General features: G+C 45.5%; 3 protein-coding genes across 9 annotated transcripts in view; 2 read left to right on the top strand and 1 right to left on the bottom strand.

Moving 5' to 3' along the window:
• LOC112240081 (plakophilin-3) overlaps window positions 1-6,124 on the top strand; it is a 58,828-nt gene extending 52,704 nt beyond the window's left edge. For all 3 annotated transcript variants that reach the window (XM_042301932.1, XM_042301931.1, XM_042301930.1), the window contains one exon: window positions 3,894-6,124. In XM_042301932.1, coding sequence (XP_042157866.1) covers window positions 3,894-3,935 — 42 coding nt within the window. In that variant the 3' untranslated portion in view covers window positions 3,936-6,124. The remainder of the gene's footprint in view (window positions 1-3,893) is intronic.
• A 5,048-nt stretch (window positions 6,125-11,172) lies between these two features.
• On the bottom strand, window positions 11,173-38,623 carry sigirr (single immunoglobulin and toll-interleukin 1 receptor (TIR) domain). 3 transcript variants are annotated; one of them, XR_002953182.2, is made up of 10 exons: window positions 38,314-38,621; window positions 28,581-28,797; window positions 28,264-28,391; window positions 27,580-27,720; window positions 26,573-26,716; window positions 25,920-26,022; window positions 25,440-25,596; window positions 21,446-21,623; window positions 20,815-20,876; window positions 11,594-11,730 (listed from the first exon to the last, which is right to left on the bottom strand). XR_002953182.2 is itself a non-coding variant. In XM_024416912.2 (9 exons), exons 1-9 carry the CDS (start codon window positions 38,381-38,383, stop codon window positions 11,646-11,648), a joined length of 1,233 nt encoding a protein of 410 aa, XP_024272680.2. In that variant the 5' UTR covers window positions 38,384-38,623; the 3' UTR covers window positions 11,173-11,645. The 3 variants fall into 3 exon arrangements, 2 of the variants coding, with proteins under 2 accessions (XP_024272680.2, XP_024272679.2); XM_024416912.2 differs by lacking the exon at window positions 20,815-20,876 and having other exon boundaries at window positions 11,173-11,730; window positions 21,436-21,623; window positions 38,314-38,623; XM_024416911.2 differs by lacking the exon at window positions 20,815-20,876 and having other exon boundaries at window positions 11,174-11,730; window positions 38,314-38,620.
• A 22,598-nt stretch (window positions 38,624-61,221) lies between these two features.
• LOC112235172 (anoctamin-5) lies at window positions 61,222-136,023 on the top strand. Of its 3 annotated transcripts, none has more exons than XM_042301933.1 (22): window positions 61,222-61,470; window positions 73,326-73,405; window positions 101,707-101,814; window positions 107,228-107,296; window positions 107,771-107,893; window positions 108,145-108,306; window positions 108,548-108,661; window positions 110,458-110,573; window positions 111,832-111,966; window positions 113,688-113,793; window positions 113,936-113,996; window positions 115,306-115,457; window positions 118,906-118,986; window positions 122,158-122,386; window positions 127,579-127,754; window positions 130,291-130,388; window positions 130,689-130,819; window positions 132,005-132,210; window positions 132,833-133,029; window positions 133,505-133,610; window positions 134,239-134,358; window positions 134,592-136,023. In XM_042301933.1, the coding sequence occupies exons 1-22, from the start codon at window positions 61,392-61,394 to the stop codon at window positions 134,697-134,699; spliced, it is 2,757 nt and encodes a 918-aa protein (XP_042157867.1). In that variant the 5' UTR covers window positions 61,222-61,391; the 3' UTR covers window positions 134,700-136,023. The 3 variants fall into 3 exon arrangements, with proteins under 3 accessions (XP_042157867.1, XP_042157868.1, XP_042157869.1); XM_042301934.1 differs by lacking the exon at window positions 118,906-118,986 and adding an exon at window positions 119,492-119,566 and having other exon boundaries at window positions 61,223-61,470; window positions 134,592-136,021; XM_042301935.1 differs by lacking the exons at window positions 61,222-61,470; window positions 73,326-73,405 and adding an exon at window positions 91,455-91,776.
• Window positions 136,024-136,556: the final 533 nt, after the last annotated feature.

The raw sequence follows: 136,556 nt of genomic DNA, 5'->3' as shown, positions 1-136,556 counted from the left end.
CTGTGTGTCTCTCTGTCTCTGTCTCTTGCTCTCTCTCTCTCTCTGTGTCTGTCTCTCTGTCTCTGTCTCTCTCGATGCTCCATCGCTCGCTCACTCTCTCTCAATTCAATTCAATGGGCTTTATTGGCATGGGAAACATGTTTTAACATTGCCAAAGCAAGTGAGGTAGATAATATACAAATGTGAAATAAACAATAAAAATTAACAGTAAACATTACACATACAGAAGTTTCAAAACAATAAAGACATTACAAATGTCATATTACATATACAGTGGGGCAAAAAAGTATTTAGTCAGCCACCAATTGTGCAAGTTCTCCCACTGAAAAAGATGAGAGAGGCCTGTAATTTTCATCATTGGTACACTTCAACTATGACAGACAAAATGAGAGAAAACAATCCAGAAAATCACATTGTAGGATTTTTTATGAATTTATTTGCAAATGATGGTGGAAAATAAGTATTTGGTCAATAACAAAAGTTTATCTCATTACTTTGTTATATACCCTTTGTTGGCAATGACAGAGGTCAAACGTTTTCTGTAAGTCTTCACAAGGTTTTCACACACTGTTGCTGGTATTTTGGCCCATTCCTCCATGCAGATCTCCTCTAGAGCAGTGATGTTTTGGGGCTGTTACTGGTTAACACGGACTTTCAACTCCCTCCAAAGATTTTCTATGGGGTTGAGATCTGGAGACAGGCTCGGACACTCCATGACCTTGAAATGCTTCTTACGAAGCCACTCCTTCATTGGCGGTGTGTTTGGGATCATTGTCATGCTGAAAGACCCAGCCACGTTTCATTTTCAATGCCCTTGCTGATGGAAAAAGGTTTTCACTCAATCTCACGATACATGGCCCCATTCATTCTTTCCTTTACACGGATCAGTCGTCCTGGTCCCTTTCAGAAAAACAGCCCCAAAGCATGATGTTTTCACCCCCATGCTTCACAGTAGGTATGGTGTTCTTAGGATGCAACTCAGCATTCTTTGTCCTCCATACACGACGAGTTGAGTTTTTACCAAAAAGTTATATTTTGGTTTCATCTGACCATATGACATTCTCCCAATCTTCTTCTGGATCATCCAAATGCTCTCTAGCAAACTTCAGACAGGCCTGGACATGTCCTGGCTTAAGCATCTTGCTTGTTTGGGGACACGTCTGGCACTGCAGGATTTTTTTTGAGTCCCTGGCAGGCGTAGTGTGTTACTGATGGTAGGCTTTGTTAAAACTGTATTTTTTTTGGTTCCAGCTCTCTGCAGGTCATTCACTGAAAAAGGTCACCCCGATTACAGCTGTAGTCGCTTGGGGTATGTCTCTATCAGTTTTGCACATCGAGAGACTGTGGTTCTGGGATTTTTGCTCACCGTTCTTGTGATCATTTTTGACCCATTGTAGATTTTGGTGAGATCTTGTCGTGGAAGCCCCAGATCGAGGGAGATTATCAGTGGTCTTGCTCCATCCATGTCTTCCATTTCCTAATAATTGCTCCCACAGTTGATTTCTTCAAACCAAGCTGCTTACCTATTGCAGATTCAGTCTTCCCAGCCTGGTGCAGGTCTACAATTTTGTTTCTGGTGTCCTTTGACAGCTCTTTGGTCTTGGCCATAGTGGAGTTTGGTGTGACTGTTTGAGGTTGTGGACAGGTGTCTTTTATACTGATAACAAGTTCAAACAGGTGCCATTAATACAGGTAATGAGTGGAGGACAGAGGAGCTTCTTAAAAAAGAAGTTACTGGTCTGTGAGAGCCAGAAATCTTGCTTGTTTGTAGGTGACCAAATACTTATTTTCCACCATAATTGGCAAATAAATTCATTAAAAATCCTACAATGTGATTTTTTTCCCTCATTTTGTCTGTCATAGTTGAAGTGTACCTATGATCAAAATTACAGGCCTCTCTCATCTTTTTAAGTGGGAGAACTTTCACAATTGGTGGCTGACTAAATACTTTTTTGCCCCACTGTATATACAGTGTTGCAACGATGTACAAATGGTTAAGTGTACACAAGGGAAAATAAATAAGCATAAATATGGGTTGTATTTACAATGGTCTCTCCCTCTCTCTCAGAGCATTTCCTGATGAACAAGTCCGAACACTCCTACTATATTTACCTCCCTCTACAGTACCTGCAGAACTATTTCAACAGTTTCATCTTAAATAATATATTCAAAACATTGATTGGTAGCAGCTATAGAATATTTACTGTCCTCCAGTGTATTACCGTGTCTTTACTTTCATTAAATTAAGACTTTTAGTTTTTATCAAAGATTCTCTGTAATTAGCATTTCGTGATTAACTAATCAGGCAAATGTAATTAACTAGGAAGTCGGGGCACCAAGGAAAATATTCAGATTATAATTTATAATTTTCCTAATACAACTTTTCAGATATTTTCATATCTGAACAATTAGCCTTCTTAATTAATGAATTATTTATTTACCTCACGTTAGTCTCATTCCAAACGTCGTAAATTGTTGGTTATCTGCACGAACCCAGTCTTCACTGTGAGTCATGCATACATCAATTATCTTAAATCATTTATTTACTAACTAAGTATGTAAACAAACAGTAGATAGTTAAAGAAATATGTGTGGAATAAAATCGCGGCTTGGTGTACAAAAGGGAAGTGGGGGTTGACTGAGATAAGACAACACACAGTTGATAATTATAACAATTGAAATGCTAATCCTTTGCACATGAACGCTCACTCATTTGGGAACAATTGCAATAAATATATATATTTACGCTCAGTGTGTCGTTGTGATCTCTGTTGAAAAGTTTGTTTCTGTTGGAGATTTTGTCCGTCTCTCTCTGTCTGGTTTGAATGGATACTTCAGAGTAACATTCAGCGATGTTGTTGTAGAATGGGTGTTTCGGCGGTTGTCTATTCTTTGCATCTCAATGATAACAAATTCCTAGCTGCAGACTAGTAATTAATATCAAAGACTTGTTCTTATTCTGTCGGCATCGATAGTCTAAGAGTTTAACCACGTGGGATGGTTAAAAGATTCAGCAATCGTCTCAAAACCTGGCCCTCTCGTTATCGAGAGTAAGTAAGTAAGCTGGTCTGCAACCTTTGTCCTCTCGTAATTGAGAGAAACATGGTCTCCTGAGAAATTCTCAAAGTGGGGGTTTTATTCGGGAGTTGCAGAAAAAGGCTGTCTCATGGCGCCAGGTCCGAAACTGTGCTCATGGGCGGTCCTCTGATTTAGTTCAACTAAAAAAGGGAATTGGAGTTTCCTTCATTAAACAGTCCAAAATCACATTACACCATTTTACAAACAGTATCCTCTTCACTCATCCATCTTATACAACAATTAGATTTAAACCTCATATCTGATCCTATTATATAAACAGCGTTATGGTGATGTGGCTGTATTGTCTCCCATGAGTGTCACAAACTGTTACCAAACGGACCAGTTCGTAGCAGGATTCTTCACCGATCATTTTTTATACCTTCTCCAGAACATAAATGTTGTTCGGACCTCCAGTTCTGTGAGGTGGAAGAAATTAATTTGTTTCTCTATGAAAATTCACTCTGTCTCTCTACTGTGGCCATGAGGAGATCATCTCCTCCGGGATTTTTCGACCTCTCTCTGACCACAGCAGCCTGTGTGTAGGAGGCAGGGAGAGGGGGGTGGGGCTTGCTGTACCCAAAAAGGGCAACGTCATGACAGTATTGATTGGTAGCAGCTATATAATATTAACTGTCCCTGGTGTTTAAATATTACAGTTACGTATTAGTTACTGGGAACTAAGTTTTGTCTTGTATCTTGAAAGAACAGTCAAACTGAAAGCCTACAACACAATGCCAAGTGGACAGCGTAACATTTTGAGATCATCCTTTTGATATATGTCCTGACAAAATGTCTCTCATGTTTGTGTTTTACAGAAAGGATTCACACGACCTGACTTTGCAGACGTGACCATCTAAAAAGGAACTCTCTTTCTGTCAAGTGGCTGGAAACACGTGAACACTTCAGTGATCAAGGACCGTCTGTCAAACTGAGAACATGGAGTTAGATGGACTACACTATAGAGTTATAGATGGACTACACTACAGAGTAAGATGGACTACACTATAGAGTTATAGATGGACTACACTACAGAGTTAGATGGACTACACTACAGAGTTAGATGGACTACACTATAGAGTTATAGATGGACTACACTACAGAGTAAGATGGACTACACTATAGAGTTATAGATGGACTACACTACAGAGTAAGATGGACTACACTATAGAGTTATAGATGGACTACACTACAGAGTTAGATGGACTACACTACAGAGTTAGATGGACTACACTATAGAGTTATAGATGGACTACACTACAGAGTTAGATGGACTACACTATAGAGTTAGATGGACTACACTACAGAGTTAGATGGACTACACTATAGAGTTAGAAGGACTACACTATAGAGTTAGAAGGACTACACTATAGAGTTAGATGGACTACACTATAGAGTTAGATGGACTACACTATAGAGTTAGAAGGACTACACTATAGAGTTAGAAGGACTACACTATAGAGTTAGATGGACTACACTATAGAGTTAGAAGGACTACACTATAGAGTTATAGATGGACTACACTATAGAGTTATAGATGGACTACACTACAGAGGTAGATGGACTACACTACAGAGTTATAGATGGACTACACTACAGATTTAGATGGACTACACTATAGAGTTATAGATGGACTACACTATAGAGTTAGAAGGACTACACTATAGAGTTAGATGGACTCTAAAGAAAGTGACAATAAAGATGGAACCTGTATAGGGACGACCTTGATGTTGTTCTATGATGCCAACGGATCCTCACCTTCCCTTGTTTTAATGCCGTATGTATTCAATGCTGTATGTTTGAATGTTTTATGTTGAACGCTGTATGGAGTTTATGGTGGATTCAGGGACGTTTTTTTCTCTTCATGCAACAAATCATACTGCTGTAACTAATCATGACTTACAGTTTCTCCTGCCCCACCCATAGATGGTTTGGCATCAATCCCAAAGACCTCTGTGCTCCGTTATGTTAACCTTAGTCCCAGATCTGTTTGTGCTGTACAGACAACTCCTATGGCCATTGTCACAAGACGGCACAACTGATCTGGGACCAGGCTACTATTTTGTAGCTTAACACTGACCTGGTACCAAAGCAGCTGTTACAGCCCCCACCCATGGCTGACTACAGATAGCAGCTACTGTAAGGGACGGCTTGCTCTGTGGAATGTTCTCTTTTATATCATCAATGGTGCTTGTACTAAGTGGTTGAATTATTGATGTTGTTCATTGTGTTTTTGTATTCGTTTTTTTGTGTTGTCTAGGGGGTTTATTTCTCAGACAAAACCAGAGTTCATCACTGATAATTATAATGAGTTATAAACCAGAATATCACAGCGTTATAATGAGTTATAAACCAGAATATCACAGCGTTATAATGAGTTATAAACCAGAATATCACAGCGTTATAATGAGTTATAAACCAGAGTAATCACTGAGAGTTACAATGAGACATAAATTAGGACTTGAATGAATGTTTTTATGAATGTGTGGGGGAAAAAAAGGAACTACTGACACCTGCGTGAATGTCCTGGAATTATGATTCAGCTTTACAGGAACATTATGAAGTAGCCTACATGTTGAATATAGATTTATAAATGGATCCTTTCTTGTTTTCAACAACGTTCGTTTTACAAGTTAAAACGTTAGTTTTACAAGTTAAGCGGATTTGTCATATCAAACTCATGTCAATGCAATGTTTTAAGTTGATAACTTGTCATGACATACTGTTTGTTTTAATGTCTGGGGTGTTGTCATGTATTTGTATTTCTGGATTAAGTCAACAAACATAGTCCAATATTTATGTTTTTAAGACTTTGAGGGGGGAAGCATGCGTTCGTTGTTATTCTCTTTAAGAGAATGCTGCAATATCGGATTTGAGGGGGGAGCATGCGTTCGTTGTTATTCTCTTTAAGAGAATGCTGCAATATCTGATTTGTATTTTAAGCATAATGTAAATATAACACGGTTTGTAAACAGAGCATACAAGTGCAATGGGGTCCCAAATGATTGACATCCTTGATAAAGATGAGTAAAACTAACTGTATAAAAGACATAATTCGTATACGGAGCTATTATTTTATTATTTTATACTATACTGATACAACACCACTGGTGGGCGTGGCCAAAGTGCTCTGTTTTCATGTCATCTGACCACAGCACTGGTTCCAATCCAAGTGCCAATGCTGTTTATCCAACTCCAGGAGTTTACATTTGTTGGATAACATGGAAATAGAGCTCTTTGGCCACACATACATTAGTGGTATGTATGTATGTATGTATGTATATATATGCTTTGGCATCTAAATTAAAATGTGTAAGAAGAAAAGATCCCCATACTTACTGTAAAATATGCTGGTGGATCTTTGATGTTATGGGTATATTTTCCTTTCACTGGTTCTTGTTAATAATCACAATTTTTTCAATGGCCGTCTCTGTTTCCGGACTTGAAACACATTGAAAACCTTTTCATTTTTAAAATTTTAATTACACCTTTATTTAACCAGGTAGACGAGTTGAGAACAAGTTCTCATTTACAACTGAGACCTGGCCAAGATAAAGCAAAGCAGTTCGACACATACAACAACACAGAGTTACATATGGAGTAAAACAAACATAGTCAATAATACAGTCGAAAAATAAGTCTATATATGATGTGAGCAAATGGCGTGAGGAGGTAAGGCAAAAAATAGGCCATAGTAGCAAAGTAATTACAATTTACACTGGAGTGATAGATGTGCAGATGATGATGTGCAAGTTTGAATTGAAGAGGGCCAGTCCATAAATGCAGATGAAGGATATCAAGGATCTGGAAAGATTCTGTATGGAGGAACAGTCTAAGATCCCTCCCACTGTGTTCTCCAACTCATAAAACATTTTACAGAAAAGCTCAGTGCTGTTTTCCTCGCGAGGTATTGAAAGGTAATTGAAAACAGGTGTCAATAATTGTTTTATTACTTGTTAACAAGATCTGTTTGTCTGAGCAATTGTAGTAGTATACATTAGTATAATTTCCCAAATTTTTTGGATCATACAATATAGCATTTTACATTTTACAATGATTTTATAGAGTCATTTTTGCTCATCTTTATCAAGGGTGTCATTAATTGTGGACCGCACTGTATTTAAATAAGACGTTCCTCCTGAAAGGTATTTTGTTCAACTCTATTTTTGGTATTGATATATATATATATATATATTCAATGGGTAAATATAAAGCAAATTTATATATTTTAACTCTATTCTTTTAGTAAAGTATAATCTAATGAATATTGGTATTAGAATAACATGAATGTTTTGATAAAATATATTTCATGCATTGACATCTGATCTGCTGTGTCTATAACTGGACCATGAGACTACTCTTAACTCTATCTACCATATGGAAAACATATTTTTTTATTTTTACGTCGTGCTTTTTTAACTGTTCACTGTGGATGTGTGTCAAATAAACATCATATTTTATAACTAATAAAGACAAAGTAATTGTTAGTTTGGAGTGTGACTGTTTGAGGTTGTGGACAGGTGTCTTTTATATTGATAACAAGTTCAAACAGGTGCCATTACTACAGGTAACGAGTGGAGGACAGAGGAGCCTCTTAAAGAAGAAGTTACAGGTCTGTGAGAGCCAGAAATCTTGCTTGTTTGTAGGTGACCAAATACTTATTTTCCACCATAATTTGCAAATAAATTCATTAAAAATCCTACAATGTGATTTTCTGTATTTTTTTCTCATGTTGTCTGTCATAGTTGAAGTGTATCTATGATGAAAATTACAGGCCTCTCTCATCTTTTTAAGTGGGAGAACTTGCACAATTGGTGGCTGACTAATTACTTTTTTGCCCCACTGTATATACAAATAAATACGTGCTTTGAACTCGTTGAGAAATAAAATGTTAGAATTTGCCAACAAGCTGCGTCAACCATAAACTAAAAGTACAGCTGTCAGAAAGTAAATTACAGTATTAAAAAAATATATATATATTAATAAATAGCTTTTATAAATAATGTTTTGATTCATAGGGGTTGGGTTAAATACGAGACATATTTAAGTTGAATGCATTCAGTTTTGCAACTGACTAGGTATTCCCTTCCCTTCTTTGGTGCATTTAACTGCCCGAAAATGCCTTTATTGAAGTAATTTCCTTAGTAGGTGACGTCAGAGGTCAGCATGTGGGAGTAGTTGGAGCCTGGGGATGATAGACAAGTTTCCCGCTAGTAATTACCAGTTGTAGGGCCATTCAAGTGGATTGTTTCCAGTGATAGGGAGTGGGAGGGAGGGAGTGGAAGAAGGGTGTGGTTGCCCTTAATTACACATACAAAACTAACATCAAAAACATGCATGTCTGGTTGAGGGTTGATGAGAGATGAACTGCTTCTCCTAGTTTTCATGAGAAATATTACTGTGATGAAAATTCCAGATTGTCTGCATAATCAAATAACATTCAAATCAAATTTATTTATATAGCCCTTCGTACATCAGTTGATATCTCAAAGTGCTGTACAGAAACCCAGCCTAAAACCCCAAACAGCAAGCAATGCAGGTGTAGAAGCACGGTGGCTAGGAAAAACTCCCTAGAAAGGCCAAAACCTAGGAAGAAACCTAGAGAGGAACCAGGCTATGTGGGGTGGCCAGTCCTCTTCTGGCTGTGCCGGGTGGAGATTATAACAGAACATGGCCAAGGTGTTCAAATGTTCATAAATGACCAGCATGGTCAAATAATAATAATCACAGGCAGAACAGTTGAAACTGGAGCAGCAGCACGGCCAGGTGGACTGGGGACAACAAGGAGTCATCATGTCAGGTAGTCCTGAGGCATGGTCCTAGGGCTCAGGTCCTCTGAGAGAGAGAAAGACAGAGAGAAAGAGCGAATTAGAGAGAGCATACTTAAATTCACACAGGACACTGGATAAGGGAGAAATACTCCAGACATAACAAACTGACCCTAGCCTCCCGACACATAAACTACTGCAGCATAAATACTGGAGGCTGAGACAGGAGGGGTCAGGAGACACTGTGGCCCCATCCGATGACACCCCCGGACAGGGCCAAACAGGAAGGATATAACCCCACCCACTTTGGCAAAGCACAGCCCCCACACCACTAGAGGGATATCTTCAACCACCAACTTACCATCCTGAGACAAGGCCGAGTATAGCCCACAAAGATCTCCGCCACGGCACAACCCAAGGGGGGGCGCCAACCCAGACAGGAAGATCACATCAGTGACTCAACCCACTCAAGTGACGCACCCCTCCTAGGCACGGTATGAAAGAGCCCTAGTAAGCCAGTGACTCAGCCCCTGTAATAACATTCAGCTCAGACACCCGTACATACCCCACAAGACATTTCACCAGGGGTCTCTTCAGACACCCGTACATACCCCACAAGACATGCCACCAGGGGTCTCTTCAGACACCCGTACATACCCCACAAGACATGACACCAGGGGTCTCTTCAGACACCCATACATACCCCACAAGACATGCCACCAGGGGTCTCTTCAGACACCCGTACATACCCCACAAGACATGCCACCAGGGGTCTCTTCACAGTCCCAAAACAAATTCACGGCAACACACAGTATTATACAGAGGCCATGATTGTATGGAACTACCCTACCATCTCCAATTACTGAAGTAAACAGTAAAATGACCTTTTTTTAAGAAAATGGATCAGACAACAACTTATGTAACGGCGGGGACTGTGAGGGGGACACACATGAACACACACAGACACACTTTAACGCACATTATCATTGTATTTTACATTTGTGTGACTGTCCTTGTCTATCAGTGTATCAGTGCTTTGTTACTTGTGATATTTTGTGTTTTTTTGTGGACCCCAAGAAGAGTTCATGGGGATCCCAATAAACAAATAACCCCTAGGGAATGGGGCACTGAGATTATTGTTATGAGGTCCCCCCCCCCCAAGTCGACTCGACTATGCCCTCTGCTGGTGAGGGAAAGTAATATCTGAAGAAAACACTAAATAGTTAAATATAAAGAGAACAAATCAGTGGCCATGTGGTTCGGGTGTCTGCCCTGAGATTGGAACACTGGGAGTTTATTCTTCCGGCCGAGTCATACCAAAGATCACGTGCGACTCTGCTTGGCATTCAGCATTTATGAGACAGATTCGGGGTAACACTGGGCAATAGAATTAGCGTCCAGTCCAGGAGGTATACTTTTACACCAAGAAGAAAATGCAAACTTGTAGTGTGTTCAAGGTTTTAAAAATGCTTCTAAAGTTTGGAATTTCCACTTTAAAATGTCTGACTTTATTTCCTCTAAGGAAAATTGTATCAACCCCTACAAAAAAGAAACATGAGATTGGTTCGTACAAGCCAAGGCTCGTCCAAGATGAGTTACCTATGAAGAAGGGCTGGACTAGTAAACTGCCCTAAACTACAGAAAGGGTAGCTTTGATCGATAAATATTTCTATTGAACATAATTCTAAACAAACATTACGAAATTAGAATGAATGCATTTCCACTTTAACGTAAAAACAAAATCCCAGACTACTGCAGTAGACCACTCAACCACTTCTTCTATTTTTCCACATACAGTTCACATAACAGGTATCTTGTACAAATTGCATATAATAACATGTAGTGTAACTACCAAGGTCATTCAAAACATTTCAGTGAAATGATCATTGGAATCAAATTTTATACACTGAGTGTACAAAACATCTCCTTGATATTGAGTTGCACCCCTTCCCCACTCCCCCCCACCCCCTTAGAACAGTCTCATTTCGTAGGGGCATGGATTCTACAAGGTGTCGAAAGCGTTCCACAGGGATGCTGGCCCATGTCGATCCCAATGCTTGCCACAGTTGTGTCAAATTGTCTGGATGTCTTTTCGATGGCCATTCTTGATACACTGGAAACTGTTGAGTGTGAAAAACCCAGCAGCGTTGCAGTTCTTGACACAAACCGGTACACCTGGCATCTACTACCAAACTCCTGTTCAAAGGCACATCAATATTTTATCTTGCCCATTCACCCTCTGAATGGCACACACACAATCCATGTATCAATTGTCTCAAGGCTTAAAAATCCTTATTTAACCTGTCTCCCCTTTATCTACACTGCTGGAAGTGGATTGAACAAGTGACATCAATAAGGGATCATAGCTTTCACCTGGATTCACCTGGTCAGTCTGTGTCGTGGATAGAGAGAGCAGGTGTTCCTAATGTTTTGTACACTCAGTGTATATGTGAAAGGTTTAAAATATGGACAAATCTTAATAAACAGATCAAATCAAACTTGTTCCAAGAACAAAATTATTCACTTAAAAAAAAAAAAAAAAAAATATTCAATGTAACACTTGCTTGAATGTGGAAACATACACCAGGAAGTTGTAGATAGTGTTGGTGAGAGAACCTGTTTTACATTCAGACTGAAGTGAAGAGTGAAGAGTAGAAGTTGGAGATCTTGTTCTCCTTTTTTCTTCAGAAGCTATACAGTCTTTCTTAGATGTTGTCCTCTTTAACCAGACAGTAGAAGTCATTGCGAGCTCCGTAGTTGCGCGATCCCAGGTCCGATACATCTATATCCGAGAGTTTGCGCTCAGTCAGGGATGCAGGGACCGAGGGGAACATAGGCAGCACAGGGGCTCTGGATGCCGGTGCCTTGTAGACTGGGAGACGAAGGCCTGGAGAGAAGGAGGGAAGAAACCAGAAGGTGAATGAGGAGATTCACTCATTTGGTTGAAGAAATGCTGTCGGTCAACAATCTTAGTTCTACGGGGCTTTAGAGTGATTATTATTCTTGAATGACATTATTTTCAACCTTGGAGAAAGCATCGGGGTGGCAGGTTGCCTAGTGGTTAAAGTGGAGGGGCGGCAGGTTGCCTAGTGGTTAAAGTGGAGGGGTGGCAGGTTGCCTAGTGGTTAAAGTGGAGGGGCGGCAGGTTGCCTAGTGGTTAAAGTGGAGGGGCGGCAGGTTGCCTAGTGGTTAAAGTGGAGGGGCGGCAGGTTGCCTAGTGGTTAAAGTGGAGGGGGCGGCAGGTTGCCTAGTGGTTAGAGTGGAGGGCGGCAGGTTGCCTAGTGGTTAGAGTGGAGGGGCGGCAGGTTGCCTAGTGGTTAGAGTGGAGGGGCGGCAGGTTGCCTAGTGGTTAGAGTGGTGGGGCGGCAGGTTGCCTAGTGGTTAGAGTGGAGGGGCGGCAGGTTGCCTAGTGGTTAGAGTGGAGGGCGGCAGGTTGCCTAGTGGTTAGAGTGGAGGGCGGCAGGTTGCCTAGTGGTTAGAGTGGAGGGGCGGCAGGTTGCCTAGTGGTTAGAGTGGAGGGGCGGCATGTTGCCTAGTGGTTAGAGTGTAGGGCGGCAGGTAGCCTAGTGGTTAGAGTGGAGGGGCGACAGGTAGACTAGTGGTTAGAGTGGAGGGACGGCAGGTAGCCTAGTGGTTAGAGTGGAGGGGCGGCAGGGTAGCCTAGTGGTTAGAGTGGAGGGGCGACAGGTAGACTAGTGGTTAGAGTGGAGGGGCGACAGGTAGACTAGTGGTTAGAGTGGAGGGGCGACAGGTAGACTAGTGGTTAGAGTGTAGAGGAAGCAGGTAGACTAGTGGTTAGAGTGGAGGGGCGACAGGTAGACTAGTGGTTAGAGTGTAGAGGAGGCAGGTAGACTAGTGGTTAGAGTGGAGGGGCGACAGGTTGCCTAGTGGTTAGAGTGGAGGGGCCAGGTAGCCTAGTGGTTAGAGTGTAGAGGAGGCAGGTAGCCTAGTGGTTAGAGTGTAGAGGAGGCAGGTAGTCTAGTGGTTAGAGTGTAGAGGAGGCAGGTAGCCTAGTGGTTAGAGTATAGAGGAGGCAGGTAGCCTAGTGGTTAGAGTGGAGGGGCGACAGGTAGACTAGTGGTTAGAGTGGAGGGGCGACAGGTAGACTAGTGGTTAGAGTGGAGGGGAGACAGGTAGACTAGTGGTTAGAGTGGAGGGGCGACAGGTAGACTAGTGGTTAGAGTGTAGAGGAGGCAGGTAGACTAGTGGTTAGAGTGGAGGGGCGACAGGTAGCCTAGTGGTTAGAGTGTAGAGGAGGCAGGTAGCCTAGTGGTTAGAGTGTAGAGGAGGCAGGTAGCCTAGTGGTTAGAGTGTAGAGGAGGCAGGTAGTCTAGTGGTTAGAGTGGAGGGGTGGCAGGTAGCCTAGTGGTTAGAGTGTAGAGGAGGCAGGTAGCCTAGTGGTTAGAGTGTAGAGGAGGCAGGTAGCCTAGTGGTTAGAGTGTAGAGGAGGCAGATAGTCTAGTGGTTAGAGTGGAGGGGTGGCAGGTAGCCTAGTGGTTAGAGTGGAGAGGAGGCAGGTAGCCTAGTGGTTAGAGTGGAGGGGCGGCAGGTAGCCTAGTGGTTAGAGTGGAGGGACGGCAGGTAGCCTAGGGGTTAGAGTTGAGGGGCAGCAGGTAGCCTAGGGGTTAGAGTGTAGAGGCAGCAGGTAGACTAGTGGTTAGAGTGGAGGGACGGCAGGTAGCCGAGTGGTTAGAGTGGAGGGGCGGCAGGTAGTCTAGTGGTTAGAGTGTAGGGGCGGCAGGTAGCCTAGGGGTTAGAGTGTAGAGGCAGCAGGTAGACTAGTGGTTAGAGTGGAGGGACGGCAGGTAGCCTAGTGGTTAGAGTGTAGGGGCGGCAGGTAGCCTAGGGGTTAGAGTGTAGAGGCAGCAGGTAGACTAGTGGTTAGAGTGGAGGGACGGCAGGTAGCCTAGTGGTTAGAGTGGAGGGACGGCAGGTAGCCTAGTGGTTAGAGTGGAGGGAGTGGAGGGGCGGCAGGTAGCCTAGGGGTTAGAGTGTAGAGGCAGCAGGTAGACTAGTGTTTAGTGTGGAGGGACGGCAGGTAGCCTAGTGGTTAGAGTGGAGGGCGGCAGGTAGTCTAGTGGTTAGAGTGTAGGGGCGGCAGGTAGCCTAGGGGTTAGAGTGTAGAGGCAGCAGGTAGACTAGTGGTTAGAGTGGAGGGACGGCAGGTAGCCTAGGGGTTAGAGTGTAGAGGCAGCAGGTAGACTAGTGGTTAGTGTGGAGGGACGGCAGGTAGCCTAGTGGTTAGAGTGTAGAGGCGACAGGTAGCCTAGTGGTTAGAGTGTAGGGGCGGCAGGTAGACTAGTGGTTAGTGTGGAGGGACGGCAGGTAGCCTAGTGGTTAGAGTGTAGAGGCGACAGGTAGCCTAGTGATTAGAGTGGAGGGACGGCAGGTAGCCTAGTGGTTAGAGTGTAGGGGCGGCAGGTAGCCTAGTGGTTAGAGTGGAGGGGCGGCAGGTAGCCTAGTGGTTAGAGTGTAGGGGCGGCAGGTAGACTAGTGGTTAGAGTGGAGGGACGGCAGGTAGCCTAGTGGTTAGAGTGTAGGGGCGGCAGGTAGCCTAGTGGTTAGAGGCAGGTAGCCTGGTGGTTAGAGTGTAGAGGAGGCAGGTAGCCTAGTGGTTAGAGTGGAGGGAGGCAGGTAGCCTAGTGGTTAGAGTGGAGGGGCGGCAGGTAGCCTAGTGGTTAGAGTGGAGGGGGCAGGTAGCCTGGTGGTTAGAGTGTAGAGTGGAGGCAGGTAGCCTAGTGGTTAGAGTGGAGGGGCGGCAGGTAGCCTAGTGGTTAGAGTGTAGGGGCAGGTAGCAGTGGTTAGTAGCCTAGTGGTTAGAGTGGAGGGGCGGCAGGTAGCCTAGTGGTTAGAGTGGAGGGGCGGCAGGTAGCCTAGTGGTTAGAGTGGAGGGGCGGCAGGTAGCCTAGTGGTTAGAGTGGAGGGGCGGCAGGTAGCCTAGTGGTTAGAGTGGAGGGGCGGCAGGTAGACTAGTGGTTAGAGTGGAGGGCGGCAGGTTGCCTAGTGGTTAGAGTGGAGGGCGGCAGGTTGCCTAGTGGTTAGAGTGTTAGAGTGGAGGGGCGGCATGTTGCCTAGTGGTTAGAGTGTAGGGGCGGCAGGTAGCCTAGTGGTTAGAGTGGAGGGGCGACAGGTAGACTAGTGGTTAGAGTGGAGGGACGGCCAGAGTGTAGCCTAGTGGTTGGAGTGGAGGGGCGGCAGGGTAGCCTAGTGGTTAGAGTGGAGGGGCGACAGGTAGACTAGTGGTTAGAGTGGAGGGGCGCAGGTAGACTAGTGGTTAGAGTGGAGGGGCGACAGGTAGACTAGTGGTTAGAGTGTAGAGGAAGCAGGTAGACTAGTGGTTAGAGTGGAGGGGCGACAGGTAGACTAGTGGTTAGAGTGTAGAGGAGGCAGGTAGACTAGTGGTTAGAGTGGAGGGGCGACAGGTAGCCTAGTGGTTAGAGTGTAGAGGAGGCAGGTAGCCTAGTGGTTAGAGTGTAGAGGAGGCAGGTAGCCTAGTGGTTAGAGTGTAGAGGAGGCAGGTAGCCTAGTGGTTAGAGTATAGAGGAGGCAGGTAGCCTAGTGGTTAGAGTGGAGGGGCGACAGGTAGACTAGTGGTTAGAGTGGAGGGGCGACAGGTAGACTAGTGGTTAGAGTGGAGGGGCGACAGGTAGACTAGTGGTTAGAGTGGAGGGGCGACAGGTAGACTAGTGGTTAGAGTGTAGAGGAGGCAGGTAGCCTAGTGGTTAGAGTGGAGGGACGGCAGGTAGCCTAGTGGTTAGAGTGTAGAGGAGGCAGGTAGTCTAGTGGTTAGAGTGGAGGGGTGGCAGGTAGCCTAGGGGGGTTAGAGTGGTTAGAGGCAGCAGGTAGACTAGTGGTTAGAGTGGGGGGACGGCAGGTAGCCTAGTGGTTAGAGTGTAGAGGCGACAGGTAGCCTAGTGATTAGAGTGGAGGGCGACAGGTAGACTAGTGGTTAGAGTGTAGAGGAGGCAGGTAGACTAGTGGTTAGAGTGGAGGGCGACAGGTAGCCTAGTGGTTAGAGTGTAGAGGAGGCAGGTAGTCTAGTGGTTAGAGTGGAGGGGTGGCAGGTAGCCTAGTGGTTAGAGTGGAGGGGCGGCAGGTAGCCTAGTGGTTAGAGTGGAGGGGCGGCAGGTAGCCTAGGGGTTAGAGTGGAGGGGCGGCAGGTAGCCTAGTGATTAGAGTGGAGGGACGGCAGGTAGCCTAGTGGTTAGAGTGGAGGGACGGCAGGTAGCCTAGTGGTTAGAGTGGAGGGACAGCAGGTAGCCTAGTGGTTAGAGTGGAGGGGCGACAGGTAGACTAGTGGTTAGAGTGGAGGGGCGACAGGTAGACTAGTGGTTAGAGTGTAGAGGAGGCAGGTAGACTAGTGGTTAGAGTGGAGGGGCGACAGGTAGCCTAGTGGTTAGAGTGTAGAGGAGGCAGGTAGCCTAGTGGTTAGAGTGTAGAGGAGGCAGGTAGCCTAGTGGTTAGAGTGTAGAGGAGGCAGGTAGTCTAGTGGTTAGAGTGGAGGGTGGCAGGTAGCCTAGTGGTTAGAGTGGAGAGGAGGCAGGTAGCCTAGTGGTTAGAGTGTAGAGGAGGCAGGTAGCCTAGTGGTTAGAGTGTAGAGGAGGCAGGTAGTCTAGTGGTTAGAGTGGAGGGGTGGCAGGTAGCCTAGTGGTTAGAGTGGAGGGGCGGCAGGTAGCCTAGTGGTTAGAGTGGAGGGGCGGCAGGTAGCCTAGGGGTTAGAGTGGAGGGGCGGCAGGTAGCCTAGTGGTTAGAGTGGAGGGACGGCAGGTAGCCTAGGGGTTAGAGTAGTGAGGGCGGCAGGTAGCCTAGGGGTTAGAGTGTAGAGGCAGCAGGTAGACTAGTGGTGGTTAGAGTGGAGGGACGGCAGGTAGCCTAGTGGTTAGAGTGGAGGGCGGCAGGTAGCCTAGGGGTTAGAGTGGAGGGACGGCAGGTAGCCTAGTGGTTAGAGTGGAGGGCGGCAGGTAGTCTAGTGGTTAGAGTGTAGGGGCGGTGGTTAGAGTGGAGGGGCGGCTAGGTAGCCTAGGGGTTAGAGTGTAGAGGCAGCAGGTAGACTAGTGGTTAGAGTGGAGGGACGGCAGGTAGCCTAGGGGTTAGAGTGTAGAGGCAGCAGGTAGACTAGTGGTTAGTGTGGAGGGACGGCAGGTAGCCTAGTGGTTAGAGTGTAGAGGCGACAGCTAGCCTAGTGATTAGAGTGGAGGGACGGCAGGTAGCCTAGTGGTTAGAGTGGAGGGACGGCAGGTAGCCTAGTGGTTAGAGTGTAGAGGCGACAGGTAGCCTAGTGATTAGAGTGGAGGGACGGCAGGTAGACTAGTGGTTAGAGTGGAGGGCGGCAGGTAGCCTAGTGGTTAGAGTGTAGGGCGGCAGGTAGCCTAGTGGTTAGAGTGGAGGGGCGGCAGGTAGCCTAGTGGTTAGAGTGTAGGGGCGGCAGGTAGCCTAGTGGTTAGAGTGGAGGGGCGGCAGGTAGCCTAGTGGTTAGAGTGTAGGGGCGGCAGGTAGCCTAGTGGTTAGAGTGGAGGGGCGGCAGGTAGCCTAGTGGTTAGAGTGGAGGGGCGGCAGGTAGCCTAGTGGTTAGAGTGGAGGGACGGCAGGTAGCCTAGTGGTTAGAGTGGAGGGGCGGCAGGTAGCCTAGTGGTTAGAGTGGAGGGGCGGCAGGTAGACTAGTGGTTAGAGTGGAGGGCGGCAGGTAGCCTAGTGGTTAGAGTGTAGGGGCGGCAGGTAGCCTAGTGGTTAGAGTGGAGGGGCGGCAGGTAGCCTAGTGGTTAGAGTGGAGGGGCGGCAGGTAGCCTAGTGGTTAGAGTGGAGGGGCGGCAGGTAGCCTAGTGGTTAGAGTGGAGGGGTGGCAGGTAGCCTAGTGGTTAGAGTGGAGGGGTGGCAGGTAGCCTAGTGGTTAGAGTGGAGGGCGGCAGGTAGCCTAGTGGTTAGAGTGGAGGGGCGGCAGGTAGCCTAGTGGTTAGAGTATAGAGGAGGCAGGTAGCCTAGTGGTTAGTTTGTAGAGGAGGCAGGTAGCCTAGTGGTTAGAGTGCAGGAGGTGGCAGGTAGCCTAGTGGTTAGAGTAGAGAGGAGGCAGGTAGCCTAGTGGTTAGAGTATAGAGGAGGCAGGTAGCCTAGTGGTTAGAGTGGAGGGGGACGGCAGGTAGCCTAGTGGTTAGAGTGTAGAGGAGGCAGGTAGCCTAGTGGTTAGAGTATAGAGGAGGCAGGTAGCCTAGTGGTTAGAGTGGAGGGACGGCAGGTAGCCTAGTGGTTAGAGTGGAGGGACGGCAGGTAGCCTAGTGGTTAGAGTGGAGGGCGGCAGGTAGCCTAGTGGTTAGAGTGTAGTGGGGCGGCAGGTAGACTAGTGGTTAGAGTGGAGGGCGGCAGGTAGCCTAGTGGTTAGAGTGGAGGGGTGGCAGGTAGCCTAGTGGTTAGAGTGGAGGGGTGGCAGGTAGCCTAGTGGTTAGAGTGGAGGGCGGCAGGTAGCCTAGTGGTTAGAGTGGAGGGCGGCAGGTAGCCTAGTGGTTAGAGTATAGTGGAGGAGGCAGGTAGCCTAGTGGTTAGTTTGTAGAGGAGGCAGGTAGCCTAGTGGTTAGAGTGTAGAGGTGGCAGGTAGCCTAGTGGTTAGAGTATAGAGGAGGCAGGTAGCCTAGTGGTTAGAGTGTAGAGGAGGCAGGTAGCCTAGTGGTTAGAGTATAGAGGAGGCAGGTAGCCTAGTGGTTAGAGTGTAGAGGTGACAGGTAGCCTAGTGGTTAGAGTGGAGGGACGGCAGGTAGCCTAGTGGTTAGAGTGGAGGGGTGACAGGTAGCCTAGTGGTTAGAGTGGAGGGGCGGCAGGTAGCCTAGTGGTTAGAGTGTAGGGGCGGCAGGTAGCCTAGTGGTTAGAGTGGAGGGGCAGCAGGTAGCCTAGTGGTTAGAGGAGGCAGGTAGCCTAGTGGTTAGAGTGTAGAGGAGGCAGGTAGCCTAGTGGTTAGAGTATAGAGGAGGCAGGTAGCCTAGTGGTTAGAGTGTAGAGGTGACAGGTAGCCTAGTGGTTAGAGTGGAGGGACGGCAGGTAGCCTAGTGGTTAGAGTGGAGGGGTGACAGGTAGCCTAGTGGTTAGAGTGGAGGGGCGGCAGGTAGCCTAGTGGTTAGAGTGGAGGGACGGCAGGTAGCCTAGTGGTTAGAGTGGAGGGGCGGCAGGTAGTCTAGTGGTTAGAGTGTAGGGGCGGCAGGTAGCCTAGGGGTTAGAGTGTAGAGGCAGCAGGTAGACTAGTGGTTAGAGTGGAGGGACGGCAGGTAGCCTAGTGGTTAGATTGGAGGGGCGGCAGGTAGCCTAGTGGTTAGAGTGTAGGGGCGGCAGGTAGCCTAGTGGTTAGAGTGGAGGGGCAGCAGGTAGCCTAGTGGTTAGAGGAGGCAGGTAGCCTAGTGGTTAGAGTGTAGAGGAGGCAGGTAGCCTAGTGGTTAGAGTATAGAGGAGGCAGGTAGCCTAGTGGTTAGAGTGTAGAGGTGACAGGTAGCCTAGTGGTTAGAGTGGAGGGACGGCAGGTAGCCTAGTGGTTAGAGTGGAGGGACGGCAGGTAGCCTAGTGGTTAGAGTGGAGGGACGGCAGGTAGCCTAGTGGTTAGAGTGGAGGGACGGCAGGTAGCCTAGTGGTTAGAGTGGAGGGACGGCAGGTAGCCTAGTGGTTAGAGTGGAGGGGTGACAGGTAGCCTAGTGGTTAGAGTGGAGGGGCGGCAGGTAGCCTAGTGGTTAGAGTGGAGGGGCGGCAGGTAGCCTAGGGGATAGAGTGTAGAGGCAGCAGGTAGACTAGTGGTTAGAGTGGAGGGACGGCAGGTAGCCTAGTGGTTAGAGTGGAGGGGCGGCAGGTAGTCTAGTGGTTAGAGTGTAGGGGCGGCAGGTAGCCTAGGGGTTAGAGTGTAGAGGCAGCAGGTAGACTAGTGGTTAGAGTGGAGGGACGGCAGGTAGCCTAGGGGTTAGAGTGTAGAGGCAGCAGGTAGACTAGTGGTTAGAGTGGAGGGACGGCAGGTAGCCTAGTGGTTAGAGTGTAGAGGAGGCAGGTAGCCTAGTGGTTAGAGTATAGAGGAGGCAGGTAGCCTAGTGGTTAGAGTGGAGGGACGGCAGGTAGCCTAGTGGTTAGAGTGGAGGGACGGCAGGTAGCCTAGTGGTTAGAGTGGAGGGGTGACAGGTAGCCTAGTGGTTAGAGTGGAGGGGCGGCAGGTAGCCTAGTGGTTAGAGTGGAGGGGTGACAGGTAGCCCAGTGGTTAGAGTGGAGGGGCGGCAGGCAGCCTAGTGGTTAGAGTGTAGGGGCGGCAGGTAGACTAGTGGTTAGAGTGGAGGGCGGCAGGTAGCCTAGTGGTTAGAGTGTAGGGGTGGCAGGTAGCCTAGTGGTTAGAGTGGAGGGGCGGCAGGTAGCCTCGTGGTTAGAGTGGAGGGGCGGCAGGTAGCCTAGTGGTTAGAGTGTAGGGCGGCAGGTAGAATAGTGGTTAGAGTGGAGGGGTGACAGGTAGCCTAGTGGTTAGAGGGAGGGCGGCAGGTAGCCTAGTGGTTAGAGTGTAGGGGCGGCAGGTAGCCTAGTGGTTAGAGTGGAGGGAGGCAGGTAGCCTAGTGGTTAGAGTGGAGGGGCGGCAGGTAGCCTAGTGGTTAGAGTGGAGGGGCGGCAGGTAGCCTAGTGGTTAGAGTGGAGGGGCGGCAGGTAGCCTAGTGGTTAGAGTGGAGGGGCGGCAGGTAGCCTAGTAGTTAGAGTGGAGGGGCGGCAGGTAGCCTAGTGGTTAGAGTGGAGGGGCGGCAGGTAGCCTAGTGGTTAGAGTGGAGGGGCGGCAGGTAGCCTAGGGGTTAGAGTGGAGGGGCGGCAGGTGTCCTAGTGGTTAGAGTGTAGGGGCGGCAGGTAGCCTAGTGGTTAGAGTGGAGGGGCGGCAGGTAGCCTAGTGGTTAGAGTGGAGGGGCGGCAGGTAGCCTAGGGGTTAGAAAAAGTCAAAGGATCTCGAAAGAGAACATATATTCGATCTTTGTTATTTACTTACTTACTAGCTAGCTATGTGGTAGCTAGCATCCTAGGAGGATCTAGGGACATCCTAGGGGGATCCTGGGTATCAGGTAGACTAGTGGTTAGAGTGTTAGGCCAGTAACCGAAAGTTTCCTACATTGAATCCCCCAGCTGACAAGGTAAAAATCTGTAGTTCTGCCCCCTGAACAAGGCAGTTAACCCACCGTTCCCCTGAACAAGGCAGTTAACCCACTGTTCCCTGGTAGGCTGTCATTGTAAATAAGAATTTGTTCTTAACTGACTTGCCTCATCAAAAAAAAAGATATATAATAATAACTGTAACAGCAATAATTAAGATAATGCATTGGCCATGGCACAGGTGACACCTTAATTGGGGAGGACGAGCTCATGGCTGGAGCAGAACTAGTGGTATACATGGATTCCATTTGTTTGATGTCATTCCATTTGCTCCGTTCCAGACATTATTATGAGCCGTGCGTGGATATGATTACATTACATAACCCAAAACAGTATTGGTCCTGGGGATTACAAGGCCAATTCTATTTTAATTGACTGAATTGAAATTGACCCAATCTGAAATGTAATTTGCATTGTAATCCAGCATCAATTGTACCCAACCCTGTTGCCAGCCATTCACTTGGTTTTACCCAGGTCTCCAACAGGGTCAGGGTCAGGGCGACAGTCCAGGTAGTCTGGGTTGAGGGTGAGCATGGGGTCCTTATCGTCTTGGAAGAGGGTCTGGGGGTCCCCTGCCGTGTGGCTGTGGAACACAACCCTATGAGGCATGGCCAGGGCCAACTCCTTCCAGAACACTGACGAAGGCAGCTGGGGAGACATGGCACAGTATACACAGTCTAGTTAACCAAAATTATTTTCCAATCTGTTCGTTCTGAACAGAACCATTATTTCGTTCCGTTCCACTGTTCTGACCAGCAAAATAAAGTTCTGAACCGGTTCAAACCCCCCCCAAAAAGTAACGGTTTATATCACTCCTTTCTGTTCATTTTTAAACCTCTGATGTCGAGGTTCAGCTCGACATTAAATGACTTCACCAATGAATAAAACAGCTTGCTATGGAACAGGAAAGATATGTACATGCATTGGACAGACAAGTGTAGTGTAGGGTGCAACATGCGACTGAAATGTTGCTGTTAAGGAGAGCTGGGCATCTCGTTGTTATGACATGCATTATCTGAATTAGACCCACAGAATCATACCTAGGGAGCAGAGCTACCTAACGTTGGACCAGAGCTACCTAACGTTGGACCAGAGCTACCTAACGTTGGACCAGAGCTACCTAACGTTGGACCAGAGCTACCTAACGTTGGACCAGAGCTACCTAACGTTGGACCAGAGCTACCTAACGTTGGACCAGAGCTACCTAACGTTGGATCAGGGCTACCTAACGTTGGACCAGAGCTACCTAACGTTGGACCAGGGCTACCTAACGTTGGACCAGAGCTACCTAACGTTGGACCAGAGCTACCTAACGTTGGACCAGAGCTACCTAACGTTGGACCAGAGCTACCTAACGTTGGACCAGAGCTACCTAACGTTGGACTAGGGCTACCTAACGTTGGACCAGAGCTACCTAACGTTGGACCAGAGCTACCTAACGTTGGACCAGGGCTACCTAACGTTGGACCAGAGCTACCTAACGTTGGACCAGAGCTACCTAACGTTGGACCAGAGCTACCTAACGTTGGACCAGAGCTACCTAACGTTGGACCAGAGCTACCTAACGTTGGACTAGGGCTACCTAACGTTGGACCAGAGCTACCTAACGTTGGACCAGAGCTACCTAACGTTGGACCAGGGCTACCTAACGTTGGACCAGAGCTACCTAACGTTGGACCAGAGCTACCTAACGTTGGACCAGAGCTACCTAACGTTGGACCAGAGCTACCTAATGTTGGACCAGAGCTACCTAACGTTGAACCAGAGCTACCTAACGTTGGACCAGAGCTACCTAACGTTGGACCAGAGCTACCTAACGTTGGACCAGGGCTACCTAACGTTGGACCAGAGCTACCTAACGTTGGACCAGAGCTACCTAACGTTGGACCAGAGCTACCTAACGTTGGACCAGAGCTACCTAACGTTGGACCAGAGCTACCTAACGTTGGACTAGGGCTACCTAACGTTGGACCAGAGCTACCTAACGTTGGACCAGAGCTACCTAACGTTGGACCAGAGCTACCTAACGTTGGACCAGAGCTACCTAACGTTGGACCAGAGCTACCTAACGTTGGACCAGAGCTACCTAACGTTGGACCAGAGCTACCTAACGTTGGACCAGAGCTACCTAACGTTGGACCAGAGCTACCTAATGTTGGACCAGAGCTACCTAACGTTGGACCAGAGCTACCTAATGTTGGATCAGGGCTACCTAACGTTGGACCAGAGCTACCTAACGTTGGACCAGAGCTACCTAACGTTGGACTAGAGCTACCTAACGTTGGACCAGAGCTACCTAACGTTGGACTAGGGCTACCTAACGTTGGACCAGAGCTACCTAACGTTGGACTAGAGCTACCTAACGTTGGACCAGAGCTACCTAACGTTGGACCAGAGCTACCTAACGTTGTACCAGAGCTACCTAACGTTGGCCTAGAGCTACCTAACGTTGGACCAGAGCTACCTAATGTTGGACCAGAGCTACCTAACGTTGGACTTGAGCTACCTAACGTTGGACTAGAGCTACCTAACGTTGGACCAGAGCTACCTAATGTTGGACTAGGGCTACCTAACGTTGGACCAGAGCTACCTAACGTTGGACTAGAGCTACCTAACGTTGGACTAGAGCTACCTAACGTTGGACTAGAGCTACCTAACGTTGGACCAGAGCTACGTAACGTTGGACTAGAGCTACCTAACATTGGACTAGAGCTACCTGACTAGAGGTAGGGGGAGGAGCTGGTAGCCTGACTGGAGGGAGGTGGAAGAGCTGGTAGCCTGACCGGAGGGAGGGGGAGGTGCTGGTAGCCTGACTGGAGGGAGAGAGTCGTACCTTCTCCACTATGCAATCTGGTTTCCGAGCTGGTCATGGGTGCACCTCAGCTACGCTCAAGGTCCTAAATGATATCATAACTGCCATCGATAAGAGACAATACTGTGCAGCCGTATTCATCGACCTGGCCAAGGCTTTCGACTGTGTCAATCACCACATTCTTATCGGCAGACTCAACAGCCTTGGTTTCTCAAATGACTGCCTCGCCTGGTTCACCAACAACTTCTCTGATAGAGTTCAGTGTGTCAAATCGGAGGGCCTGTTGTCCAGACCTCTGGTAGTCTCTATAGGGGTGCCACAGGGTTCAATTCTCAGGCCGACTCTCTTCTCTGTATACATCAATGATGTCGCTCTTGCGGCTGGTGATTCTCTGATTCACCTCTACGCAGACGACACCATTCTGTATACTTCTGGCACTTCTTTGGACACTGTGTTAACTAACCTCCAGACGAGCTTCAATGCCATACAACTCTCCTTCCATGGCCTCCAACTGCTCTTAAATGCAAATAAAACTAAATGCATGCTCTTCAACCGATCGCTTCACGCACCTGACCGTCCATCCAGCATCATCACCACTCTGGACGGTTCTGACTTAGAATATGTGGACAACTACAAATACCTAGGTGTCTGGTTAGACTGTAACCTCTCCTTCCAGACTCACATTAAGCATCTCCAATCCAAAATAAAATCTAGAATCGGCTTCCTAGTTCGCAACAAAGCATTCTTCACTCATGCTGCCAAACATATCCTTGTAAAACTGACTATCCTACCGATCCTCGACTTCGGCGATGTCATTTACAAAATAGTCTCCAACACTCTACTCAACAAATTGGATGCAGTCTATCACAGTGCCATCCGTTTTGTCACCAAAGCCCCATATACTACCCACCACTGCGACCTGTATGCTCTCGTTGGCTGACCCTCGCTTCATACTCGTCGCCAAACCCACTGGCTCCAGGTCATCTACAAGTCTTTGCTAGGTAAAGCCCTGCCTTATCTCAGTTCACTGGTCACCATAGCAGCACCCACCCGCAGCACATGCTCCAGCAGGTATATTTCACTGGTCACCCCCAAAGCCAATTCCTCCTTTGGCTGCCTTTCCTTCCAGTTCTCTGCTGCCAATGACTGGAACGAACTGCAAAAATCACTGAAGCTGGAGACTCATATCTTCTTCACTAACTTCAAGCACCAGCTGTCAGAGCAGCTCACAGATCACTGCATCTATAAATAGCCCATCCCAACTACCTCATCGCCATACTGTATTTATTTATTTAGCTCCTTTGCACCCCAGTATCTCTACTTGCACATTCAGCTTCTGCACGTCTATCACTCCAGTGTTTAATTGATATATCGTAATTACCTCACCACTATGGCCTATTTTATTGCCTTACCTCCCTTATCTTACCTCATTTGCACACACTGTAACTATATATTTTTTCTACTGTATTGTTGACTGTATGTTTGTTTATTCCATATGCAACTCTGTGTTGTTGTATGTGTCGAACTGCTTTGCTTTATCTTGGCCAGGTCTCAGTTATAAATGAGAACTTGTTCTCAACTAGAAAACCTGGTTAAATAAAGGTGAAATCAAATTAAAATAAAGGGTTAGGTTCAAGGCTAGGTTGAGTCACCATGGAGTGTGATCCGGACCAGGTGAGCAAGGTGAGTTTGTGTTGGTGTTCTCTGAGTTGCTGGACCACATCGGGTCTCATGAGTTTGACCTGACCCTCCAATGTGATGATGATGATGGGCCTCTGGGACAGCTCCAGCAGGTGCAGAAGGCCCTGTCTGAGAGGGTGGACAACATTAGCAGTCAGCTAGATCATGCTATGCTGAGGGTTTTGTACAGACTTGCAGTTGTCCCTGTTTTTTACGGAAATGGGTAAGCACATAGTGTCATTGTAGCATTAGTGGCAATAGTGGCTTAGCCTGCTAAGCTAAGAGAGGACCACAGAGACACAACCAGCATTAGCAGTTAGCATGCTGAGCTAAAAGAGGAACACACAGCGACACAACTAGCATTAGCATTAGCGTTTAGCATGCTAAGGTAAGAGATAGATCAAATATTATTTTTTTACTTAGGCATAATGGTGAGCTATCTGCATACCTACCTAAAGTTGTTACAGCACCAGTCCTGTTCTAGGTAGGCGTGTGACATCACTACAATGAGGCGCCGACAGTGACTAACGTTCATCAGGAACTCAGCAGACGGCTCTGACAGAGGAGAAAAAGAAGAAGAGGAAGAAGAAGAGGAAGAAGAGGAAGAAGAAGAGGAAGAAGAGGAAAAAGAGGAAGAAGAAGAAGAGGAAGAGGAAGAAGAAGAAGAGGAAGAAGAAGAGGAAGAAGAACAAGAGGAAGAGGAAGAAGAAGAGGAGGAGGAAGAAGAAGAGGGGGAGGAAGAAGAGGAAGAAGAAGAGGAAGAAGAAGAAGAGGAAGAAGAAGAGGAGGAGGAAGAAGAAGAGGTGGAGGAAGAAGAAAAAGGAGGAAAATACAGTTAACCTGATAACTTTCAGGGAAGACAGGGCAGCAGGTAACCTATTAGGTTAAGAGCATTAGGCCAGTAGCCTAAAGATCGCTGGTTTGAATCCCCAAGCCGACTATGTGAAAAGGCAGCTTGGGGATTGAACAAGGCAGTTAACCCTAATTGCTCCTGTAAATTGCTCTGGATAAGCGCATCTGCCAAATGGCCAAAATGTTGTTGTTTTTCATGTAAGAATCGAACGGACTGTAGGAGTTACAGAGGGCTATGTTGTGTCATCATTACCACCCCCAGGTAGGATGTTGTTATCACTGAGATGTAGCTTATGTCCAGATTTGTTCACCAGGTGAGGTTTGAGGATGAAGTTGACCAACTTTCTGTCGTATTCGTTGTTGACATAGGAGAAGTAGGCATCATGCAGCTTCCCATCTGGTGACATAAAGAGAGACATTATAACACAGCTTAACTTACCTTGGAGTCATTTGGCAGACACTATCCCAGAGCGATTAAACATTCCTGCATTCAATTCAGGTAGGTTAAAACAACCACAATTCAGTGTCACGATGCTGAGTAAACCCTTCTTACAACCACGTATGACAATCATTGCAAGTATATAACAATATACAGTATCTTTGATATGTTCAATACATTGTAACCCCCAATACTACTTGAACCTGCTTACAGGTACCTACAGACGCCTTATCTTAATTTGATCTTCCTGTTGTTGCCGGAATTTTCCTGCAAATCAGGAAATGCAAACCTGTAGTGTAATTGAGGTTTAAGAAAGCTTCTAAAGTTTTTAATATCAGAATTGATTTGCCCTAATGGAAAATGTCTCTAACCCCTACAAAAAATGTCCATTCATTATAATCCACATAGTAATTCACATTTGCTGTTGCTGCAAGATTATTTTCCTGCTGTAGCAAACTGGCTCAAATTAAGATCCTACATCTGTACAACTAACGATAGCCCACCTACAGCACAAAGTGGGCTCACACTTCCCATCCCAATGCGTTTTAACCACTGCAGTGGGTTAAAACTGGGGCTCCCGAGTGGCGCAGCGGTTTAAGGCACTATGTCTCAGTACTAGAGGCGTCACTACAGAACCTGGTTTGATTCCAGGCTCTATCACAACTGGCCGTGATTGGGAGTCCGATAGGGCGGCGCACAATTGGCCCAGCGTCGTTAGGGTTTGGCCAGGGTAGGCCATCATTGTAAACAAGAATTTGTTCTTAACTGACTTGCTTAGTTAAATAAAGATTTTTTAAAAAAATGAAATCCTCACTCCTCACCATTGATCTCATAGTCTCCATAGGAGTTCCTGTACCAGAGTTTGATATTGAGACGACACCTGGAGTAGACAACAGCAGCTATAGTCAGGATCAGGAAGAGACTGATGGCTGCTATCACTGATGCTGTGTGGCTGGGCTGGGCTGGGATCCCACAAACAGAAACCAACAATCATGAGTCATTAATAATCAGCATATAGTATGTATAAATTGGAAGTGGAAGCCAAAGTGTTGTCCATTAGCTTACTCCAATTAGGGGAGGGGTTTAGGGGAACATAATAAAGGAAAATCTAGTTGTAAAAAAAGATATATAATATAAATATATATTTACAAAAATATATAGAGAGAATTGAAAATGATGCAGATAATTACATTGATGGAAGCTACTATCTGCAGTATAGAAGCTGATCTACACCCTGAAATAAAAAATTAAAATAGCAGCATATCTGAATTCACCCTGAATCCAACCTGAATCCAACCTGAATCCACCCTGAATCCAACCTGAATCCAACCTGAATCCACCCTGAATCCCCCCTGAATCCAACCTGAATTCACCCAGGCTCAGTTATCACACATATTAACATTTGAAATAAGCATTGTATGCACACACTAATGTAAGTTGCCTTTGACAACATGTCTGATACAGTATAAGGTTCAGTCCATAAACCCCACCCCCTGGTTTCTTACCGGTATTCTGCAGGCTGAAGTCAGCAGAGGTGTTCCTCACCTCACAGGAGTAGAGGCCAAAGTCAGCCTGCTCTCTAACCTGGACCTGCAGCACACTGCTCACAATCATTTGGGATTGGCTGGGAGTCCTGCCAGAAAAAAAAGAAAAAGGTGACCTCTGTATTTGTAATTGGTTGGATATTGTGGGGGGGGCTGAACATTATTTATTATTTAACCTTATTTTATACAAATAAATCAAGAGTAGATTCTTATTTGCAATGACAACCCGTAGATCAGTGTACATGTGATTTGGCAAGGTGACCTCCCGTTGAACTGACCAGGTGGATGTGTTCTGTGGGTAAAGGCTGAGGTTGAGAGGGGTCCCATCTTTGCTCCAGAGCAGAGTCCGGGAGGTAGCGTCACACCGTTGGTCCGTCTGGTTCCAGGACAGCACGACTGTACAGTTCAGAGCCACAAAGGAACCCAGGGTCTCCCACACCTCAGACTGCCCCCCACTGGGCAACTGAAACTCTGGGGCTTGGGTGCACAGGGATTCTGTGACCAGTGGAATGAATGAACACATTTAACAAACTGAAAATAATATTACATTCCTTCAGCTAAGTGAAATTCACAATACACATGTCACTGCAATATTTTACATTTCAATCATTAAGCAGACACTCTTATCCAGAGCAACTTACAATCAATGCAATCAACTGACTGACTGACTAACTGACTGACTGACTGACTGACTGACTGACTGATTGACTGATGGACTGACTGACTGACTGATTGACTGACTGACTAACTGACTGATTGACTGATGGACTGACTGACTGACTGACTGATTGACTGACTGACTAACTGATTGACTGATTGACTGACTGACTTACTGAATGACTGACTAACTGACTGACTGAATAGTTGACTGACTGACTGACTGATTGACTGACTGACTGACTGATTGACTAACTGACTGACTGACTGACTGACTGACTGATTGACTGATGGACTGACTGACTGACTGACTGATTGACTGACTTACTGAATGACTGACTGACTGACTGACTGATTGACTAACTGACTGACTGACTGACTGATTGACTGATTGACTGATGGACTGATTGACTGACTGACTGACTGATTGACTGACTTACTGAATGACTGACTGACTGACTGACTGACTGACTGACTGATGGACTGACTGACTGATTGACTGATGGACTGACTGACTGACTGATTGACTGATGGGACTGACTGACTGACTGATTGACTGACTGACTGATTGACTGACTGATGGACTGACTGACTGACTGACTGATGGACTGACTGACTGATTGACTGACTGATTGACTGACTGACTGATTGACTGACTGATGGACTGATTGACTGACTTACTGATTGACTGACTGAATAGTTGACTGAATGAATAGTTGACTGATTGACTGACTGATTGACTGACTGACTGATTGACTGACTGACTGACTGATTGACTGACTGACTGACTGATTGACTGACTGACTGCAGGACCTAAAACCAATAGGGCCCTGTTATCTCCCCAGCCCAATCTTGTAAGGCTGAACCAGCCAACTCGGCAGGCACACTGACTGAAACAAACCTCTTCTCTACAGGTGTAGCAAATACCAATTTAACTCCCCACCCCAAAGCATATGAAACTAACTCTTAGAGGCACAACAATAGTTTACGGAGTTGGCTAGGAACAACAAAAGCTTCTGAGTTGGCTAGGAACGACAATAGTTTACAGAGTTGGCCACCTCGAGGATATTCTATCACAATACGATCACATTTGGTATAACCAAACTATTGTTATTAATAGGTTATTACCATGTTATTACCACCATGTTATATTTATTTGGTTATTACCATGTTATTACCATAATGTTATATTTACTTGGTTATTACCATGTTATTACCATAATGTTATATTTATTTGGTTATTACCATGTTATTACCATAATGTTATATTTATTTGGTTATTACCATGTTATTACCATAATGTTATATTTACTTGGTTATTACCATGTTATTACCATAATGTTATATTTATTTGGTTATTACCATGTTATTACCATGTTATATTTATTTGGTTATTACCATTTGTTTAACCCTTTTTTGGTTACTACATGATTCCATATCTGTTATTTCATAGTTTTTATGTCTTCACTATTATTCTATAATGTCGAAAATAGTTTTAAAAAATAAAGAAAAACCCTTGAATGAGTAGGTGTGTCTAAAACTAGGTAGGTAGGTAGGTAGGTAGGTAGGTAGGTAGGTAGGTAGGTAGGTAGGTAGGTAAGCACAGAGCAAAGTTATGAGCAAATGTTTTGCATATAATGCTCCAAATGGTACCCTATTGTCCAGGCTATGAGCCCTGGTCTAAAGTAGTGCACTATATCTGAGGAATAGGGTTCTATAGGACTCTGGTCTAAAGTAGTGCACTATATATAGGGAATAGGGTTTTATAGGACTCTGGTCTAAAGTAGTGCACTATATAGGGAATAGGGTTCTATAGGGCCCTGGTCTAAAGTAGTGCACTATATAGGGAATAGGGTTCTATAGGGCTCTGGTCTAAAGTAGTGCACTATAAAGGGAATAGGGTTCTATAGGTCTCTGGTCTAAAGTAGTGCACTATATATAGGGAATAGGGTTTTATAGGACTCTGGTCTAAAGTAGTGCACTATATAGGGAATAGGGTTCTATAGGGCCCTGGTCTAAAGTAGTGCACTATATATAGGGAATAGGGTTCTATAGGGCTCTGGTCTAAAGTAGTGCACTATAAAGGGAATAGGGTTCTATAGGTCTCTGGTCTAAAGTAGTGTACTATATAGGGAATAGGGTTCTATAGGGCTCTGGTCTAAAGTAGTGCACTATATAGGGAATAGGGTTCTATAGGGCTCTGGTCTAAAGTAGTGCACTATATAGGGAATAGGGTTCTATAGGGCTCTGGTCTAAAGTAGTGCACTATATAGAGAATAGGGTGCCATTTAGGACTCAGGCAGAGGACTAGCGTCTATAAACAGTAATGCATGACTATAAACAGTACTTTATGACTCAGCAGAGCAGGTGGGCAGTATTGTTGCTGGTTACACAGTGACTGGAACAGGTCAACTTAATGGAACGTGAAGGTGAACTGGTTTGCTTTTTCACCCAGTTGTTTTTACTTGCAGCTCAGCTCCCGCATGGGGCAAACGGGTACTTTGATGAATAGCAAATCGCTGAGGAGCAAATGCATCAGATGTAACATTGGGGAAAGTAGGATAATGAGCTGTTCTGTCAGAGCAGAAGCATATGCCTTTGGAAAACAGGACATACAGCCAGTTCTTTAAGGGGAAAACAGGACATAGAGTCAGTTCTTTAAGGGAAAACAGGACATACAGTCAGTTATTTAAGGGAAAACAGGACATAGAGTCAGTTCTTTAAGGGAAAACAGGACATACAGTCAGTTCTTTACAGGGAAAACAGGACATACAGTCAGTTCTTTAAGGGAAAACAGGACATACAGTCAGTTCTTTAAGGGGAAAACAGGACATAGAGTCAGTTCTTTAAGGGGAAAACAGGACATAGAGTCAGTTCTTTAAGGGGAAAACAGGACATACAGTCAGTTCTTTAAGGGAAAACAGGACATACAGTCAGTTCTTTAAGGGAAAACAGGACATACAGTCAGTTCTTTAAGGGGAAAACAGGACATAGAGTCAGTTCTTTAAGGGGAAAACAGGACATAGAGTCAGTTCTTTAAGGGAAAACAGGACATACAGTCAGTTCTTTACAGGGAAAACAGGACATACAGTCAGTTCTTTACAGGGAAAACAGGACATACAGTCAGTTCTTTAAGGGAAAACAGAACATACAGCCAGTTATTCAAGGTAGACAATGGGCCATATGGTTTTAAAGAGCAGGTGTTCTATAAGGGAGAGAAGGGGCCATATGGTTTTAAAGAGCAGGTGTTCTATAAGGGAGAGAAGGGGCCATATGGGTTTAAAGAGCAGGTGTTCTATAAGGGAGAGAAGGGGCCATATGGGTTTAAAGAGCAGGTGTTCTAGAAGGGAGAGAAGGAGCCATATGGGTTTAAAGAGCAGGTGTTCTATAAGGGAGAGAAGGGGCCATATGGTTTTAAAGAGCAGGTGTTCTATAAGGGAGAGAAGGGGCCATATGGGTTTAAAGAGCAGGTGTTCTAGAAGGGAGAGAAGGAGCCATATGGGTTTAAAGAGCAGGTGTTCTTTAAGGGAGAGAAGGGGCCATATGGGTTTAAAGAGCAGGTGTTCTAGAAGGGAGAGAAGGGGCCATATGAGTTTAAAGAGCAGGTGTTCTAGAAGGGAGAGAAGGGGCCATATGGGTTTAAAGAGCAGGTGTTCTAGAAGGGAGAGAAGGGGCCATATGAGTTTAAAGAGCAGGTGTTCTAGAAGGGAGAGAAGGGGCCATATGGGTTTAAAGAGCAGGTGTTCTAGAAGGGAGAGAAGGGGCCATATGAGTTTAAAGAGCAGGTGTTCTAGAAGGGAGAGAAGGGGCCATATGGGTTTAAAGAGCAGGACATACAGTCATGTTCTTTAGTTCTATAAATTCCTTGTTTTTCAGTCTCCTCTGATTTCATTTGACAACTTCAAATCAACCAGAAATGAATACAGGACAACCACAGTGTAGTTCTATAGCAGCCCTAAAACACCACTGTTAGCAGACAACCATAGATTATTGATTTGGTTTAGATGTTGAGTAGTTCGATAGCAGCCCTAAAACACCACTGTTAGCAGACAACCATAGATTATTGATTTGGTTTAGATGTTGAGTAGTTCTATAGCAGCCCTAAAACACCACTGTTAGCAGACAACCATAGAGTATTGATTTGGTTTAGATGTTGAGTAGTTCTATAGCAGCCCTAAAACACCACTGTTAGCAGACAACCATAGATTATTGATTTGGTTTAGATGTTGAGTAGTTCTATAGCAGCCCTAAAACACCACTGTTAGCAGACAACCATAGAGTATTGATTTGGTTTAGATGTTGAGTAGTTCTATAGCAGCCCTAAAACACCACTGTTAGCAGACAACCATAGAGTATTGATTTGGTTTAGATGTTGAGTAGTTCTATAGCAGCCCTAAAACACCACTGTTAGCAGACAACCATAGATTATTGATTTGGTTTAGATGTTGAGTAGTTCGATAGCAGCCCTAAAACACCACTGTTAGCAGACAACCATAGATTCTTGATTTGGTTTAGATGTTGAGTAGTTCGATAGCAGCCCTAAAACACCACTGTTAGCAGACAACCATAGATTATTGATTTGGTTTAGATGTTGAGTAGTTCTATAGCAGCCCTAAAACACCACTGTTAGCAGACAACCATAGAGTATTGATTTGGTTTAGATGTTGAGTAGTTCTATAGCAGCCCTAAAACACCACTGTTAGCAGACAACCATAGATTATTGATTTGGTTTAGATGTTGAGTAGTTCTATAGCAGCCCTAAAACACCACTGTTAGCAGACAACCATAGAGTATTGATTTGGTTTAGATGTTGAGTAGTTCGATAGCAGCCCTAAAACACCACTGTTAGCAGACAACCATAGAGTATTGATTTGGTTTAGATGTTGAGTAGTTCTATAGCAGCCCTAAAACACCACTGTTAGCAGACAACCATAGAGTATTGATTTGGTTTAGATGTTGAGTAGTTCGATAGCAGCCCTAAAACACCACTGTTAGCAGACAACCATAGAGTATTGATTTGGTTTAGATGTTGAGTAGTTCTATAGCAGCCCTAAAACACCACTGTTAGCAGACAACCATAGAGTATTGATTTGGTTTAGATGTTGAGTAGTTCTATAGCAGCCCTAAAACACCACTGTTAGCAGACAACCATAGATTATTGATTTGGTTTAGATGTTGAGTAGTTCGATAGCAGCCCTAAAACACCACTGTTAGCAGACAACCATAGAGTATTGATTTGGTTTAGATGTTGAGTAGTTCTATAGCAGCCCTAAAACACCACTGTTAGCAGACAACCATAGAGTATTGATTTGGTTTAGATGTTGAGTAGTTCTATAGCAGCCCTAAAACACCACTGTTAGCAGACAACCATAGAGTATTGATTTGGTTTAGATGTTGAGTAGTTCTATAGCAGCCCTAAAACACCACTGTTAGCAGACAACCATAGATTATTGATTTGGTTTAGATGTTGAGTAGTTCTATAGCAGCCCTAAAACACAACTGTTAGCAGACAACCATAGATTATTGATTTGGTTTAGATGTTGAGTAGTTCGATAGCAGCCCTAAAACACCACTGTTAGCAGACAACCATAGATTATTGATTTGGTTTAGATGTTGAGTAGTTCTATAGCAGCCCTAAAACACCACTGTTAGCAGACAACCATAGATTATTGATTTGGTTTAGATGTTGAGTAGTTCTATAGCAGCCCTAAAACACCACTGTTAGCAGACAACCATAGATTATTGATTTGGTTTAGATGTTGAGTAGTTCTATAGCAGCCCTAAAACACCACTGTTAGCAGACAACCATAGATTATTGATTTGGTTTAGATGTTGAGTAGTTCTATAGCAGCCCTAAAACACCACTGTTAGCAGACAACCATAGAGTATTGATTTGGTTTAGATGTTGAGTAGTTCTATAGCAGCCCTAAAACACCACTGTTAGCAGACAACCATAGATTATTGATTTGGTTTAGATGTTGAGTAGTTCTATAGCAGCCCTAAAACACCACTGTTAGCAGACAACCATAGATTCTTGATTTGGTTTAGATGTTGAGTAGTTCGATAGCAGCCCTAAAACACCACTGTTAGCAGACAACCATAGATTATTGATTTGGTTTAGATGTTGAGTAGTTCTATAGCAGCCCTAAAACACCACTGTTAGCAGACAACCATAGAGTATTGATTTGGTTTAGATGTTGAGTAGTTCTATAGCAGCCCTAAAACACCACTGTTAGCAGTGGGGGGAAAAACAGGTCATGAATTTATCTGCAAGCATACACTGCCATAAAGAGCAACAACTTATCCCTTTAGTATAAGCAACCTTTAACCATTTAATCCCCACAGCAGAAAGAACAACAGAAGTACATAGATTTCCTCCCCTCACTGTCTGTCAGTTAGAACTACTACAATGATCAGTTTGTCAACATATTCAGGTATGGTAAAGAGCAGGCTAGCTAAGAGGCCCTGGGGGAACTCCTTAGGATTGGATGCATCTGTTGTACATACAACAGCGTTTCATTTGAACCGCACTGTTTCGTTTCCCGGAACACATTTGCCAGGAACAGGTGCTGTGCCGAAAATCTTCCCAAAATGAAACGCTGCCTAACGTGATCAGATATCTCAACAAGCAAGCATGTCGCAGCAATGAAGAATTGAGTGCGTGCGCGTTCACGCGAACTGTTTGCGATGTATTAAAAAAAAACAAAAAAAACAATCAGATTTAATTCAAGTTTCCTCCTATGTAGTTGTGCTTCCACCTAAAAAACGTAATGTGAAAACGTGCCTGATATTGTAAGAATTGATTCGTGTTGGGCCGCCCCGGGTTTATGGCTTGCGCAGCCGGTACCAACGCGTTGCCACTGGCCATTACCGGGGTGAAAGAGAAACGCGCGCATGTATCGCTCAGAACTAGAATGATATTCACTTTCTATGACCTCTCTTCCTCTCTCTGATCTGAGAAGACATGAGCCTGCAACTCTCATCTCCCCAGCGTTGCACTTAATCATTTATTTCCTTATGGAATCATAGCCGCGGGATGGGCGCTGGAGGTACCGCAGCACCCCTGATAAAATCCAATACGTTTGCCAAAATTATATAATTACTGTCTGTTGATAAAGCAATGAAATAATTCAGAATAGTACATCAAGAGTAGTAGGCATATGATTTAGCCACAGAGGATCAATAGCTCTCTCTCTCTTGTTATAGTCTAGCTGTGTTTTGTGTTTAGCCCAATCACAAGGCATTGCCTACCGTCGGGAACGCACGACAAGTCTGTCTCGGTAAACAAACAGCACCCAGTCAAAACAGGCCTTTAGCAAAAGCTCTAATGACATCACGGGAAAAACACAGGTTGGAAAGCAGATGGATCCTGCAGAAAAAAATAAGACAATCTGTCTGTAGGCTACCAAATATGTTATCAACTTCCAAATATACCTATTGAGCGAACAGTATTGTTTTACAAAGTAGAACAAGAGTGAGATAGGATTTTGGCACGAGTGCATAAACCATCGCCGGTGAGTCAGTGAAACTGGACATCTTTATCGTACAATATGTGTGTCCCACACCTAGGCCTTTCATATATTCAAGACAAGGTCGTTTTCATTGATCTCAGATTCTCAGGATGTCAGTGTCAGAGTAGCCTGTAAATGACAGATCATTTATAAAGGTATTAAAAACTATTATGCTAAACTCTCCCGTCATATAATATGATGTGGAATTACATGAAATGCGTGTGCAGCTTCTGTAAGCGCATCTACATTACTGCTCTGTGCCAAGGGAGGTTCATTATTTATCTATTTTTACATTTATTTCACCTTTATTTAACCAGGTAGGCCAGTTGAGAACAAGTTCTCATTTACAACTGTGACCTGGCCAAGATAAAGCAAAGCAGTGCGACAAAAACAACAACAACAGAGTTACGCATGGAATAAACAAGCATACAGTCAATAACACAATATAAAAAAAATAAAGTATATATACAGTGTGTGCAAATGGCGTGAGGAGGTAAGGCAATAAATAGGCCAATAGTAACGAAGTAATTACAAATTAGCAAATTAACACTGGATTGATAGATGAGCAGATGGCGATTTGTGCAAGTAGAATTACTGGTGTGATAGATGAGCAGATGATAATGTGTAAGTAGAAATACTGGTGTGATAGATGAGCAGATGATAATGTGCAAGTAGAAATACTGGATTGATAGATGAGCAGATGATAATGTGTAAGTAGAAATACTGGATTGATAGATGAGCAGATGATAATGTGTAAGTAGAAATACTGGTGTGAAAGATGAGCAGATGATAATGTGTAAGTAGAAATACTGGATTGATAGATGAGCAGATGATAATGTGTAAGTAGAAATACTGGATTGATAGATGAGCAGATGATAATGTGTAAGTAGAAATACTGGTGTGATAGATGAGCAGATGATAATGTGTAAGTAGAAATACTGGATTGATAGATGAGCAGATGATAATGTGTAAGTAGAAATACTGGTGTGATAGATGAGCAGATGATAATGTGTAGGTAGAAATACTGGATTGATAGATGAGCAGATGATAATGTGCAAGTAGAAATACTGGATTGATAGATGAGCAATAAAGTAAATGCATGCAATGATTTATTATAAAGATGTTGTTGTTTTCCTGCGTTCTGGTCCCTCAGAGCCTCGCAGGTCACCAACCTTTTCTGGAACCTTCCAATTGACAAAGTAACCACTGCACATACACACAAACACACACTCAGTTTTAACATTCTGTATATGATTTATTATTAACATGGTGGTAGCACTGAGCTGTATATCCGGGTACGAAGTCCAGATTGGAGCAATTGTCGTCGTTAGTGTCCGACTGGACTAGAGAACTCATGACTGAATGACACTTGAAAGGTTGCGGTGTTGAGAGCCGACAGATGTGTACTTGTCATTGATTGGTTGTCTCTTCTCCAATTGATTGGCAACTGTCTCTTGTCTTCTAATTCTATTTATTTTAATGAGTAATGTATCTTTAAACAGAGATAGGCTGTTCGTTCGACATTATGACGCAAGGAGTCGTCACTTTCGTTCGTTTCCTATTGGTGATAAACAACCTGTGCAAAGAATTTCAAACTACATATAATGTTTATACCGTATATACTAATGGAATTTGCAAGAAACTCAAATCATATTCTTCAGCAAAAAAACAACCCTCTCGCGCTTTACGCACGATAGCATGCGGTAAAGTTTATAAATTAGAGCCCCCCTCCCCAAAACAGTCCCATTTTCTGATCAATAAAATAACATACAATTGAATCGGTTTTCCGTTTAATCGATTAAACAATATTGTCAATAGATTAAATGACAGAATATAATCTTACCTCCAGCACACACCGATATCCTGTTCCATAAAGTACATGTCAGAATGAAAGCCAACTGGTTCGAAGTCATGTTGTAAGGTAAAATCGTTCTCTTTCCTTCTTATTCCGAGTGTTTAATCGCAAGGCACACGCTATGGTCCTAGGATTATATCGTATCACCCAGCCCCAGTGGATAAAACATTAGGAATTATAGTTAAATAAAAAAGAATAACTCCCAAGGCATGACTAGGTTCAACTGCTTGGATGACTTCTGTGTACGGGTGGTCACGTGACGTCTCACCTGTTCAAGTCAACTTCCAGAAGTAGGCTATCTGCTTAGTCTACTGGTCGCAAAAGTCCTCCCAACATGCTTAAACGGAACAGGGTTTTTAAAATAAAAGAGTCATACAAGCGAGTTTAAAAACTGTAGGCTTCACACACTGCAATACACGACTCTGCCCCCCTCCCCCATCCACACAGGTACCTACAGTAAAAAGTTATGTAGGTAGGTTTTAATGTGGGTCATTGGTAGTAAAAAAATGTAAAAGTATGTTGCGTTTTTTAAACTAAAATAAATGTCTTGTTAATAGTAATTAAATTAATTTGTTGGGCGCTTAACTTGTCCTATTTCACCTGTACAAGCGTGTTTTATACACGTGTGAATTGCAAATGTGCCTTTTCCATATCCCAACTCCCCCTGGTACACCCTCAGAGAGTGGGGTCACGGCCAGGGTCAGTCATTATCCCAACTCCCCCTGAGGCACCCTCAGAGAGTGGGGTCACTCCCAGGGTTAGACATTATCCCAACTCCCCCTGGTACACCCTCAGAGAGTGGGGTCTAAAGGGCTAAACCATCTGATGCAGATGGTTTTTTGAGGGCAAATTTCAGGAGCTCGTTTAGCACCTCGGACTCAGTGACTGCCTGCAGGGAGAAACTTTGAAACGAGGCAGGGGGAAAAGAGGGAGAAGCATTGGGGATAGTCGCATTAAAAGTGGTGGGAAATTAGGAAATGTTGGACGGGCAAGGAGGCATGGCTGAGTTAAATAGGAATCCTGACTTAATGAAGTGGTGATTAAAGAGCTCAGCCATGTGCTTCTTGTCAGTAACAACCACATCGTCAACATTAAGGGACAAGGGCAGCTGTGAGGAGGAGTGTTTATTCTCCAGGTCTTTAACCTTTTTCCAGAACTTCTTGGAGTTAGACCCACAGAGAGAGAACTACTCCTGAAAGTAACTAACTTTGGGCTTCCGGATAGCCTGAGTGCACTTATTTATCATTTGCCTGAACAAGAGCCAGTTAGCCTGAGTATGCTTGTGCTGAGCCTTTCGCCAAATGCAATTCCTGAGGTGGAGTAACTCTGCAAGATCACGGTCAAACCAGGGGCTGAACATGTTTTTAATTCTAATTTTCTTTATGGGGGCGTGTTTGTTAACAATACCACTGAAAATATCAAAAAATAAGGTCCAAGCGTCTTCGACAGAGGGGATCACGCTGATTCTATACCATTTTACAGAGGCCAGTTCATGAAGCACCCTTGCTCATCAGTTTTTTAGCAAGCGTCTATGACAAATCACGACAGGTCGTTTCACTGAGCAGCCATTACGAACATAGGCTGTTAAACAGTGATCACTAAGGCCATTACAGAAAACACCAGACTGATACCTATCAGGATTATTTGTGAGGATAACATTGAGGAGAGTAGCCTTTTGTAAGGGTTGTCGTCGGTGGAAGGAGAGGGCCAAAGCGCAGTGGTTAGTGTTCATCTTATTTAATAAAAATCCAAACTGAAATAACAATAACAACAAAGAAACAAAGACTGAAAACAACCCACAAAACACAACAGGAAAACAGGCTGCCTAAATATGGTTCTCAATCAGGGACAACGATTGACAGCTGCCTCTGATTGAGAACCATACCAGGCCGAACACAGAAATAGAAAATCATAGAAAAACTAACGTAGACTACCCACCCCAACCCACGCCCTGACCATACTAAATAAAGACAAAACGAAGGGACCATTCGGGACCCTCGCCACGGGTCCCGAATGGACGGGAGATTCCAGCAGCACTGGACAGGAGGGAGACTCTGGCAGCACCGGAGTGAAGAACAACTCCGGCAGCACTGGACAGGCGGGAGACTACGGCAGCTCCAGACAGGCGGGAGGCTCCGGCAGCGCCGGACAGGCGGGAGACTCCGGCAGCTCCGGACATGCGGGAGACTCCGGCAGCTCCGGATAGGCGGGAGACTCCGGCAGCTCCGGAGTGACAGGCGGCTCTGGCAGCTCCTGGCTGACTGACGGCTGTGGCAGCTCCTGGCTGACTGACGGCTCTGGCAGGTCCTGGCTGACTGACGGCTCTGGCAGCTCCTGGCTGACTGATGGCTCTGGCAGCTCCTGGCTGACTGACAGCTCTGGCAGCTCCTGGCTGACTGACGGCTCTGGCAGCTCCTGGCTGACTGACGGCTCTGGCAGCTCCTGGCTGACTGACGGCTCAGGACAGACTGGCGGCTCTGGCGGCTCAGGACAGACTGGCGGCTCTGGCGGCTCAGGACAGACTGGCGGCGCTGGCGGCTCAGGACAGACTGGCGGCTCTGGCAGCTCAGGACAGACGGGAGACTCCGACGGCTCAGGACAGACGGGAGCCTCTGGCGGCTCAGGACAGATGGAAGACTCCGGCGTCTCAGGACAGACGGGAGACTCCGGCGGCTCAGGACAGACGGGAGACTCCGGCGGCTCAGGACAGACGGGAGACTCCGGCGGCTCAGGACAGACGGGAGACTCCGGCGACTCAGGACAGACGGGAGATTCCGGCAGCTCCGGGCTGGAGGGAAACTCCGGGCAGCTCCGGGCTGGAGGGAGACTCTGGCAGCGCCGGGCTGGAGCTGGAGGGAGAATCTGGCAGCTCCGGCCTGGAGGGAGACTCTGGAAGCGCTGGACAGGCAGGAGAACCTGGAGGGAGGAGACGGAGAGACAGCCTGGTGCGGGGGGCTGCCATCGGAAGGCTGGTGCGTTTAGGGGGCAGCGGATAGACCGGACCGTGAAGGCTCACTGGAGGTCTGGAGAGCAGGGCTGGCACCATCCGCCCTGGCTGGATCCTCACCCTAGCCCGGCAGATGCGGGGAACTGGGATGTAGCGCACCGGGCTAAGCACACATACTGGGGACACCGTGCACTCCACCGCATAACATGGTGCCTGACCAGTACGATGCCCGTCACGGTAAGCACGGCTTGGAGAGCTGTAGCGCCGAGCTGGCACAGGACATGCAGGGCTAGGGAGGCGCACAGGAGGCCTGGTGCGTGGGGCTGGCACAGTCTTCACCAGAAGCTAGCCCGTACCTCAGAACGAGTATGGAGAGCTGACCCAGGTGACATCAAATCCCCGACACGCTCCGTTGGGCAGATGTCGTGCCTCATGCACCAACACAGCAACTCCCTCATAACTCTCTCCTCCAATCTCCCTTATTAACTCCTTCACTGTCTCTGCTTCGCTCCCTTCGCTCACCTCCAATACCGCCCTGACCGGCTCAAGTTCCATCCTTGGCTCCTTACGGTAAGCAGGGGGAGTTGGCTCAGGTCTGACTCCTGACTCTGCCACACTCCCCGTGTGCCCCCCCCCAATACATTTTTGGGGCTGCCTCTCGGGCTTCTAGCCGCGCTGCCGTGCTGCCTCCTCATACCGGCGCCTCTCTGCTTTCGCTGCCTCCAGCTCTGCTTTGGGGTGGCGATATTCCCCTGCTTGTGCCCAGGGTCCCTTGCCGTCCAGAATCTCCTCCCATGTCCTGGAGTCCTGCGATCGCTGCTGGTGCTGCCCGTTACCACGCTGCTTGGTCCTGGTGGTGGGTGTTTCTGTAACGGATTTCCTCCTCTTCGTCTGAGGAGGTGTAGCAGGGATCGGACCAAGGCGCTGCGTGGTTAGTGTTCATCTTATTTAATAAAAATCAAAACTGAACACTGAAATAACAAAAAACAACCAAGAAACAACACTATATTCTTCAAGAAACAATGGGTATATATATATCATTCTTTTAAAAGTAAAAAAAAAACATTGATGTAGCAATCGTAGACTGACCCTTTAAAGCATTCTCTCAACTGGCTAAACTTGACCCTGACCTGACCTGACCTGACCCTGATCTGACCTGACCCTGACCTGACCTGACCCTGCCCCTAACCCTGACCTGACCCTGACCTGACCCTGACCTGACCCTGCCCCTAACCCTGACCTGACCCTGCCCCTAACCCTGCCCCTAACCCTGACCTGACCCTGACCTGACTGTTTTTTAATCCTGTAACACGGCTCAGGCTAAGACCCAGATGGAGACACAGGAGGTGGATAGTACGAGTCTCAGAGTTTATTATAGAACAAGGGGCAGGCAAAAGGTAAGTCAAGGCAGGCAAAGAGTCTAAATCCAAATTAGAGTCAGGTAGGTTCAGGACAGGCAGGTAGGATCAGGACAGGCAGGTTCAGGACAGGCAGGTAGGATCAGGACAGGCAGGTAGGATCAGGACAGGCAGGTAGGATCAGGACAGGCAGGTTCGGGACAGGCAGGTAGGATCAGGACAGGCAGGATCAGGACAGGCAGGTAGGTTCAGGACAGGCAGTTAGGATCAGGACAGGCAAGTAAGATCAGGACAGGCAGGTAGGATCAGGACAGGCAGGTAGGATCAGGACAGGCAGGTAGGATCAGGACAGGCAGGTTCGGGACAGGCAGGCAGGTGCAGGACAGGCAGAAAGGTCAGAAGTGGGAAGACTAGGAAGAACTAGAGCACAGGGAACACGGGAACACGCTGGTAGGACTTGACGGGACAAGACGAACTGGCAACAGACAAACAGAAGACGCAGGTATAAATACACAGGAGAGAGACCTTCCTTGCACTGTGTTAACTAACCTCCAAACGAACTTCAACTTCATACAATTCTCCTTCCATGGCCTTCAACTGCTTTTAAATGCTAGTAAAACTAAGTGCATGCTCTTCAACCGATTGCTGCCCACACCTGCCTGCCCGCCAGCATCACTACTCTGGACGGTTCTGACCTAGAATATGTGGACAACTACAAATATCTAGGTGTCTGGTTAGACTGTAAACTCTCATTTTTACAAAATAGCCCCCAACACTCTACTCAGCAAACTGGATGTAGTCTATCACAGTGCCATCCGTTTTGTCACTAAAGCCCCATATACTACCCACCACTGCGAGCTGTATGCTCTCGTTGGCTGGCCCTCACTACTCTTCTTCCATATACTACCCACCACTGCGAGCTGTATGCTCTCGTTGGCTGGCCCTCGCCTCACTGCTCTTCTTCCATATACTACCCACCACTGCGAGCTGTATGCTCTCGTTGGCTGGCCCTCGCCTCACTACTCTTCTTCCATATACTACCCACCACTGCGAGCTGTATGCTCTCGTTGGCTGGCCCTCGCCTCACTACTCTTCTTCCATATACTACCCACCACTGTGACCTGTATGCTCTCGTTGGCTGGCCCTCGCCTCACTACTCTTCTTCCATATACTACCCACCACTGTGAGCTGTATGCTCTCGTTGGCTGGCCCTCGCCTCACTACTCTTCTTCCATATACTACCCACCACTGCGAGCTGTATGCTCTCGTTGGCTGGTCCTCACTGCTCTTCTTCCATATACTACCCACCACTGCGAGCTGTATGCTCTCGTTGGCTGGCCCTCGCCTCACTACTCTTCTGCATTTCCACACACTGTACATTGATTTTTCTATTGTGTTATTGACTGTATGTTTGTTTATTCTATGTGTAACTCTGTGTTGTTGTTTTTGTCGCACTGCTTTGCTTTATCTTGGCCAGGTCGCGGGTTGTAAATGAGAACTTGTTCTCAACTGGCCTACCTGGTTAAATAAAGGTGAAATAAAAATAAATAAATCTGTCTGGCGAGCCTTAAATGTAAATGTCTCGGCAGGTGGGCCTACCTGAGTGGATCGTCGTGACTGTCTGGTGTGTCTGGATCGAGCCTTCCTCTGAGCCTCCGCCTCCTCATCACGAACCGGGGTCTGGACCGAGGATCTGGACCGGGGAACACAGAACATTACCCATAACACACCACACCATTTAGACATCTCCCATCTGATCCCAATGTGTGAACATAACTACATGCATCTACATTTATAAATCTATATGACTACATTCATCTACATTTATACATCTATATGACTACATGTTTCTACATTTATAAATCTGTATGTATACCTGGTTAAATAAAGGTGAAATAAAAACTGGTGGCAGGTGGAGAGAAGCACAAGGCAGGTGAAACAGGTCAGGGTGTGACACCTGGTGGCAGGTGGAGAGAAGCACAAGACAGGTGAAACAGGTCAGGGTGTGACACCTGGTGGCAGGTGGAGAGAAGCACAAGGCAGGTGAAACAGGTCAGGGTGAGACACCTGGTGGGGGGTGGAGAGAAGCACAAGACAGGTGAAACAGGTCAGGGTGAGACACCTGGTGGGGGGTGGAGACAAGCACAAGACAGGTGAAACAGATCAGGGTGAGACATCCTTATATTATCAGGAAGTTCGGGGCTTCCTCTATAGGAATATCAATGAAGAATTTGTGAAATGTGAAAGCACCGTTTGACTTCCAATAGTCGTACGGGCTCCCAAAACATGCTTGATATCATCCCCAATGTGAATTATTCCATGATTATCTTCTACAATAAAATAGGTAAATGTGAAAGCCTTGCATCTTGTGAACGTGACATTTGAACTCAGTCAAGTGTTGAGTAGTGTGAAGGATAGTAGGTCTTTAGCTGTTGGAAATCATAAACTGGGAAATAAGCTATGTGTCTGTCTGTCTCTGTCTGTGCCTCTGTGTCTGTGCCTCTCTGTGTCTGTCTCTGTCTGTGCCCCTGTGTCTGTCTCCGTCGGTGCCTCTGTGTCTGTCTCTGTCTGTGCCTCTGTGTCTGTCTTTGTCTGTGCCTCTCTGTGTCTGTGCCTCTGTATCTGTGCCTCTCTGTGTCTGTCTCTGTGTGTGCGCCCCTGTGTCTGTGCCTCTCTGTCTGTGTCTGTGCCTCTCTGTCTGTGCCTCTGTCTGTGCCTCTCTGCCTGTGCCTCTGTCTGTGTCTGTGACTGTGCCTCTCTGTCTGTGCATCTGCCTGTGCCTCTCTGCCTGTGCCTGTGTTTGTCTGTCTGTCTGTCTGTGCCTCTCTGCCTGTGCCTCTCTGTCTGTGTCTGTGCCTCTATGTCTGTGTCCATAAAATTGAGAGAAGGGTAACCATTTTCCCTCATCAATACTGTATCAATGCAACACTGTATATATTTATGGGCCTCTGACCTCCAAGACATGGCTGATGGTTTGTTTCAGAAGCATAATAATGGCCATCTGGATGGGAGGCAGCCACTGTGGTCAGACAATACGGGGACCACACACACTGCCTTCAGAACGTATTCACATCCCTTGACTTTTTCCACATTTTGTTGTGTTACAGACTGAATTTAAAGTTGATTACATTTAGATTTTTTGTTTTTACACTGGAATTATGTTTAAATAAAAATGAATAAAAATTAAAAGTTGAAATGTCTTGAGTCAACAAGTATTCAACTACTTTGTTATGGCAAGCCTAAATTAATTCAGGAGTAAAAATGTGCTGAACAAGTCACATAATAAGTTGCATGGACACACTCTTTGTAAAATAATAGTGTTTAACATGATAGAGCTCCACCTTCTCTCCAGCCCAGGTAGTAGAGCTCCACCTTCTCTCCAGCCCAGGTAGTAGATCTCCACCTTCTCTCCAGCCCAGGTAGTAGATCTCCACCTTCTCTCCAGCCCAGGTAGTAGAGCTCCACCTTCTCTCCATCCCAGGTAGTAGAGCTCCACCTTCTAACCAGCCCAGGTAGTAGAGCTCCACATTCTCTCCAGCCCAGGTAGTAGAGCTCCACCTTCTAACCAGCCCAGGTAGTAGAGCTCCACATTCTCTCCAGCCCAGGTAGTAGAGCTCCACCTTCTAACCAGCCCAGGTAGTAGAGCTCCACCTTCTCTCCAGCCCAGGTAGTAGATCTCCACCTTCTCTCCAGCCCAGGTAGTAGAGCTCCACCTTCTAACCATCCCAGGTAGTAGAGCTCCACCTTCTCTCCAGCCCAGGTAGTAGAGCTCCACCTTCTCTCCAGCCCAGGTAGTAGATCTCCACCTTCTCTCCAGCCCAGGTAGTAGATCTCCACCTTCTAACCAGCCCAGGTAGTAGAGCTCCACCTTCTCTCCAGCCCAGGTAGTAGATCTCCACCTTCTCTCCAGCCCAGGTAGTAGATCTCCACCTTCTAACCAGCCCAGGTAGTAGAGCTCCACCTTCTAACCAGCCCATGTAGTAGAGCTCCACCTTCTAACCATCCCAGGTAGTAGATCTCCACATTCTCTCCAGCCCAGGTAGTAGATCTCCACCTTCTAACCAGCCCATGCAGTAGAGCTCCACCTTCTAACCAGCCCATGTAGTAGAGCTCCACCTTCTAACCATCCCAGGTAGTAGATCTCCACATTCTCTCCAGCCCAGGTAGTAGAGCTCCACCTTCTCTCCAGCCCAGGTAGTAGAGCTCCACCTTCTCTCCAGCCCAGGTAGTAGAGCTCCACCTTCTCTCCAGCCCAGGTAGTAGAGCTCCACCTTCTCTCCAGCCCAGGTAGTAGAGCTCCACCTTCTCTCCAGCCCAGGTAGTAGAGCTCCACCTTCTCTCCAGCCCAGGTAGTAGAGCTCCACCTTCTAACCAGCCCAGGTAGTAGAGCTCCACCTTCTAACCAGCCCAGGTAGTAGAACTCCACATTCTCAGTTCCTCGCTCCCCAAAACAGGTTTCTTGATTGAGCGATTTTCATACTGTAAAATAAGTGTTGTGATTGGATAAAATTGTGAGGCGTCTTTTTGTAGCGAGGTGATGGGACCTTCAGTATTTACACAGAGGCTTGTTAACCACATTGGATAAACTCAGACTGATCTTGTATAGTCTACATCCCAAACGGCACCTATTCTTAATGTCAGGGTTAGGGGCAGTTCAGAAAGCACACCAACTCCAGTCATCTACAGTGCTTTTCAATGAGGCAAATTTATAATTGTAATTTGGAACATAGACATTGACAGGAATTGAAATGGAATTGACCCTAACCCTGCCTTATATAGTCCACACACGTTGCCAAGAGCCACTATATAGAGAATAGGGTGTCATTTAAAAATGACCAGGTAGACTCTCCCTCGCAGGTATGCTTTTAAATGACCAGGTAGACTCTCCCTCACAGGTATGCCTTTAAATGACCAGGTAGACTCTCCCTCACAGATATGCCTTTAAACGACCAGGTAGACTCTCCCTCACAGGTATGCCTTTAAATGACCAGGTAGACTCTCCCTCACAGATATGCCTTTAAACGACCAGGTAGACTCTCCCTCACAGGTATGCCTTTAAACGACCAGGTAGACTCTCCCTCACAGGTATGCCTTTAAACGACCAGGTAGACTCTCCCTCACAGGTATGCCTTTAAACGACCAGGTAGACTCTCCCTCACAGGGATGCCTTTAAATGACCAGGTAGACTCTCCCTCACAGGTATGCCTTTACTTTTCACAATAAGTCGTATGAGGGCACGGGTGACTTTTGTAAATCAGTGGCTCGTTTGATTGAACCCCTGGATCACTGCCAGCCAGGCACTTTAGCTACTCATCTCCAGGCTGTGTAAGGGCTAATTGACCAAGAAGGAGAGTGGTGGAGTGCGGCATCAGATGACCTTGCCTCTACTATCACCCGACCTCAACCCAATTGAGATGGTTTGGGATGAGTTGGACCACAGAGAGAAGGAAAAGCAACTAACAAGTGCTCAGCATATGTGGGAACTCATTCAAGACTGTTGGAAAGGCATTCCTCATGAAGCTGGTTGAGAGAATACCAAGAGTGTGCAAAGCTGTCATCAAGGCAAAGGGTGGCTACTTTGAAGAATCTCAAATCTAAAATGTATTTTGATTTGTTTTAACACTTGTTTGGTTACTACATGATTCCATATGTGTTATTTCATAGTTTTGATGTCTTCACTATCATTCTACAATGTGGAAAGTATTAAAAATAAAGAAAAACCCTGAAATGAGTAGGTGTGCCCTAACTAACAGTGACTAGGGTTCAGGGTAGAGTACCGGGTGGTAGCCGGCTAGTAACAGTGACTAGGGTTCAGGGTAGAGTACCGGGTGGTTGCCGGCTAGTAACAGTGACTAAGATTCAGGGTAGAGTACCGGGTGGTTGCCGGCTAGTAACAGTGACTAAGATTCAGGGTAGAGTACCGGGTGGTTGCCGGCTAGTAACAGTGACTAAGGTTCAGGGTAGAGTACCGGGTGGTTGCCGGCTAGTAACAGTGACTAAGATTCAGGGCAGGGTACTGGGTGGTAGCCGGCTAGTAACAGTGACTAAGTTTCAGGGTAGAGTACCGGGTGGTAGCCAGCTAGTAACAGTGACTAAGGTTCAGGGTAGAGTACCGGGTGGTAGCCTGCTGATAACATTGACTAAGGTTCAGGGTAGAGTACCGGGTGGTAGCCGGCTAGTAACAGTGACTAAGGTTCAGGGTAGAGTACCGGGTGGTAGCCGGCTAGTAACAGTGACTAAGGTTCAGGGTAGAGTACCGGGTGGTAGCCGGCTAGTAACAGTGACTAAGGTTCAGGGCAGGGTACTGGGCAGAAGCTGGCTAGTCTGATGGCCTGGAGATAGAAGCTGTTTAACAGACATATTGCATTACTTTTCACCAGGGTCCTATGGTCCCAGGAAAATGGGACATAAAGCATGTTCTTTTTAGCATTCAAGTAGTTCTACAGTAGACTACTGTCTTTACCTCATGCTTCAAACACTTTCTTCTTCATGAGTTCCCACAGGTTCTCTGTCAGGATGGACGGATGAGGAGGAGGGAGGATGGACGGATAAGGAGGAGGGAGGATGGACGGATAAGGAGGAGGGAGGATGGACGGATGAGGAGGAGGGAGGATGGACAGATGAGGAGGAGGGAGGATGGACAGATGAGGAGGAGGGACGGATGAGGAGGAGGGAGGATAGATAAATGAGGAGGAGGGAGATGGACGGATGAGGAGGAGGGAGGATGGATGGATGAGGAGGAGGAGGGAGGATGGATGAATGAATGAGGAAGAGGAGGAGGGGGATGGATGGATTATACATTCAGCAGTCCATTAATTAGTTTTGTGTAAGTGTGTGTGTGTGTGCTACGGGGTTGAAGCTACGAACCCATAGGCTTGGCTCTCCCGTCTCTTCCAGGCTTCTGGGAGGGAGGGTGGACAATGAGCCTGTCATAGCGGATGTAAGCAATGTCCCCACTTGTTCTGGCAGCTTTCATGGCTGGGATCAGTTCTGTCCTCTTCTGGCGCACAGCTTCAGGATAGTCCTCGTTGAGGAAGATATGCGTTCCTCTCAAGTTCTTGGCTCTTTCTAGAACAGCTACCTTGTCCTTGAACCTCAGGAACTTGACCACTATCGGTCTGAGCCTGTCACCTGGGCTGCTGGTGGGTTTTACAGCCCTGTGGGTGAACTCCACCACCCAAAGGACATCCAGCCAACGTGACACAACAGTGTGAAGCGTTGGAGTCAACATGGGCCAGTTATCCCTGTGGAACTCTTTCGACACCATGTAGAGTCCCATGCCCCGACGAATTGAGGCTGGCCTGAGAGCAACAGCCAAAGCTAATGGACATAAAGTAGTGAAACAGTGTTTCATCAATTGCACCTTTCCACTGGTGGGAGTGGAGGTGATGTCTCAGGACTTTCAGAATGGCACCCGCTTTTCTTCAACACTCCAATCAGCTCCAAGAGTTCGATGCTGGCCTATCAATTGGCTCCAGGAGTTCAATGCTGGCCTACCAATCAGCTCCAGGAAGCAAGGTGGTCCTGCTTGTGAGAAAGACAAAGGAGCCAAAACGTGGACAAAAGCAAAAGGCGGGCCGAATAGGAGTGGAGCGGGTCGAGAGTTTCAAGTTCCTTGGTGTCCACATCACCAACAGGCTATCATGGCCAAAACATACCAAGACAGTCGTGAAGAGGGCACTAAAAAACCTTTTCCCTCTCAGGAGACTGAAAATATTTGGCATGTGTCCTCAGATCCTCAAAGGTTTCTACAGCTGCACCATCGAGAGCATCCTGACTGGCTGCATCACTGCCTGGTATGGCAACTTCTCGGGATCTGACAGTAAGGCACTACAGAGGGTAGTGCGTACAGCCCAGCACATCACTGGGGCCAAGCTTCCTTCCATCCAGGACCTATATAATAGGCGGTGTCAGAGGAAAGCCCATAAAATTGTCAGAGACTCCAGTCACCCAAGTTATAGACTGTTGTCTCTGCTACCGCACAGCAAGCTGTACCGGAGCAACAAGTCTAGGACCAAAAGGCTCCTCAACAGCTTCTACCCCCAAGCCATAAGACTGCTGAACAATTAATAAAATCGCCACCGGACTATCTACATTGACCCCCCCCTTCCCTTTTGTACACTGCTGCTACTGACTGTTTATTATCTATGCATAGTCACTTCACCCCCATCTACATGTACAAATTACCTCAACTAGCCTGTACCCACAGGACACTGACTCGGTACCGATGCCCCCTGTATATAGCCTCCACACTGACTCGGTACCTGCATATAGCCGCGTTATTGTTATTCTTATTGTGTTACTTTTTATTACTATTTTTTACTTTAGTCTATCTGGTAAATTACCAACAACGACGAGACGGCCTACAGGGAGGAGGTGAGGGCCCTCGGAGTGTGGTGTCAGGAAAATAACCTCACACTCAACGTCAACAAAACTAAGGAGATGATTGTGGACTTCAGGAAACAGCAGAGGGAACACCCCCTCATTCACATCAATGGAACAGTAGTGGAGAGGGTAGCAAGTTTTAAGTTCCTCGGCATACACATCACAGACAAACTGAATTGGTCCACTCACACAGACAGCATCGTGAGGAAGGCGCAGCAGCGCCTCTTCAACCTCAGGAGGCTGAAGAAATTCGGCTTGTCACCAAAAGCACTCACAAACTTCTACAGATGCACAATCGAGAGCATCCTGGCGGGCTGTATCACCGCCTGGTATGGCAACTGCACCGCCCTCAACCGTAAGGCTCTCCAGAGGGTAGTGAGGTCTGCACAACGCATCACCGGGGGCAAACTACCTGCCCTCCAGGACACCTACACCACCCGATGCTACAGGAAGGCCATAAAGATCATCAAGGACATCAACCACCCGAGCCACTGCCTGTTCACCCCGCTGTCATCCAGAAGGCGAGGTCAGTACAGGTGCATCAAAGCTGGGACCGAGAGACTGAAAAACAGCTTCTATCTCAAGGCCATCAGACTGTTAAACAGCCACCACTAACATTGAGTGGCTACTGCCAACACACTGTCAATGACACTGACTCTACTCCAGCCACTTTAATCATGGGAATTGATGGGAAATTATGTAAATATATCACTAGCCACTTTAAACAATGCTACCTTATATAATGTTACTTACCCTACATTGTTCATCTCATATGCATACGTTGATACTGTACTCTATATCATCGACTGCATCCTTATGTAATACATGTATCACTAGCCACTTTAACTATGCCACTTGGTTTACATACTTATCTCATATGTATATACTGTACTCGATATCATCTACTGTATCTTGCCTATGCTGCTCTGTACCATCACTCATTCACATATCCTTATGTACATATTCTTTATCCCTTTACACTGTGTATAAGACAGTAGTTTTATTTATTTATTTTTTTGTTTTGTTTTTTTTTTTTGGAATTGTTAGTTAGATTACTTGCTCGTTATTACTGCATTGTCGGAACTAGAAGCACAAGCATTTCGCTACACTCGCATTAACATCTGCTAACCATGTGTATGTGACAAATAAAATTTGATTTGATTTGATTTAAATATTTCTTATTTCTTCTTGAACTGCACTGTGGGTTAAGGGCTTGTAACAGCATTTCACGGTAAGGTCTACACGTAACCGAGATTACTCAAATAATCAATGTGAACGACCACCACAAAGTTATGCCAAATAATGCCAACGAAAAACTCATAACGATATCTTTTTCATGGACAGCTAACTAGTAGGTGAAGGAGATGCATGGCGCTCTCCCAGAAGACTGGCTTGTGAGTAAAACCAGCCAATTCACACAGACAAAGAGATGGAATGGGCTCGCACTTTAAAATATGTACCATAAAGGTTACTCTCATTATTTTATGTTAAAACATTTTTTTTTTACTGCATCAGGGATAGCGTAGCTAACAATTAGGGCCGTCCTTAAAACAAGGAACTCAAACACCGTGTTTGGTTTATCGGCCTATGTTACCTGTTACACAATGATGTCACAAGGCCACATTGACATTAACACAAGACCTATGTTTTTTTTATTGCTCTCTCTTCCTCTGCTGCCGACCTTTGACATCGGGACGGATTGTGGTTGTGAATAACAGCATAAATATAGGCTAGCCTACTATTCAAGTTTACATGTACGTTACGGTTCAGACATCGGCCCAGTTTACAACCTGTACGTTACGGTTCAGACATCGGCCCAGTACGTTACGGTTCAGACATCAGCCCAGTACGTTACGGTTCAGACATCGGCACAGTTTACAACCTGTACGTTACGGTTCAGACATCAGCCCAGTTTACAACCTGTACGTTACGGTTCAGACATCAGCCCAGTTTACAACCTGTACGTTACGGTTCAGACATCAGCCCAGTTTACAACCTGTACGTTACGGTTCAGACATCAGCCCAGTACGTTACGGTTCAGACATCAGCCCAGTTTACAACCTGTACGTTACGGTTCAGACATCAGCCCAGTTTACAACCTGTATGTTACGGTTCAGACATCAGCCCAGTTTACAACCTGTACGTTACGGTTCAGACATCAGCCCAGTTTACAACCTGTACGTTACGGTTCAGACATCAGCCCAGTTTACAACCTGTACGTTACGGTTCAGACATCAGCCCAGTACGTTACGGTTCAGACATCAGCCCAGTACGTTACGGTTCAGACATCAGCCCAGTTTACAACCTGTACGTTACGGTTCAGACATCAGCCCAGTACGTTACGGTTCAGACATCAGCCCAGTACGTTACGGTTCAGACATCGGCCCAGTTTACAACCTGTACGTTACGGTTCAGACATCAGCCCAGTACGTTACGGTTCAGCCATCAGCCCAGTACGTTACGGTTCAGACATCAGCCCAGTTTACAACCTGTACGTTACGGTTCAGACATCAGCCCAGTTTACAACCTGTACGTTACGGTTCAGACATCGGCCCAGTTTACATGTACGTTACGGTTCAGACATCGGCCCAGTACGTTACGGTTCAGACATCAGCCCAGTTTACATGTACATTACGGTTCAGACATCAGCCCAGTTTACAACCTGTACGTTACGGTTCAGACATCAGCCCAGTACGTTACGATTCAGACATCAGCCCAGTACGTTACGGTTCAGACATCAGCCCAGTTTACAACCTGTACGTTACGGTTCAGACATCAGCCCAGTTTACAACCTGTACGTTACGGTTCAGACATCAGCCCAGTTTACAACCTGTACGTTACGGTTCAGACATCAGCCCAGTACGTTACGGTTCAGACATCAGCCCAGTTTACAACCTGTACGTTACGGTTCAGACATCAGCCCAGTACGTTACGGTTCAGACATCAGCCCAGTACGTTACGGTTCAGACATCGGCCCAGTTTACAACCCGTACGTTACGGTTCAGACATCAGCCCAGTACGTTACGGTTCAGACATCAGCCCAGTACGTTACGGTTCAGACATCAGCCCAGTTTACAACCTGTACGTTACGGTTCAGACATCAGCCCAGTTTACAACCTGTACGTTACGGTTCAGACATCAGCCCAGTACGTTACGGTTCAGACATCAGCCCAGTACGTTACGGTTCAGACATCAGCCCAGTTTACAACCTGTACGTTACGGTTCAGACATCAGCCCAGTACGTTACGGTTCAGACATCAGCCCAGTACGTTACGGTTCAGACATCGGCCCAGTTTACAACCTGTACGTTACGGTTCAGACATCAGCCCAGTACGTTACGGTTCAGACATCAGCCCAGTACGTTACGGTTCAGACATCAGCCCAGTTTACAACCTGTACGTTACGGTTCAGACATCAGCCCAGTTTACAACCTGTACGTTACGGTTCAGACATCAGCCCAGTACGTTACGGTTCAGACATCAGCCCAGTACGTTACGGTTCAGACATCGGCCCAGTTTACAACCTGTACGTTACGGTTCAGACATCGGCCCAGTTTACATGTACGTTACGGTTCAGACATCAGCCCAGTTTACAACCTGTATGTTACAGTTCAGACATCAGCCCAGTTTACAACCTGTACGTTACGGTTCAGACATCAGCCCAGTAAGTTACAGTTCAGACATCAGCCCAGTTTACAACCTGTACGTTACGGTTCAGACATCAGCCCAGTTTACATGTACGTTACGGTTCAGACATCAGCCCAGTTTACAACCTGTACGTTACGGTTCAGACATCAGCCCAGTTTACAACCAAGTTACAGTTCAGACATCAGCCCAGTTTACAACCAGTACGTTACGGTTCAGACATCAGCCCAGTTTACATGTACGTTACGGTTCAGACATCGCCCAGTTTACAACCAGACACGGTTCAGACAGCCCAGTTTACAACCTGTACGTTACGGTTCAGACATCGGCCCAGTTTACAACCTGTACGTTACGGTTCAGACATCAGCCCAGTTTACAACAGTACGTTACGGTTCAGACATCAGCCCAGTTTACAACCTGTATGTTACGGTTCAGACATCAGCCCAGTTTACAACCTGTATGTTACGGTTCAGACATCAGCCCAGTACGTTACGGTTCAGACATCAGCCCAGTACGTTACGGTTCAGACATCAGCCCAGTTTACAACCTGTACGTTACGGTTCAGACATCGGCCCAGTTTACAACCTGTACGTTACGGTTCAGACATCAGCCCAGTTTACATGTACGTAACGGTTCAGACATCAGCCCAGTTTACAACCTGTACGTTACGGTTCAGACATCAGCCCAGTTTACAACCTGTATGTTACGGTTCAGACATCAGCCCAGTTTACCTGTATGTTACGGTTCAGACATCAGCCCAGTTTACCTGTACGTAACGGTTCAGACATCAGCCCAGTTTACATGTACGTTACGGTTCAGACATCAGCCCAGTTTACATGTACGTTACGGTTCAGACATCAGCCCAGTTTACAACCTGTACGTTACGGTTCAGACATCAGCCCAGTTTACATGTACGTTACGGTTCAGACATCAGCCCAGTTTACATGTACGTTACGGTTCAGACATCAGCCCAGTTTACATGTACGTAACGGTTCAGACATCAGCCCAGTTTACATGTACGTTACGGTTCAGACATCAGCCCAGTTTACAACCTGTACGTTACGGTATAGACATCGGCCCAGTTTACAACCTGTACGTTACGGTTCAGACATCGGCCCAGTTTATATGTAAGTTACAGTTCAGACATCAGCCCAGTTTACATGTACGTTACGGTATAGACATCGGCCCAGTTTACAACCTGTACGTTACGGTTCAGACATCGGCCCAGTTTACAACCTGTATGTTACGGTTCAGACATCAGCCCAGTTTACATGTACGTTACGGTTCAGACATCAGCCCAGTTTACAACCTGTACGTTACGGTTTAGACATCAGCCCAGTTTACAACCTGTACGTTACGGTTCAGACATCAGCCCAGTTTATATGTACGTTACGGTTCAGACATCAGCCCAGTTTACAACCTGTACGTTACGGTTCAGACATCGGCCCAGTTTACAACCTGTATGTTACGGTTCAGACATCGGCCCAGTTTACAACCTGTATGTTACGGTTCAGACATCAGCCCAGTTTACAACCTGTATGTTACGGTTCAGACATCAGCCCAGTTTACAACCTGTACGTTACGGTTTAGACATCAGCCCAGTTTACAACCTGTACGTTACGGTTCAGACATCAGCCCAGTTTACATGTACGTTACGGTTCAGACATCAGCCCAGTTTACAACCTGTATGTTACGGTTCAGACATCAGCCTAGTTTACAACCTGTACGTTACGGTTCAGACATCAGCCCAGTTTACAACCTGTAAGTTACGGTTCAGACATCAGCCCAGTTTACAACCTGTACGTTACGGTTCAGACATCAGCCCAGTTTACATGTACGTTACGGTTCAGACATCAGCCCAGTTTCCATGACTAGGCCTTCTGAGACGGTGTTTGAAGATATGACTTCTACCTAATCAGAAGGCATACATGTGTATTTATACCATGAAGTGACATCTCATCTTCTCCATGACCCTCTTTAATCAAAAAACTGGGTCAAAGTGGGACCACCCGATGCCCTGTTATTACAGACGACACCATTCATTTGGACTTCCCAAGTCTAAAGAAGTAGTGGTAACAGCAACAGCACACACCCAACCCAAACCTACACCCTCCGCATGAGAAAAAAAATACAGATACTCTAGATATTTAAATATATAATTATACTTCTCTTTCCCTACTAACACTAACTTTGCTGATAACGTTTTTATTTAGGAAAAATGTCCTGACTATTTGTCGCGCCCTGACCTTAGAGAGCCGTTTTATTTCTCTGATTGGTTAGGTCAGGGTGTGATGTGGGGTGGGCATTCTATGTTTTGTTTTCTTTGTTTCTTTATTTCTATGTTTTGGCCAGGGTTGTCAATCAGGGACAGCTGTCTATCGTTGTCTCTGATTGGGGGCCATACTTAGGCAGCCATTTTTCCCTCCTTTCTTTGTGGGTAGTTGACTATGTTAGAGGCATCATAGCCCTGTTAAGCGTCACGGTCGTTTTGTATTGTTTTTGTTGGCGACATTAAAATAAAAAGGAATATGTATGCTCACCACGCTGCACCTTGGTCCGCTTCTTACGACGCCCAAGACACTATGACTGTGATATCGGGTTGTCTCACTTAGCTATCTGAAGATGAATGTACTGACTGCTGTGATATCGGGTTGTCTCACTTAGCTATCTGAAGATGAATGTACTGACTACTGTGATATGTAGTTGGCTCACCTAGCTATCTGAAGATGAATGTACTGACTACTGGGCTATGTGGTTGTCTCACCTAGCTATCTTAAGATGAATGTACTGACTACTGTGATATCGGGTTGTCTCACCTAGCTATCTGAAGATGAATGTACTGACTACTGGGCTATGTGGTTGTCTCACTTAGCTATCTTAAGATGAATGTACTGACTACTGGGCTATGTGGTTGTCTCACCTAGCTATCTTAAGATGAATGTACTGACTACTGGGCTATGTGGTTGTCTCACCTAGCTATCTTAAGATGAATGTACTGACTACTGGGCTATGTGGTTGTCTCACCTAGCTATCTGAAGATGAATGTACTGACTACTGGGCTATGTGGTTGTCTCACCTAGCTATCTTAAGATGAATGTACTGACTACTGTGATATCGGGTTGTCTCACCTAGCTATCTGAAGATGAATGTACTGACTACTGGGCTATGTGGTTGTCTCACCTAGCTATCTTAAGATGAATGTACTGACTACTGGGCTATGTAGTTGTCTCACCTAGCTATCTGAAGATGAATGTACTGACTACTGGGCTATGTGGTTGTCTCACCTAGCTATCTTAAGATGAATGTACTGACTACTGGGCTATGTAGTTGTCTCACCTAGCTATCTTAAGATGAATGTACTGACTACTGGGCTATGTGGTTGTCTCACCTAGCTATCTGAAGATGAATGTACTGACTACTGTGATATGTAGTTGGCTCACCTAGCTATCTTAAGATGAATGTACTGACTACTGGGCTATGTGGTTGTCTCACCTAGCTATCTGAAGATCAATGCACTAACTGTAAATGGCTCTGGATAAGACTAAATGACTAAAATGTCAATATAATGACAACGCTGAGGCAGAGGAGAGGCATGAGGCTGTAAGGAAAAGTGGTCCGAGGAAATAAGCAGATGTATTTTCTGCCTGTTGCCGCGCCCAGCCTGGAAGGATAATTATATGTCCGAGGGACCAGGCAGACCACTTGAAGGGTTCTGGGAGCCAACTGGTACTACATCTGACCAGACGGGACGGGAGCGTCTTGAACAGAGCTGTGGCTGGGAGAGGGCAGGCGGACAGATGTTTCTGGGTTGAGGGGGAGAGAGCAGTGTGTGTGTGTTTTGAGGAGGAACTCTCTCAGTCATGTGCTGATATTTCAGCGCCCTTTAAAGTTGTAACAAACAGTGAATGCATGATGTTTCTGCTTTCCATTCTGGCACTGCTGCCTTGACAATGTCATAATAGTCTGTGGTATTTCCCTTTTGGATGTAAATAACTCACTAGATCAACAGAAGACTTGATGGTGTAGTTCTGAGCTATAATGATGTGCTGAAGGTAATAAAGCAGGCTATAGATACTACTGTAACTTCATATGCAAAAAAAAAAAAAAGCTATTTTAGGATGTTGAGGTGATCTGTATCCGTTGTTACGCCCATGAAAGGCTAAGCAACAGAAGGAAGAAGTACCTAGGCCCTGTCACAGCCAAGGCCTACACATCCAGCTTCCAAACCGGCTCATTCTCCTCCATTTATTTCCCGCCCTCTTGGGACTAAAACATCCCTGCTTGAATGTAACCTGTCTATTTCTCACTTATCTGTTTACACATCCACCCTTAAATAAAAATCATTTGACACTCGAAAACCTTAAAGGCTGTGTTTACACGCTAACAACCCAAATCTGATTTTTTAAATATTTTTTTATATCCAAATCTTTTTTCTTCCTCTGGGTTGTCCACACTGAGTTTTACATGTTGGCCCATGTCCGATTGGCACACTCACGCTGATGTAGGGAGAATCGCAAATTCGCAAACGCCTCACGTTCTTTCTCCTCTATCACCAGGAGTATGCAAATTAGATTATTATTATAATGAGATTATTCCGTAGCCTTTGAAGGAGCACACAGATACAATGCTCATGTCCTATCACTAGCTATTTTTTTTCATGCAAATATTTAAAAAAAAATTGCATAAAGGGAATATGTGCATTTTTGTCACCAGTGGTATGTTTCCACCCAAAGGATTTATACATATCAGTACGTGATGTCATAGTGCACACAAAATGTATATCAGTACGTGATGACATAGTGCACACAAAATGTATATCAGTACGTGATGACATAGTGCACACAAAATGTATATCAGTACGTGATGACGTAGTGCACACAAAATGTATATCAGTACGTGATGACGTAGTGCACACAAAATGTATATCAGTACGTGATGACATAGTGCACACAAAATGTATATCAGTACGTGATGACATAGTGCACACAAAATGTATATCAGTACGTGATGACATAGTGCACACAAAATGTATATCAGTACGTGATGACATAGTGCACACAAAATGTATATCAGTACGTGATGACGTAGTGCACACAAAATGTATATCAGTACGTGATGACATAGTGCACACAAAATGTATATCAGTACGTGATGACATAGTGCACACAAAATGTATATCAGTACGTGATGACATAGTGCACACAAAATGTATATCAGTACGTGATGACATAGTGCACACAAAATGTATATCAGTACGTGATGACATAGTGCACACAAAATGTATATCAGTACGTGATGACATAGTGCACACAAAATGTAAGTTATGTACCGAATAAAAATCGAAAGTTCAATGTGCTTCCCATCGCATTTTCAACTCTACGGATAGATTTGTCACAAAAAAACTGGTGTGTTGAATAGCAAATGTGTCTCCTCTGGTCTGGACACTTGCTTTCTAGCCAACAGCTGCCAGATACAGCGTGTGTAGGCTATTCTACACCATGACATTATTATGGATAAGAGTGAGAATGATTTGTATTTGTCAAAAGGGCCGTCAGACATCGATCATCATGTCACCAGAATAAGACCCTGTATATTTATTGTAAAGGAGCATCAAGATCACCACCGTGCACTTTCACCACCCTGTGAAGTTTATCATACTGCATCTGTAGCCTAATAAACTGTTTCCCAAGTCATAGTGGGAAGACCACACATCATGGCATCGTGTGATTCCAAGTTGACTTCGATATGATGGTTATTATTATTATTATTTATTATTGCGCTTCCACCACCATTTCTCGCATAAATAATTTTACAGACACAAAATAAATCCCATCATGTCGAACAAACAAAAAATTATCTGTCGACATTTCTAAACTTTTACCGAAACTACCTGTTTCCATCACAGCTGTCGTTATATATATTTTTGAATACAATATGACTTTAGTCACATTAAAAACTGTGGATGGAAACTTAGTTACTTTTCATTAAAATTGTGTGGTGGTTGTCACGGTAACGCCAGGTCACGTGCCCCCCCCAAAAATCTGACCTGAGCTTCCAGACAGAGGTCAGATATGGCGAATGGGGTTGGTATCAGGATTCGGATCCACAATTTTGAGGTGGTTTAAATCATTAAGATCAGATTCCAAGTGGTTTTATGCTGTTTACTCATTAGGGGAAAGATCAGATAAGTATCAGATATGCAAATAATTGGCAAAACATCAGAATTGGGCTGCCTGTGTAAACGCAGCCTATGTCACGTCCCTTAGTAGCCTATTGCCGAATACAGTAAAACCGGATTAGAATAGAATAGCCTAGAATATAATATAATAAGTAAATGCCAATTCATTTCCAAGTAGATTAAATCGCAAATGCTGTCTTATAAATGTGCTTTTTTGCCACTTTAAAAAATGACAATTGCAATGATTCTATATAGTAGACCTAATAATATCATACTATCATCATTATCCGCTGTAGTAGCAGTTCGCCGACTGAGTTGTTGGATTCAAACCCCTCCCCTTTAATGACGAGGTTTTTCCTCAGTGGACGTTGTGGGTTTGGTGATGTATCTTGAGCACAGTTTCAACATTCGTCGTGTGAAGGTAGCGCTACGTTTCCCTCTTAAAGTGAGTCCGTAGCCAAGGGCGTGGGCTGAGACGAACAGAGTGCCCTTGTACCCGCTCCAGCCTCCTTGTTTTTACCGGGCCGACCCGCGACCCGCACGGGCTCGGCAACATGAGTGACATGAGTCGACTAACGGGAAAGATTGGAGACGCAACTTTGATAGAGATGAGCCCGGACTCCCTCTGTGATGGTAAATTGTTCGGCTACTTGTGTCAGACCATTTATGATGCGTTGCATTGAACAGCTTTATGTTCGATTGTCTTGCTTGTTTATGCTACAACTTCGTCAGGATAATACAATTATGATAGGCTATAAATTGTCTTTAGATATGAGGTCGGGTGGATGATTATTCATAGGAATTGTTGTATGACTTGTTTACACATATAAACAATTTAGCTCACTCTGTACTATTGACGGAAAAATAATAAGCTCACAGACAATATTCGGTTAGTCAAAATCAATAACAATTTTCTAAAACATTATTTGTCACCACAAATCCATATGATTGGTCCATGACAATTATGGAAGAATAGTTAAAGCTCCGTTGAAGATCTGTAGACCCACTCATAATCTCAGTAATTTCTTCATGATTTAAAAAATACAAGTACAGGATACTTAAAGTCATATACCAATATATCACATCCTAATGGTGTTTATTCAATCCATCAATAACCTTACTGACCCCAGGTGTATGTTTTAGTAAGACAATAGTCATGGATAAATCCGTTTTTGTCCAGAAAGTACAGTGTTGCTTTATTCAACTTCTCCTTTCACCCTAATAGTCTCTGCCTCATGGCCTGACTTGGGACTCCACTTTAGACTGAACATGTTAGTCAGTACCTCCTCTCTCTCTCTCTCTCTCTCTCTCTCTCTCTCTCTGTTAACCTCCCTCTCTCTCTCTCTCTCTCTGTTAACCTCCCTCTCTCTCTCTCTCTCTCTCTGTTAACCTCTCTCTCTCTCTCTCTCTGTTAACCTCCCTCTCTCTCTCTCTCTCTCTCTCTCTCTCTCTCTCTCTCTCTCTCTCTCTCTCTCTCTGTTAACCTCCCTCTCTCTCTCTCTCTCTCTCTCTCTCTCTCTCTCTCTGTTAACCTCCCTCTCCCTCTGTTAACCTCCCCCTCCCTCTCTCTCTCTTTCTCTCTCTCCGTTAACCTCCCTCTCTCTCTCTGTTAACCTCCCTCCCTCTCTCTCTCTCTCTCTTTCTCTCTCTCTCTGTTAACCTCCCTCTTTCTCTCTCTCTCTCTCTCTGTGTTAACCTCCCTCCCTCATACACACAGCCTAGGCCCTTCCGCCCCCAGCCTCCCGTCAGGACAGCTGGCCTCGGCTTATGGAAATGGTAGGAGGGCATCCAGGGGTGCATCCGTTCCGTTCAGACTCAGTTGACAGGGAGGGACCTACCTAATTGTCACTCTCTCTCTGAGCTGGGAGAAATACTCTGCCTGCGTTAGCCTTAGAGTGACTACAATACAAATAGCAGTACAGCTGAGCAAATAACTGTTTTATAGTCTAACATCTATGGTTCTATATCAAAAGAGATTGATTACTTTGACTGTTGCCCCGAATCCCCAGCATTCTTTTTAGATGACCGTCTGTAACTATGTTCCCTACTGCAGTAGTTACTGTAGAAGTTCTAACCCTAGTGCAGTAGTTACTGTAGAAGTTCTAACCCTAGTGCAGTAGTTACTGTAGAAGTTCTAACCCTAGTGTAGTAGTTACTGTAGAAGTTCTAACCCTAGTGCAGTAGTTACTGTAGAAGTTCTAACCCTAGTGTAGTAGTTACTGTAGAAGTTCTAACCCTAGTGCAGTAGTTACTGTAGAAGTTCTAACCCTAGTGCAGTAGTTACTGTAGAAGTTCTAACCCTAGTGTAGTAGTTACTGTAGAAGTTCTAGCCCTAGTGTAGTAGTTACTGTAGAAGTTCTAACCCTAGTGCAGTAGTTACTGTAGAAGTTCTAACCCTAGTGTAGTAGTTACTGTAGAAGTTCTAACCCTAGTGTAGTAGTTACTGTAGAAGTTCTAACCCTAGTGCAGTAGTTACTGTAGAAGTTCTAACCCTAATATATGACTTTTACCTTTTTCATATTACCAGGGTTACAGGTTCTATTCATTCTATTTACCAGTCATATTACCAGGGTTACAGGTTCTATTCATTCTATTTACCAGGGTTAGAGGTTCTATTCATTCTATTTACCAGTCATATTACCAGGGTTACAGGTTCTATTCATTCTATTTACCAGTCATATTACCAGGGTTAGAGGTTCTATTCATTCTATTTACCAGTCATATTACCAGGGTTAGAGGTTCTATTCATTCTATTTACCAGTCATATTACCAGGGTTAGAGGTTCTATTCATTCTATTTACCAGTCATATTACCAGGGTTAGAGGTTCTATTCATTCTATTTACCAGTCATATTACCAGGGTTACAGGTTCTATTCATTCTATTTACCAGTCATATTACCAGGGTTAGAGGTTCTATTCATTCTATTTACCAGTCATATTACCAGGGTTACAGGTTCTATGCATTCATTTACCAGTCATATTACCAGGGTTACAGGTTCTATGCATTCTATTTACCAGTCATATTACCAGGGTTAGAGGTTCTATTCATTCTATTTACCAGTCATATTACCAGGGTTAGAGGTTCTATTCATTCTATTTACCAGTCATATTACCAAGGTTAGAGGTTCTATTCATTCTATTTACCAGTCATATTACCAGGGTTAGAGGTTCTATTCATTCTATTTACCAGTCATATTACCAGGGTTAGAGGTTCTATTCATTCTATTTACCAGTCATATTACCAGGGTTAGAGGTTCTATTCATTCTATTTACCAGGGTTAGAGGTTCTATTCATTCTATTTACCAGTCATATTACCAGGGTTAGAGGTTCTATTCATTCTATTTACCAGTCATATTACCAGGGTTAGAGGTTCTATTCATTCTATTTACCAGTCATATTACCAGGGTTAGAGGTTCTATTCATTCTATTTACCAGTCATATTACCAGGGTTAGAGGTTCTATTCATTCTATTTACCAGGGTTAGAGGTTCTATTCATTCTATTTACCAGGGTTAGAGGTTCTATTCATTCTATTTACCAGTCATATTACCAGGGTTAGAGGTTCTATTCATTCTATTTACCAGTCATATTACCAGGGTTAGAGGTTCTATTCATTCTATTTACCAGGGTTACAGGTTCTATTCATTCTATTTACCAGTCATATTACCAGGGTTAGAGGTTCTATTCATTCTATTTACCAGTCATATTACCAGGGTTAGAGGTTCTATTCATTCTATTTACCAGTCATATTACCAGGGTTAGAGGTTCTATTCATTCTATTTACCAGGGTTAGAGGTTCTATTCATTCTATTTACCAGGGTTAGAGGTTCTATTCATTCTATTTACCAGGGTTAGAGGTTCTATTCATTCTATTTACCAGGGTTAGAGGTTCTATTCATTCTATTTACCAGGGTTACAGGTTCTATTCATTCTATTTACCAGGGTTACAGGTTCTATGCATTCTATTTACCAGTCATATTACCAGAGTTAGAGGTTCTATTCATTCTATTTACCAGTCATATTACCAGGGTTACAGGTTCTATTCATTCTATTTACCAGTCATATTACCAGGGTTAGAGGTTCTATTCATTCTATTTACCAGTCATATTACCAGGGTTAGAGGTTCTATTCATTCTATTTACCAGTCATATTACCAGGGTTAGAGGTTCTATTCATTCTATTTACCAGTCATATTACCAGGGTTAGAGGTTCTATTCATTCTATTTACCAGTCATATTACCAAGGTTAGAGGTTCTATTCATTCTATTTACCAGTCATATTACCAGGGTTACAGGTTCTATTCATTCTATTTACCAGTCATATTACCAAGGTTAGAGGTTCTATTCATTCTATTTACCAGTCATATTACCAAGGTTAGAGGTTCTATTCATTCTATTTACCAGTCATATTACCAAGGTTAGAGGTTCTATTCATTCTATTTACCAGTCATATTACCAGGGTTAGAGGTTCTATTCATTCTATTTACCAGTCATATTACCAGGGTTAGAGGTTCTATTCATTCTATTTACCAGGGTTAGAGGTTCTATTCATTCTATTTACCAGTCATATTACCAGGGTTAGAGGTTCTATTCATTCTATTTACCAGTCATATTACCAGGGTTACAGGTTCTATTCATTCTATTTACCAGTCATATTACCAGGGTTACAGGTTCTATTCATTCTATTTACCAGGGTTACAGGTTCTATTCATTCTATTTACCAGTCATATTACCAGGGTTAGAGGTTCTATTCATTCTATTTACCAGTCATATTACCAGGGTTACAGGTTCTATTCATTCTATTTACCAGGGTTACAGGTTCTATTCATTCTATTTACCAGTCATATTACCAGGGTTACAGGTTCTATTCATTCTATTTACCAGGGTTAGAGGTTCTATTCATTCTATTTACCAGGGTTAGAGGTTCTATTCATTCTAATTACCAGTCATATTACCAGGGTTACAGGTTCTATTCATTCTATTTACCAGTCATATTACCAGGGTTACAGGTTCTATTCATTCTATTTACCAGGGTTACAGGTTCTATTCATTCTATTTACCAGTCATATTACCAGGGTTAGAGGTTCTATTCATTCTATTTACCAGTCATATTACCAGGGTTACAGGTTCTATTCATTCTATTTACCAGGGTTAGAGGTTCTATTCATTCTATTTACCAGGGTTAGAGGTTCTATTCATTCTATTTACCAGGGTTAGAGGTTCTATTCATTCTATTTACCAGTCATATTACCAGGGTTACAGGTTCTATTCATTCTATTTACCAGGGTTAGAGGTTCTATTCATTCTATTTACCAGTCATATTACCAGGGTTAGAGGTTCTATTCATTCTATTTACCAGTCATATTACCAGGGTTACAGGTTCTATTCATTCTATTTACCAGGGTTAGAGGTTCTATTCATTCTATTTACCAGGGTTAGAGGTTCTATTCATTCTAATTACCAGGGTTAGAGGTTCTATTCATTCTATTTACCAGTCATATTACCAGGGTTACAGGTTCTATTCATTCTATTTACCAGGGTTAGAGGTTCTATTCATTCTATTTACCAGGGTTAGAGGTTCTATTCATTCTATTTACCAGGGTTAGAGGTTCTATTCATTCTATTTACCAGGGTTACAGGTTCTATTCATTCTATTTACCAGTCATATTACCAGGGTTAGAGGTTCTATTCATTCTATTTACCAGTCATATTACCAGGGTTACAGGTTCTATTCATTCTATTTACCAGTCATATTACCAGGGTTAGAGGTTCTATTCATTCTATTTACCAGTCATATTACCAGGGTTAGAGGTTCTATTCATTCTATTTACCAGGGTTACAGGTTCTATTCATTCTATTTACCAGTCATATTACCAGGGTTAGAGGTTCTATTCATTCTATTTACCAGTCATATTACCAGGGTTAGAGGTTCTATTCATTCTATTTACCAGTCATATTACCAGGGTTAGAGGTTCTATTCATTCTATTTACAAGTCATATTACCAGGGTTACAGGTTCCAAGCCTGTTCTATTAATGGTATTTCTATGTGTGCTGCTGTTGCATTGTGGGGGGTGTTGCCCAGTTCCTAGGGAACCAAAGACTCCTTTGCTTTTTTCAGCGACAAAGTTTCATCACGTTTTTCAGAGTCGGACTCAACCACACCAACACCAATATATATATATATATATATATATATATATATATATATATACAATGTAAAATATTTGTTTTTTTACAGCTATGACAGTTATTTTCTTTCATGACAGTCTTCATCCGTAACCATCAGTTACATGGTAATTATGCCAGCCCTGCTTGGCCTTTGGTCAAAAGTAGTTCACTATTCACTATACTTGCATGTTATATTTTTGTTCAGTGAATGTTCATCAATATATTGAAAAATGAATATTATAAATTAATGTAAATAAAATGTTATTAAAAGCTAAAATACTACTCATATTACAGAGCAAGATGACAGATTAAACACTATGGAGTCTTAAAGGAGACCTGTAACACCTACAGATTAAACACTATGGAGTCTTAAAGGAGACCTGTAGCACCTACAGATGAAACACTATGGAGTCTTAAAGGAGACCTGTAGCACCTACAGATGAAACACTATGGAGTCTTAAAGGAGACCTGTAGCACCTACAGATGAAACACTATGGAGTCTTAAAGGAGACCTGTAGCACCTACAGATGAAACACTATGGAGTCTTAAAGGAGGCCTGTAGCACCTACAGATGAAACACTATGGAGTCTTAAAGGAGACCTGTAGCACCTACAGATGAAACACTATGGAGTCTTAAAGGAGGCCTGTAGCACCTACAGAAGAAACACTATGGAGTCTTAAAGGAGGCCTGTAGCACCTACAGATGAAACACTATGGAGTCTTAAAGGAGACCTGTAGCACCTACAGATGAAACACTATGGAGTCTTAAAGGAGACCTGTAACACCTACAGATGAAACACTATGGAGTCTTAAAGGAGGCCTGTAGCACCTACAGAAGAAACACTATGGAGTCTTAAAGGAGACCTGTAACACCTACAGATGAAACACTATGGAGTCTTAAAGGAGGCCTGTAGCACCTACAGAAGAAACACTATGGAGTCTTAAAGGAGGCCTGTAGCACCTACAGATGAAACACTATGGAGTCTTAAAGGAGACCTGTAACACCTACAGATGAAACACTATGGAGTCTTAAAGGAGACCTGTAGCACCTACAGATGAAACACTATGGAGTCTTAAAGGAGGCCTGTAGCACCTACAGATGAAACACTATGGAGTCTTAAAGGAGACCTGTAGCACCTACAGATGAAACACTATGGAGTCTTAAAGGAGACCTGTAGCACCTACAGAAGAAACACTATGGAGTCTTAAAGGAGGCCTGTAGCACCTACAGAAGAAACACTATGGAGTCTTAAAGGAGGCCTGGGAAAGGCCCACTTTGATTTAATTACTTCTCAATTATGCTTTAAGATTCACATGAGGAGCCTATTTACCATCGTTAGTCTATAGATAACCCACTACCCACTCCTTTATAGGAGCGTATTTAACATTGTTAGTCTATAGATAACCCACTGCCCACTCCTTTATAGGAGCCTATAAGAGCCTGTTGAGTAGAGCGTCATGCGTAGCGATAGAAAACTCTATGGAGTCAGACATATCCTTGTGTTAAACAGAGAGTCTTGAGAGGCCAGTGTCCTTGTGTTATTTCCCCAGTAATCAGCTGTTCACTGTGGGGAACAAAGACTGTTCTGTGGGAGGCTGTTCCGGAGGTTGTCTGGGGGCTCTGAGCCGCTCTGGGCAAAAGGAGCTAGCTACTCTATCTCAGTACTCTGGTGTTTTGCTGGTGGATAGAAAGTCCATCCTGTTGAGTAGAGAGTCAGTCGTAGAGAATAAGGAGCTATCTGGTGCAGCAGAGCAGAGTTAGTACTGTACTAGTGGTCCAGTACTCTATTCCACTGAGTCTGCCAGCAGCTGTAGAGTAAAAGGGAATTGTAGAAGTAGATGTCCCAGACTCACTGTGACATGAAAACAGGTCAGAGTACACAACACAATTCCCTCTCTTTCCTAAAGTGGTCAAATATGTGTTTTGAGGGCTCAGCCTGGTCAGTAGAACAACAGTTTTAAAGCAAACTTTTGTTGCGTTACCAAGAGTTGCTGAGTAGATTATTTTCCAGTAGAATACTAGCTACTGAAAGCACTGCGGTAGCAGCCTGCCAATCCGAACTGTTTCCACCAGTGGTGAACTTTGACCTTAGGACCTAGGCTTTCAGAGGGAACCAAAAAAATCGAACTAAAAAAAATCATGAAAATAACAGAAAACATAGCATCACTAGATGCACCCGGCATTTATATAGTCTGTAGTCGGGCCACTGTAGTTGTAGTGCAGGAGGAGCAATGCTTTTTGATGACATTATGAATGAATCAAACAGGCCTGGTCACGCTTTGGACCGCCATACACACAGAGACAGAACCGTCATGTGACATGACACACCGCATTCAATAATGCGACCAGCAGAACAAAAACAACAAACAAAAAAACTGTTTAGACTGTAACAATGTTTTTATTTTCTAAGAGATAGATAAAAGCAAACGAGATGCAACAATGTTTCAGTCTTTATTTTCTAAGAGATAGATAACAGCAAACGAGATGCAACAATGTTTCAGTCTTTATTTTCTAAGAGATAGATAACAGCAAACGAGATGCAACAATGTTTCAGTCTTTATTTTCTAAGAGATAGCTAACAGCAAACGAGATGCAACAATGTTTCAGTCTTTATTTTCTAAGAGATAGATAAAAGCAAACGAGATGCAACAATGTTTCAGTCTTTATTTTCTAAGAGATAGATAAAAGCAAACGAGATGCAACAATGTTTCAGTCTTTATTTTCTAAGAGATAGCTAACAGCAAACGAGATGCAACAATGTTTCAGTCTTTATTTTCTAAGAGATAGATAAAAGCAAACGAGATGCAACAATGTTTCAGTCTTTATTTTCTAAGAGATAGCTAACAGCAAACGAGATGCAACAATGTTTCAGTCTTTATTTTCTAAGAGATAGATAAAAGCAAACGAGATGCAACAATGTTTCAGTCTTTATTTTCTAAGAGATAGATAACAGCAAACGAGATGCAACAATGTTTCAGTCTTTATTTTCTAAGAGATAGATAACAGCAAACGAGATGCAACAATGTTTCACAGTCTTTATTTTCAAAGAGATAGCTAACAGAAAACAAGATGCAAAAAAAAAACAAGTGCCACTAGATGATGATCATTTGTAAATGAAGTTTTAAAAGAAGTTTGAAAGTTAATCTTGAAAAGAGTGATGGTAACAAATGAGCAACAAAATGCACCTATCAGCTACTGCAGCCGCCACACTACTACACTACCACACTACTACAACACAAACTAGCTAGAATTACTAACTTAGCATGGGAAAACTACTGCTTGCATCACTGATACCTTTCCTTTGAACGCCCAGTAGTGATTGCAATTCAAAATGTGATTGGTTGAAAACAGTGTCACTCCAGTTGAATGGCAGACACCTTCTCTCTAGCTTCTGAAGTGTGTGTGTGTGTGTGTGTGTGTGTGTGTGTGTGTGTGTGTTTCTGTGTGTGTGTTTGTCTGTGTCTACACTCTACACGACACAATATGCCATGTTACAACAATGCCCCCCAAAAAACATATTTTGAGATAATTACTCCAGTAAATCCCTACTGCTGTTTAGTTAAATGACAGAATACCAACTTTTTATTCTTAATCTCCTAATTCTTAATACCTCAACATTCAACCACAGTTTGTAACGACTACTTTTGGGTGTCAGGGGAAAATGCACGGAGAAAAAAAGTACATTATTTTCTTTAGGAATGTACTGAAGTACAACAATATAAATAGTAAAATACGGATACACAAAAGAAAATACTTAAGTAGTACTTTAAAGTATTTTTTGATTTAAGTACTTTACACCATTGAGTAGCGGGTTGGCTGACGAGATACATTACGCAACTGTTGCCGTAGAAACACTCTCCACTCTCTATTCATTTGAACTACTTGAGAAAACTGAAAGGGTTTAAATTGCTTAGTCTATATCTTTGACATTCTTTAGATTGAGTAGGTATATCTTTGACATTGTTTTGATTGAGTAGGAATATCTGTTACATTCTTTAGATTGAGTAGGTATATCTTTGACATTCTTTAGATTGAGTAGGAATATCTGTTACATTCTTTAGATTGAGTAGGTATATCTTTGACATTCTTTAGATTGAGTAGGAATATCTGTTACATTCTTTAGATTGAGTTTACATGGTTTATTTATAGAGGCATCCAGTGTTTGTGTTATATTAGGAGTGTAAGCACTTTATCTGACCGATAATTATTACGGGACTGACTGGTAATGATTCTGATTGATTACGGGACTGACTGGTAATGATTCTGGTTTATTATGGGACTGACTGGTAATGATGATTGTGGTTTATTATGGGACTGACTGGTAATGATTCTGATTGATTACGGGACTGACTGGTAATGATTCTGGTTTATTATGGGACTGACTGGTAATGATGATTCTGGTTTATTATGGGACTGACTGGTAATGATTCTGGTTTATTATGGGACTGACTGGTAATGAGGATTCTGGTTTATTATGGGACTGACTGGCAATGATTCTGACAGATAACGGGACTGACTGGTAATGATGATTCTGGTTTATTACGGGACTGACTGGTAATGATTCTGATTGATTACGCGACTGACTGGTAATGCTTCTGATTGATTGCGGGACTGACTGGTAATGCTTCTGATTGATTACGGGACTGACTGGTAATGCTTCTGATTGATTACGGGACTGACCGGTAATGATTATGATTGATTATGGGACTGGCTGGTAATGATTATGATTGATTATGGGACTGACTGGTAATGATTATGATTGATTACGGGACTGACTGGTAATGATTCTGGTTTATTATGGGACTGACTGGTAATGATTCTGGTTTATTATGGGACTGACTGGTAATGATTCTGGTTTATTATGGGACTGACTGGTAATGATAATTCTGGTTTATTATGGGACTGACTGGTAATGATTCTGGTTTATTACGGGACTGACTGGTAATGATTCAGGTTTATTATGGGACTGACTGGTAATGATTCTGATTGATTGCGGGACTGACCGGTAATGATTATGATTGATTACGGGACTGACCGGTAATGATTATGATTGATTACAGGACTGACCGGTAATGATTATGATTGATTACGGGACTGACCGGTAATGATTCTGATTGATTACGGGACTGACTGGTAATGATTCCGATTGATTACGGGACTGACCTGTAATGATTCTGATTGATTACGGGACTGACCGGTAATGATTCTGATTGATTACGGGACTGACCGGTAATGATTCTGATTGATTACGGGACTGACCGGTAATGATTCTGATTGATTACGGGACTGACCGGTAATGATTCTGATTGATTACGGGACTGACCGGTAATGATTCTGATTGATTACGGGACTGACCGGTAATGATTCGGTAATGATTGATTATGGGACTGACTGAAGACAGACTGTCTGAAGTTGTATCATTTTCCATGTAAACATTAGTCAATAAGAAGTCCCCTTCAGTCCAATTCCGTTAATTCCCCATGTTTCTCTTTGTTATGCGTGGGAATACTTTGGAACCGATTTCCTGAATTAAAATCACTGCGCTGATTTACTGGTGTTTTTACAGTCTTAAAACAATGAAATACAACATTCTTTGCTCTGAAAATCAAATCAACCGCAGGCCAAATTAGGGCTGTCAGTTGGGGAACCCTGCTTTAGTTTATGGACTATATTAGACTGACTCACTACTGGGATATCCTTCCGTCTGGCACAGAGCATGGTGGTTCACCAGACGTTCGCCTGCTGTTACGACCAGCTCTCTCTCTCTCTTTCCCTCTCTCTCTCCCCTTCTCTTTCTCTCTCTCTTTCTCTTGCTCGCTCTCTCCTCTCTCTCTCCCTCTCTCTTGCGTTCCCTCTCTCTCTCATTCTCTCTCTCTCCCTCTCTCTCTCTCTCTCTCTCTCTCTCTCCCCCTTCTCTATCTCCCTCTCTTTCTCACTCTCTCCCTCTCTCTCTCCCTCTCTCTCCCTCTCTCTCTCTCTCTCTCTCTCCCTCCCTCTCTGAATGCTCAGCTTTGAAAAGCCAACGTACTGACCTGTAGCAACCTCTATAACCACTGTGATTATTATTATTTGACCCTGCTGGTCATCTATGAATGTCTGAACATCTTGAGTTTCCGGTTCTGATGTCACATACAAAAGTACAGTGAAATGCCTTTCTTCCAAGCTTCTACATCTGCATTACTTGCTGTTTGGGGTTTTAGGCAGGGTTTCTGTTATAAGAGAAACCTAGAAAGGATGTAAAAAGGGCTTTCTAAAAAAGTATGTAGATGTATTCCCTCAATTAGGACAATAATTGATTGATTGTCTCTATGCGTTTCAGAGGACAACAACGGCTGCCACCACCATCACCATGACATCGACCTTGACGAGTATCCACACTCCCAGCCTGACCCTTCAGAGGTACACACACACACACACACACACACACACACACACACACACACACACACACACACACACACACACACACACACACACACACACACACACACACACACACACACACACACACACACACACAGACAGACACACCACATTCTCCTGCAAGGGTTCACTTCTCACTTCAATCACACTGTGGATGTGGGGACACTTCACTAATCATTGAAATATCAATTGAAGAATGGGATCTTGAGTGGGAATATGGATTTATTTGATAGATTGTTTGATTATTGATTGATTGATTGAGTGATTGATTGATTGATTGAGTGGGATTTACACAATACATAATATAAAAGACCAAAACGGTACAGTTTGATATGGTTACAGTGTGTTGATCTTCAAACAGCTGGTACATCTGCCGGGGTGTCATGGTAACAGTGTGTCCTCTCCTCTACACCAGTTGTTCACCATGCAGTGCTGTGTAGGGTGTAATTGTGCATATACCGCAATATAAGTCTATTCAGTGCTGTGTAGTGTGTAATTGTGCATATACCCCAGTACAAGTCTATTCAGTGCTGTGTAGTGTGTAATTGTGCATATACCCCAGTACAAGTCTATTCAGTGCTGTGTAGTGTGTAATTGTGCTTATACCCCAGTACAAGTCTATTCAATACTGTGTAGTGTGTAGTGTGCATATACCCCAGTACAAGTCTATTCAATACTGTGTTGCTTCTTCTCCTTCCTGCGCTAGACCAGTTTGCATGTTATTGGGTTTATGCAAATGCATTAAGGTGCAGTCATTTAATTTCCATAGTCTAATGGGCTTTCCAACTCACTTGTTACATTTTCCAGTCCACAGTGTAAAACTTAAACATGTTGTCCTGACCAGTTTGAGTCAACACCCGGCAACAGGAAGTTGTGATTTTCATGATGTCTCTTGGGATGTTTGTGTTTATGAATGTCCTTCGTTTCTTTCCCTTCCTGAAGTGTCATAGCAACACTGATTATCTCTTTCAGTGTACAGTAGTGGTTAAAAACACACCACCACTTTAAACACCCCGCCCCTTTAACCACACCACCACTTTAAACACCCCACCCCTTTAAACACCCCACCCCTTTAACCACACCACCCCTTTAAACACCCCACCCCTTTAACCACCCCTTTAACCACACCACCCCTTTAAACACCCCACCCCTTTAAACACCCCACCCCTTTAACCACCCCACCCCTTTAAACACCCCACCCCTTTAACCACACCACCCCTTTAAACACACCACCCCTTTAAACACCCCACCCCTTTAAACACCCCACCCCTTTAACCACACCACCCCTTTAAACACCCCACCCCTTTAACCACACCACCCCTTTAAACACCCCACCCCTTTAACCACCCCTTTAACCACACCACCCCTTTAAACACCCCACCCCTTTAACCACACCACCCCTTTAAACACACCACCCCTTTAAACACCCCACCCCTTTAACCACACCAACCCTTTAAACACCCCACACCTTTAAACACCCCTCCCCTTTAACTCACCACCTCTCCTCTATGGCCAGGAGCGTTTGTGTTTGCGTGTTTGTGTGTGTGTTTGTTTTTTCCATTTTCGATAGATTTAATGAAGTTGTGTTGTTTGTTTAGTGTCATTTTATAGTCTTCACACAAACCTGCAGCTGTCGGTTAAATACCTAATCATCTCTGTGTGTATATGAGTGTTGACACACTCATACATCACTATGTGCTGTAATTGTTGTTGGTGTGTACTGGAGCATCCAGTGGTTATTTTGTGCTAGTCACATATTGGAGGGTATGTATCATATGGTCTTATTTAATCCCCTTGGTGGGACAGAAGGCCATAGAGTAGATATGGATGCTGCTTGTCTTATCTATGTTTTTGATGCCAGACTTGGTGGGAGTACTGTGTTGTTGTTGTTGTTGTGTGAAATGAGAGTGTCATTGCCAGAGAGTTCTCTTCCTGCTACTGTTCCTGTGTGGCTGGCTATGTCCTGATTCTCTACACTTCTCATCGCGGATTTCAATGGTTCAACTGGGGGTGGGGGGACTTTCCACCATTGTTAAAGGAGAAGTTCACCCAAAATCCCAAAACGCCCAAGTGATTTCATACATTGAAACTAGTCCATTGGAGTTAGCTCTCTCCCACTTTCTGTCCCTCTAGTGCTGTACTGAAACGGCTGCGAAAGGAGGTCACGTGACTCATGACATTGCTGGATGCAGGCCTAGCTGTGCTCTGTTACCAGTGAATTCATGATTCAGAAATCTGTAATGTGTGGACAACCGGTTGTTTTTTTATTGAATTAGCTATTTTTGCCAAAGTACTATCTGTTTTGAGTCAGGAAATGCGATGATTTTATCTCATTTTTTATGTCGCCGACTGCAACAGCAGTGGAGATGGGTAACAACTGAGCACGTGCGCTCTCGTTGGAATCCCTGTTACGTAGAAACTGCACGTTAGGCCCTTATTCACAGATGCAAGTTTTTTGGGGAAGACAGGTATTCTGATGACAAAAATGAAGAAAAATGAAGAGTGATGAAGAAAACTAATGGAGTGTATTTATTTCAGCCTGAGTACTCAGACTGAGCTTCAGATGGCTGGACCACAGAACCAACCCCTCCTTGGTTCAACACAGACTGGTCCAGGTCATCTGATGCAGCACTCCATCACTCTCCTTCTTGGTCAAATAGCCCTTACACATCCTGGAGGTGTGTTGGGTCATTGTCCTGTTGAAAAACAAATGATAGTCGCACTAAGCGCAAACCAGATGGGATGGCGTATCGCTGCAGAATGCTGTGGTAGCCATGCTGGTTAAGAGTGACTTGAATTATAAATAAATCAAAGCACCATCAACACCTCCTCCTCCTCCATGCTTCACGATGGGAACTACACATGCGGAGATCATCGGTTCACCTACTCTGCGTCTCACAAAGACACGGTGGTTGGAGCCTGAAGCTTGTTTCGTACACATACGGTCCACATTTGAAGTTCCCAAACGGCAAAAACATTCTATGAGATCCAGGGATATTTTGCAGCAAAAAGGCTTATATCTAACAAAAAATGATCCATTCAACTTAAATCATAGATTACTTGACATATATATGTCTCCCCTCCCCCCGAAGCCCCAACTTCCTGCCTTTATCCTATCACAACACACTGACCACAGTACAATGAATGGGGGGGGGACAAAAACTAAGATACACTTATAACAAATGAATACATCTCAATCAGGTAATATAAATCATAAAGGTACCTAATATTTAGTCATATACATTCATATTTAATATATTTACACACACGTACATGGAGCTCTGTATGTTCTGTCGTACATACAAAAATGTCCAAATCGGCTCTAACAGTTCTTTAGTAGTGGTTTCTTTGCAGCAATTCCACCATGAAGGCCTGATTCACACAGTTTCCTCTGAACAGTTGACGTTGAGATGTGTCTGTTACTTGAACTCTGTGAAGCATTTATTTGGGCTGTAATTACTGAGGCTGGTAACTCTAATGAACGTATCCTCTGCAGCAGAGGTAACTCTGGGTCTTCCTTTCCTGTCCTCATGAGAGCCAGTTTCATCATAGGACTTGATGGTTTCTGCGACTGCACTTGAAGAAACTTTCAAAGTTCTTGAAATGTTCAGTGTTGACTGACCTTCATGTCTTAAAGTAATGATGGACTGTCGTTTCTCTTTGCTTATTTGAGCTGTTCTTGCCATAATATGGACATGGTCTTTTACCAAATATGGCTCTATTCTGTCTTCTGTTTACCACCCAGACCTTGTCACTACACAACTGATTGGCTCAAACGCGTTAAGAAGGAAAGAAATTCCACAAATGAACTTTTAAAAAGGCACACCTGTTAATTGAAATGCATTCCAGGTGACTACCTCATGACTGGTTGAGAGAATGCCAAGAGTGTGCAAAGCTGTCACCAAGGCAAAAGGTGGCTACTTTGAAGAATTTGTTTAACAGCTTCTTTTGGTTACTACATGATTCCATATAAGTTATTTCATAGTTTTGATGTCTTCACTATTATTCTACAATGTAAAAAAATAATAATAATAAAAATAAAATAAAAACCTTGTGTCCAAACTTTGGACCGGTACTGTATATGTGGCGCCATTGTTTTCCTCCATTGTCTTATGTCAGATAGTGCATCAACTGTTAGAATGACGTAGCTGTCGTAAAATAACGGTCCAACCCTGACTTCGTTCCTCCCCCTGATCTTTTATCCAGGACTTTTAGTGAAAAAACATCATATGAGAAATTGGGACATTTTTTATTTTATTTGTCAACATACTGTTAGAATAGTACACGTGTGGAAGATATTGTGTTCACATTCTGCACAGCATTCTAAAACCCTTCTGCTGTGGACCTTGAGCATGGAAACAATGAGATATGAACTCATGTGTTCCTCATTAAAAATGAAAAACAATTGTTTTGCTCTCACCTGTAATTATACAGTCAGGGTTAGGTGCAATAACATAATGTTATAAGTGAGCTCTCTCTCTCACACACACACACACACACACACACACACACACACACACACACACACACACACACACACTAGAGGTCGACCGATTATGATTTTTCAACGCCGATACCGATTATTGGAGGACCAAAAAAGCTGATTAATTGGCCAATTAAAAGAAAACAATGTATTCGTAATAATGACAATCACAACAATACTGAATGAACACTTATTTTAACTTAATATAACACATCAATAAAATTAATTTAGCCTCAAATAAATAATGAAACATGTTCAATTTGGTTTAAATAATGCAAAAACAAAGTGTTGGAGAAGAAAGTAAAAGTGCAATATGTGCCGTGTAAAAAAGCTAAAAGCTAGGAATTATAGGACAATTTCTCTCTATACAATTTGTATTTCATATACTTTTGACTATTGGATGTTCTTATAGGCACTTCAGTATTGCCAGTGTAACAGTATAACTTCCGTCCCTCTCCTCGCCCCTACCTGGGCTCGAACCAGGAACACATCGACAACAGCCACCCTTGAAGCAGCGTTACCCATCGCTCCACAAAAGCCGCGGCCCTTGCAGAGCAAGGGGAACAACTACTCCAAGTCTCAGAGCGAGTGATGTTTGAAATTCTATTAGCGCGCACCCCGCTAACTAGCTAGCCATTTCACATCGGTTACACCAGCCTCATCTCGGGAGTTGATATGCTTGAAGTCATAAACAGCACAATGCTTGAAGCACAACGAAGAGCTGCTGGCAAAACGCACAAAAGTGCTGTTTGAATGAATGCTTATGAGCCTGCTGGTGCCAACCATCGCTCAGTCAGACTGCTGTATCAAATCATACTTAATTAACTTAATTATAACATAATAACACACAGAAATACGAGCATTAGGTCATTAATATAGTAGAATCCGGAAACTATCATCTCGAAAACAAGACGTTTATTCTTTCAATGAAATACGGAACCGTTCCGTATTTTATCTAACGGGTGGCATCCATAAGTCTAAATATTGCTGTTACATTGCACAACCTTCAATGTTATGTCATAATTACGTAAAATTCTGGCAAATTAGGCGGCCCAAACTGTTGCATATACCCTGACTCTGTGTGCAATGAACGCAAGAGAAGTGACACAATTTCACCTGGTTAATACTGCCTGCTAACCTGGATTTCTTTTAGCAAAATATGCAGGTTTCTGTGTATTTGTAACGGTTTTCTAGTGGTGATGAAAGAGAGTCGGACCAAACTGCAGCGTGTCGATTGCGATCCATGTTTAATATAACAAAAAAACACGAACTTACAAAAAACAATAAACGAAACCGAAACAGCCTATCTGGTGCAAACTAACAACGAGTACACATAGGACACTAAGGACAATCACCCACGACAAACTCAAAGAATATGGCTGCCTAAATATGGTTCCCAATCAGAGACAACGATAAGCATCTGCCTCTGATTGAGAACCACTCCAGACAGCCATAGACTTTGCTAGACAACCCACTAAGCTACAATCCCAATACCACCACCAAAACCCCAAGACAAACACACCACAATTACAAAAACCCCATGCCACACCCTGGCCTGACCAAATACATAAAGATGAACACAAAATACTTTGACCAGGGCGTGACAGAACCCCCCTAAGGTGCGGACTCCCGAACGCACCTCAAAACAATAGGGAGGGTCCGGGTGGGCGTCTGTCCATGGTGGCGGCTCCGGCGCGGGACGTGGACCCCACTCCTTTAATGTCTTAGTCCCTCTCCCTTCGTCCCTGGATAGTCCACCTCGCCGCCGACCATGGCCTAGTAGTCCTCACCCAGAACCCCACTGGACTGAGGAGCAGATCGGGACTGAAGGACAGCTCGGGACCGAGGCAGCTCGGGACTGAGGGGAAGCTCGGGAGTGAGAGAAAGCTCAGGAGTGAGAGAAAGCTCAGGAGTGAGAGGAAGCTCAGGAGTGAGAGGAAGCTCAGGAGTGAGAGGAAGCTCAGGAGTGAGAGGAAGCTCAGGAGTGAGAGGAAGCTCAGGAGTGAGAGGAAGCTCAGGAGTGAGAGGAAGCTCAGGCCGGTAAATAGATCTACCAGCTCCTGGCTGGCTGGTGGTCTCAGCAGATCCTGGCTGACTGGCAGATCCTGGCTGACTGGCAGATCCTGGCTGACTGGCAGATCTGGAAGAGTCTGGTTGACTGGCAGATCTGGAAGAGTCTGGTTGACTGGCAGATCTGGAAGAGTCTGGTTGACTGGCAGATCTGGAAGAGTCTGGCTGACTGGCAGATCTGGAAGAGTCTGGCTGACTGGCAGATCTGGAAGAGTCTGGTTGACTGGCAGATCTGGAAGAGTCTGGCTGACTGGCAGATCTGGCGGCGCTGGGCAGACTGGCAGATCTGGCGGCGCTGGGCAGACTGGCGGCGCTGGGCAGACTGGCGATGCTGGGCAGACTGGCGGCGCTGGGCAGACTGGCGGCGCTGGGCAGACTGGCGGCGCTGGGCAGACTGGACGACGCTGGGCAGACTGGCGGCGCTGGGCAGACTGGCGGTGCTGGGCAGACTGGCGGTGCTGGGCAGACTGGCGACGCTGGGCAGACTGGCGACGCTGGGCAGACTGGCGACGCTGGGCAGACTGGCGACGCTGGACAGACTGGCGGCGCTGGGCAGACTGGGGGCACTGGCGGCGCTGGGCAGACTGGCGGCACTAGCTGCCCCATATAGGCTGACAGCTCTGGCGGCGTCTTACAGACTGACCGCTCTGGCGGCTCCGTGCTGACTGGCAGCTCCTTGCAGACTGGCAGCTCCTTACAGACTGACAGCTCCGTGCAGACTGACAGCTCCGTGCAGACTGACAGCTCCGTGCAGACTGGCAGCTCCGTGCAGACTGGCAGCTCCATGCAGACTGGCAGCTCCATGCAGACTGGCTGCTCCATGCAGACTGGCTGCTCTATGCAGACTGACATCTCTGGCTGCTTCATGCAGACTGACAGCTCTGGCTGCTCCATGTAGACTGGCTGCTTCATGCAGACTGGCAGCTCGGGCTGCTTCATGTAGACTGACAGCTCTGGCTGCTCCATGCGGACTGACAGCTCTGGCTGCTCCATGTAGACTGACTGCTTCATGCAGACTGGCAGCTCGGGCTGCTTCATGTAGACTGACAGCTCTGGCTGCTCCATGCGGACTGACAGCTCTGGCTGCTCCATGCGGACTGACAGCTCTGGCTGCTCCATGCGGACTGACAGCTCTGGCTGCTCCATGCAGACTGACAGCTCTGGCTGCTCCATGTAGACTGGCTGCTTCATGCAGACTGGCAGCGCGGGCTGCTTCATGTAGACTGACAGCTCTGGCTGCTTCATGCAGACTGGCAGCTCTGGCTGCGCTGAACAGGCGGGAGACTCCGGCAGCGCTGGAGATGAGGAAAGCTCCGACAGCGCTAGATAGGCGGGAGACTTCGGCAGCGCAGGAGAGGAGAAAGGCTCCGACAGCGCTGGAGAGGCGAGGCGCACTGTAGGCCTGATGCGTGGTGCTGGTACTGGTGGTACTGGACGAGGACACGCACAGGAAGCCTGGTGCGGGGAGCTGCTACCGGAGGGCTGGGGTGTGGAGGTGGTACTGGATAGACCGGACCGTGCAGGCGCACTGGAGCTCTTGAGCACCGAGCCTGCCCAACCTTACCTGGTTGAATGCTCCCGGTTGCCCTGCCAGTGCGGCGAGGTGGAATAGCCTGCACTGGGCTATGCAGGCGAACCGGAGACACCGAGCGCAAGGCTGGTGCCATGTAAGCCGGCCCAAGGAGACGCACTGGGGACCAGATGCGTAGAGCCGGCTTCATGGCATTTGGCTCGACGCTCAATCTAGCCCGGCCGATACGCGGAGCTGGAATATACCGAACCGGGCTGTGCACCCGCACTGGAGACACCGTGCGCTCCACAGCATAACACGGTGCCTGCCCGGTCTCTCCAGCCCCGGTAAGCACAGGGAGTTTGCGCAGGTCTCCTACCTGGCATAGCCATACTCCCTGTAAGCCCCCCAAGAAATTTTTGGGGGTGACTCTCGGGCTTCCATCCGCTCTGCCGTGCTAGCTCCTCATAATGCCGCCTCTGCTTTTGCTGCCTCCAGCTCGGCTTTGGGGCGACAATAATCTCCAGGCTCATTCCAGGGTCCTTTACCGTCCAATTCCTCCTCCCATGTCCATAACTCCAGGTGGTGCAACCTCTCCCACTGTAGCTGCTGCTGCTCCTGCTGCTGCTGCCTCTGTTGCCTCTTCTCCTGTTGCTCCTTTGGGCGGCTACACTCCCCTGGTTTAGCCCAGGGTCCTCTCCCGTCGAAGATCTCCTCCCATGACCAGAAATCCTTGGTGAGCATCTCCTTTTCGGCTGCTCCTGCCTGTTGACACGCCGCTTGGTCCGTTGGTGGTGGGTGATTCTGTAACGGTTTTCTAGTGGTGATGAAAGAGAGTCGGACCAAACTGCAGCGTGTCGATTGCGATCCATGTTTAATATAACAAAAAAAAAAAAAACACGAACTTACAAAAACAATAAACGAAACCGAAACAGCCTATCTGGTGCAAACTAACAACGAGTACACATAGGACACTAAGGACAATCACCCACGACAAACTCAAAGAATATGGCTGCCTAAATATGGTTCCCAATCAGAGACAACGATAAGCATCTGCCTCTGATTGAGAACCACTCCAGACAGCCATAGACTTTGCTAGACAACCCACTAAGCTACAATCCCAATACCACCACCAAAACCCCAAGACAAACACACCACAATTACAAAAACCCCATGCCACACCCTGGCCTGACCAAATACATAAAGATGAACACAAAATACTTTGACCAGGGCGTGACAGTATTGATTTTAAGAAAGGCATTGATGTTTATGGTTAGGTACAGTCGTGCAACGATTGTGCTTTTTTCGCAAATGCGCTTTTGTTAAATCATCCCCCCTTTTGGCGAAGTTGCCTGTCTTTGTTAGGAAGAAATAGTCTTTACAGAGTTCGCAACGAGCCAGGTTAGCAAGCAATATTAACTAAATATGCAGGGTTAAAAACAATATCTATACTTGATTTTAAGAAAGGCGTTGATGTTTATGGTTAGGTACACATTGGAGCAAGACAGTCCTTTTTCGCTAATACACACCGCATCGATTATATGCAACGCAGGACACGCTAGATAAACTAGTAATATCATCAACCATGTGTAGTTAACTAGTGATTATGATTGATTGATTGTTTTTTATAAGATAAGTTTATTGCTGGCTAGCAACTTACCTTGGCTTCTTACTGCATACGTGTAACAGGCAGGCTCCTTGTGGAGTGCAACGAGAGGCAGGTGGTTATAGCGTTGGACTAGTTAACTGTACGGTTGCAAGATCGAATCCCCGAGCTGACAAGATAAAAATCTGTCGTTCTAACCCTGAACGAGGCAGTTAACACACCGTTCCTATGCCGTTATTGAAAATAAGAATTTGTTCTTAACTGACTTGTCTAGTTAAATAAAGATTAAATAAAGGTGTAAAAAAAATAAAAATTGGCCAAATCAGTGTCCAAAAATACCGATTTCCGATTGTTATGAAAACTTGAAATCGGCCCTAATTAATCGGTTATTCCGAGACACACACACACACACACACACAATGGTAGCCAATATATTACCCTATGGTAGAAGTATATTACCCTATGGTAACAGTATATGACTCTATGGTAGCAGTATATTACCCTATGCTATGGTAACAGTATATTACCCTATGGTAGCTGCATATTACCCTATGGTAGCAGTATATTACCCTATGGTAGCAGTATATTACCCTATGGTAGCAGTATATTACCCTATGGTAACAGTATATGACTCTATGGTAGCAGTATATTACCCTATGGTAACAGTATATTACCCTATGGTAGAAGTATATTACCCTATGGTAGCAGTATATGACTCTATGGTAGCAGTATATTACCCTATGGTAACAGTATATGACTCTATGGTAGCAGTATATTACCCTATGCTATGGTAACAGTATATTACCCTATGGTAGCTGCATATTACCCTATGGTAGCAGTATATTACCCTATGGTAGCAGTATATTACCCTATGGTAGCAGTATATTACCCTATGGTAACAGTATATGACTCTATGGTAGCAGTATATTACCCTATGGTAACAGTATATTACCCTATGGTAGCAGTATAATACCCTATGGTAGCAGTATATGACTCTATGGTAGCAGTAAATTACCCTATCCTCAAGACCCTGCCCTATCCTCATGACCCTGTCCTATCCTCATGACCCTGTCCTATCCTCATGACCCTGTCCTATCCTCATGACACTGCCCTATCCTCATGACCCTGTACTATTCTCATTTCCCTGTCCTATCCTCATGACCCTGCCCTATCCTCATGACCCTGCCCTATCCTCATTACCCTGCCCTATCCTCATTACCCTGTCTTATCCCCTATCCTATCATCATGACACTGCCCTATCCTCATGACCCTGTCCTATCCTCATGACCCTGTCCTATCCTCATGACCCTGTCCTATCCTCATGGCCCTGCCATATCCTCATGACCCTGTCCTATCCTCATGACCCTGTCCTAGCCCCTATCCTGTCCTCAAGACCCTATCCTATCCTCATGACCCTGTCCTATCCCAAATCCTATCCTCATGACCCTGTCCTATCCCAAATCCTATCCTGATGACCCTGTCCTATCCTCATGACCATGTCTTATCCTCGTGACCCTGTCCTATCCTCTTGACCATGCCTTATCCTCATGACCCTGTCCTATCCTCTTGACCATGCCTTATCCTCATGACCCTGTCCTATCCTCTTGACCATGCCTTATCCTCATGACCCCGCCCTATCCTCATGACCATGCCTTATCCTCATGACCCTGTCTTATCCTCATGACCCTGTCCTATCCTCATGACCCTGTCCTTTCCTCATGGCCCTGTCCTATCCTCATGACACTGTCCTTTCCTCATGACCCTGTCCTATCCTCATGACCCTGTCCTTTCCTCATGACCCTGTCCTTTCCTCATGACCCTGTCCTATCCTCATGACCCTGTCCTTTCCTCATGACCCTGTCCTATCCTCATGACCCTGTCCTATCCCCTGTCCTTTCCTCATGACACTGTCCTTTCCTCATGACACTGTCCTTTCCTCATGACCCTGTCCTGTCCTCATGACCCTGTCCTATCGTCATGACAGTGCTGCAGTGAAGTGTGTTGCTTCTTGTGTAGTGTAGATCACCCATCCCCCCTCACTGCCTCTCTCTCCTGCCTCTCTCAGTAGTGGTCAGGTTTCAGCATCATGTGACCAGTTTTTATGAGGATGTCTAATCAGTCTATCCTTCAACAGCATCTCATCGGCAATCTAAAACCCTTCCTATGAGACCATTGTACTGCATTCGAAACCCCTTCCTATGAGACCATTGTACTGCATTCGAAACCCCTTCCTATTAGACCACTGTACTGCATTCTAAACCCTTCCTATTAGACCACTGTACTGCATTCTAAACCCCTTTCTATTAAACCACTGTACTGCATTCTAAACCCTTCCTATTAGACCACTGTACTGCATTCTAAACCCCTTCCTATTATACCACTGTACTGCATTCTAACCCCTTCCTATTAGACCACTGTACTGCATTCCAAACCCCTTCCTATTAGACCACTGTACTGCATTCTAAACCCCTTCCTATTAGACCACTGTACTGCATTCTAAACCCTTCGTATTAGACCACTGTACTGCATTCTAAACCCCTTCCTATTAGACCACTGTACTGCATTCTAAACCCCTTCCTATTAGACCACTGCACTGCATTCTAAACCCCTTCCTATTAGACCACTGCACTGCATTCTAAACCCCGTCCTATTAGACCACTGTACTGCATTCTAAACCCTTCCTATTAGACCACTGTACTGCATTCTAAACCCCTTCCTATTAGACCACTGTACTGCATTCTAAACCCTTCCTATTAGACCACTGCACTGCATTCTAAACCCCTTCCTATTAGACCACTGTACTGCATTCTAAACCCTTCCTATTAGACCACTGCACTGCATTCTAAACCCCTTCCTATTAGACCACTGTACTGCATTCTAAACCCTTCCTATTAGACCACTGCACTGCATTCTAAACCCCTTCCTATTAGACCACTGCACTGCATTCTAAAACATTTCCGTGTTTGACTCATACTTTACTTAAAGCTCCAATGCAGACATTTAAAAAAAAATCTCAATATCAAATCATGTCTGGGTAACAATTAAGTACCTTACTGTGATTGTTTGCAATGATCATAAATAGCTTCTTAGCATAGAGCAATTTCTCAAGCAAGAATTTTGCTGGGACTGTCTGGGAAGGATTTGAGTGTGCAGGGAAAAACTTGAAACTAGCTGTTATTGGCAGAGAGGTTTGGAACGCTCTTTCTTATTGGTCTATTAACTAATTCACCGTCCGGTGATGTCACAAGGCAGCCCAAAGCTCCATCCCACCAAAACAGGCTGTCATTTCAAACAGCTCTTAACACTAAAAGGACATTATCATCATCTTCACAATTTCAGTATTATTCCAACCTCATAGTGTGGACATATACAGTGCCTTGCGAAAGTATTCGGCCCCCTTGAACTTTGCGTCCTTTTGCCACATTTCAGGCTTCAAACATAAAAATATAAAACTGTATTTTTTTGTGAAGAATCAACAACAAGTGGGACACAATCATGAAGTGGAACGACATTTATTGGATATTTCAAACTTTTTTAACAAATCAAAAACTGAAAAATTGGGCGTGCAAAATTATTCAGGCAAATCACCTTTCTGACTGCGCTGGGCTTTTAATGTTATCTGCTCTAAGGGCACAGGGCGAGACCCAGATGCAGACACGAGAGGCCGATGGTTCGAGTCTCTGATATTTATTATAATCCAAGGGGCAGGAAAGAGAATGCTCGTGGACAGGCAAAAGATCATAACAAGGTCAGAGTCCAGGAGATACAGAGTGGCAGACAGGCTCGTGGTCAGGTCAGGCAGGCGGGTTCAGAGTCAAGGCAGGCTGGGGTCAAAACCGGGAAGACTAGCAAACAGAGATAAGGGAAAAAGCAGGAGCACGGCAAAAACACGCTGGTTGACTTGAGGAGACGAACTGGCAACAGATGAACAGGGAACACAGGAATAAGTACCCAGGGACTAATGGGGAAAACGGGAGACACCTGGAGGGGGGTGGAGACAATCACAAAGACAGTTGAAACAGATCAGGGCGTGACAATCTTGCTTTATGTGATAAATTCTTAAAATACCGTAGAAAGGGTTGTATAAAGTTGTAAATAAATTTAGATTTGATATTTCAGAGTGAGATTTTTTTCTAGTTAAGAAACCTATCACTTCAGAGTAGGTTTTGTACAGTCTTCCAATGAGCAGTATGGTTATCTAATAGCTTCTACACTTTTGGGAAAAAAGGAGCTATTTAGTACCGAAAAGGGTTCTTTGGCTGTCCCCATAAGAGATGCATTTGAAGAACCCTTTTCAGTTCCAGGTAAAAAACCAGTTGGGTTCCAAGTAAAAACCCGTTGGGTTCTAGGTATAATCATTTTGGGTTCCATGTAGAACCCTTTTCACAGAGGGTTCTACATGGAGCCCAAAATAGTTTAGTTCTACCTAGAACTACAAAAGGGTTCTACTTGGAACCAAAAAGGGTTACCCTATTGGGGACAACATAACAACCCTCTTGGAACCCTTGTTTCTAAGAGTGTGTGCGATCCAGTGGTTTCACTCATCTTTACAGGGAGTTAACATTAGGCCTACCGCTCATCATCTCATCAGAGGGAAAATTACATATCCTTACTACTTTGAAAAAAAAGAAAAGAGAACTGCCTTTTACCGTAATTCCTCACTAACCCTGTTTAACCTTCCCTGGTGCCTGAATTAGCTCCTCTAAGCATTTATCTGAGCTACCCACTAGTACAGCCCAGAGACCCATGACGGGGAGGCCCAGCCTATGTTATCCATGGCACCATGTTATCCACGGCAGGGAGGACGCTGGGAGGCTGCTGTCTTTGAGACCGAGACGTCGTTAGTTACACCAGCTCTCTCTCTCTCATTTCCAGTAATTATAGATTACACATATGGAATCCCTATGTGTGTTCTGTACACTGCAACCCTCCCCTCCACAGTCAGGGCGTGTTGGCATAGACCCATGGTCGACATCTGAATTAAATAGGATATATGTACAACATGGTGAAGTCTATATACAGTACAGTATAATATATTTACAACAGGGTGAAGTCTATATACAGAATAATATATTTACAACAGGGTGAAGTCTATATACAGTATAATATATTTACAACAGGGTGAAGTCTATATACAGTATAATATATTTACAACAGGGTGAAGTCTATATACAGAATAATATATTTACAACAGGGTGAAGTCTATATACAGTATAATATATGTACAACATGGTGAAGTCTATATACAGGACAGTATAATATATTTACAACAGGCTTGATTACCAACAACGACGAGACGGCCTACAGGGAGGAGGTGAGGGCCCTCGGAGTGTGGTGTCAGGAAAATAACCTCACACTCAACGTCAACAAAACTAAGGAGATGATTGTGGACTTCAGGAAACAGCAGAGGGAACACCCCCCTATCCACATCGATGGAACAGTAGTGGAGAGGGTAGCAAGTTTTAAGTTCCTCGGCATACACATCACAGACAAACTGAATTGGTCCACTCACACAGACAGCATCGTGAAGAAGGCGCAGCAGCGCCTCTTCAACCTCAGGAGGCTGAAGAAATTCGGCTTGTCACCAAAAGCACTCACAAACTTCTACAGATGCACAATCGAGAGCATCCTGGCGGGCTGTATCACCGCCTGGTACGGCAACTGCTCCGCCCTCAACCGTAAGGCTCTCCAGAGGGTAGTGAGGTCTGCACAACGCATCACCGGGGGCAAACTACCTGCCCTCCAGGACACCTACACCACCCGATGTTACAGGAAGGCCATAAAGATCATCAAGGACATCAACCACCCGAGCCACTGCCTGTTCACCCCGCTATCATCCAGAAGGCGAGGTCAGTACAGGTGCATCAAAGCTGGGACCGAGAGACTGAAAAACAGCTTCTATCTCAAGGCCATCAGACTGTTAAACAGCCACCACTAACATTGAGTGGCTGCTGCCAACACACTGACACTGACACTGACTCAACTCCAGCCACTTTAATAATGGGAATTGATGGGAAATGATGTAAATATATCACTAGCCACTTTAAACAATGCTACCTTATATAATGTTTACATACCCTACATTATTCATCTCATATGCATACGTTGATACTGTACTCTATATCATCGACTGCATCCTTATGTAATACATGTATCACTAGCCACTTTAACTATGCCACTTGGTTTACATACTTATCTCATATGTATATACTGTACTCGATATCATCTACTGTATCTTGCCTATGCTGCTCTGTACCATCACTCATTCATATATCCTTATGTACATATTCTTTATCCCCTTACACTGTGTATAAGACAGTAGTTTTGGAATTGTTAGTTAGATTACTTGTTGGTTATTACTGCATTGTCGGAACTAGAAGCACAAGCATTTCGCTACACTCGCATTAACATCTGCTAACCATGTGTATGTGACAAATAAATAAAATTTGAATTTTTAATTTGGTGAAGTCTATATACAGTATAATATATTTACAACATGGTGAAGACTATATACAGGACAGTATAATGTATTTTTGGTTCCGGGTAGAACTCTTTTGGGTACCATGTGTGTGAAAACTCTGGAACGGGTTCTACCTGGAACCAAAAAGGGTTCTTCAAAAGGTTCTCCTATGTGGACAGCCGAAGACGCCTTTTTTGTTCTGGGTAGAACCTTTTTGTCTGTACCATATTGATTTCCACCTTACAGATGTGCAAACATTGAAGGGTTAGTGCCAAGGGAAAAGTGAATATAGGGAACACATTGGTTTCTTCAGGAGTGTATGGTTTGTTGACTCTCCTCAGGGTTCATCTGTAGATTACATGACACATGGCCCAGTCAATTACAGAAACATCAGTCTGATGTTATCATGCTACGGCTGTCTGTCCTTTGTTCTCTGGTGTTGTTTTCAGGTCTTAAGGTTGTTTTGTATTGATTTGCTTGAACGATGAATAGCCATAGTGTTTGTGTTCATTGTGTACTATAGTGTCGGATATAGGCTCCTTGAATTGCTTTGTCAGCAACATGTATCTCTGAATGTTGTCAGACAGAGTTGTCAGTGAGTTCTAGGACCTCTAGGTTATTTTGCAGTGCTCAACGTGATTCAAGTTGTTTCTCTCCAAGAAAACAAAATGCCTTTCTGTTTTGATGCCCTGTTGGGATCCTCTGCTTTCTATCATCAGGGGAATGAAGTGAATGGATGTTTCATGTATAGATTTTTTATTTTTATGCATTGAGGAAATCAGAGAAGTCGCAATGCATTTGTCATACCTCTATACCCTCACAGTTCTGTATTCTCTTCATTCTCTACATTAAAGATGCTCCCTGACGTCTTAGCTACATTCTGCCCCTGTTATGACGTCACATCCTGGTGTTCTCCCCTGGTGTTGAAACAAAGAGCTGTTATTGGTCGACTTGTGTTGCACTGTATCAGACAGTGATTGCATGCCACTTCATCGACTGTGCAGTCCGGCATCAGCACATTGCTCTGACATGCACCGTCACCTGTGGCTCCAACTGTGGTAAATTCAATTGATTGGACATGATTTGGAAAGACACACAGCAATCAAGTTGAAGAAACATCTCAAGGATGATCAATGGAAACGGGATGCACCTGAGCTCAATTAGCGAGTCTCATAGCAAAGGGTCTGAATACTTATGTAAATAAGGTATTTTAGTTTATTCACTAGGGAGTATTGAGAGTATACTGATGAGGAAAAACATGTATTTAGTCCATTTTAGAATAAGGATGTAACGTAACAAAATGTGGAAAAAGGTGAAGGGGTCTTAATACTTTCTGAATGCACCGCATGTTGTGGTTAGCTGATATGTTAAATACCTATCCAGCCATTGTAAGATCTGACATGTGTCTACAATTGTAGTCTGGCAGGAGCTCAACCATTACATTAGTGGGTTACTGGCAGACATGAGGCTCTGCTGCTGATATGCTGACGTCATCTAGGAGCCTCCTCTGTCTCTCTCTCTCTCTCTCTCTCTCCCTCTCTCTCCCTCCTCTGCTCTCGCTCTCTCTCTCTCTCTCTCTCTGGCTCTCTGGCTCTCTCTCTCTCTCTCCTCTCTGGCTCTCTCTCTCGCTCTCTCCCTCCTCTGCTCTCTCTCTCTCTCTCTCTCTCTCTCTCTCTCTCTCTCTCCTCTCACTGGCTCTCTCTCTCTCTGTCTGTCTCTCTCTCTGTCTGTCTCTCTCTCTCTCTCCCTCCTCTGCTCTCTCTCTCTCTCTCTCTCTCTCTCTCTCCTCTCTCCTCTCACTGGCTCTCTCTCTCTCTGTCTCTCTCTCTCTCTGTCTGTCTCTCTCGCTCTCCCCCCTCTCTCTCCTTCTCTGCTCTCTCTCTCTCTCTCTCTCTCTCTCTCTCACTGGCTCTCTCTCTCCCCCTCCTCTCTCATCCCTCTTTCCTCTGGATGTCTGAGCGAGTGTGGGCTTGTCCTGGGCTGCAACTGGACTGGACGAAGCCCCTCTCCCCGCTGTGAACAAGGGAGTAAAGGAGAGAGGGAGTAGAGAGAGGAAATAAGTGAGTTAGGGGCTCGTCCGTCCGTGCACCCAGGGAAGAAGCAACCACTCTGGCTGTGTAAAAGGCCCTGCTGCCTTTCAGCTCATTGCAGACGTAGCGGGAGTCACAGCTGATGCTTGGCAGACATACTATTCGCAGAGAGGGCCATGGAAGAGGAGGTAAAGTGCTCTTCTAATCGAACACGCCCTCCCCCTTCGTAGCTACTGGTCAAACAGGACAGAACAATGTGTTTGTGAGAGGTTTGTGAGAGGTTTGTGAGAGGTCTAGGGTGTGGGGACTGCTATACCTATAGTGCTTGTTGTGATTGTTTTACTGCAGCTAGAGTCCTGTCTAGTTTATGTTGTAATCATTCAACTCCAGCTAATCCTGTCTGGTTGTTATGTTGTTATCATTCAACTCCAGCTAATCCTGTTTAGTTTTTATATTGTAATACTTCTACTTCAGCTAATCCTGTCTAGTTTTTGTTGTAATCATTCTACTGCAGCGAATCCTGTCTAGTTTTTTATGTTGTGATCACTCTACTGCACTGCAGCTAGAGTCCTGTCTAGTTTTATGTTGTGATCATTCTACTGCTGCTAGAGTCCTGTCTAGTTGTTATGTTGTGATTGTTCTACTACAGCTAGAGTCCTGTCTAGTTGTTTTCTTGTGATCATTCTACTGCAGCTAGAGTCCTGTCTAGTTGTTTTGTTGTGATCATTCTACTGCTGCTAGAGTCCTGTCTAGTTTTATGTTGTGATTGTTCTACTACAGCTAGAGTCCTGTCTAGTTGTTATGTTGTGATTGTTCTACTACAGCTAGAGTCCTGTCTAGTTGTTATGTTGTGATTGTTCTACTACAGCTAGAGTCCTGTCTAGTTGTTATGTTGTGATCATTCTACTGCTGCTAGAGTCCTGTCTAGTTGTTTTGTTGTGATCATTCTACTGCTGCTAGAGTCCTGTCTAGTTGTTTTGTTGTGATCATTCTACTGCTGCTAGAGTCCTGTCTAGTTGTTTATGTTGTGATCATTCTACTGCTGCTAGAGTCCTGTCTAGTTGTTATGTTGTGATCATTCTACTGCTGCTAGAGTCCTGTCTAGTTGTTTTGTTGTGATCATTCTACTGCTGCTAGAGTCCTGTCTAGTTGTTTTGTTGTGATCATTCTACTGCTGCTAGAGTCCTGTCTAGTTGTTATGTTGTGATCATTCTACTGCTGCTAGAGTCCTGTCTAGTTGTTATGTTGTGTGCATTCTACTGCAGTGAATCCTGTCTAGTTTTTATGTTGTGATCGTTTTACTGTAGCTAGAGTCCTGTCTAGTTTTTTTATGTTGTGATCATTCTACTGCAGCTAATCCTGTCTAGTGTTTTATGTTGTCTCATTCTACTGCAGCGAATCCTGTCTAGTGTTTACGTTGTGATCATTCTACTGCTGCTAATCCTGTCTGGTTGTTATGTTGTTATCATTCTACTGCAGTGAATCCTGTCTAGTTTTTTATGTGATCATTCTACTCCAGCTAATCCTGTCTGGTTGTTATGTTGTTATCATTCTACTGCAGTGAATCCTGTCTAGTTTTTTATGTTATCATTCTACTGCACTGCAGCTAGAGTCCTGTCTAGTTTTTATGTTGTGATCATTCTACTGCAGCTAATCCGGTCTAGTTGTTATGTTGTGATCATTCTACTACAGCTAGAGGCCTGTCTAGTTGTTATGTTGTGATCATTCTACTACAGCTAGAGTCCTGTCTAGTTTTTGTTGAGCATTCTCTCTGCAGCTAATCCTGTCCTGTTTTTTTATGTTGTGATCATTCTACTGCTGCTAGAGTCCTGTCTAGTTGTTATGTTGTGATCATTCTACTGCTGCTAGAGTCCTGTCTAGTTGTTTTGTTGTGATCATTCTACTACAGCTAGAGTCCTGTCTAGTTTTTGTTGAGCATTCTCTCTGCAGCTAATCCTGTCCTGTTTTTTTATGTTGTGATCATTCTACTGTAGCTAGAGTCCTGTCTAGTTTTATGATGTGCTAATACTACTGCAGTTAGAGTCCTGTCTCATTTTTTTTAGGGGTAAGGGGGTACAGAGAGTGGGACTGGACCTAGTGTGTTTGGGGGACGACTACGCCCAGTGTTTTATGTTGTGTTAATTCTAAGAGCAGCTATGGTCCAGACAGCTACTGTAGCAATGTCAGCTAGGCCGGTTCTAGAATATGCGGGGTGCAGTTAGTTATTTATAGGTATATGAACAGCTGTAGCAGCAATGAACAGGGAACAGGTCTCTTTCTCAACATGGCTTCGTGTGTGTGTGTGTGTGTGTGTGTGTGTGTGTGTGTGTGTGTGTGTGTGTGTGTGTGTGTGTGTGTGTGTGCGTGTGTGTCAGACAGTGGAAAGTACACAGACCCCAGTTGTTACAAGGGATATGGGGGTTGGGGGGGACGGGTGAAGTAAGAATCCCAATCATGCATTTAAAATGAATGGGAAGAGCTGCAGGCTTTACTGGGCTGGCCACTAAACCTAACCGGTGGTTCATTTGTCCCATGACAGTGTTCCAAAAAAAAAAACTGCTCCGGTTTCTAAATAACAAAAATACATCTGTAGAGATTAAATCAAATGTTATTCATCAACATGCTTGGTAAACAACGGGTGTGGACTAACCGTGAGATATGTAACTAGGAATAAAGAAGGTAAACAGTAGCAGTAAGCGTATGTGATGAGTCAGAGCAGCTTACAGATCACTGTACCTGTACACAGCCCATCTGTAAATAGCCCACCCGACTACCTCATCCCCATATTATTACTTACCCTCTTTCTCTTTTGCACCCCAGTATCTCTACTTGCACATCATCATCTGCACATCTATCACTCCAGTATTAATGCTAAATTGTAATTATTTTCACCTCTATGGCCTATTTATTGCCTTTACCTCCCTACTCTTCTACATGTACACTGTACATTCTATGTACATTTCTATGTTTCTTTTCTATTGTGTTATTGACTGTATGTTTGTTTACTCCATGTGTAACTCTGTGTTGTTGTTTTTTGTCGCACTGCTTTGCTTTATCTTGGCCAGGTCGCGGGTTGTAAATGAGAACTTGTTCTCAACTAGCCTACCTGGTTAAATAAACGTGAAATAAAATAAATAAATAAAAATTTGTCAAAGAAAGGTTAGTGCAAAAAGGGTCAATACAGGTAGTCTGTGTAACTACCCTCAAATTAAAGCTGACAGTTTGCACTTTAACCTCATAGTGAATGTATCATTTCAAGTCCAAAGTGCAGAGCCAAAACAACAAAAAATGTGTCACCTTCCCAATACTTTTGGAGCTCACAATAGGTAGGGAAATAGTAACTAGGCAACAAGATAGACAATAAACAGTAATAGCAGCGTATGTGATGAGTCAAAATAACAAGGCCAACATCCCAGTTATTGGCAAGAGGAAGAGACGCAGCTACAACATAACATGATTACAACATAACAACTAGACAGGCAAACAGGAAACCGCTCACCCAGAGGCGGCACTCCTAGTGGCCGGAGACTTTAATGCAGGGAAACTTAAATCAGTTCTACCAAATCTCTATCAACGTGTTAAATGTTAAATGGGCAACCAGAGGAAAAACAATTATAGATCACCTGTACTCCACACACAGAGAGAAGTGTACAAAGCTCTCCCTCGCCCTCCATTTGGTAATTCTGACCACAATCCTATCCTCCTGATTCCTGCTTACAAGCTCAAATTAAAGCAGGAAGCACCAGTGAATAAAAGCTCTCTGTCAATAAAAAAAGTGGTCAGATGAAGCAGATGCTAAACTACAGGACTGTTTTATGATTATTGATTAAAATTACAATATTTATTTGCGTACCTCATTCTACCCTGTTAAGCCAACCAATCTCGCCCCATAAAAATGGTGAATTTATCCTTATATTCAACCTGGTCTTCATACCAAATGTAACATATCGTGCTAAATGGAGTGTTTTGCTAGCACAGACTGGAATATGTTCCGGGATTCCTCCGATGGCATTGAGAAGTACACCACATCAGTCACTGGCTTCATCAATAAGTGCATCGAGGACGTCGTCCCCACAGTGACTGTACGTACATACCCCAACCAGAAGCCATGGGCTACAGGCAACATTCGCACTGAGCTAAAGGGTAGAGCTGCCGCTTTCAAGGTGCGGGACTCTAACCCGGAAACTTATAAGAAATCCTGCACCATTGAGATCCAGTTGCAGAAGGAGTTGTTCAGTCCCAGGGTCCTTAGCTTCGAGATGAGCTTGGAGGGAACTATGGTGTTGAAGTCTGAGCTGTAGTCAATGTACAACATTCTCACTTAGGTGTTCCTTTTGTCCAAGTGGGAAAGAGCAGTGTGGAGTGCAATGGAGATTGCATCGTCTGTGGATCAGTTGGGGCGGTATGCAAATTGCAGTGGGTCAAGGGTGTCTGGGATGATGTTGTTGATGTGATGCCATGACCAGCCTTTTAAACCATTCATGGCTACAGATGTGAGTGCTACTGGGTGATAGTCATTTAGGTTACCTTGTTGTTCTTGGGCACAGGGACTATGGTGGTCTGCTTGACAAGGACAGCCTGATCTCTGATCTATATATTGGAACGTGCAGTAACTTTTTGTAAATCTAGCCTTGTCCCAGAACTGTTTGTGCTGTCTTGCCAAATAGACTGGGACAAGTTCTGGGACAAGGCTAGATTTACAAAAACTACAGCACTGTTTTAATTATTATAGATTAGGTTTACCATGCCCAGTACCCGCTTCATTCTGAAAATGGATATGCTACTAGACTCAACCTGCTATTGGTCTACCATGCCCAGTACCTGCTTCATTCTGAGTGATATGCTAACTAGACTGTTGCTATTGGTCTACCATGCCCAGTACCTCGCTTCATTCTGAGTGATATGCTAACTAGACTGTTGCTATTGGTCTACCATGCCCAGTACCTCACTTCATTCTGAGTGATATGCTAACTAGACTGTTGCTATTGGTCTACCATGCCCAGTACCTCACTTCATTCTGAGTGATATGTTAACTAGACTGTTGCTATTGGCCTACCATGCCCAGTACCGCTTCATTCTGAGTGATATGCTAACTAGACTGTTGCTATTGGCCTACCATGCCCAGTACCTCACTTCATTCTGAGTGATATGCTAACTAGACTGTTGCTATTGGCCTAGTCATGACAGTAGCTTCATTCTGAGTGATATGCTAACTAGACTGTTGCTATTGGCCTACCATGCCCAGTACCTTGCTTCATTTTGAGTGGATATGCTAACTAGACTGTTGCTGATTGGCCTACCATGCCCAGTACCATTCATGGCTTCATTCTGAGTGATATGCCTAGACTGTTGCTATTGGCCTACCATGCCCAGTACCTCACTTCATTCTGAGTGATATGCTAACTAGACTGTTGCTATTGGCCTACCATGACAGTACCTGCTCATTCTGCTTCATTCTGAGTGATATGCTAACTAGACTGTTGCTATTGGCCTACCATGCCCAGTACCTTGCTTCATTCTGAGTGATATGCTAACTAGACTGTTGCTATTGGTCTACCATGCCAGTACCTCGCTTCATTCTGAGTGATATGCTAACTAGACTGTTGCTATTGGCCTACCATGCCAGTACCTTGCTTCATTCTGAGTGATATGCTAACTAGACTGTTGCTATTGGCCTACCATGCCCAGTACCTCGCTTCATTCTGAGTGATATGCTAACTAGACTGTTGCTATTGGCCTACCATGCCCAGTACCTCACTTCATTCTGGGTGATATGCTAACTAGACTGTTGCTATTGGCCTACCATGCCCAGTACCTTGCTTCATTCTGAGGGATATGCTAACTAGACTGTTGCTATTGGCCTACCATGCCCAGTACCTTGCTTCATTCTGAGTGATATGCTAACTAGACTGTTGCTATTGGCCTAACATGCCCAGTACCTCGCTTCATTCTGAGTGATATGCTAACTAGACTGTTGCTATTGGCCTACCATGCCCAGTACCTCGCTTCATTCTGAGTGATATGCTAACTAGACTGTTGCTATTGGTCTACCATGCCCAGTACCTCGCTTCATTCTGAGTGATATGCTAACTAGACTGTTGCTATTGGCCTACCATGCCCAGTACCTTGCTTCATTCTGAGGATATGCTAACTAGACTGTTGCTATTGGTCTACCATGCCCAGTACCTCGCTTCATTCTGAGTGATATGCTAACTAGACTGTTGCTATTGGTCTACCATGCCCAGTACCTCGCTTCATTCTGAGTGATATGCTAACTAGACTGTTGCTATTGGTCTACCATGCCCAGTACCTCGCTTCATTCTGAGTGATATGCTAACTAGACTGTTGCTATTGGTCTACCATGCCCAGTACCTCGCTTCATTCTGAGTGATATGCTAACTAGACTGTTGCTATTGGTCTACCATGCCCAGTACCTTGCTTCATTCTGAGTGATATGCTAACTAGACTGTTGCTATTGAAACAGAAACAATCAGTCAGTAGCAAAGCCAGACAGTCATGGAACTTCACTTTGTTGTTTTCTTTTGCTGTTCAGTAGTCAGTCTTGTCTTGTTGACATTTAATTGAGATCTCTCTCCAGTTAACCATGGCCTCTAATCAAGACAGAAGTCCTTGAGACCCAGACCAACACATAACGAGAGGTTGGGACTATAAAATGAGTTAACGTGCATGGCGACATTTTGAGGTTACTGTCACTATAAATGCCTTCAACCAGTGTGTTCCCAGGTGGCAATTTTTTATATAAATAAACACGATTTTTTCATTGTATTCCCGAACTTTGCTGTGCTTTTAAATGGTTGAAAGCGCAATGATTGGGGGTGTGCCGACATGGCCATACTGGTATTCATAATCGTTTCCAGAAATTGACAGTTTCACATTCTCACTGCTAAAAAAAAGCTGCAGATTAGGAGCCGTGTGCGGAGTGTTGTCTGTGTGTCCTCAATTTGCAGCGGGCAGCGAAGTTTGTTGTCACTCAGTCAGAGGTTTCATATGTTTTCCCTACCGTTTGCCCCACTTGTTAGATATTATGCACATTGATCGCTTGATAACAAACATCCTCACCTTGTGATTTATCTTACTAGCAGGCAGCAGCAATCTAAATGATCAGACTGAAAACATGCGAGGAAAAGTGATCGTAATGATGAAGCGAGTGGACAGAGAAATACACCTTCACTCTATCCAATCAGAGCGGCAGGATCAACGGACAACCCGCCCATCTCTTTACAGACAGGCAAACTAGCCAGTTAAGTTACCTAGTCCACGTAGAACCTCGCACATGACTGACTCAAAGACAGTACAATACGCTTTAGAAACTCTGGGACTGACTGACGTGAGAAAGATGCTTGCTGGTACCCGAAAATAACTTATTTTTTAATTTATTTTTACGATCACAGATAATTACAAAATATACTCGGATCTTACGCGTATCCAAAAAATGTACCCATATCCGTTGCGATTATCATTTTGTCCGACTACTCGGCACACCCCTAGCACCCCTAGCAGTTATAGACATTTCGGTGAACTAAAACCAACAATCAGATGCTATTTTTTCCATTGGAATTTTGTTGTTTTTAAGATGGTTGAAAGCATAGTGACAAAACATAGGAAATTCAACTAACTTTTGGCTCTCTTTATGAGTGGGTGCATAGAGTTTGTAATCTCAACCAAATATTATCCACGTTGAAATGACATGGTGTGCCCAGTGGGAATGCTTTGTGTGCCGCCTTGGACAGAGGCTACTGTAATCTGTTAACTAACCAGAGATAGAGTCAAGACCGATGTCCTTGAGACACAAGCCCAACCTATAATCATGACAGAAGTCTTTAAGATCCAGACTAAGACCCAACCTTTCAAGACCTAACCTCTCGTGGACATACTACGTAAACAAATTCTGTACGATTTTATTTCTGGGTTAACCGAGATTACTGAAGACCCAGGCCATGACTCAGTGTATTAAAATAATGACCAAACCATGACTCAGTGTATTAAGATAATGACCAGACCATGACTCAGTGTATTAAAATAATGACCAGACCATGACTCAGTGTATTAAGATAATGACCAGACCATGACTCAGTGTATTAAGATAATGACCAGACCATGACTCAGTGTATTAAGATAATGACCAGGCCATGATTCAGTGTATTAAGATAATGACCAGACCATGACTCAGTGTATTACAATAATGACCAGACCATGACTCAGTGTATTAAGATAATGACCAGACCAAAATCAATGTTTTAAGATCATGACCAGACCATGACTCAGTGTATTAAAATAATGACCAGACCATGACTCAGTGTATTAAGATAATGACCAGACCATGACTCAGTGTATTAAGATAATGACCAGACCATGACTCAGTGTATTAAAATAATGACCAGACCATGACTCAGTGTATTAAAATAATGACCAGACCATGACTCAGTGTATTAAAATAATGACCAGACCATGACTCAGTGTATTAAGATAATGACCAGACCATGACTCAGTGTATTAAGATAATGACCAGACCATGACTCAGTGTATTAAGATAATGACCAGACCATGACTCAGTGTATTAAGATAATGACCAAACCATGACTCAGTGTATTAAGATAATGACCAGACCATGACTCAGTGTATTAAGATAATGACCAGACCATGACTCAGTGTATTAAGATAATGACCAGACCATGACTCAGTGTATTAAGATAATGACCAGACCATGACTCAGTGTATTAAAATAATGACCAGACCATGACTCAGTGTATTAAAATAATGACCAAACCATGACTCAGTGTATTACAATAATGACCAGACCATGACTCAGTGTATTAAGATAATGACCAGACCATGACTCAGTGTATTAAAATAATGACCAGACCATGACTCAGTGTATTAAAATTGACCAGAATGACTCAATGATAATGACCAGACCATGACTCAGTGTATTAAAATAATGACCAGACCATGACTCAGTGTATTAAAATAATGACCAGACCATGACTCAGTGTATTACAATAATGACCAGACCATGACTCAGTGTATTAAAATAATGACCAGACCATGACTCAGTGTATTAAAATAATGACCAGACCATGACTCAGTGTATTAAAATAATGACCAAACCATGACTCAGTGTATTAAAATAATGACCAGACCATGACTCAGTGTATTAAAATAATGACCAGACCATGACTCAGTGTATTACAATAATGACCAGACCATGACTCAGTGTATTAAGATAATGACCAGACCATGACTCAGTGTATTAAAATAATGACCAGACCATGACTCAGTGTATTAAAATAATGACCAAACCATGACTCAGTGTATTAAAATAATGACCAAACCATGGTCAGTTCTAATGTGGATAAAACAAGATTCAGACCTCCTGATAAGCTCAACGTAACTATGCTTAATGGAACATAGAACATTTCAGCCGTGGTTGAATTGCGTTGCTCCTGCTACTTGCATGTCCTCATCATCCGGCTCCGTTTCTGCAGGGGCGGTAATACTGTGATGCTGTGTGTGATTCTTCATCTTAGTTCCATGTATCTTGTTACAGTGACGGTATTGATTTGCAGGGGTGTTGCTGTGCTGTGGATAGCACGGTTCAGAGGTCTGGCTTTTTCCAATAATGTGTTCAGCTGTGGTTCTACCTTGAAACGCCTGTGTAGAGAGATACTCAAACTTTGAAGTTGGAGTGAACTGAAGGCTGTTTGCATTTCAAGGCATCCAAGGCTTTCCTGTGTGGTGGTGTACTTCATGGACCATTTTGCCAGACAGAGACTCCATTTACATAGCTATTTATTCCAGTTCTAGGCTTAATCTATGTCTGGGAAACGGGCCCTATATCTGGGAATGTCAGCTGACTGTGTTTGTGTGTTGACTGTGTATTGGTGTCTGTTGACTGTGGTTGACTGTGTGTTGACTGTGTATTGGTGTGTGTTGACTGTGTATTGGTGTGTGTTGACTGTGGTTGACTGTGGTTGACTGTGTGTTGACTGTGTATTGGTGTGTGTTGACTGTGTATTGGTGTGTATTGACTGTGGTTGACTGTGTGTTGACGGTGTGTTGACTGTTTGTCTGTGTGTGTGTTGTCTGTCTCCTCCCAGGTTGACAAGCATCAGCAGAGTAAGGACTCTGTGTTCTTCCGGGATGGAAAGAGGAGGATTGACTTCGTCCTGTCCTATGTGGATGACCGAGACGGAGAGAGGAAACAGGTCAAATACAACCTTCAGAAACACACCTCACTATCAACTACACTTCCTTCTACTGCAAATAGTTGTCAAGTGCATTGTCATCGCAGGGGTTTCATTGTAATTCTCAGTGATACTTAATAATACTGGTTTCTGGGCATAGGACACCGCCTGGGTAAAACCTGACTGAATGCTCCATTCCGTTGTGAGTTCAGAGTTCGTTCTGGTTTAATCCGGCTACATGGCTCTGTAGTTGGTAATACTACAATAATACAGGGTGAATAAGATGTATGAACATAATTCAGGATGCTGTAATACATAGCACTCTTCCTTCACTTGACTCACTTCACTTGGCTCACCTCACTTCACTTTACTTGACTCACTTCACTTGACTCACTTTACTTGACTCACTTCACTTGACTCACTTTACTTGACTCACTTCACTTTACTTGACTCACCTTACTTGACTCACTTTACTTGACTCACTTCACTTGACTCACTTTACTTGACTCACTTCACTTGACTCACTTTACTTGACTCACTTCACTTTACTTGACTCACCTTACTTGACTCACTTTACTTGACTCACTTCACTTTACTTGACTCACCTTACTTGACTCACTTTACTTGACTCACTTCACTTTACTTGACTCACCTTACTTGACTCACTTTACTTGACACACTTCACTTTACTTGACTCACCTTACTTGACTCACTTCACTTGACTCACCTCACTTGTCAGCACCAGCTAGGTACGTCTCTTGCCAAGCTGTTCATAATAGCAAGCACTGACTGTTGATAGTGTTCATATTTCAGAAATAAGCTACATGACACAAATACCTTGAAACAAGATGAAGCATTTAAGCTAAGCTAAGCTAAGCTACAGTACCTATAATTCCTCATTCCTAGCCAGTGACTGAGCCCCATGGAATGGAATGTCCTTATCATCTGCCTCCTGCTTTGAGTTAGCCTTGAATTGACCCTTAGTCTCCTTGGTAACTTTGTTATTTAAGTATATTTGAGTACTATTTGCATGCTGTGTGGGAGAAGTAGCCATTTTGGGGTGAAGCTTCCTGTACACAAAGTCCACATGATAAAGTGGTGTATAATGATATACAGTGCATTCGGAAAGTATTCAGACCCCTTGATTTTGTTATATTACATCCTTATTCTAAAATTGATCAAATAGTATTTTTTCCCTCATCAATCTACACACAATGCCCCATAATGAAAAAGCAAAAACTTTTTTTGAAATTTTAGCAAATGTATAAAAAAACAAACAGAAATATCACATTTAGTATTGAGACACTTTACTTAGTGCTTTGTTGAAGCACCTTTAGCAGTGATTACAGCATAGAGTCTTCTTGGGTTTGACGCTACAAGCTTGGCACACCTGTATTTGGGGAATTTCTCCCATTCTACTCTGCAGATTCTCTCAAGCTCCGTCAGGTTGGATGGGGAGCGTTGCTGCGCAGCTATGTTCAGGTGTCTCCAGCGACGTTTGACCGGGCTCTAGTCCGGGCTCTGCCACTCAAGGACATTCAGAGACTTGTCCCGAAGCCACTCATGTGTTGTCTTGGCTGTGTACTTAGGGTCGTTGTCCTGTTGGAAGGTGAATCTTCGCCCCAGTCTGAGATCCTGAGCACTCTGGAGCAGGTTTTCATCAAGGATCTCTCTGTACTTTGCTTCGTTCATCTTTCCCTAGATTCTGACTAGTCTCCCAGTCCCTGCCACTGAAAAACATCCCCACAGCATGATGCTGCCACCACCATGCTTCACCGTAGGGATGGTGTCAGGTTTCCTCCAGACATGACGCTTGGCATTCAGGCCAAAGGGTTCAATCTTGTTTCTCATGGTCTGAGAGTCCTTTGGGTGCCTTTTTAGCAAATAAAGCAGGCTGTCATGTGCCTTTTACTGAGGAGGGGCTACTGTCTGGCCACTCTATCATAAAGGCCTGATTGGTGGAGTGCTGCAAAAAGCTCTGTCAGAGTGACCATCGGGTTCTTGGTTACCTCCCTGACCAAGGCCCTTATCCTCTGATTGCTCAGTTTGGATGGGCAGCCTGCTCTAGGAAAAGTTTTGGTGGTTCCAAACTTCTTCATTTAATAATTATAGAGGCCACTGTGTTCTTGAGGACCTTCAATGCTGCAGAAATATTTTGGTACCCTTCCCCAGATCTGTGCCTCGACATAATCTTGTCTCGGGAACTCTACGGACAATTCCTTCAACCTCATGGCTTGGTTTTTGCTCTGACATACACTGTCAACTGTGGGACCTTATATAGACAGGTGTGTGCCTTTCCAAACCATGTCCAATCAAATGAATTGACCACAGGTGTAGTCCAATCAAGTTGTAGAAACATCTCAACGTTGATCAATGGAAACAGGGTTGATTTCGAGTCTAAATTTCGATTCTCATAGCGAAGGGTCTGAATAATGATGTATATAATGTATTTGTTTTTTATTTTGAATACATTTGCAAATATTTCTAAAACGTGTAGCTGGTTCTAGTAAGCATGATGATCAGACGGTTTATAGAGAGGGTCTTCTGGGAGGGGAGCAACCAATGGCTGGGTCTTCTGTGAGGGGAGCAACCAATGGGTGGCTCTTCTGGGAGGGGCGCAACCAATGGGTGGGTCTTCTGGGAGGGGAGCAACCCATGGCTGGGTCTTCTGGGAGGGGAGCAACCAATGGCTGGGTCTTCTGGGAGGGGAAAGGCCTTTTATAAACCTATCAAATGTTCCATGTTGGGGTAATGGGATGGGGAGACATGTTGGGGTAATGGGATGGGGAGTAGGGAGACATGTTGGGGTAATGGGATGGGGAGTAGGGTGACATGTTGGGGTAATGGGAGTAGGGAGACATGATGGGGTAATGGGAGTAGGGAGACATGATGGGGTAATGGGAGTAGGGAGTCAAGATGGGATAATGGGATGGGGAGTAGGGAGACATGTTGGGGTAATGGGAGTAGGGAGACATGATGGGGTAATGGGAGTAGGGAGACATGATGGGGTAATGGGATGGGGAGTAGGGAGACATGTTGGGGTAATGGGATGGGGAGTAGGGAGACATGTTGGGGTAATGGGATGGGGGGGAGTAGGGAGACATGTTGGGGTAATGGGATGGGGAGTAGGGAGACATGTTGGGGTAATGGGATGGGGAGTAGGGAGACATGTTGGGGTAATGGGATGGGGAGTAGGGAGACATGTTGGGGTAATGGGATGGGGAGTAGGGAGACATGTTGGGGTAAATGGGATGGGGAGTGTTGGGGAGACATTTTGGGGTAATGGGATGGGGAGTAGGGAGACATGTTGGGGAGTAGGGGGACATGTTGGGGTAATGGGATGGGGAGTAGGGAGACATGTTGGGGAGTAGGGGGACATGTTGGGGTAATGGGATGGGGAGTAGGGAGACATGTTGGGGTAATGGGATGGGGAGTAGGGAGACATGTTGGGGTAATGGGATGGGGAGTAGGGAGATATGTTGGGGTAATGAGATGGGGAGTAGGGAGACATTTTGGGGTAATGGGATGGGGAGACATGTTGGGGTAATGGGATGGGGAGTAGGGAGACATGTTGGGGTAATGGGAGTAGGGAGACATTTTGGGGTAATGGGATGGGGAGACATGATGGGGTAATGGGATGGGGAGTAGGGAGACATGTTGGGGTAATGGGATGGGGAGTAGGGAGACATGATGGGGTAATGGGAGTAGGGAGACATGTTGGGGTAATGGGAGTAGGGAGACATGATGGGGTAATGGGAGTAGGGAGACATGTTGGGGTAATGGGATGGGGAGTAGGGAGACATTTTGGGGTAATGGGATGGGGAGACATGTTGGGGTAATGGGATGGGGAGTAGGGAGACATGTTGGGGTAATGGGATGGGGAGTAGGGAGACATGTGGGAAGTAGGGAGACATGGGTAATGGGATGGGGAGTAGGGAGACATGTTGGGGTAATGGGATGGGGAGTAGGGAGACATGTTGGGGTAATGGGATGGGGAGTAGGGGGACATGTTGGGGTAATGGGATGGGGAGTAGGGAGACATGTTGGGGAGTAGGGGGACATGTTGGGGTAATGGGATGGGGAGTAGGGAGACATGTTGGGGTAATGGGATGGGGAGTAGGGAGACATGTTGGGGTAATGGGATGGGGAGTAGGGAGACATGTTGGGGAGTAGGGAGACATGTTGGGGTAATGGGATGGGGAGTAGGGAGACATGTTGGGGAGTAGGGGACATGTTGGGGTAATGGGATGGGGAGTAGGGAGACATGTTGGGGAGTAGGGGGACATGTTGGGGTAATGGGATGGGGAGTAGGGAGACATGATGGGGTAATGGGAGTAGGGAGACATGATGGGGTAATGGGAGTAGGGAGACATGATGGTGTAATGGGAGTAGGGAGACATGTTGGGGTAATGGGAGTAGGGAGACATTTTGGGGTAATGGGATGGGGAGACATGACGGGGTAATGGGATGGGGAGTAGGGAGACATGTTGGGGTAATGGGATGGGGAGTAGGGAGACATGATGGGGTAATGGGAGTAGGGAGACATGTTGGGGTAATGGGAGTAGGGAGACATGATGGGGTAATGGGAGTAGGGAGACATGTTGGGGTAATGGGAGTAGGGAGACATGTTGGGGTAATGGGATGGGGAGACATGTTGGGGTAATGGGATGGGGAGACATGTTGGGGTAATGGGATGGGGAGTAGGGAGACATGTTGGGGTAATGGGAATAGGGAGACATGTTGGGGTAATGGGTTGGGAGTAGGGAGACATGATGGGGTAATGGGAGTAGGGAGACATGTTTGGGTAATGGGTTGGGGAGTAGGGAGACATGTTGGGGTATCCTCTCATATCGTCTCTCCTCTCCTATCCTATCGTCTCTCCTATCCTATCCTATCATCTCTCCTCTCCTATCCTATCCTCTCTCCTCTCCTATTGTCTCTCCTCTCCTCTCATATCCTCTCTCCTATCCTATCATCTCTCCTCTCCTATCCGCTCTCCTCTCATATCCTCTCTCCTCTCCTATCGTCTCTCCTCTCCTATCCTCTCTCCTCTCCTATCGTCTCTCCTCTCCTATCGTCTCTCCTCTCATATCCTCTCTCCTCTCCTATCGTCTCTCCTCTCCTCTCTTCCCCTCTATGCTCCTCTCTCCTCTCCTATCGTCTCTCCTCTCCTCTCTTCCCCTCTATGCTCCTCTCTCCTCTCCTATCGTCTCTCCTCTCATATCCTCTCTCCTCTCCTATCGTCTCTCCTCTCATATCCTCTCTCCTCTCCTATCGTCTCTCCTCTCCTCTCTTCCCCTCTATGCTCCTCTCTCCTCTCCTATCGTCTCTCCTCTCATATCCTCTCTCCTCTCCTATCGTCTCTCCTCTCCTCTCTTCCCCTCTATGCTCCTCTCTCCTCTTCTCTTTTCTTCCTTCTATGTTGTGTCAACAGGAGAGGCGGAGGGAGTATGAGGCTAACCTACAGAAAGCAGGGCTGGAGCTGGAGACAGAGGATAAATTGGTAAGATTCCTGCCCTGAAGGTTTATCTGATTACATCTAACCAAGTTCTGGTGAATAAATAGCCTGGTCCCAGATATGTCTGTGTTGCTAACACCATCGGACCAGAGGAGTTAGCAACGCCGCATAAACAGATCTGAGACCAGGCTAGTGAATGAATATAGGTCTGAAACAAGAGATTTTTAGTATACAGGGACATGCTGTCCTGGCAGTGTTTTTGTACAGGGGGATGCCATTACTCTTTCTCACCACTGGGGGGAGAGATAGATCAATAGAAATACTCTGGTTTATCAACTTTATAACGCAGTACAGGAAAATGGTTTGTTTGTGGTGGTGGAGGTGAACTTAAGTAGCTAAACTTGGCTATTGGTTAAATAATTGACAGGCTGTGTCTGTTTGCCTGTCCATCTTCCTGTCTGTCCATCCATCTCCACATCTATCTATCTCTCCATCACTCCATCTCTCTCCTCCAATCAGGTGTCAGATGACAGGAAGACGTACTTTGTGAAGATCCACGCTCCATGGGAGGTTCTGGCCACCTACGCCGATGTCCTCAAGATCAAGGTTCCCTTCAAGGAAAACGACATCCCCGTTCACCAGGTACAGTGGCCAGGTAGCCTAGCGGTTAGCGAGGCGGGCCAAGCAAAACGGATTGGTTCCAATACCAGAACTGAAAGAAAATATCTGGCCAGTCTTTGGACTGTAGGTTAAAACGGTAGCCTGATCCCAGATCTGTTTGTGTTCATGCCAACTACATTGTTGTCATTGTCATCCGGAAACATGTTTGTGGTGACAAGGAGTTGGCAGGACGGCAGTGAAGTATTGTTTTTCTTCATATGTTCTTCATCCAGGACATTCCCATGGACTGGCTGTTCACTCCTTTCCGTCTACCGGACCACATTATGAATCCTGAACCTGACTATTTCACCTCACCTTTCAACAAGGGAAAGATTGACTTCTTCCTCATCGATGACAAGGAGACATTCTTCCCTCCTTCCGTCCGAAACAGGATAGTAAGTAGGCCAACGTAAAGGGTTTTTTGTATAAGAGAATCAAAGGAGAAGAATTGACTTCTCTTCTGACTTCTCGCTTCACGGTTTCTTCCTGGCTGTGAAGCAACCGTCGATGTAAAAATGGCTTTATAAATTAATTTGGAATGTAGTCATGGCAGTATAGTGACTTGTAGAATAGACAGTCCTCTATTTGTAGAAGTGTGAATCTCTATATATGTATTGCTCTCTCTCCTCCCTCCAGGTGTACTACATCTTAGCCCGTTGTCCCTACCACAAGACGGACAGAGAGGACAAGAAGGGCATCAAGCGCCTGCTCAACAACGGCACCTATGGGTCGGCCTTCCCACTACATGATGTAAGAGGCTAACAGTGACCAGGGTCAATTCCGTTTTAAATTCCTGTCAATTTAGGATGGAAACTGAAATTACAATTACAATTTAGGACGTACACTGAAATTACAATTACAATTTAGGACGTACACTGAAATTACAATTACAATTTAGGACGGAAACTGAAATTACAATTACAATTTAGGACGTACACTGAAATTACAATTACAATTTAGGACGTACACTGAAATTACAATTACAATTTTTATTCTATGCTTTTTCAATGAGAAAAAAATGTGGAATTGAAATTTGATTTCCTTTCTGAAATGACTGGATTTGAAATGGAATTGACCCCCCAAAAAACTCTGAAAGTGACCTTCTCTCCTAGTAGGGAAAACTGGTTGTGATGTCATTTTAACCAGCTTTACCCTCTGGGCTCTTGTGAGGTTGTTTCATATCGACGTACAGACATCCGTGAAGTCATCTAGTGGTGGAAATGGGCAAGGAATTGTTTTGTGCACAATGTGTCGTTCATATAGTAATCCCCCCCCACCAAAAAAAAGGGGGTATCTTTAACAAAATGAACCCTATTATCATCCCCTTTTGGAATGAGACATTCCACATTGTGGGGCGGCAGGTAGCCTAGTGATTAGAGTGGAGGGGTGGCAGGTAGCCTAGTGGTTAGAATGGAGGGACGGCAGGTAGCCTAGTGGTTAGAGTGGAGGGACGGCAGGTAGCCTAGTGGTTAGAGTGGAGTGGCGGCAGGTAGCCTAGTGGTTAGAGTGGAGGGGCGGCAGGTAGCCTAGTGGTTAGAGAGGAGGGGCGGCAGGTAGCCTAGTGGTTAGAGAGGAGGGGCGGCAGGTAGCCTAGTGGTTAGAGTGGAGGGACGGCAGGTAGCCTAGTGGTTAGAGTGGAGGGACGGCAGGTAGCCTAGTGGTTAGAGTGGAGGGGCGGCAGGGTAGCCTAGTGGTTAGAGTGGAGGGGCGGCAGGTAGCCTAGTGGTTAGAGAGGAGGGGCGGCAGGTAGCCTAGTGGTTAGAGAGGAGGGGCGGCAGGTAGCCTAGTGGTTAGAGTGGAGGGGCGGCAGGTAGCCTAGTGGTTAGAGAGGAGGGGCGGCAGGTAGCCTAGTGGTTAGAGTGGAGGGGCGGCAGGTAGCCTAGTGGTTAGAGTGGAGGGGCGGCAGGTAGCCTAGTGGTTAGAGTGGAGGGGCGGCAGGTAGCCTAGTGGTTAGAGTGGAGGGGCGGCAGGTAGCCTAGTGGTTAGAGTGGAGGGGCGGCAGGTAGCCTAGTGGTTAGAGTGGAGGGGCGGCAGGTAGCCTAGTGGTTAGAGAGGAGGGGGAGGGGTTGGAGGGGTGGCAGGGTAGCCTAGTGGTTAGAGTGGAGGGGTGGCAGGGTAGCCTAGTGGTTAGAGTGGAGGGGCGGCAGGTAGCCTAGTGGTTAGAGTGGAGGGGCGGCAGGTAGCCTAGTGGTTAGAGTGGAGGGGCGGCAGGTAGCCTAGTGGTTAGAGTGGAGGGGCGGCAGGTAGCCTAGTGGTTGGAGTGGAGGGGCGGCAGGGTAGCCTAGTGGTTAGAGTGGAGGACTTCATCAAGATTGAAGGCATAAGGTTGCACAATTCCGGGTAACTTTCCCAGAATCCCCAGGTTTTCCAGAAATCCTGGCGAGAGGATTCCAGATTCCCTGCTTATTTATCTCCTGACTCTGGGAATCTTTCAACTGGGATTTATTTTTGTTGGGGGGGTTTATCTGAATTTTGCAACCATGGATAAGGATGAACAGTAGGACCGTGACATGATAAATGATCTGTCTCCCTCTGTATGTATAAAGTCTCGATACTGGAAACCATCCAGGGACTCCAACAGTGAGAGTGAGAGATTCAACCTCTACAAACACTGGGCCCAGTTTTTCAGTTTCTTCAAAGAGCAGCCCCTCAACTTGATACGGTGAGAACACAACACCAAGCCAGACGTTCAATCCAACTCAGATTAACAACCTGTGCACATTGTTATACTGTACTTTTAAGGCAGTGTCTCTAATGTTTGCGGATCTCACATTGCCTGTTAACTCCAAGGATTTTCAGCTCAAGCAGAAATCCCCTTTCAATGTGAACTGCGCAGTGCACAGGTCATTTATCTGCGTTTGTTTGAATCAAGTCTCCGCGTCGTCCTCTTTTTTTCTAGACACTAAACAGACTTGTTGTTGTTTGATTGGTTGTGTTGTATTTCCCATAACAGGAAGTATTACGTGGAGAAGATGTTTGATTGGTTGTGTTGTATTTCCCATAACAGGAAGTATTACGTGGAGAAGATGTTTGATTGGTTGTGTTGTATTTCTCATAACAGGCAGTATTACGGGGAGAAGATGTTTGATTGGTTATGTTGTATTTCTCATAACAGGCAGTATTACGGGGAGAAGATGTTTGATTGGTTGTGTTGTATTTCCCATAACAGGAAGTATTACGTGGAGAAGATGTTTGATTGGTTGTGTTGTATTTCCCATAACAGGAAGTATTACGTGGAGAAGATGTTTGATTGGTTGTGTTGTATTTCCCATAACAGGAAGTATTACGTGGAGAAGATGTTTGATTGCTTGTGTTGTATTTCCCATAACAGGAAGTATTACGGGGAGAAGATGTTTGATTGCTTGTGTTGTATTTCCCATAACAGGAAGTATTACAGGGAGAAGATGTTTGATTGGTTGTGTTGTATTTCCCATAACAGGAAGTATTACGGGGAGAAGATGTTTGATTGGTTGTGTTGTATTTCCCATAACAGGAAGTATTACGTGGAGAAGATGTTTGATTGGTTGTGTTGTATTTCTCATAACAGGCAGTATTACGGGGAGAAGATGTTTGATTGGTTATGTTGTATTTCTCATAACAGGCAGTATTACGGGGAGAAGATGTTTGATTGGTTATGTTGTATTTCCCATAACAGGAAGTATTACGTGGAGAAGATGTTTGATTGGTTGTGTTGTATTTCCCATAACAGGAAGTATTACGGGGAGAAGATGTTTGATTGGTTGTGTTGCATTTCCCATAACAGGAAGTATTACGGGGAGAAGATGTTTGATTGGTTGTGTTGTATTTCCCATAACAGGAAGTATTACGTGGAGAAGATGTTTGATTGGTTGTGTTGTATTTCTCATAGCAGGAAGTATTACGGGGAGAAGATGTTTGATTGGTTGTGTTTCCCATAACAGGAAGTATTACGGGGAGAAGATTGGGATCTACTTTGCCTGGCTGGGTTTCTACACTGAGATGCTGTTCTTCGCTGCGGTAGTCGGCCTGATCTGTTTTCTCTATGGATTGTTCACCTTCGATGACAACGTCTGGAGGTGAGGGCCCCTGAATCCCAATTCAACCCCTAGGCACTATCCCCTACCCCCTAACTCACAGCCTAAAAATCCTAGGCACTATCCCCTACCCCTTAACTCACAGCCTAAAAATCCTAGGCACTATCCCATACCCCCAGCCTAAAAATCCTAGGCACTATCCCATACCCCCAGCCTAAAAATCCTAGGCGCTATCCCGTACCTCCCCAGCCTAAAAATCCTAGGCACTATCCCATACCCCCAGCCTAAAAATCCTAGGCACTATCCCGTACCCCCAGCCTAAAAATCCTAGGCACTATCCCATACACCCCCAGCCTAAAAATCCTAGGCACTATCCCATACCCCCCAGCCTAAAAATCGGACACAGGTTAATCCCAGACACAGTTAAGCCGTTGGCTGGACTGAAAGGCTGGTTTCCCAGACACAGTTAAGCCGTTGGCTGGACTGAAAGGCTGGTTTCCCAGACACAGTTAAGCCGTTGGCTGGACTGAAAGGCTGGTTTCCCAGACACAGTTAAGCCGTTGGCTGGACTGAAAGGCTGGTTTCCCAGACACAGTGAATCCATTGGCTGGACTGAAAGGCTGGTTTCCCAGACACAGTGAAGCCGTTGGCTGGACTGAAAGGCTGGTTTCCCAGACACAGTGAAGCCGTTGGCTGGACTGAAAGGCTGGTTTCCCAGACACAGTTAAGCCGTTGGCTGGACTGAAAGGCTGGTTTCCCAGACACAGTGAAGCCGTTGGCTGGACTGAAAGGCTGGTTTCCCAGACACAGTGAAGCCGTTGGCTGGACTGAAAGGCTGGTTTCCCAGACACAGTGAAGCCGTTGGCTGGACTGAAAGGCTGGTTTCCCAGACACAGTGAAGCCGTTGGCTGGACTGAAAGGCTGGTTTCCCAGACACAGTGAAGCCGTTGGCTGGACTGAAAGGCTGGTTTCCCAGACACAGTGAAGCCGTTGGCTGGACTGAAAGGCTGGTTTCCCAGACACAGTGAAGCCGTTGGCTGGACTGAAAGGCTGGTTTCCCAGACACAGTGAAGCCGTTGGCTGGACTGAAAGGCTGGTTTCCCAGACACAGTGAAGCCGTTGGCTGGACTGAAAGGCTGGTTTCCCAGACACAGTGAAGCCGTTGGCTGGACTGAAAGGCTGGTTTCCCAGACACAGTGAAGCCGTTGGCTGGACTGAAAGGCTGGTTTCCCAGACACAGTGAAGCCGTTGGCTGGACTGAAAGGCTGGTTTCCCAGACACAGTGAAGCCGTTGGCTGGACTGAAAGGCTGGTTTCCCAGACACAGTTAAGCCGTTGGCTGGACTGAAAGGCTGGTTTCCCAGACACAGTGAAGCCGTTGGCTGGACTGAAAGGCTGGTTTCCCAGACACAGTGAAGCCGTTGGCTGGACTGAAAGGCTGGTTTCCCAGACACAGTGAAGCCGTTGGCTGGACTGAAAGGCTGGTTTCCCAGACACAGTGAAGCCGTTGGCTGGACTGAAAGGCTGGTTTCCCAGACACAGTGAAGCCGTTGGCTGGACTGAAAGGCATACTGAATGGAGAATCTACTGTATGTCTGGGATTCCGTGTCCAGGAATCCATCCCTCAATATATGTTTCAATATATGTTTCAATATATGTTTCAATATATGTTTCAATATATGTTTCCTGGAAAAAATGGTTTGCAGTTTGTTATGAGAATATCATGTTTGTTTTTAAAAAAAATAAAATAACATCTTGTTTCAGTAAAGAAATCTGTAGTGAGGAGATTGGAGGCAACATCATTATGTGTCCACTGTGTGATAAGAAATGTGGCTACTGGAAACTCAACTCAACGTGTAATTCCTCCTGGGTAAGAAGTCCAGGCTTTATAATTACACTGTGAAGATGATGAGACTGTACACAGACCGACACTGTTGTGATATGTTCATTTTAATGACCAGAACTTCAGGTCAAGTCAATGAACGTGGTCTTTGTTTTTTTTCTTCTATCAGCAATCACATATGTTTGACAACGTGGGGACGGTGTTCTTTGCCATATTCATGGGGATTTGGGGTAAGTGACAGTCTCTGTGAATATTAAGTGACAGTCTTTGTGAATATTAAGTGACAGTCTTTGTGAATATTAAGTGACAGTCTCTGTGAATATTAAGTGACAGTCTCTGTGAATATTAAGTGACAGTCTCTGTGAATATTAAGTGACAGTCTCTGTGAATATTAAGTGACAGTCTCTGTGAATATTAAGTGACAGTCTCTGTGAATATTAAGTGACAGTCTCTGTGAATATTAAGTGACAGTCTCTGTGAATATTAAGTGGTGACAGTCTCTGTGAATATTAGTGACAGTCTTTGTGAATATTAGTGACAGTCTCTGGGAATATTAAGTGACAGTCTCTGTGAATATTAAGTGACAGTCTCTGTGAATATTAAGTGACAGTCTCTGTGAATATTAAGTGACAGTCTCTGGGAATATTAAGTGACAGTCTCTGTGAATATTAAGTGGTTAGGGGCTATGGTTAGGGCTTATGGTTAGGGGTTAGGGCTTATGGTTAGGGGTTAGGGCTTATGGTTAGGGGTTAGGGGTTATGGTTAGGGGTTATGGTTAGGGGTTAGGGCTTATGGTTAGGGGTTAGGGCTTATGGTTAGGGGTTATGTTTAGGGGTTATGGTTAGGGGTTATGTTTAGGGGTAATGGTTAGGGGTTATGGTTAGGGGTTATGTTAAGGGGTTAGGGGTTATGGTTAGGGGTTAGGGGTTATGGTTAGGGGTTAGGGCCAGAGTACAAGTGTACCAGCCTATCGACTCAACCGCATCACATAGGTGCTAGTGTTGCCTTCTAGGTTTATATATACATAACACTGCTTAGAAAATTTAAGTGGGTCTTTGCAGATTTATTTATTTTTTCAAGGTTGTGGCCAGCGACATGATGTTCCATATTAATAATATTCAGTTATAAATGTTCGTTCCATATTAATAATATTCAGTTATAAATGTTCATAGTAAATTGTAGCCCAGTTTCCATAGTTTATAAACCCAACATGCATGTGCCATGGTGGCGTACTGTATGATATTGATTGATATGTCTGATTGAAGAGTCGTCCACCTACCGGTGCCCAGCCTGTATTGGAACTATTCCACAGTGAATCCTTAATGTCTGGATCTCGCAACTGATATCAGAGGGGTCTGTTCCTGGGCCCTGACCCTCCACCTCCTAATGAGAGGGGTCTGTTCCTGGGCCCTGACCCTCCACACCCTCCACCTCCCCACCCTCCACCTCCTCACCCTCCACCTCCTCACCCTCCACCTCCACACCCTCCACCTCCACACCCTTGGCCTAACTCTGTCTCCTCATCCTGTCCTTCTGCAGTGACTCTGTTCCTGGAGTTCTGGAAGCGTCGACAGGCCCGGCTGGAGTACGAGTGGGACCTGGTGGACTTTGAGGAAGAGCAGCAACAGCTTCAGCTTCGACCAGAATACGAGACCAAGTGTACCTCCCGCAGACTAAACCGCGTCACACAGGTGTTTTTCTGTCTCTTAACCCCTTATGGTTAGGGGTTATGGTTAGGGGTTATGGTTAGGGTTTATGGTTAGGGGTTAGGGGTTAAGGGTTATGGTTAGGGGTTAGGGGTTATGGTTAGGGGTTAGAGGTTATGGTTAGGGGTTATGGTTAGGGGTTATGGTTAGGGGTTATGGTTAGGGGTTAGGGGTTATGGTTAGGGGTTAGAGGTTATGGTTAGGGGTTAGGGTTTATGGTTAGGGGTTATGGTTAGGGGTTATGGTTAGGGTTAGGTGTTATGGTTAGGGGTTAGGGGTTAGGGGTTATGGTTAGGGGTTATGGTTAGGGGTTAGAGGTTATGGTTAGGGGTTATGGTTAGGGGTTATGGGTTAGAGGTTATGGTTAGGGGTTAGAGGTTATGGTTATGGTTAGGGGTTATGGTTAGGGGTTAGGGGTTATGGTTAGGGGTTATGTTAGGGGTTATGGGTTATGGTTAGGGGTTATGGTTAGGGGTTAGAGGTTATGGTTAGGGGTTATGGTTAGGGGTTATGGTTAGGGTTAGGGGTTATGGTTAGGGGTTAAGGGTTAAGGGTTAGGGGTTATGTTTAGGGGTTAGGGTTTATGGTTAGGGGTTAGGGTTTATGGTTAGGGGTTATGGTTAGGGGTTATGGTTAGGGGTTAGGGGTTATGGTTAGGGGTTAGGGGTTATGGTTAGGGGTTAGGGGTTAGAGGTTATGGTTTATGGTTAGGGGTTATGGTTTGAGGTTATGGTTAGGGGTTATGGTTAGGGGTTAGGGGTTATGGTTAGGGGTTAGGGTTTATGGTTAGGGGTTATGGTTAGGGGTTATGGTTAGGGGTTATGGTTAGGGGTTATGGTTTATGGTTAGGGGTTAGGGGTTAGGGTTAGGGGTTATGGTTAGGGGTTAGGGGTTATGGTTAGGGGTTAGGGGTTATGGTTAGGGGTTAGGGTTAGAGGTTATGGTTTATGGTTAGGGGTTATGGTTTGAGGTTATGGTTAGGGTTAGGGGTTATGGTTAGGGGTTAGGGGTTATGGTTAGGGGTTAGGGGTTATGGTTAGGGGTTAGGGGTTATGGTTAGGGGTTATGGTTAGGGGTTATGGTTAGGGGTTATGGTTAGGGGTTAGGGTTTATGGTTAGGGGTTATGGTTAGGGGTTAGGGTTTATGGTTAGGGTTTATGGTTAGGGATTATGGTTAGGGGTTATGGTTAGTGGTTAGGGGTTATGGTTAGGGGTTAGGGCTTATGGTTAGGGGTTAGGGCTTATGGTTAGGGGTTATGGTTAGGGGTTAGGCCTTATGGTTAGGGGTTAGAGGTTATGGTTAGGGGTTATGGTTATGTTTAGGGGTAATGGTTAGGGTTCATGGTTATGGGTTAGGGGTTATGTTTAGGGGTTAGGGGTTATGGTTAGGGGTTAGGGGTTATGGTTAGGGGTTAGGGCCAGAGTACAAGTGTACCAGCCTATCGACTCAACCGCATCACATAGGTGCTAGTGTTGCCTTCTAGGTTTATATATACATAACACTGCTTAGAAAATTAAAGTGGGTCTTTGCAGATGTATTTATTTTTTGCAAGGTTGTGGCCAGCGACATGATGTTCCAAATTAATAATATTCAGTTATAAATGTTCTTAGTAAATTGTAGCCCAGTTTCCATAGTTTATAAATGCAACATGCATGTGCCATGGTGGCGTACTGTATGATATTGATTGATATGTCTGATTGAAGAGTCGTCCACCTACCGGTGCCCAGCCTGTATTGGAACTATTCCACAGTGAATCCTTAATGTCTGGATCTCGCAACTGATATCAGAGGGGTCTGTTCCTGGGCCCTGACCCTCCACCTCCTAATGAGAGGGGTCTGTTCCTGGGCCCTGACCCTCCACCTCCTAATGAGAGGGGTCTGTTCCTGGGCCCTGACCCTCCACCTCCGTAATGAGAGGGTCTGTTCCTGGGCCCTGACCCTCCACCTACTAATGAGAGGGGTCTGTTCCTGGGCCCTGACCCTCCACCTCCTAATGAGAGGGGTCTGTTCCTGGGCCCTGACCCTCCACCTCCGTAATGAGAGGGGTCTGTTCCTGGGCCCTGACCCTCCACCTCCTAATGAGAGGGTCTGTTCCTGGGCCCTGACCCTCCACCTCCTAATGAGAGGGGTCTGTTCCTGGGCCCTGACCCTCCACCTCCTAATGAGAGGGGTCTGTTCCTGGGCCCTGACCCTCCACCTCCTAATGAGAGGAGTCTGTTCCTGGGCCCTGACCCTCCACCTCCACTAATGAGAGGGGTCTGTTCCTGGGCCCTGACCCTCCACCTCCTAATGAGAGGGGTCTGTTCCTGGGCCCTGACCCTCCACCTCCTAATGAGAGGGGTCTGTTCCTGGGCCCTGACCCTCCACCTCCGTAATGAGAGGGGTCTGTTCCTGGGCCCTGACCCTCCACCTACTAATGAGAGGGGTCTGTTCCTGGGCCCTGACCCTCCACCTCCGTAATGAGAGGGGTCTGTTCCTGGGCCCTGACCCTCCACCTCCGTAATGAGAGGGGTCTGTTCCTGGGCCCTGACCCTCCACCTCCTAATGAGAGGAGTCTGTTCCTGGGCCCTGACCCTCCACCTCCTAATGAGAGGGGTCTGTTCCTGGGCCCTGACCCTCCACCTCCTAATGAGAGGAGTCTGTTCCTGGGCCCTGACCCTCCACCTCCTCACCCTCCACCTCCACACCCTCCACCTCCTCACCCTCCACCTCCACACCCTCCACCTCCTCACCCTCCACCTCCACACCCTCCACCTCCACCTCCACACCCTCCCCTTCACCTTCTCACCCTCCACCTCCTCACCCTCCACATCCTCCCCACCCTCCACCTCACCCTCACCCTCCACCTCCTCACCCTCCACACACTTCACCTCCTAACCCTCCACCTCCACACCCTCCACCTCCTCACCCTCCACCTCCTCCACATCCTCCCCACCCTCCACCTCCTCACCCTCCACCTCCCTCCACATCCTCCCCACCCTCCACCTCCTCACCCACCACCTCCTCCACATCCTCCCCACCCTCCACCTCCTCACCCACCACCTCCCTCTACATCCTCCCCACCCTCCACCTCCTCACCCTCCACCTCCTCCACATCCTCCCCACCCTCCACCTCCTCACCCTCCACCTCCTCCACATCCTCATCCCTCCACCCTCCTCCTCCGCACCCTCCACCTCCTCCACATCCTCCGCACCCTCCACCTCCTCACCCTCCACCTCCACCTCCCCACCCACCCACCCTCCACCTCCACCCTCCACCTCCTCACCCTCCACCTCCTCCACATCCTCCCCACCCTCCACCTCCTCACCCTCCACCTCCTCCACATCCTCCCCACCCTCAACCTCCTCACCCTCCACCTCCTCCACATCCTCCGCACCCTCAACCTCCTCACCCTCCACCTCCTCACCCCACCTGTCTGTAACTGTACTATAGGAGATGGAGTTGGTCCTTGACAGGACAGCAGCTGAACAAGTGGGCAAAATGCTCCTGTGTTGGGCCACCGTGGTGCTGTGGGTAAGACTGGCACAGAGGGAAGAGGAATGCCAGTGTGAAGTGATGTGGAGGGATTTGGCAGGCCTGGCTTGTGTTGATTGCTCATGTCTGGATGGAAGATATCTGATGCTGACTGCATCATTTTACCTGATGCATCATGGGACTTAACTGTCATGAATTAACAATGCTAAAACAGCAACACAACCTTAGTGGTTGGTGATTTTAGAGCCTGGTCCCAGATCAGTTTTTCTGCTGTATAGCCAATTGTTATAGTCATGGTACCAACAATGACTAGAACCATAGATGTTGACTATGAGCACAAACTTATCTGGGCCCAGGCTAATAAAAGCCTGGATTCACCAGGAAACTGCTGCAGTGGTCCGTGGACTGTTCTGGGCCCAGGTCAGTAGTTTGAGATGATGACAACAAGCTGCTATGTGTTGGTTGGTACTGCCCCCTGGTGGTCTGGAGACTAACAGCTGTAACCATGCTGACTGACTATGCATGTTGTTGTCCGGTGTTGTAGGAGATGGAGCCATACTTACCCATAACATCCCAGTGTGCTCGTACATTCCTGTCTGGAGCCACCGTCATATTCTGGGTGAGCTTTTATTCATGATGGTTTACTCTGCATCTTAACTCCTCCCTCCTCCTTCTCACTCCTTCTGCTGACTCCTCCCTCCTCCTTCTCACTCCTTCTCCTGTCTCCTCCCTCCTCCTTCTCACTCCTTCTCCTGACTCCTCCCTCCTCCTTCTCACTCCTTCTCCTGTCTCCTCCCACTCCCTTCTACTGACTCCTTCCTCCTCCTTCTCACTCCTTCTCCTGTCTCCTCCCTCCTCCTTCTCACTCCTTCTCCTGACTCCTCCCTCCTCCTTCTCACTCCTTCTCCTGACTCCTCCCTCCTCCTTCTCACTCCTTCTCCTGACTCCTCCCTCCTCCTTCTCACTCCTTCTCCTGTCTCCTCCCACTCCCTTCTACTGACTCCTTCCTCCTCCTTCTCACTCCTTCTCCTGTCTCCTCCCACTCCCTTCTGACTCCTCCCTCCTCCTTCTCACTCCTTCTCCTGTCTCCTCCCATTCCCTTCTACTGACTCCTCCCACTCCTTCTCCTGTCTCCTCCCACTCTCTTCTCCTGTCTCCTCACACTCCCTTCTACTGACTCCTCCCACTCCTTCTCCTGTCTCCTCCCACTCCCTTCTACTGACTCCTCCCTCCCCCTCCCCCTTCTCCTGTCTCCTTTCTCCTCCCTATCCCTTCTCCTGTCTCCTCTCTCCTCCCTATCCTTTCTCCTCCCTCCCCCTTCTCCTGTCTCTTCTCTATCCCTTCTCCTGTCTCCTCTCTCCTCCCTTCTCCTGTCTCCTCTCTCCTCCCTCTCCTGTCTCCTCTCTTCTCCCTCCCCTTCTACTGTGTCCTTTCTCCTCTCTCCTCCCTTCTCCTGTCTCCTCTCTCCTCCATTCTCCTGTCTCCCTCTCCTCCCTCTCCTTCTCCCTCTCTCCCCCCTCTCCTGTCTCCTCTCTCCTCCCTCTGTCTCCTCTCTCCTCCCTCTGTCTCCTCTCTCCTCTCCTCCCCTCTCCTGTCTCTCCTCTCTCTCCTCCCCTCTCCTGTCTCCTCTCTCCTCCCCTCTCCTGTCTCCTCTCTCCTCCCCTCTCCTGTCACCTTTCTCCTCCCCTCTCCTGCCACCTCTCTCCTCCCCTCTCCTGTCACCTCTCTCCTCCCCTCTCCTGTCACCTCTCTCCTCCCCTCTCCTGTCTCCTCTCTCCCCCTCTCCTGTCTTCTCTCTCCTCCCCTCTCCTGTCTCCTCTCTCCTCCCCTCTCCTGTCTCCCTCTCTCCTCCCCTCTCCTGTCTCCTCTCTCTCCTCCTGTCTCCTCTCTCCTCCCCTCTCCTGTCTCCTCTCTCCTCCCCTCTCCTGTCTCCTCTCTCCTCCCCTCTCCTGTCACCTCTCTCCTCCCCTCTCCTGTCACCTCTCTCCTCCCCCTCCTGTCTCCTCTCTCCTCTCCTCCCCTCTCCTGTCACCTCTCTCCTCCCCTCTCCTGTCACCTCTCTCCTCCCCTCTCCTGTCACCTCTTTCCTCCCCTCTCCTGTCACCTCTCCTCCCCTCTCCTGTCACCTCTCTCCTCCCCTCTCCTGTCTCCTCTCTCCCCCTCTCCTGTCTCCTCTCTCCTCCCCTCTCCTGTCACCTCCCTCCTCCCCTCTCCTGTCTCCTCTCTCCCCCTCTCCTGTCTCCTCTCTCCTCCCCTCTCCTGTCTCCTCTCTCCTCTCCTGTCTCCTCCCTCTCCTCTCTCCTCTCCTGTCTCCTCTCTCCTCCCTCTCCTGTCTCCTCTCTCCTCCCTTCTCCTGCCTCCTCTCTCCTGTCTCCTCTCTCCTCCCCTCTCCTGTCTCCTCTCTCCTCCCCTTCTCCTGTCTCCTCTCTCCTCCCCTCTCCTGTCTCCTCTCTCCTCCTGTCTCCTCTCTCCTCCCTCTCCTGTCTCCTCTCCTCCCCTCTCCTGTCTCCTCTCTCCTCCCCTCTCCTGTCACCTCTCTCCTCCCCTTTCCTGTCACCTCTCTCCTCCCCTCTCCTGTCACCTCTCTCCTCCCCTCTCCTGTCACCTCTTTCCTCCCCTCTCCTGTCACCTCTCTCCTCCCCTCTCCTGTCACCTCTCTCCTCCCCTCTCCTGTCACCTCCCTCCTCCCCTCCTCCTGTCTCCTCTCTCCCCCTCTCCCTCTCCTCTCTCCTCCCCTCTCCTGTCTCCTCTCTCCTCTCCTGTCTCCTCTCTCCTCCCTCCTCCCTTCTCCTGCCTCCTCTCTCCTCCCTTCTCCTGCCTCCTCTCTCCCCCCTCTCCTGTCTCCTCTCTCCTCCCTTCTCCTGCCTCCTCTCTCGGGATTAGATCTTTAATGAGTTTGCACCACACTGTTGTGTTTTGAAGTGTGTTGTTGGTGGTGATTTGTCTGTGTGTCTGTGAACATATGTATTTATAATGTATTAGTATTTTTGTTGTATTTGTATATACAGTCATGGTTGGGGTCAGTTCCTATTCAATTCAGTCAATAAATATCAGTTGACGTCCTGAATTGACTGCATTGAAACGAAAGTGACCACAACCTTGACAGATTCCTGTGCTCTCTCCTCGTTCCTCCCTCTGTCTCCTGTCTCCTCTCTCCTCGTTCCTCCCTCTGTCTCCTGTCTCCTCTCTACCACCGCTCCTGTCCCTCAGATCTCCCTGATCATAGCGTGTATCATCGGGGTGATAGCCTACCGTTTGGCGGTGTACGCTGCGTTCGCTAGCATCATGAAGGACAGCCCCACCAATAACATCCACATGGTGGGCTCCCTCATCACCCCGCAGCTCGCCACCTCCGTCACCGCTTCCTGCATCAACTTCGTCATCATCATGATCCTCAATCTGATGTATGAGAGAGTGGCCATCTGGATCACTGACATGGGTAAGATAGAGAGTGGCCATCTGGATCACTGACATGGGTAAGATAGAGAGTGGCCAGCTGGATCACTGACATGGGTAAGATAGAGAGTGGCCATCTGGATCACTGACATGGGTAAGATAGAGAGTGGCCAGCTGGATCACTGACATGGGTAAGATAGAGAGTGGCCAGCTGGATCACTGACATGGGTAAGATAGTGGCCAGCCGGATCACTGACATGGGTAAGATAGTGGCCAGCCAGATCACTGACATGGGTAAGATAGAGAGTGGCCAGCCGGATCACTGACATGGGTAAATAGTGGCCAGCCAGATCACTGACATGGGTAAGATAGTGGCCAGCCGGATCACTGACATGGGTAAGATAGAGAGTGGCCACCCGGATCACTGACATGGGGTAAGATAGAGAGTGGCCAGCCGGATCACTGACATGGGGTTAGATAGTGAGTGGCCAGCCGGATCACTGACATGGGTAAGATAGAGAGTGGCCAGCCGGATCACTGACATGGGTAAGATAGAGAGTGGCCATCTGGATCACTGACATGGGTAAGATAGAGAGTGGCCATCTGGATCACTGACATGGGAAAGACAGGGAGTGGCCAGCCGGATCACTGACATGGGTAAGATAGAGAGTGGCCATCTGGATCACTGACATGGGTAAGATAGTGGCCAGCCGGATCACTGACATGGGTAAGATAGAGAGTGGCCATCTGGATCACTGACATGGGTAAGATAGTGGGCAGCCGGATCACTGACATGGGTAAGACAGAGAGTGGCCAGGCGGATCACTGACATGGGTAAGATAGAGAGTGGCCATCTGGATCACTGACATGGGTAAGATAGAGAGTGGCCAGCTGGATCACTGACATGGGTAAGATAGAGAGTGGCCAGCCGGATCACTGACATGGGTAAGATAGAGAGTGGACATCTGGATCACTGACATGGGTAACATAGAGAGAGGCCATCTGGATCACTGACATGGGAAAGACAGGGAGTGGCCAGCCGGATCACTGACATGGGTAAGATAGAGAGTGGCCAGCCGGATCACTGACATGGGTAAGATAGTGGCCAGCGGGATCACTGACATGGGTAAGATAGAGAGTGGCCATCTGGATCACTGACATGGGTAAGATAGTGGCCAGCCGGATCACTGACATGGGTAAGATAGAGAGTGGCCATCTGGATCACTGACATGGGTAAGATAGTGGGCAGCCGGATCACTGACATGGGTAAGACAGAGAGTGGCCAGCCGGATCACTGACATGGGTAAGATAGAGAGTGGCCATCTGGATCACTGACATGGGTAAGATAGAGAGTGGCCAGCTGGATCACTGACATGGGTAAGATAGAGAGTGGCCATCTGGATCACTGACATGGGTAAGATAGAGAGTGGCCATCTGGATCACTGACATGGGTAAGATAGAGAGTGGCCATCTGGATCACTGACATGGGTAAGATAGAGAGTGGCCAGCTGGATCACTGACATGGGTAAGATAGTGGCCAGCCGGATCACTGACATGGGTAAGATAGAGAGTGGCCATCTGGATCACTGACATGGGAAAGACAGGGAGTGGCCAGCCGGATCACTGACATGGGTAAGATAGAGAGTGGCCATCTGGATCACTGACATGGGTAAGATAGTGGCCAGCCGGATCACTGACATGGGTAAGATAGAGAGTGGCCATCTGGATCACTGACATGGGTAAGATAGTGGGCAGCCGGATCACTGACATGGGTAAGACAGAGAGTGGCCAGGCGGATCACTGACATGGGTAAGATAGAGAGTGGCCATCTGGATCACTGACATGGGTAAGATAGAGAGTGGCCAGCTGGATCACTGACATGGGTAAGATAGAGAGTGGCCAGCCGGATCACTGACATGGGTAAGATAGAGAGTGGCCATCTGGATCACTGACATGGGTAAGATAGAGAGTGGCCAGCTGGATCACTGACATGGGTAAGATAGAGAGTGGCCAGCCGGATCACTGACATGGGTAAGATAGAGAGTGGCCATCTGGATCACTGACATGGGTAACATAGAGAGAGGCCATCTGGATCACTGACATGGGAAAGACAGGGAGTGGCCAGCCGGATCACTGACATGGGTAAGATAGAGAGTGGCCAGCCGGATCACTGACATGGGTAAGATAGTGGCCAGCGGGATCACTGACATGGGTAAGATAGAGAGTGGCCATCTGGATCACTGACATGGGTAAGATAGTGGCCAGCCGGATCACTGACATGGGTAAGATAGAGAGTGGCCATCTGGATCACTGACATGGGTAAGATAGTGGGCAGCCGGATCACTGACATGGGTAAGACAGAGAGTGGCCAGCCGAATCACTGACATGGGTAAGATAGAGAGTGGCCATCTGGATCACTGACATGGGTAAGATAGAGAGTGGCCAGCTGGATCACTGACATGGGTAAGATAGAGAGTGGCCATCTGGATCACTGACATGGGTAAGATAGAGAGTGGCCATCTGGTCACTGACATGGGTAAGATAGAGTGGCCAGCTGGATCACTGACATGGGTAAGATAGTGGCCAGCCGGATCACTGACATGGGTAAGATAGTGGCCAGCCAGATCACTGACATGGGTAAGATAGAGAGTGGCCAGCCGGATCACTGACATGGGTAAATAGTGGCCAGCCAGATCACTGACATGGGTAAGATAGTGGCCAGCCGGATCACTGACATGGGTAAGATAGAGAGTGGCCACCCGGATCACTGACATGGGGTAAGATAGAGAGTGGCCAGCCGGATCACTGACATGGGGTTAGATAGTGAGTGGCCAGCCGGATCACTGACATGGGTAAGATAGAGAGTGGCCAGCCGGATCACTGACATGGGTAAGATAGAGAGTGGCCATCTGGATCACTGACATGGGTAAGATAGAGAGTGGCCATCTGGATCACTGACATGGGAAAGACAGGGAGTGGCCAGCCGGATCACTGACATGGGTAAGATAGAGAGTGGCCAGCCGGATCACTGACATGGGTAAGATAGTGGCCAGCCGGATCACTGACATGGGTAAGATAGAGAGTGGCCATCTGGATCACTGACATGGGTAAGATAGTGGCCAGCCGGATCACTGACATGGGTAAGATAGAGAGTGGCCATCTGGATCACTGACATGGGTAAGATAGTGGGCAGCCGGATCACTGACATGGGTAAGACAGAGAGTGGCCAGCCGGATCACTGACATGGGTAAGACAGAGAGTGGCCAGCCGGATCACTGACATGGGTAAGACAGAGAGTGGCCAGCCGGATCACTGACATGGGTAAGATAGAGAGTGGCCAGCCGGATCACTGACATGGGTAAGACAGAGAGTGGCCAGCCAGATCACTGACATGGGTAAGACAGAGAGTGGCCAGCCGGATCACTGACATGGGTAAGACAGAGAGTGGCCAGCCGGATCACTGACATGGGTAAGATAGAGAGTGGCCATCTGGATCACTGACATGGGTAAGATAGAGAGTGGCCATCTGGATCACTGACATGGGAAAGACAGGAGTGGCCAGCCGGATCACTGACATGGGTAAGAGAGAGTGGCCAGCCGGATCACTGACATGGGTAAGATAGTGGCCAGCGGGATCACTGACATGGGTAAGATAGAGAGTGGCCATCTGGATCACTGACATGGGTAAGATAGTGGCCAGCCGGATCACTGACATGGGTAAGATAGAGAGTGGCCATCTGGATCACTGACATGGGTAAGATAGTGGGCAGCCGGATCACTGACATGGGTAAGACAGAGAGTGGCCAGCCGGATCACTGACATGGGTAAGACAGAGAGTGGCCAGCCGGATCACTGACATGGGTAAGACAGAGAGTGGCCAGCCGGATCACTGACATGGGTAAGACAGAGAGTGGCCAGCCGGATCACTGACATGGGTAAGACAGAGAGTGGCCAGCCGGATCACTGACATGGGTAAGACAGAGAGTGGCCAGCAGATTATAACTAGATAAATAACTTATTTCTGGTGTTGCTAAAGAGACAATAACAAAATGTTTTTAAAAAGTACGACCAGTGTCGTGGAAATTTCCTCTATTTACCAAATCATGGGAGCAAACCACACACACAAGTCAGAGTTAGTTATAAAAGTCCATCTTTAATTATATAAGCTCTATAGCATTTTGACTTTCAACAGTTCAGTATCTCTAATGAAAAGTTGAGAGTCCCAACATAATGGCAAAATGGGATCCTTTATAGCAAAGAACACACATAGTCAGACAGCATAGACATAATAAATCGTTCAGCTTTGTCTCCTTTCCCAAACCCTAGAACCATAAACCAACCCTCCATATCAACAGGCATATATCAAATTGTCATTTAGATACAACCCACTCTAAATACAACCAATCCTGGACAAGCTCACGGAGAGGAGAGTGAGGCTATAGGTTAAGATAAAAGGAAGCATGAGAATGATTCCAGACACTGCCATCCTCCTCTCCCCGATGGGAAAAGTAGGGAGTAAAAGATATGTTTACACATGATGACACTTTGACCTCTCCCCTCTCTGCAGCCCACACATTGACCTCTCCCCTCTCTGCGGCCCACACTTTGACCTCTCCCCTCTCTGCGGCCCACACATTGACCTCTCCCCTCTCTGCGGCCCACACATTGACCTCTCCCATCTCTGCGGCCCACACATTGACCTCTCCCCTCTCTGCGGCCCACACATTGACCTCTCCCCTCTCTGCGGCCCACACATTGACCTCTCCCCTCTCTGCGGCCCACACATTGACCTCCCCCTCTCTGCGGCCCACACATTGACCTCTCCCCTCTCTGCGGCCCACACATTGACCTCTCCCCTCTCTGCGGCCCACACATTGACCTCTCCCCTCTCTGCGGCCCATGCAACTTAGTCTTGACATAGAACAGATAACTGCAACCTCGCCACAGTTTTATACAAAAATACCATTCTGATGAGAAGTAACTTACACACATTTGATGAATATAAAACATCTTACATATGTTACCAACTAATTCTGAATCTTCCACGACACCAGTTTGCAATCTGACCGTGACATCGTGAGTTACGTCGTACATTGTTTTTTAAAAGCATTTTGCAGCATTTGCTTAAGTGAATCAACGCAGATCTATTACGAACATAATGACTAACGAGCTAATTAATCAATTCCTTATTGTCGACTCTCCTTGTGAATGTTTGCTTTTTTTCATCCCATTCAGAGATCCCCAAGACTCACCTGGAGTACGAGAACAAGCTGACTGTGAAGATGTTTCTGTTCCAGTTCGTCAACTACTACTCTTCCTGTTTCTACGTGGCCTTCTTCAAGGGGAAGTTCGTCGGCCATCCCGGAGACTACATCTACATGTTCGGCTGGAGCAAGCTGAGGAACGAGGAGGTATAATGCCTACCCAGCTACTTCCCTGTCTGACATCACAGTCCAGGGGGCTGATGTCACCAGACTTATAACAAACTGCTCTCGGATTACAACCAGTAACGACGAGATTAAAACGGCATTAAAAATAAATTAAAAAACTACTTCCTGTTTTGGATTTTATCTGGTCAGATGTCCTGGTTCCAACCAGAACAAAGAAAGAATAATGTCTCATTACTAATACGATGTGAGTAAGATGAACCAACGTTAAGATGAACTGATGTTAAGATGAACTAATGTTAAGATGAACTGACGTTAAGATGAACTGACGTTAAGATGAAACAACGTTAAGATGAACTGACGTTAAGATGAAATGACGTTAAGATGAAACAACGTTAAGATGAACTGACGTTAAGATGAAATGACGTTAAGATGAAACGACGTTAAGATGAAACGACGTTAAGATGAAATGACGTTAAGATGAAATGACGTTAAGATGAACTGATGTTAAGATGAACTGGCGTTAAGATTAAATGACGTTAAGATTAAAGCGTTAAGATGAACTGCGTTAAGATTAAATGACGTTAAGATGAACTGGCGTTAAGATGAACTGACGTTAAGATTAAATAACGTTAAGATGAACTGACGTTAAGATGAACGACGTTAAGATGAAACAACGTTAAGATGAAATGACGTTAAGATGAAATGACGTTAAGATGAACCGCCGTTAAGATGAACTGATGTTAAGATGAAACGACGTTAAGATGAAACAACGTTAAGATGAAATGACGTTAAGATGAACTGACGTTAAGATGAATCAACGTTAAGATGAATCAACGTTAAGATGAACTGACGTTAAGATGAAACGACGTTAAGATGAACTGACGTTAAGATGAAACGACGTTAAGATGAAATGACGTTAAGATGAAACGACGTTAAGATGAACTGACGTTAAGATGAATTGACGTTAAGATGAAACGACGTTAAGATGAAATGACGTTAAGATGAAACAACGTTAAGATTAAATGACGTTAAGATGAACTGTCGTTAAGATGAACTGACGTTAAGATGAAACAACGTTAAGATGAACTGACGTTAAGATGAACTGACGTTAAGATGAAACAACGTTAAGATGAACTGACGTTAAGATGAAATGACGTTAAGATGAACCGGCGTTAAGATGAAATGACGTTAAGATGAATCAACGTTAAGATTAAATGACGTTAAGATGAAACGCGTTAAGATGAACTGGCGTTAAGATGAACTGACGTTAAGATGAACTGATGTTAAGATGAAACAACGTTAAGATGAACTGACGTTAAGATGAAACAACGTTAAGATGAACTGACGTTAAGATGAAATGACGTTAAGATGAACCGGCGTTAAGATGAACTGACGTTAAGATGAATCAACGTTAAGATGAACTGATGTTAAGATGAAACGACGTTAAGATGAAACAACGTTAAGATGAACTGACGTTAAGATGAACGACGTTAAGATGAAACAACGTTAAGATGAAATGACGTTAAGATGAAATGACGTTAAGATGAACCGCCGTTAAGATGAACTGACGTTAAGATGAATTGACGTTAAGATGAAACGACGTTAAGATGAACTGACGTTAAGATGAAACAACGTTAAGATTAAATGACGTTAAGATGAACTGTCGTTAAGATGAACTGACGTTAAGATGAAACAACGTTAAGATGAACTGACGTTAAGATGAACTGACGTTAAGATGAAACAACGTTAAGATGAACTGACGTTAAGATGAAATGACGTTAAGATGAACCGGCGTTAAGATGAACTGACGTTAAGATGAATCAACGTTAAGATGAACTGATGTTAAGATGAAACGACGTTAAGATGAAACAACGTTAAGATGAACTGACTTTAAGATGAAACGTTAAGATGAACTGACTTTAAGATGAACTGACTTTAAGATGAACTGACGTTAAGATGAACTGACGTTAAGATGAACTGACTTTAAGATGAACTGACGTTAAGATGAAACAACGTTAAGATTAAATGACGTTAAGATTAAATGACGTTAAGATGAACTGACTTTAAGATGAACTGACGTTAAGATTAAATGACGTTAAGATTAAATGACGTTAAGATGAACTGACTTTAAGATGAACTGACGTTAAGATGAACTGCGTTAAGATGAAACAACGTTAAGATGAAACGTTAAGATGAACTGACGTTAAGATGAAACAACGTTAAGATGAACTGGCGTTAAGATGAACTGACTTTAAGATGAAACGTTAAGATGAAATGACGTTAAGATGAAATGACGTTAAGATGAACCGCCGTTAAGATGAACTGATGTTAAGATGAAACGACGTTAAGATGAAACAACGTTAAGATGAAATGACGTTAAGATGAACTGACGTTAAGATGAATCAACGTTAAGATGAATCAACGTTAAGATGAACTGATGTTAAGATGAAACGACGTTAAGATGAAACGACGTTAAGATGAAATGACGTTAAGATGAAATGACGTTAAGATGAACTGATGTTAAGATGAAAACTTGACCTTCTGTTTCTCTGGGCAGTGTGACCCAGGTGGCTGTCTGATTGAGCTGACCACTCAGCTGGTCATAGTGATGTCCGGGAAACAGGTGTGGGGTAACGTCCAGGAGGCTCTGGTTCCGTAAGTTGTTCATTCTGACATTGTCACTATTACCTAAAGGTCAGTAAACGTGTTCTCTTGGAGACAAAATCCTAATTTAAAAGATGCGTGTGCTCTGACTTAAATTAATTAAAAATAACTTACCTCTGACTTTAGCTTAAATCATGCATTGATGTCAATGAAAGATTTGTGTTAAAACCTGAATTTCGCAAGATTTTTAACTTCCGCCGAAAGGCCTTTTTTTAAAACTTTCTCGACAATTTTGTCACAAACGTGAAGTGCAGAACCTCTGACCCCTTCGTGTCTGAACTGGACCTCCAGGTGGGTAATGAACCGATGGGGGAGCCGTAAAGCCCGCAGCCACCCAGAGAGTCGCTACAGTCGCTGGGAGCAGGACCACGACCTGCAGAACTTTGGACATCTGGGACTCTTCTATGAGTACCTGGAGATGGGTGAGTTTTTTTAGCCAGGGACACGCAGACCAATACCTGGAGGCGCTTTCTCAATGAATCGTCCTGTCTCTCTTTCCTGTCTCACTTTCCTGTCTCACTTTCCTCACCTCTTTCCTAAAAAAACATATTTGAAGAGGTCTGGAGGGAGGAATCACAGATTTTTCCTTCCAATGTGTTTTATTAAGAAAGAGGTGAGGACAGAAGATGGGTTGACAATTTGAGAAAGAATCGAACTCTCTATAGAAATATAATCTCTCTGTTAACCCAGAAATAAAATCTTAATTTGGTCAGATGCTCGATACCCATTTATGTTATGTAGTCTGTCCACAAAGACGTTCATATAGATACCCATTGCATTACTTCCTGCTCTCCTGCAGAGGGCGCTGTTTCCATCTAATTTACCATCATAGTCTCTCTCTTCTTCTCTCCACTTTCTTCTCCATTTTCCCCTCCCCTCTCCATCCCTCCCCTCTCCTCTCCACTTTCCTATCCACTCTCCATCCCCCACCACCCCTCTCCATTTTCCCCTCCCCTCTCTATCCCTCCACTCTCCTCTCCACTTTCCCATCCCCTCTCCTCTCCACCCCTCTCCACTCCACTCCTCTCCTCTCCATTTTCCCATCCCCTCCCCTCTCCTCTCCACTTTCCCATCCCCTCTCCTCTCCACCCCTCTCCTCCCTCCTCTCCTCTCCATTTTCCCATCCCCTCCCCTCTCCTCTCCACTTTCCCATCCCCTCTCCTCTCCACCCCTCTCCACTCCTCTCCTCTCCACTTTCCCGTCCCCTCTCTCCACCCCTCTCCACTCCTCTCCTCTCCACTTTCCCGTCCCCTCTCCTCTCCACCCCTCTCCACTCCTCTCCTCTCCATTTTCCCGTCCCCTCTCCTCTCCACCCCTCTCCACTCCTCTCCTCTCCATTTTCCCATCCCCTCCCCTCTCTATCCCTCCACTCTCCTCTCCACTTTCCCGTCCCGTCCCCTCTCCTCTCCACCCCTCTCCACTCCTCTCCTCTCCATTTTCCCATCCCCTCCCCTCTCTATCCCTCCACTCTCCTCTCCACTTTCCCATCCCCTCTCCTCTCCACCCCTCTCCACTCCTCTCCTCTCCATTTTCCCATCCCCTCCCCTCTCCTCTCCACTTTCCCGTCCCCTCTCCTCTCCACCCCTCTCCACTCCTCTCCTCCACAGTGATCCAGTTTGGTTTCATCACTCTGTTCGTGGCATCCTTCCCTCTGGCCCCCCTGCTGGCGCTGTTGAACAACATCATAGAAGTCAGAGTGGACGCCTGGAAGTTCACCACCCAGTTCCGCCGGCCCGTAGCATCTAAGGCCCACAGCATCGGTGCCTGGCAGGAAATACTCAACGGGGTGGCCGTCCTGTCTGTCGTCACCAACGTGAGTATGGCTGTTGGACAGGAGAGGAGGGACGAGGAGGGGAGGGGATGGGAGGAGAAGGGAGGAGAGGAGAGATGAGGGGAGGGGACGGGAGGGGAGGGGAGGAGAGGAGAGACGAGGGAAGGGGAGGGGAGGGAGGGGGGGAGGAGGAGGGGAGGGAGGAGAGAGCCGAGGAGGGGAGAGGAGAGACGAGGAGGAGAGGAGGGGAGGAGAAGGGAGGAGAGGAGAGAGAGGAGGAGGAGAGAGGAGAGGGAGGAGAGAGAGGAGAGGGAGAGGAGGGGAGGGGAGGAGAGGGAGGAGAGATGAGGGGAGAGGAGGGGAGGAGAGAGAGACGAGGAGAGGAGAGGGGAGACGAGGGAGGGGAGGAGAGGGAGGGGAGGAGAGGAGAGGGAAGAGGAGGAGAGGAGAGGAGAGGAGAGGAGAGGAGAGGAGAGGGAGGAGAGGAGAGGAGAGGAGAGGAGAGGAGAGGAGAGGAGAGGATTTCTGGAAAAGTTACTGGAAGTTTACACTTAATCAACGAGTGCTAGCTTGGTCCTAGTTCTGTTGGTACTGTGTTACCAAGTCCCATGGTGTCAACTCCTATGTCTATCTATAAACAAATAATCTCCCTGTTTTCTCACAGGCGTTCATCGTAGCCTTCACATCAGACATGATTCCCCGGCTGGTATACATGTATGCCTACAGCAACGATCTCTCTATGAAGGGCTACATCAACAATAGCCTGTCAGTGTTCAACATCTCTGGGTTCTCTGAGGACAACCGGCCTGATGACGGAGAGAGCCCTGGATGGTTCAACAGCTCTGTCATCACCACCTGCAGGTAGGGGTGTGTGTGTGTGTGTGGGTGGGTGTTTCAGTGTATAACCACTCCTCCACTACTTCCTGTGTTCTACAGGTACCATGACTACCGCTACCCAGAGTGTGTGGGTGTTTCAGTGTATAACCACTCCTCCACTACTTCCTGTGTTCTACAGGTACCATGACTACCGCTACCCAGAGTGTGTGGGTGTTTCAGTGTATAACCACTCCTCTACTACTTCCTGTGTTCTACAGGTACCATGACTACCGCTACCCAGAGTGTGTGGGTGTTTCAGTGTATAACCACTCCTCCACTACTTCCTGTGTTCTACAGGTACCATGACTACCGCTGCCTAGTGTCTGTGTGTTTCAGTGTATAACCACTCCTCTACTACTTCCTGTGTTCTACAGGTACCGTGACTACCGCTACCCAGAGTCCATAGTGTCTGTGTGTTTCAGTGTATAACCACTCCTCTACTACTTCCTGTGTTCTACAGGTACCGTGACTACCGTTACCCATCGGGCCATGAGAAGGAGTACTCTCACACCATGCAGTTCTGGCACATCCTGGCTGCCAAACTGGCCTTCATCATTATCATGGAGGTAAGAATGTAGCTTCCCTACTGCAACCAGCCATAGAAATACAACCTATAGAAAAGAACTTGGAACCTCTGACCCTGGCAATTTGGCTGGTGAACTCTTGAATGGGGAGGCCCGATCTATACATTCTATTTCTATAGAACCACCAGTCATTTCAACCAGATTTGTCTCGTTTTTCTCCAGTAGTTAGTCACTTCATTGGAATACATCATCATGACCATCTTTAATCTATATTTACAGGTCTATATTTACAGTGTGGATAGAAAACAGATCTGTCTTTTTACTTAGTAAATAGGATTGGAATACTTCAATTCCTTCAGCATTGACATCTATCCCTGATCATGACCATCTTTAATCTACATTTACAGGTCTATAGTTACAGTGTGGATAGAAAACAGATCTGTCTTTTTACTTAGTAAATAGGAGTAGCTGGATTTTTAGTGATGTAGCAGGGGAATCTATGTTCGATCTGCCTATTTCTGGATTTGTATCTAATCCCACAAGACGTTATTTTAAAGGTGCAGAGGTTACAATCCGTGTTGGTGCTGTACTGACCTTTTTAAGTTCCTGTTTCATCACTTCCTCTTCCTCTTTCCTGATTGATTGGTTTCCTCCTCTCGCCTCTTTTCAGCATGTGGCGTTTATGGTGAAGTTCTTCGTGGCGTGGATGATTCCTGACGTTCCCTCCGAGGTGAAGGCCAGGATTAAACGAGAACGCTACCTCATCCAGGAGTACCTGCACAACTACGAGGTGTTTTTCCCCACATAAAAACATTCAACATGCACATAATAACACATATATTTATTTGCCTTTATTTAAAACCTGGTAAGCTGATACAACTCACACACGCACGCACGCACACACACACACACACACACACACACACACACACACACACACACACACATTCAAAACACATAATTTTAAAAAACCAGATATATTCATCCTGTGTTTTTCTGGGTCTTTGTTCCTCTACCCTTCAGGTGGAGAAGCTGAAGATCCAGCTGAGCCAGAGGAGCGATGACTGCTGCTGCACCCCTATGATCTACCCCGACATATCCCGGCACGTGGTGCTGTCCGAGTGTCTCTAGCACCCGTCCTCGCCCTCCGCCCACTCATTTGATTTTGGCTCGTGTTCATTAGGTCACACCACGGAAAACGTTTTAAAATGTTTTTCAACGGGAAATTTAAATTAGTTTTTTTTTTCTTCTTTTTTTTCATTGGACAAATCCAGGTAGTTACTCCCTGTTTGAATCTGTTTTGTTCCGTTTGGTGCCTGATGAACAGGACCCTGGTTCAGGTTGGGCTGGGGCCTGGGCTGGTCTTAAGGAGATTCTCTATAAAACTACCCTGAGAGGTGGGCGATCTGTAATACAAAGGGCTCAGTCTGCTGGTGGAGTGGAGAGCAATCCTCACAGAAATAGAGTACCTAATACAATCCATCATCATCATCATCATCATCATCATCAAATACAAGAAGATACTACATTCTCTTCAGGTCCGTCCATGTATGGTCTATAGATTTCAGATCTTCTCTTCAATCAACCACCCGCCAACCACTAAATCTATACTAACAGCATGGGGGGAGCAGGGAAACATGGCTGCTGCTAGTTATTGTACTCTTACCATACGTACCGTATTTTATATTTTAAATGTCTCTCTTTCTCTCTCTTTCTCTCTCTCTGTTCACTGTCTATTTTAGTGATTTTACTCTGAAAAAGTGGTTATACTCTGCTGGTCATTCACAAAATCACTACACATTGTGTTAATGACTAGCGCTTAGCCCGCTACACACTGTGTTAATGACTAGCGGTTAGCCCGCTAAACACTGTGTTAATGACTAGCGCTTAGCCCGCTACACACTGTGTTAATGACTAGCGCTTAGCCCGCTACACACTGTGTTAATGACTAGCGCTTAGCGCGCTAAACACTGTGTTGATGACTAGCGCTTAGCCCCCTACACACTGTGTTAATGACTAGCGCTTAGCCCGCTACACACTGTGTTAATGACTAGCGCTTAGCCCGCTACACACTGTGTTAATGACTAGCGCTTAGCCCGCTACACACTGTGTTGATGACTAGCGCTTAGCCCCCTACACACTGTGTTAATGACTAGTGCTTAGCCCGCTACACACTGTGTTAATGACTAGCGCTTAGCCCCCTACACACTGTGTTAATGACTAGCGCTTAGCCCGCTACACACTGTGTTAATGACTAGCGCTTAGCCCGCTACACACTGTGTTAATGACTAGCGCTTAGCCCGCTACACACTGTGTTGATGACTAGCGCTTAGCCCCCTACACACTGTGTTAATGACTAGCGCTTAGCCCGCTACACACTGTGTTAATGACTAGCGCTTAGCCCACTACACACTGTGTTAATGACTAGCGCTTAGCCCGCTACACACTGTGTTAATGACTAGCGCTAGCCCACTACACACTGTGTTAATGACTAGCGCTTAGCCCACTACACACTGTGTTAATGACTAGCGCTTAGCCCGCTACACACTGTGTTAATGACTAGCGCTTAGCCACTACACACTGTGTTGATGACTAGCGCTTAGCCCACTACACACTGTGTTGATGACTAGTGCTTAGCCCACTACACACTGTGTTGATGACTAGCGCTTAGCCCACTACACACTGTGTTAATGACTAGCGCTTAGCCCACTAAACATTGTGTTGATGACTAGCGCTTAGCCCACTACACACTGTGTTAATGACTAGCGCTTAGCCCACTACACACTGTGTTGATGACTAGCGCTTAGCCCACTACACACTGTGTTGATGACTAGTGCTTAGCCCACTACACACTGTGTTGATGACTAGCGCTTAGCCCACTACACACTGTGTTAATGACTAGCACTTAGCCCACTACACACTGTGTTGATGACTAGCGCTTAGCCCACAACACACTGTGTTAATGACTAGCGCTTAGCCCACTACACA

The sequence above is a fragment of the Oncorhynchus tshawytscha genome, linkage group LG19 (assembly GCF_018296145.1).
Source record: "Oncorhynchus tshawytscha isolate Ot180627B linkage group LG19, Otsh_v2.0, whole genome shotgun sequence".
Taxonomy (NCBI): domain Eukaryota; kingdom Metazoa; phylum Chordata; class Actinopteri; order Salmoniformes; family Salmonidae; genus Oncorhynchus; species Oncorhynchus tshawytscha.
Note: the sequence above shows the minus strand (reverse complement) of the source record. Positions and strands in the feature narration are given on the sequence as shown.

Excerpts from the sequence above, each read along its gene's own strand:
- LOC112235172 (XM_042301933.1), top strand. The coding sequence starts at position 61,392 with ATGAGTGACATGAGTCGACTAACGGGAAAGATTGGAGACGCAACTTTG. Across the intron at positions 108,307-108,547 it reads CTTCCGTCCGAAACAGGATA|GTGTACTACATCTTAGCCCG; the intron begins GTAAGTAGGCCA and ends TCCTCCCTCCAG. Across the intron at positions 111,967-113,687 it reads TTCGATGACAACGTCTGGAG|TAAAGAAATCTGTAGTGAGG; the intron begins GTGAGGGCCCCT and ends ATCTTGTTTCAG.
- sigirr (XM_024416911.2), bottom strand. The coding sequence starts at position 38,383 with ATGACTTCGAACCAGTTGGCTTTCATTCTGACATGTACTTTATGGAAC. Across the intron at positions 28,392-28,580 it reads CCACAGAACACATCCACCTG|GACTCCCAGCCAATCCCAAA; the intron begins GTCAGTTCAACG and ends TTTTTCTGGCAG. Across the intron at positions 26,023-26,572 it reads CAACATCCTACCTGGGGGTG|AGCCGTCTGCTGAGTTCCTG; the intron begins GTAATGATGACA and ends CTCCTCTGTCAG.